We start from the raw sequence: 113,241 nt of genomic DNA on the forward strand, positions 1-113,241 counted from the left end.
TCTAGCTTCCTGTCCTTGTCCCCTCTGCTGCACCAGAGGGCTATCACATGGGGCCAAGGGGCATGGAGTCATCGCTATTTCAACCCTGCCATTCCCTCTCTGCATCAGTGTTGGATATTAAATTACGGGGGAAGTGCCCCGAAGCGAGGCGCTGGTGCTCCGTGAATCACCTCCCGACAGGTGCAGAGATAAAGCTCCCAGAAGCCTCGGTGCCGCCTTGACAGCAAATGAGGCTTATTTGTCTCTCTGGGTTCATAAATCTATCCTAATAAGTGACACATGCTGTCTTTGCCTCTTTTCCTTTTCACCCTCCCTACCCCACCCCATCCTGATCCACCCCCTTCTCCCCTGCAGCCTAAAGTATGTCATCAAAAGCCTAAACTACTTTGAAATTGTGGTGCAGTAGCATGCCATTGCACATGACACATGAAAACCATCACATACAACAACACATACACAAACAAAGATGAAGAAGATGAAGTATGCTAAATTATGTATGCTGTCTTTCCCCGAGCTACACGTTTTATCTGACATGGGTGAATTGTAAAATAATAAGTTGAATTGGTTTTGTAATTGAAATTATTGAAATTATGCCTTTATAAAAAAAATAAGCAATTACTATGATCAGTAACTGATTATGACACCTACAATGACCGCAAAATGAAATATTAGGATGGCTATGTAAATAACCAGATCAACATATCCCTTTGGCTATATGCAGTGTGTAAAATATATGCTGCGCATAAAAGAACATATTGTTCTCCTCTTTCCGCTGAGCGGCAGAAATGGGACAGATTCGTTCATCTAACCCTAACCCGAACCCTAACGACACTTACAAATACCGCAAAATGGATACGAATATTTGAAAAACCCAAGTTGGTTCTCATTAAGATAATCTGATATTGAAACCATTTCCACTCTTCATCTCTGTAATTCATGAGCTGCTATAATACACTTTGCTGATCTATCTGATAAGGCACCAACCATTCACTCTCTCATTTTTATTTTCGTGATTATTTGGAACACCAATAATGTCAGCAGTCTCAGTAAGTGGTGGCAGCACTTCACACGTCTTCACAACTGTCTGCTGCAGCATGGGAGTATGCACCTTTTGAACACTGGCCTAGTGTATTAGGTTTTCTACTTCATACTTCATACTGTTTCTACTTCATCATCTATGTGGTAAGGGTATTCTATAGCTTTGTAATATATGTATATATTACTATAGTATAATATAGCATATGTATATTCCCTTTCCTCCCTCTTCTCTGCCTAAACTCCTTTGTGATGAGCTGAGGAAATATTTGATTTCCCTGTCAAAACCAATCAATGAATGCATCCATCCACAATTCACTCTATACCAGCTACCCTCACACACAAGTGCACTGTTACTTCTTTATTTTACATAATCCTCAGAGCACTTCTCTTTGTCTCGGGATCTCTAGCAGTGCTGTTTTGAATGACTCACAATGTTCAGGACAGCAAATCCTTAAGGGGCAATGTGAGATTGGTACATCCATTTTTATTTATTTTTTTTACTTTTAAATGATTAATATACTGTGTAGCCATTGATTGAAGAAAATAAATGATAAATGCCCCATGACCTTAGTTCAACAGTCTTACCGATCAGAACATACAATATAAGCTTGTTTATGCAATTTTTTGTAAACAATGTAATTGTAAACAATCACTGTCTACAGTAGCTTTAACATGATAGTTTTAACCATGTTTAAAACTATAAAATTGATCCCATGAATGGTCAGTCATTGCATCCATAGCTTATACTATGAATTGTTACATTTCTCCAGCCCCACCCCTCAGCTGTTTATCAAGACAAAAGTAGCGGGGAGACCACTTAGTTGTTGTTTGAATCCCAGACTGCCCCTTTAAAGGGCCCTCTGGGGATGCGTCCACACCTGGTATAAAAAATTCTAAATGTTGCCTCTTAAAGGTCATACAGCCCACGCTGTATTTAAGCCCAGGCTGTATACGTTTTCAGCGGTCTCGGGGAAAAGATAATGTTAGTGTTATTATAGTGATAATGTTATTCTGACTGCGTGAATGCATTATAAACGTGGAAGTATAAACGTCAGCATGTTGACATTGACAAGATGACTTGACCTCGGAGATCCATCATGCTCTCATCAAGAATGCACACCAGTATATGAAACATCTAGTGTGCATACCTGGCTGTCACTAACTTAACCACAATCTCAAACCAACACCAAGTCTCATACTGAAATCTTTCATCATTCTGGAGTTGGTGCTTGTGAGAGATTTGCCTTGCCATACCTGGAAACACGAGTGCAGACTTTGAGGAAAGCACTGCATTCAACCACCTTTCTTTCCCCTCTTTACCCCCACTCACCTGTGGGGACGCCAGCAGCAGACTCAGACTCCAGGCCAGGGCCAGCATCTTCTTGTTCCTGTGGTGGGAGCTGAGTGAGTCTAGCGGGTGCAGGATGGCGTGGTGCCTGTCCAGACTGATCACCACCAGGATGAACGCGGAGGAGTGCATGGCAAACAGCTTGAGGAAACACAGCAGCTTACACATGGCGTCCCCTCCGTACCATTGCACCGTGATGTTCCACACCGCATCCAGTGGCATCACCACAAACGTCATCATCAGGTCAGCTGTGGCCAGGCTCACGATGAGTGGCCGCAGGTGTGAGGCCAACCTTTGGCTACGCCCTCGGCACACACTGACCAACAGGGCGAGGTTACTGCATGCGGCAAATAGGAAGAGGATGAAGGTGGCTCCGACGCGAAACTGGGCAGCCCGGGTGAAGGTGGGTGCCTCCCAGTCTGCCAGTGATGGGAGAAGAGAGGTGTTGTAGAGGCGGAGCGCTGGCAACTCAGTAGCGCCCACTGGGGGAGGCCTCAGGATGGACAGGTTGCCAGACATCCTGAGGGAAAAGACATGGGGTGAGTCCCGAAGCCTTCTTAGCAATAAGAATCATCCGCAAATCCATTGGAGATCCATTTTTCATGGAGGTGAGACACCCCATGAAAAATGGGCTGCAACATGACAAGATTCTAGTGTCTGATTAGCTAATTGGCGTCATTGCTAATCCTGATGTTGCTAACGCCAACTGTTTTAAGTTAGAACTTGGTTAAGGTTAGGGTTAGGGTAAGGGCTTTAAAATGTGAGAAGTGATTAAAATTGGCTAACAAGTTATGGCTGTGACTCAAGGCCATTGTTATGTCTCTCTTCAGGCTCTTGCTTAGCCCTCATGTCTGAAATATAAGAAGATAATAATATAATAAGGTCACTTTTATTTCCATCAAGTCAACCTACAATACAATACAAACCATTAGCGAAAACCAGAATGACTTTTGGATGATTAAAAGACTGGAGTGTAGAGCCTAAAGAAGAACAAATGCTTCACTGTCCCATTAGTTCGCAGGGCACTGTATATGTTCACCTCAAAGTGCCAAGAATATTCTGGAGCCCATAATTGCTTGACTTTATGTACACGGAAAGCCACAGGAGATGTATGAGTGTTAACAGAACATCTCAACAGATGGCATCAGAGGCAGTCTCCTTTGTTAATAACCAAACTCTGCAGTATAACTCACACAGTAATCACATCAGCGCTGCAACTACCTCGCTCATAAATCTGGACTTAGTCGTTTTTATTGCACTTGTTGGCCTCCCAAATATCCCTGACTCATCCTGTGAGCTAAGAAGTGATGTTTAACTCAGTGGCAGGGGCTGTATATATATAGATGTTCAATTTGTGAGTGAAAGAGGGGAGGTTCGTAAGTGCTTACACATAATACTGACACTCATTCCATGGTGGTCGGCTTGGGTGTTAGAATTGAACGACGCAGTGACTCAGACCCTCCACTGTCGGAGACAACACACCCTCCCATTCACATGTGTTGTATGTCTCTGTACATGGAATTGTATTTGGTGTCTAAAAAATAAAAAATAAAGTCCTAATAAAAAAAGAGTTTGTACACATAGGATGTACTGTATGCTCTGTGTGTTACATTTAGAGTAACTCCACAGCATTTCACTGAATTTCATCTGATAGTTTAGAGTCGCTCAAAGAAAGTGAAATCACCTTGTAGATTTCCCACATAACATAAAAACAGACATCACTATTACAATCCAATGTCCAATAACCATTTTACTCACTTTTTTACTCATTTTCCAATCCTCCTAACCCTAACCCTAACCCTAACCCTATTGGGTTAAGAAAAAAAGGCCTACTGGTATAGGCAGTCAGGTTGACCATGAACATGATCGATCTGTTTTCATATCACTTTATGGCCAATGTAATCAGTCCCCACACACACACACAGAGTACAATAAGCCAGCCTGTGTGTGACCTAGGGGGTTGACATCACTGCCCTGAAGCATCATTGTGTGTGCTGTTTGTAGGCCGTGATTCATAGGGACTCTGTATATATGGGGTGATTGATCCCTCCTCACACCTCTGGTTGCAAAGACAAACAGTCTTTAAAAAGCCTTACAGTTAGAGGCTGATGGATTGCCTCATGTAATATATTGCAAACATGTAAAGCTTTTAACAATATTTATTCAAAAAGAGGTATGGTATTGGTGTAGGTTAGAATTAAAGATTGAAATGTGAGGATAAACTTTTGATGTGAGTAATGTATAATGATGACCATTATTCATTTGATCGTAGAATACAGTATATGATCATATATTGTCAGTTTTTCAGAGAGCTGCATTATATGGGTAGGCATTAATTCCAGCCCAATAACACATCTGTGTCAAACAATCAACTAATCATACAAATGATGGTCTTCAGTTTGGGCCACCGTTAGTTGAATCATGGAGGTGGTTCAGCAAACTGTGATGAGTAATCTTGCATTAAGACTTTCAAGACTTTTAAGACTTTCATAAGCTCCCCAAGCCAACACCTAGGCTTTACCTCAGTGGGCTAACACAGTCTAGTGGCCTTCAGGAGAACGGGGATTCGATATCAGTCGGTCACATACGGTAGGTTTATATTCCAACCAGAAATCGCCAAAGCAGTGTCAAAGTCTTCAAAGACAATTGCTGTTGGCTCTGAGTAAAATCAAGTGCCATTGAACCTCAAGACAAGAAAACCATTTGTTTTGAAAGCTGTGAAGGTGGAGTTCACCATTGTTTATCCACCTCCTGACAATACTGTCTCAAGAGTCAATGTGGAGGACTAAAGAGCCTGCCCTTATGCCTCTCCAGGGCGGTCAATGCTCTCTCCACACATCGCCTTATGAATACTAACAAAAATGCTGATGTGTATCTTCTGCAGAAAGCAGCGGCAGTGTTCTTGTCCCTGCAGGAGCAAAATGTCATGCTGAAACATGGTGGAAATGCTGTTACCTTGGTTAAATAAAATAATAGCACCGGTGCAAGAGTGTGCAGCTTTCTTTCTTTCTCGGAAATGCCAGAAGGAAATATTCCTCAGCCGGCCCCAAGGACTAATGGTGTTTATAAGTCTTTGGTGGATTAATGCTTATAAACCAGCATTGTCATTAGTGAGGAATCCTATGCAGATGTGTGGGTTCACTCTTGGTTTGAACACAGGGAAGGGGACCTGTATTAGAAGGTTGACTACAGGATATTTCTGATAGTTAGAGTGATTTCTGATAGAGTGATTTTTGAGACCAAACAATGTTGCAATGTTTGCAATTTGTTTCCAATTATTATTACAATTTTAGAAATTTCGATTTTTTTCTAATGCAAGACTGAGAGAAATACATTTTCTGTCTCCACCTTGTCAGACAGTTTCTGTTAAGACTTCTGAGGATCAATGAGCAGATCAACATGTCCCGCTGGGACCATATATACTGAAAAATGTATGCACTCACTGCAATGTAAGTCACTTTTGATAAAAACATCAGCTAAATGGCATATATTATTATATATTATGTCACTATAAACACACAGGTTTATTGTTACACCTATGTCATTACAGTGTAACAATGTGTAATTACAGTACTTATAACAGTGTACTAATACGAACAGTGTAAAGTGTTGCCGCAACCATTCTCTCTGCAACCACTTAAACATCAATGAATGACTTTCAAACTTTTTTCCGTTCCAATAGTCGTTCCGTTCCAAACGACATTCATGTTAATTAATGATTTAAACTCAAGTTATCACTCTGACCTCAAGCTGAGAGGGTCAAGAGGAGGACAAGATGAGCCCAAGTGCCCTATAACATTTGACCTTCTCAATTCAGATCGATCCCTTTCTCTTCATGAATGTATCACTGATTTCCAAACAGGATGGCTATTGATAAGATGGGTCCTGGTTTTAAGGATTAAGAACTAAAATTATACTTTTCATCACTTGAATTCAAGACAACAATGATTTGAATGACAGTCGATAAAGAACATTCCCCTATGGCCACCAGTCTATTCAATGAACCTGATGCCTGACTTCCACTCTACAGATAACATTGACACTGTATTCGGTGGAGCACAAAGCCAGTGATCTTTCTCTTTGTCTCCGTGGTGCTGAATACCCAGCCTCATCCACCTCTTAGTTCAGATGACCATGGACAAGTGTGTGTGTGTGTGTGTGTGTGTGTGTGTGTGTGTGTGTGTGTGTGTGTGTGTGTGTGTGTGTGTGTGTGTGTCTGTCTGTCTGTCTGTCTGTCTGTCTGTCTGTCTGTCTGTCTATTTGTGTATGATGCATTCTTGATTACAGCTGATCATTATGAATCAAAGGTTAAAAACAAACTGCAGTGCAAGAGTGGCAATTTACAGTGACGGATTTTTACAGTTGAGAGGATGCCCTGAAACTCAAATTGCTATGTTGCATTACCTTGGGTAAGGTAAGGATACCATGAATAAAGAGTAAACCACTGAATTGTTTTTCCCAAATCCTGTAGGTTGTTTCTTGGATGTTTAACAGCAAGCTACCTGGAATTTGTTTGCTTATACAATGAAATTAAAGCCACTGTCAGCAATAATATTTTACTCTCCTAAACTCTTTGGGCCAATTGCAGTCAACATATATAACGGATGATCATGGGATGATCACTTGTTAAATCAGGGTTGCATTCCAATGCTCTACCCTTCTTACATTTTTACATTACATTTATGGCATTTAGCAGACGCCTTTATCCAAAGCGACTTACAACAAATACATTTGTTTACGTAAGTGAATCATCTATCCATCAGGCACCATAAGATAAAGTAATCAATGCTCAGACCAGGGGCCATAGGCAGTCACAATGCTAGAAGAAGGAAAAATTACTTTTTCGAAGGTTGTACTGGGGGGTAGTGGGGGTGAAGAGGTCTTTAGGAGGGACCGTTAAGATGTAGCCTGAAGAGATTGGTCTTCAATCTACGGCGGAACATTGGTAGTGACTCTGCAGTCATGACAGCAGTGGGAAGCTCGTTCCACCAGTGGGGCGCCAGGACTGTGAAAAGCCGTGACCGAGTAGTGCGGCTGCTGCATCCACGTAGAGGCAGCGGTGCCAGGCAGCCAGCCGAGGTGGAAGAGCGGAGTGATCGGGCAGGGGTTTGGGGGCTGACAATTGCTTGCAAGTAGGGAGGGGATGTTCCCTTTGCCGCCCGGTAGTCGAGCACCAGGGTCTTGAATCTAATGCGAGCTGCTACCGGGAGCCAGTGAAGGGTGCAGAGGAGAGGAGTGACATGGGAAAATTTGGGGAGATTGAACACCAGACGGGCGGCAGCGTTCTGGATGAGCTGCAGAGGCCTGATGGTGGAGGCAGGGAGACCGGCCAAGAGTGCGTTGCAGTAGTCAAGGCGAGAGATCACAAGTGTTTGGACCAAAAGTTGTGCTGCTTCTCTGGTGAGGAATGGACGTATCCTTCTGATGTTGAAGGAATGAGGAAGAATCTACAGGAGCGTGCTGTCGCTGTGATGTTCGCCACGCAGGATAAGTGGTTGTCAAGGATCACCCCAAGGTTCTTGGTTGTATGGGAGGAATGGACGTATCCTTCTGATGTTGAAGGAATGAGAAAGAATCTACAGGAGCGTGCTGTTGCTGTGATGTTCGCCACACAGGATAAGTGGTTGTCAAGGATCACCCCAAGGTTCTTGGTTGTATGGGAGGAGGTCACAGTAGAGTTCTCTACTTTGATGGAGAAGTCTTGGAGAGGGCAGGCTTTCCCTGGGAGGAGGAGCAGCTCAGTCTTGTTAAGGTTGAGCTTGAGGTGGTGGGCTGACATCCAAGCAGAAATGTCTGCAAGACACGCAGAGACACGTGTTGCCACATGTGAAGTGTGCCCTTGTACACTCCCCCTCATGGATTTAAAAGGAATGGACTGCTGTATAGTAAGAAACATGGGGGAAACTCTCTCCAGCCATGCCTGCACCAATCCAATTATTTTAAATGCATGAGGGGAAGTGCATGAGTGCACACTTCTGGATGAAGCGTTGATAATTGGAACGTTGCCTTGTTTAACAAGTAATCATCCCCCTGTCAAAGTGGGCAGCAATTAGCCCATCAACTCTGATTCACAGTTACACTGCCTATCTGTGATGCTACTGTCTAGGGCTTCTGGTACATGTCATCATGGTCACAGATTTAGCCCCTGCTTTTTACAAGGCAATTGGGACTATGGGTTCAGGCCTCTCACTGGCAAAGACAGGATCAGCAAAACATATTTCTAGGATAATTCTGGAATAGTTACCCCTTACCTAATTAATATATCCACATTCTGATTTCTCAGTAGACTGCTTTGTGCTTTGTCACATTCCCTGACACGCTTGCACTGTTGCATGGTGTTGTGCTGGAAATTGGCATGATTGAGATGCCTAGACATAGATTTCTCTGGTTTCACGTTTCAGCATTTCTACTGCAATACTTATGCTGTACATCCCCCAACCCCCAACAACCAGACCTCTCTTGCTCTCCCGAGTCAGCTCATCAACACTATGCCTCACTCTGTATCTTCTCTCCATAGCTATTAATGAATATGAAAAGCTTTCCCATTAATGAAATGTCTTATTCATTGCACTTGTCATGGTGTTAATTGCCCACCACAGTTAGCCAAGTTATTTTTAGTGGACGTGATTGTTGTCTCATTCACTCAGGCATCTCTGGCTCGGTTAGGTGTCTGAAGGACACTGAAGGAATCATGTTTCACGGTTTAAATCCGTCATCCGAGAGCCATCACTAGTGAGGACTTCTGTGTTTATTGTGTATATTTTCAGAAAATAGTTTCGGCGTAAGTGTTAACGGCGAATGAGTTGTTACATTGTGTTGTTTTTGCTTTTTGGCGTGTGCGAGGGAAAATGTCTATCGGTCGATACAGAAACTGCCTCCCTCAGCAATCTGATAAATGGGTCAATATGAGCAGAAACTTTAAGTAGGGAAAAAATATTTTATCCAACCTCGGAAAATGTAAACCATAAATCAATGTAAAGCAAGCATAATCCATGTTTTTCCTTTTGAATTTGATATGGGCGCTTTTCGATTTTTCATTGTGGGACTGTGGAGGCTGTGGCTCATATGATGTTTTTTTTGTCCTGATCTTATACTGCTGTAGTGTAAATGTACAGTGATTCAGATGCCATGCTACAGTTGGCTATCATGTGGTTATCAGATAAGAGTGTATCTCATCACATCCTCAATTCATCATAAGAGTCACATGCAGGTAAATATGCTCACCCTTACCTCATGCAGTGCTCAACTCAATTCGAATGCGTTAGGAATGCCAAAGTTGAGGTTGCCTATGCCAAGGAATCAGCTAAGGCTAAGCTATCATGCAATTACATATGTCATCATCCTCACTATCGTTCGTCCCACGGCATCCAAAATAACTGAAAAACAAGATTATGGAATAGAAGTCCTCAAAGTAACACTCGTGTTTCCGTTCTTTAAAGTCGTTTTCTTTTTGAGAAAATCTCCAAACCTCTTGATAAAGGTCTATCCCTCAAAGCTCCAATTTCCAATCCTTTTCAGAGACATCCAACCATCGTCTTCTCCGCTGCTGGAGAAATACGCAGCGCTGTTTAAAACGCCACTTGCTCTGGTCACAGCGCGTTAGAGGGAGCTGACCACACGCACCTTGTGCTGAAGTGGCGAACAGAAACCTGGCGCGTCAATCTCTATTTCGCATTAGTTTGTGAAGAAGTCAATGCTTGTTATAGCCTGGCTTTAAATGTCGTTTAGTCCATTATTTTCAGAAGTGATAAAAGGTGTAGCGGTTAGGAGTTCGACATAGCCAAGAAGATTGTTCTATGTTCGCCAGACAGCAGGAACACTTTACCAACATAAAGGTAGGGGTTTAACTGATCAGCTGGCTAAAGTAACGTCCATGAATGACGCAATTGGTTCCCCGCGTTACAGGCGTCACTTACCACATTTCTATCAAAAGTGGACAACGCTGACGTGTAGTGTCCACAAAAAGGTCTTCATTCTACCATTTTATGACCGTGACAATAAACAGTGCCTTTGGCATTAGATATAAACCATCCTGATCCAAGTGACGTCAAGATGACTAGAACATTCTCTGAGAAATAGTAGCAATCAAGTCATTATCTGTCAAACAAAAATGTAATAAGATATTTACATTAGAAGTTACAAGGTAGCATATATGAATATGAACAACATGGTAAAATGGTAGTAACACACTCCAAGTTATTTTAGGATTCATTGATTGTTAAAACACAACACACACTATGCGCCACTTGCACTGGTACAAGGAAGGAAAATTTCAGTAAATTTTATTAAAATTGAAATACAGAAATACCTCATGTACATAAGTATTCAGACCTTTTGCTATGACAATCATAAAATTAGCTAAAATGCAAAAATGTCATCAACAAATCACTCAATAAGTTGAATTGAGTCCATCTTAATGCAAGGATAATAGTTCATGTAATTTTGGATTTAATATCTTTGTTTTTATAGGGTCTCTGATTTGCATAGGAATCAATTACACACTGTGTAGATTAGGATATAGTAAGGATCTTGACTGCCAAGGCATTTCAAATGTTAGTGATAAATATATAAGAAAGCAAAAACAGGTCAAGATAATAAAAGCTCGGACAGGCTGTCAATCATAAACGGGATCTTATCCCCAACAGAAAGCCTTACATGATGTGTATTAGAAAGCCCATTTGGGTAACGGAGGAGCAGAATGTCAGATTTTAGTTTTTAAAAAAGTCCTAATGCCGATTATAAATCGGCAGCAAGATAAGAAGGAAATGGAACTTGTCGTTTTGTTTCCTTTTTAAAATGTTTGTTTTTGTCCCTAAATCGCATTTCAAAATATGGAGTTGAGGTCCAGCACTGGCCATTTTACGTTTTTTTTTTTTTAGCGATATAAAACGGATGTATTTTAGATGTTCACAGTGGCCACAGAGGGCAGCAAAGTGCAAAACTACATTCTGCAGTTTTAGGCATCCTCGAACTGTATGAAGCCTTATATAGTATCATATATCCTTACTATCATTCATAGAGCTTAATAGATAAAGTCATTAGCATTATTAAACTTTATAAAGAAGCAATAAGGCACGAGTGACTGGGAAATATTTGGAATTTATCACAAAAGGGGCCTTATTCCTTTATCGTATCATACTGCTCTGTGACTGCATCTATAAAGGTGCTATGAATATCTTTATAAGGCTTTATCATACTTCATAAGAGGGTGCTTATAGTGAAATGTTACCCAAATCTGCAGAGCAAATTGGACCCACGTACATTGGACCCACATTAAGTGCTTAAGGTCACATGACCAAACATATTTGAGACTTCCATTTCCTGAATAGTGGCGTGGCCTCTTCATTATGAGACGCACCAGTGGGTGGCCCCTCTGAGCCCTGGGCCAATGGGGTCTCACTAAAACACACATAAGAACATTGTCAGGAAAGGTAACACAGTATGCCATCACTCACTCAGTCAGTATCCAGAATTCCTCAATCCTGACAAATCCGTGGAAAAAACTTTATAAACCACACATAACTTCACCGACCTGTTGTCCTCGCTTTTAGTCTCTGTTGTCCTCGCTTTAATGCTTTCATACAAGTGTTCACCTACAGAGAAAAACAAACCGCCTACTGTAAATCAACAACAACATGCATTTGATAATTTATGTTATCAAATTATGAAAAAACCTCATAAAAACAACTTCCCTTCAATATTGTTGTTTCATGGACTGACCATCCCTTTGTCAGGTTACTCTTATAGTGTATTTCTAAACTATAGTCCATAGTTCCCAAACCCCTGTTATTTCACTAACGATGACTCGTTATACGGCCATGGCAGTATACCGCTGAACTGTAACAGGGCTGCTACATTAGGGGTCTGGAATTCAGGGTCATGAGATGTAAGTGGGTGCGCACCTACTGTAGTCAATGATATTTTCTATATCGCCACGTGAGCAGCAACGTCAGGCATCTCCGCAGCCTAATTTTACGCTTAGTCCATTTCAACATATCCATGTCGACAATAATAGCAGACTACAAAGGCTAACACAAAGCCTAGAATCAATACTACTTTGAGAGCTCTCTTATGCCTGCACCAATGAACACATCTGACACCAAGACAATTTTCCCATTACTTTTGGGTACCCTGAAATAGGGGGACTATGCATAAAAAGTGTTGTAATCTCTAAATGGTGAAACTAATATGTATACAAATACCATTAAATAAAAGCTGATAATCTATACTTTAACCTCACAGTAATTGTTTGATGGGGATGGGGGTGGTGGCTGGGCTAACAAAAAGAAAAGAAAAGTGTAGCAGGTAAAAACAACCCACGCTGACATCACACGAAGGTTGAGCTCCTGATGTAGCAGCGCCGTGAGTCTACTTACTCTGCTGGGTGACTCCAAGGTTGTGTGACAGGGTCTGGTTCTGGTAATGGGCTTCTGGCTGCTCGTATGTATTATTCAGATTCCTGCAGGGCAGAGGGGAAGAGGCATGCTCAACCATAGCAGTTCTTTTATCTCCTCAATAGAACTTTTGAGGAATAATTAAAATGACACCAGCAACAGTGACTTTGTGGTTAGAAATACCACAAAGTCATATCCTGAGTGAAAACCATCTAAGAGTTATGGGTCTTCTGGGAATTAGCACAGCTATACCGCTATGCAGCTATGCAGAAAGGTGTGTGTGTATGTGTATGTGTGTGTGAATGTGTGTGTATAGGGGTTTATAGAGACGTTGGATAATCAATGTGGATGAAGGTTATCCTCCTGCACATTAATTGTGTGTGTGTGTGTGCGCGCGTGTGCTCGCATGGTAGTGGGGTTTCTCTGCTTGTGTTCTGATGATGGATCTGGATCTACATTTTTCCATTACTCCACTATTTTCTGCAGATACAGAAGTTCCTACAGTGTAAAGGAAAACCGTTACTGTGCCTCTTGTTTGCAAAGCGTGTAGTATATGTGTGCATGTTTTTACTTAACGTTTATGTGTGTGTTTATGTTTGTGCATGTTTTTGCATTGCGGTTGTGTGTATGTGTGCATGTTGTGTGTATGTGTGCATGTTGTCCTTGCCTGTTGGCTGCTGGCAGCAGCGTCAGAGGCGCATTGACCAGTGACTCAGAGTCCCCTGCCTCTCCTGTAGCCTCTCCATGTGCCTGTTCTCCATCCGGCACTGGGGCTCCCTCCTCCCTCCTCTGCTCCTGGGTCGACACCACTGCAGAGCCAGCTCCACTCCCTGGCCAACAACACAGCTGTCAGTAAACTGAAGATGAAATGCATACACATTTGCTATGGGTACACTTTCCAGGTTTAGTAGAAATAAAAAAGTGTTATTTAGTAAAGGTCTATTGAAGAATCTATTGATTCTCGAAGAAGATGAGATTTGCGTGAATATTTGAGTTACACAAACAGATACACTAAACTCTTAATGTTTGCAATGTTTGACGGTCAATATACATTTTATTTTTCAGATGCTATGATAATAAAGGCCATAGATATTAAGGCAAATCAGCTATTTCAGGACCGATAGTAGTCTATTTTGCAGCTTGGAATAATGCTCCAACAACACACTCTGTTTGGATTTCACAGACAATGATATGAGACTGAGGGCTTGGCCTTACTCTGGGGCCTGTATTTCACCCTATGCCCATTTGGAACACCTCTCCTGGGGTGTTGGTTGAAATCCAAGCCCTGGTTTTGGAGACCTGGACCTGGCTTCACACCGTTCATGTCAGTTTGCCTATGTGTTTTGGACATTTGAATGTCAGTAGCAGTTCATTCCAACAATAAACCACATACAGTGCTATAGAATATATAAATTAATTGTAGATGTCAAAAGTTACATATAAACAATGTTATAACATTTCCTGAAGCCACCAAAGAACATTGATTCGTATAGAGCCTTACCTTACAGGTTGTCCAGGGCCAATCCCATTTTGAGTGGTTCGCCGAAGACGCTATACAGTAGTGACCCCCGAAATGACCCGAAGAATGACATGAATGAACTATACATCCACCAGCAGTATGTACTGTACTGCATATCTGGTAATGCTTTTGAAGATGTATGATGATTGTGAAGGGGTGTACAGTAACTAGCCTGTGATCTTGGGAGAGAGACAGCGGGGGTGGAGAGAGACAGCCTGTGTTGCAGCGCCTCACTCAGCTTGGTGACCAGGCGCTCCTGGACTGAGCTAGAGGAGTCCTGGTGATGGGGATGGTGGTTCACAGAAACAGCACAACAGATTTTACACAACAGCTTTTACTGGTTCTTAATTCCAATATAGCTGATTGATTTGAAAGTGGGTGACATGCAGGGCTGATGTTTTGTTGTTGAATTATGGATGTTTTTTCAATTTAAAAAAATGATATATGATAAAATATCCTGCCTATCGAGATTGAATTGAATTGAATGAACCTACTTTTAATGTTAACCTATCCAAGGAAAATAAATTCTCAGTCACCTGTCGTTTATTCATTTTGAATTGATTTGCTAGGTTAAAGACCTCCAGAGGGGTGAAAATGTGTCACGTAGTATACTTGGCAAGAAGGTTTTAGGTAAATCGACACAAATGAATATGCACAGATTCCACAGATGTGACAGATTCGGTCCATCATTGCTAAAATGTATTGCCTCTCCCACAACACTGAATCATTTTCCATTAGTGAAAGACTAATATGGCAATGTTATATTGCTGTTTCCTAATCAATAGATTTCCTGTTACCCTATTGAAAATGCATTTTGACAATGTAAAGTTTATAGAATTCCTTTCATCAATGCCTTTCACAATATCAATCGGTTGTTAAAAGGAATTTATGTGATGTAACGAAATCACCTCAGCGGACTGTTAAAATATGAAACAAATTAAGCAGACTGTAATATAACACCATTTTTTTATAACACCTTGTGGACACAGAGTTGGCTCTACTCTGATCTTACTGGCTAGCAACACACCAGAAACGACTATTTGAGTGGGTTACATGAATACTATTTGAGTGGGTTACATTTTCAACTTAAAATGTTAAATTTTGACTGGAGTTTTATTTTTTAATGTACTGGTATGGAGCTCCTCACCTTGCACTTTGAGAGTAACCCCAGGGCTTGCTTGTAGTAGAGTGTGGCTTTCTCCAGGTCTCTCATCTGAAAGCGAGCCTCCCCCAAACCCTCACACACCTGACACTGGCCCTTGTAGTCATCTAGAGAGAGAGGAGAGGAGAGACACACACACCGACACACCGACACCGACACACGCACACACACGCACACACACACACACACACACACACACACACACACACACACACACACACAGGACAGATACAAACAAAGAGACAGAAGATGAGGAGAGGGAGCAATGAGAGGGTTAGATAGAGAGATTAGAGACAAAGAGAGAGGGAATGTTACAGTGTGAGGAACAAGAAAGAACAGAGAAAAAGAGGTGAGTGAGCTCATTAGGGTACACAGCATGGCTCAGCAGTGTTCAGTGGCAGAGACAAATGATCAGAGGAGGACCGATACTGTAACACAGTACTACTACTCAAGGAGGAGAGGCTATGGAGACGGAAATGAAAATGTAGTCACCCAAAGTCATCTACTTACACTGTGTATACTGTACCACTCTACAGAAAACCAGCGATTGATGAATAAAAGTGGTAAAGGAAATGAGCGAGAAAAAACATTGAAAACATGATGACTGAAGTCAATGAACTGTTTAGGGAGTATAATGGGAGGCCCAAAAAATGACTGATATAGGGGGAAAGTGATACAGAAAAAATGTGGATAAAATATCGATAGAGAAAGGGAAATGAACAAACTCTTGCAAGATGATATGAGGATCTGAGAGACTCATCAACAGGCTAGCCATTGAAGATGTGCGCAACACATTTGTCCCAACGGATAATGGCACAACAGATTATTTTATTCATGTGAACGCATGTGAACGTATTTGTTAGGTTGTACAATAGTTGTGGCTCATCTGTTGACATTCTCATCCATAGGCGTTGCCATGTGTCCACATTGACTCCAGATATATCTGTACCAGTAAATTGAATGTTATGATGGGTGAAACCATGGAAACGGCTGTGTGTCCAGCGCCTTGCGCAAAATCGTGTAATGACTTTATTTATCCATATACAATACATTATAATAAAATACTTAATTTTTTTGTGGAATGGTAGGCTACAAACAAGAGTCGGCACTTTCAAACTGCTAAAAAAAAATACAAAGAGGAGCTCTCCCACCGCATCTTTTATATGCAATGGGATCAACAGATTGTGCGACTGGACACCCTATCCATCTACTGTAAGTGTCTGGCTTTAGTGGAGGTGTGTCCGTCTTTCACTCCAACCAATCTACCTTATGCTAAATAAAATAGGACACCAGTCTAGCCCTATAGCAGCTGTAGGCTACAGCTGTCTGACGCTCTGCTCATAACAACATCATTTCGAGGTATTGGAGTAGTTGGAGAATTCACACTCCATTCACTCCACTATTGGAATCCACTACCTCATTCAGGTGGTTTTGCCACAACATTTCTGTAAATGTTTTGGAGAGTTCACATTAATAAACATCCGTTAAGACCAATGTGTTGTGCAACTGTTTTAGAAGCTCCAGTGTGAACATACTTTTATGTAAATAATGACCCCAGTAATGACTGCTTCCAGTGCAAAGCCAATCATAGTGCCTTTTCTAAAGCCTTCAGAAGCGGGTGGCCTGGTCTAAGAGGGGACCAATCAGAGTAGGTAGCTGGCTTCCGGCCAATACTCTATGAGTGGTCTGGACTTGGCAGCAGTACCAATCTCTGGCACAGTACAGTACCTGTGTCTCTAAAGGCCTGTAAGGCATGGAGGTAGTTCTCCGCTGCCTCCTCGTGTTGCTCCAGCTGACTGAGGGCATCGGCCAGGTTACAGAAGCAGCGGCCCTGGGCACGACGATTACCCAATGAACCTAGACACACACACACACACACACACACACACACACACACACACACACACACACACACACACACACACACGCACGCACGCACACACACACGCACGCACACACACACACACACACGCACGCACAGACACACACACAAAGAAAAAAAATCATAAAGCTGTAATTCAAAGTTTATCCTCAAGATGCCGCTGCATGCATTTCCACAGTCCCGACAGTTCCATGATTTACCTACCAGGCTTCCACAACAAGTAGACTGGACACGTCAACGATTTCAAAACGAGTTTGGAATTGTACAGATCAGGTACATTAACATACAGTTCATACCGTAAAACTTCCACAAAGAGTCTCCAACAAACGCCTGTCTCCAAGAACAGCCTGGCCGTGATATTGAAGCATCAGTCCCTGTTAAACGCTGGGTCAAAATACATTGACTGGTATGTGTTGTGGCGCCCGGCCCGTGCCTAAGCCCATGCGCGAGTGTGGGACGGTGGTAAATGGAGTATATATCTCGCCTCGCTTTGTCTCTGCTGTTTCTGCTGTCCCTCTCTTGCCCCGTGTTGTCTTTGGCAGGACCATGTATGGAGTTCCTGCGCCCCAAGGGGCCACAGCTGCAACCCGTGGAGATAATCACCGTATGCCCATACATGGAGTTCCTGCCCATCAAGGCACAGGTGAAGGGCATCAGCAGGAGCAGCAGAGACGGTACAAAAGTAGCCCACGGAGCACCCAGTGGAGAGGAGTTGCTACGGCGAACCAAGGAGCAGTTGATGAGAGAGAGAATAAGCCAAGTCACCATTGTCCAGTGTATGACCCCTGACCATAGGAGAGCCCGCTACGTTGCCAACCTTCGCCTGTCTGACTACCCCGCTGCCGCCCCGACCTGGAACGTAAGAGGACCACCCACCGTGTACCGAACCCCCCTGCTATCTTCACGACACGACGCCTTCTCACCCCCACCCTCTCTCTATCATTTCCCTCTCCCCGCTAACCGAATAAATATCTTTGATTATAATTCTGGTGTGGACCTCTCTGCTTACACTGTGTTTGGGTCCGTGACGCGCCCGCACACCCCGGCGGCCGTCACAGTGTCTTCTCTGTTGATTTTCCAGATAATTAAAGCAAACCGTTTGATTCTAAGTGACCGTTGTGAAATTACGGGTTTTCTAGTCTGACAGCTGCAGTTTTGTATGGTAAGGATAATAAGTTACCATATCTATCAAAGATGAATCTGGTTTTGACTGATTTATTGCAGGCTAATAATGTGGATATAACATTGGTGGATACTGTTCAGGACGGTATATTCAGCTCTGTCATGATATCCCGGGCTTAAGCAGCAGTTGAGCAACAGAGGCAAACAGAATAATAGCCTGTCATCAACAATAGCCTGTTTCCATGGTCCTGCCTCCAATACGCGCTGGGTGCTTTCCATGGTTAAAGCGAATAAACGCCCAGGCTGCTAAAATAAGTTTTACGGTCATCACTTTCTTCTTATGGACATCGTCAAATTCACATTCACAAAAAAACGTGTTTTAAAACGACCTCTGAGTCAAGATATCTCGCTTTGAAGGCCCTGATCAGTTCAATGTTCCAAATTGCCCATTTGATTCAATTCAACTCCCAAGTTCCTCCTGTTGAACAGCACTACAGCTAGCGCCTGCTGCTCTCTGGGAATCACTGGCAGAGTAGAGCAGGGTCAGAGTGCAAAACCTTGCGCCTGACGTATTTTAACACAGAGAGTTTTCTAGGGAGTAAACACAGACCTCGTGTTTTGATAGCTACGATGTAGCTGCGCACGAAATGTTGATAGTGCAAGATGGTATGCACTATGGATTGACCAGAAATATACATGAAAATGGATTTCGGGTAAACTTCCCCTTGAAGAAATGTGTATGGTCTTAGTTATAACATCAAAACAAACACAGACACTTACACTCCACACATCCCCCTAGCATTGAGGCTGTGCGACACCTTCTGTAACACACCAGGATGAGTCATTCACTGATGCTGAGTAAGCACTCTGGTAAGGCCCCTGGGTCTCAGCCCAGGGGGCCACAGACACACACTTCCCTCGCTAAAGAGAGCTGCCTACAAAGACAGATTAAAGCCTACACACACGTGTGCATGCACGCACACACACGCTCTGGTAAAAGATGAATGAGGACGTGTAATGAAATTACATGTCGTCGTCGTCGTCCCCCACACACACACATTGATGAACGCAAATTGCACCACCAATTTCTTTCAATATGTAAGCTACAGTGGTAGTTTAGATACATGTTTTTGAAATACAGCACAAAATCTGTCCCTCCATCCCTGTTTTTGTTTCTCTTTCATTGCCATCACTCTCTTCACCATGCAGGCTGGCAGCCTCTCTTCCCACCTCCTCATTGTGCAGGCTACATCCCTTTCTTATAGGCTAGCTGTCATCATGCAGTGGTAGTGTCCCCCCCCTCCCTCCCTCCCTCCCTCCCTCCCTCCTTCTGAACCCCCCCTCCCCAGGCTAGCTAGCCTTCTGTCTCTCTTTCTCTCCCTCTTTCCTCCCCCCCCCCTCCCCTCACCGTGCAGGCTGGCAGCCTGGCGGTGATACTCCAGGGCCCTGCTGTGCTGGCCCAGGGTGTTGTGTGCGGCGCCCAGGTTCTGAAGTACCACGGCCAGCCGGCGGGGCTGGTCTCTAGCCAGGGGCAGGGCCTGCTCGTAGCACTCCGCAGCCTCCTGGAACAGCCTCAGCTGAGAGAAACTCAAACCCAGGTCGTTGTACAGCTCACCTGGGATAAGGAGGGAGAGAGAGAAGGAGAGAGGGAGGAAAGGGGGAAGGAGCAGAGAGGGAGGTGAGTAAGGAGGGGGGCGGAGCAGAGGGAAAGGGATACATTGGATGACGGGAGAGGATGAAACATTTAGGAGGGAGGAGATAGAAAGAGAGGGAGACAAGAGAGGGAGACAGAAGGGAAGTGTGTAAGAGAGAGACAGAGAGAGAGAGAGAGAGAAAGGTTTCAAGGTACATCAACTGAACTATCTATATATATAGTACTTGAAATTGCATTTTTCTAAAACGACACAGTCATGTCATATGAAACCCTACATATTTCTGTTTCCGATCATTTCCCCTAAATGCAGCGATTCACCACAACTTACCAAGTGCCTCGGGGTCTTTGAGGTTGTCGCTCAGTTCAATACACTCCGTGAGTACGGGGACGATGTCGTCAATGGTGAAGTCGTCCGACTGGAGCATATGACTTCCTGCTTCTTTGAGGGCCGTGGCTGCATAGTCGAGCCTGCCTGCCACCTTGTAGCTCTCCCCGGCCCGCTGGAAGCTCTGTGCTGCTTGCGTCCAGTCCTGCCGAATTCAATTAAATTCATAGGATACAGGGTATTCAATGTAACGAAATGGTTGGGGAAGCTAACTCTTCAACTCTTGAAAATCAATCAACAACAATCAACAATGTCAATGCAATATAATAATAATTAAAACAATAACAATAACATAAGGTGCCAATCGTGTAGCAGCAGAACACAACAACAGTATTGGGTCTGTAACACATCTCAAATCAGAGCCATCTCTACTGAGAAGCTACATCTAGATCTAAGATTAGTCAGATATTGCCATTCAGTCACCTGCTTGTGGCCATACAGTATGTGTAACATAGATCTCGAATACGATCGAATCTCACCAACTATCATATCATGATAATACATAGGCTTTTATTCAAAGTACAGAAAGTGCACACATAGACAAATAATGGTCCCAGAGGGAATAAGCTAAACATGCTTGCACCATACTCTAGCAACTAAGCCAACTGCTCAGTGCCTACAATAGGGTTGAACTCAAGATACTGATAAGAGTCCATCGAGACCGGAAGCTCAATAGAGAAACGGAGGGAGGCGAAAACTTTAAAGGTAATGCCATTCTTCTTTGTAATAATATTCTTGACAACCCAACCACATGGCATGATTACCAAGCAATAATAATTACAAAAGCGTGAAGATGGCTAATTCGAATCAATCGACTGACCTCAACGATTGTGTTTTGGACACTGGAGCATGTTCTCAGTGCAGAACTTGAGCATTTTCTAAACAGAGACATTTTCTCCATATTAAGCCATTTTATGCTTCTTACATAAAACCTATTTTCAGATGTATTCCAGGCATGAGCTTAAAGAATGTCATTGAGTTGCAGGAGATACAGGGTGGGATTTAAAAATGCTACCTCAGCACATTCTTAAAAAAAAAAGAAAAAAGAAAAAAAAAAAAAGCTCAGCTTTGGCCTTATAAGAAATCCCCTACTTAAGGACAGTATGCCACCCGAGTAATGGGGGATAGGTTTAAATAGAGGAGGATAAATGATTAGGGATGGACAGATCGTATTTGATGGAAGTGGAAATCTACATGGGCCTACCTACTGTCCAGATTTCTGACTGTTTTTAACTATCCAATAAAGACAAAAAAAAAAAAGGAATGCTGAACTGAGAACTGTGTAAAATAAGCTCTGACAGTAATTGAGTGATATAATAGTAAAGCATATTATTGATAATCTATCAAACCACTCAATCAGTTAACACAGTCAATGCTTGAGCTATAGCTGTTTAGATCAACAGTAGAGACAAAACTAACTTTTCAAATGTTATAAAATGTTGGATAGTTTGAAACACAAGCTTAATGGTTTAACCAATTAGTTTCCCTGGAGAAAACAACTGCCCGTGTTCGCTAGCAAAAACGTTACCTGGAAACCGTGACTGGTGTTATCATGGCAAAAAAGGCTTTGTTCCGTCTTTATTATCCATAAGGAAAAGTGAATTAATAAACAACAACCAAAGAGGAAGAGACGTGGCTTTTCTCCCTGAGTGTGTTAGCTCAGCCCCTCTACCTGTGTGTCTACCTCTAGTGTTCACTCACAACTGAGAGGAAAAAACGACAACTCACTGTATAGAAACGGCTCACTGTATCGGACAAATGAAAGCAATATCGGCCGATCACCGATCTCATATATCACAAAGATCGGCTGATTCTGACTGGTCCATCCCTATAAATGACTTATCTTGCCTTTTTATGTGCCTACATACTGTGTGTGCCTTCTGATTTAGACAATCTTTTGTTGTATTTTGTGTGTGATATGTGATGTTGTGTCTGTTCCATGGAAGCTGAATACAAATGCAATTTTTTTTACAACAAATAAAGCTTTTGAACTTGACTTCCCCTGCCCCAAAATGTACGACAATGGATAAGTTCCTCAGGGCACCTTTTACCCGGGACTGACTGACCTGTAGCAGTATGTGACAGTCGGCCATCTTCATACACGTGTCCCCCTCGCTGGCCCCGTCCCCCTGGGAACGGTAGAGCTGGGCAGCCTGGAGGTAGTGCCCTGCCGCACGCCCGGCCTCCCCGAGGCCCTCGTGTGCCACAGCCAGGTTAAACTGGAGGTCTGCCACCCGCTCGCCCCTCTCACTCGGCTGGGCGCCCCTCAGAAAGTCCAGCCCTTTCTGGGCTTTGCCCGCCTCCACGTAGGCCGCGCCCAGGTTGAAGGCACATGCCCGCTGCACCCTGGTCTCCTTTAGCTGTGTGGGATGTTAGAGCAGAGGTCACCAACCTGGTGCTCGAGAGCTACAGGGTGTGCAGGTTTTGTTAATGTACCACGTTGCATAGAGTAAGGCACAGTGTAGCACATTTTACTGTGGGTGTTGATTTCAGCTGTGATGGGCATGTTGGTGCTGAACCTTATATACAGCACTGCAGTAATCAGCGGCTTGATGTGTCGGTAGTGTTGACAACTTAACAGGCCATAGAAGGCCAGTCTACGATAAACCGAGACAAAACGTGAGTCCAGCTCTTTCTCTGTTACAAAGGGTGGGAACATTTAGGTAACACACACTACCTTATGTCCCAAAAACAGACAAATAGGGAATAGTAGCCAATCTAGGCTAAACAGTATAACTTCACCTGTACAGAGGCTTTGAAGGCCTTTTTGAAGCAGCTGAGGGCTTCTTCACAGTGCCCCCGTTGTAGGGCACTGTTCCCTGAGGCTGTGAGCTCTTCAATGTCCACCTGGAACTCCGGGGCCTCAGCACCATTGTCTTTACTCTTCACAACCCTGTCACTCTTCTTTTTTCTCTTCCTGCCCTCATATAATGGGGAGCTATCAGATGCCATGTTGGGCTCACCAGGGGGTTGCTGCACAGGAGAGCATTATGAACTTGAGGAGACTGGGGCAAAGAACAGACAGGGAAAGAAGGGAGGGAGGGGGGGGGGGGGGTGACGGGTTTAAAAAAACACCACCAGAGATTATAGTTATTCATATCAATATTGTTTACCATGGGAGAGCTCAAAACGATATAGAAGACATACTGCCCTCCTTTGGTAAAGTGTCATGGTGACTCACATATAGCCTGTCCTCTTCAATAAAAGTGAAATCATCACCAGTATGGTGGTCGCTACAACACCTGCTCACCCTTTGTTGAGATGCAGAGGCACACTCACACACTTTCTTTCTTGTTTATCTTTTTAAAGTATATCTTGCAGCAACATAGCTTTCTATAACTATTTAGTTCGTGGCTACACATTCACACACACACACACACACACACCCCTTCTCTCTTGTTAGCTAGCTAGACATCTCCATATGTTGTGAAAACAATGGCTTGCTAGCTAGAAACTAACGTTTTCCAGGTGAGGACCTGTCCGAGGCGCGCTAGATCCTCAGAAGAGAACAGCCATCCACGAAATTTGACAGCCCGTTACCATTTGTTGCGAATCCGATTTGCCTTTATCTGTACCTTTTGACAGCTAGCCTGGAGACTAGACTCAAACTGTAAAGTTGGCACATGTTTAGCATGGTTGTATCTTGTTTATGTAGCAAAGGAAACGATATCGATCTAGCTAGTGTAACTCAGTTTCCATGGCAATATTCAACAGGAAGTGAAAAGTTAGTTTAAAAAAGACTGAAGCAGTAACATAATATCCTACTGTCAGATATTACTATTTAAAACACATTGCTAACATGTGAAAAGCTATGAATTAAAAATGAACGTTTTAATAGTGAACACGTGTGTTGATGCGTTTCTAAAAAGTAAACTTCATATACCACAATGCAAAGCGTCCGTCCGATTAGCCAACGACAAACCGGCGGGATATTTCAAACTTGACGGGACGTGGACGTAAACAGTCGAGAAAAACAGGTCGTGTGTGCAGTTTAGTTAGAGATGTATGTCTCAGGAAATGTATAAACTTTTAATGCATATACAGGAGCAACTATTTCATTGAAACACTTTTTGCATGGGAACAAGAACATTGTTTGAAAGTATTTTTGTTCGAGAGAAGCCAGCAAACTTGACGCCAGGGAGCTGACAGCAAGACATCCAAGACAGTCAAACAACAGTCGCTGCCAGAAAAAGACAAGAAAATGGGAGAACCGGGCGGACAAACGCGTTCAGGCTGTACGTTTGCAACATATGCTATCTTATTGTTATTAGCAAGCTAGCGTAGATATCTAGCTATTTTATCTACACGTTGGGCAGAAATGAGCAATCTTGATAAACTGGCATTTGAATGATTGACACTTTACAGATGAGCGCTTGACTGCTGAGGAGATGGACGAACAACGCGTCCAGAATGTGGTTTACCAATACCTCTGCCGCCTGGAAGAGGCCAAGAGGTCAGTTATCACAACTTTTCTGAACCTAGGCTTGTTTCGACTCTCTCTCTCACACACACACACACACACACACACACACACACACACACACACACACACACACACTCTGATGTAGTACTGACTGCTTCTGCCTGAGTGGTCAATGTACAGTACAGGAACATCTAACCCGTTTGACCGGACATTAGCTATTTCATGTGTTGGCACTTTTTGGTTAATTCGTGTGCAATTTAACTACACATCAGTCAAAAGGGGTTCACTGTCATTTTGAATTAGGGCAATTTCATGGTAACAGAATGACCCTGGGACTGCAGTTTTCACTTTCAAACGTATGCCAAACAAAAAACTCATCATAGCAAAGTTTAACAAACTATACAACTCTATGCACAAGGACTACTTCTAACAATTCCAACTGAAACTTAAAAAGAAACACATTTACTTGAAGAACTGTGCAGCTTTAAAAACTCTCCCTGGGTTTTTTTTTGTAACCATGTTTCCCCAAAACTATAAAATATTTGCTCATGAGGTATTTCCACTCTCCCTTGGCAGGTGGATGGAAGCCTGTCTCCACGAGGAGCTGCCTGCCCCGGTTGAGCTGGAAGAGGGACTGAGGAACGGGGTGCTGCTGGCCAAGTTGGGTCACTGCTTTGCTCCCAAGACGGTCCCTCTCAAAAAGATCTATGACCTGGACCAGGGGCGCTACAAGGTCTGCTTTACTGTCTGCAGCCCAGTGGTTGTACTGAAACATCTCTCTCTACTTTTCCTTTCTGTCTGACAGTTCTCTTTCTTTCCAGCTGCCTGTCCATATATATGCTTGCCTGTCCATTTGTCATAATGCTGTTCTCTATTACCTGAAATTGTACATATTTAAAACTGCAAATATATATGCTAGAATCTGCTTTCATGTCTTTTTTCATTAGCTTCTGTATTCAGATGTAATGCATTTGCAGTCAAACCCCTACTACTAGTGCTTTAGATTTTCTGCAGCAAGCATAGTACTTTATTTCAGGGTAGTGGCAACATTTGAAAAGCTTCTCAATTTGGATCTGAGTATCAAGGAGGTGTCATAATGCAGATTTCTCAAATAGCTCATATACAGTGCATTCGGAAAGTATTCAGACCCCTTCACTTTTTCCACATTTTCTTATGTTATTACTCTAAAATGAATTAAATTATTTTTTCCCCTCATCAATCTACACACAATACCCCATAATGACAAAGCCAAAACAGGTTGTTTTTTTTGCATGTCGGTGCACAGCTATTTTAAGGTCTCTCCAGAGATGTTCAATCGGGTTCAAGTCCGGGCTCTGGCTGGGCCACTAAAGGACATTCAGAGACTTGTCCCGAAGCCACTCCTGCGTTGTCTCGGCTGTGTGCTTAGGGTCGTTGTCTTGTTGGAAGGTGAACCATTGCCCCAGTCTGAGGTCCTGAGCACTCTGGAGCAGCTTTTCATCAAGGATCTCTCTGTACTTTACTCCGTTCATCTTTCCCTCGATCCTGACTAATCTCCCAGTCCCTGCCGCTGAAAAACATCCCCACAGCATGATGCTGCCACCACCATGCTTCACCATAGGGATGGTATTGGCCATGTAATGAGCAGTGCCTGGTTTCCTCCAGATGAGACGCTTGGCATTCAAGCCATAGAGTTTCATCAGACCAGAGAATCTTGTTTCTCATCAGAGAATCTTGTTCCTAAAGGAGAGTCCTTTAGGTGCCTTTTGGCGAACTTTTTTATTTATTTATTTTCTTTACTGATGAGTGGCTTCCACTCATCAGTATTGAGGTACAGGTGATTGTAGTCTCCAATCAAGTCGTAGAAACATCTCAAGGACGATCAATGGAAACAGGATGCACCTGAGCTCAATTTCAAGTGTCATAGCAAAGGGTCTGAATACTTATGTAAATGTGATATTTCGGTTTTTGATTTTCAATAAATTAGCAAACATTTCTAAACCTATTTTCACTTTGTCATTATGGGGTATTGTGTGTAGATTGATGAAGAAAAAAAAATTGAATCCATTTTAGAATAAGGCTGTAACATGGAAAAAGTGAAAGGGTCTGAATACATTCCCAATGCACTGTACTTTCTTCCCTCAGGCTATGGGGCTGCAGTTTCGCCACACAGACAACATCAACCATTGGCGCAGTGCAATGGTGGAGGTCGGACTGCCAACGGTAAATGATTTTATTGGGCACTCCGTGTCAATCTGAAAAGGTTGAACTGGGTATTATCATTGTGGTAGTAGTTCCACCTAACCCTGTCTTGTCTCCTTTGCTGTATATGTCAGTAGAGCTCCCCACCATGCTGTACTGAATAGGAATTCCACAAACCTCTGTTGTGTGGCAATAAAAGGATCTTTATCTTTGTCGCTGTATTATCAAAAGACCCTTCAATCAAAGTTATGAAATGTGACACCGGTAGTCACATTGGGCATAACTATGTACAAAACACCCAAAATTACATTTTATCAAAATGTTATCCAATTCTTTAAGTTTTGCACATGGCCCCTGGGCCCCCTCAATTTTTGATTAGACCAAGACTAATCATTCCCTTTTTTTGTCAGCTCTTCCACCCAGAGACCACAGACATCTATGACAAGAAGAACATGCCCCGTGCTGTATACTGCATCCATGCTCTCAGGTCAGTCTTCTCTAGAAGGCAGCAGAGTGCTATGCAATGGACAAACCTGTGCACTGTGACTCTTTCAAAAGCAAACCTCCAAATACAATCACAACCAAGCATTACACTCTGCACTATGAAACAAATGACATGTTTGCTCTACTGTCTCCTACAGCATGTACCTCTTCCGTCTGGGTTTGGCCCCTCAGATCCATGACCTCTGTGGCAAGGTCAAGTTTACTGGTACGTTTCTGCTTAGTTAGTTGAGTTACTGAAAACATATCATATTCTGTTCTTACAGAATGTTTACATTTCCACGGAGTTGAGTTTGAAGCTTTTTATTTGGTTTAACATTTTGTTTTAAACGTTTAACACAAACAGAAGAATTGTAAGAGTGTCTCTTATTTGGGCCAGGGTTCCATAACCACAATCCATATCAAATTGAAGTGATATGCTGTAGCTTTAGCATCATGGAAATGGGGAAATGATGGGAGTTTTTCTGGCTTTTTTTCGTCACAGAGGAGGAGATCAACAACATGAAACGGGAGCTGGACAAATATGGCATCCAGATGCCTGCCTTCAGTAAGATCGGGGGAATCTTGGCCAATGAACTCTCTGTAGATGAGGCTGCAGGTAGGTGGCACTACAGTTGTCTTCCTTTCTTGTCCTGTCTCATGTTGTGCCTTTACCATTCATGGAAAATTCACTTTGTCTTCAGATGAGGAAGACCTGGCTTCATCTCTCGTCTCCTCTCCTTCCATCTGCACCGATCTAAGCTTTTAACTGTTTAGTACAGATGAAGGGGAGGAGACAAGGAGAGAACGCTTGACTATTGAAATGCAGTGGCAGATTATTTTAGAGACTATGGGAGGTATCCCTGACCATTGAAACACTCTCTGTATCTTTATTAAAGGACTAGAGTCTTCATCAAAACACCCACAAATTCATCTGATACTGTTGCAATTCTAAACAGAGCACATTATTTCATAATGTCTGTGTTCACCATCAGCATCTTGTCCTCCCTGTCCTTGGTTAAAACACTGTTACCTCCCGTCTTCCCCCAGTCCACGCGGCGGTAATAGCCATCAACGAGGCGGTGGAGAGGGGGCACACGGAGGGCACCGGCCAGGCCCTGCGTAACCCCAACGCCATGCTGGCTGACTTGCAGCAGCACCTGACAGCTGTCTACCAGGAGATGCTGCGGCAGGCGCGGGCCCAGAAGGCCGCCGTGGCCTATACCCAGCGTCACGCTACAGAGGAGAAGGACATCTACGAGGAGTACCTGACCCAGAGAGAGATTCAACAAAACATCAACAAAGTGAACGGTGAGTAGCGAGTTCTCTCTCTCGCTCACTCGCTATTTCTCTCTCGCTCTGTGTCTCTCTCTCTCGTACTCTGTCTTTCTATAGTCCTCTCGTTCTCTGTATCATCCTCTCTGTCTCTCTCTCTATAGTCCACTAGATGGCAGTATGTAGGTGCAAAAACCTTTTAACCATTGCTTTCTTTACCTGTCTTTTTCATCACTGTCAATCAGTGTACAACGATCCAAACATACCCAAATCTGTAACAGAAGTGGTAAAAAAATAAAAAAGGTTCAGGACTGTTCAATTATCTTTAATATTGAAGCATTTGAGTGAAGTATGAGCATTAAAGGTGATTGAAGGGAATCAAGTGAACCTTTTTCACCACTTCTGTTATATTTTCCTATGAGCACCCCTTCAGTGGTCCTGCCCAGTTCATATCTGAACGTCTGGTCAGAGCGGCAGCATGTCTCCAAGCCCAAATCCATGTTGTCACTGTGCTGCGTTGCCTCTCCAGTGCGTGCGGCCGTGGAGCAGGTGGACGAGGCTCTGGAGTGTGCAGACCCCCTGGTCCTCCTTTCCTGCCTCCAGCTCCCCTGTCTGGCCCTCAGAGGCCTCCACAGAGACCACGGGCCCTGGTACCTGGAACAGCTGGCTAGCGACCGCGAGCAGAAGGCCCTGGTGAGAGACAAATACACACATGTTCTCTCCCATCAACACCCTAAAGAACACACACACAAATAGACACACAACTATATACTGTAAGCGCATGATTCACATGCACATCTCCTGGGGTTTCTGTTTAGACATTTAAAACACACCACCTCATGGAATCGATTACTTCCAATGCCCTGCGTAAGTATTGGGACAGTGACTTTAAAAAAAAATTATGACTCTATACGCCAAAACATTTTATTTTAAATCAAACAATTACTATGATGTTAAAGTAAAGACTCTGCTTTTATTTGATAGTGTTTGTGTACATATTGGTTTCACCATTTCCATGTCATTACTTATGAAGGGCACTGTATATGCTTACTGCAACCACCTGTCACCCCTGATATTTACCCTCTGACCTGTGGCAGGACCTGGGGTGTGTGGACCCTCTGGATAAGGACGAGCTGCAAGAGGGGGTGTGTGTGGCCAACGAGGAGGCCCAGCGCTCACAGACAAGTTAGTTACACACACACATTTTTTTATATAGATATAGATATTTTCAAATGTGTTGTCTGGTCTGTATGGGACATGTATTATAGTATCATTGAGACTGGAAGCAACAGAAGTAATTGATGCATTTTAATTTGCCCGGTCTTACCTTGGCCTCTCTGAGATTCAAAGATGGAGGTGGGGCTCCAAATGGTAACAGGGTTGAAGGACAAAAAAGCTTAAGTTTAATTTTTATTCATCACATTTCTTTGCCATCATTACCAACTGCTACCAAGGTATAGCAGCAAATTGCATGCTGAAGAAGCTTGATACTACACTTGAATAGACTGTTAAATGTTGAATTATTCGTAACGTGTTACATTTTGGATGGATTTCAACTTTGTGTGTACAGTACAGGAAGCAGTGAGCTCCATCAACGCGGCCCTGCATCGTGGGGATCCCAGACAGACGGTCCGTGCGCTCATGAACCCTGAAGCCCACCTTCCTGATGTCTACCCTTTCGCCTCTGCACTGTACCAGAGCGAACTGGCCCCACTGCAGCAGCAAAGCCCTGAGGTGTGTGTGTGTGTGTGTTTTCATGGGAAATTATTTCATTTTCAAGAGAAGTCAAGTCTTTATTTTTATAATTTTATTTAACAGGTTGTAGAACTACATTTTATCCTCAACTTTATACTTCTGGGTTTATGTAGTTATAACAATTTTCCACTGTCATTAATCTTCCAAACAATATTATAAAACAAATTAAATCGGTTACTGTCGTAAGATCCGTTTTCCAACAATTGTTCCTCCGGTCCTACAGGGGGGGCTGCAGCAGGAGGAGCTGTATGTGGCGGTGGAGATGCTCTCTGCCGTGGCTCTCATCAACCAGGCTGTGGAGGCCAAAGATGGGGGGGCTTTCTGTGCCACCTTGGTCAGCCCAGCCGCTGGGTTATCTGACATTGACGACAGCTTGGTCCAAAGGTGTGTGTGTTTGTTCCACTCTAGATGTTCCAGAAGTGTGGGGGGGGGGAGCAATATGAGAGGCTGTGAGTGTGTTTGTGTGAGAGAGAGGGACAGGCACAGGCACAGTATGCGTGATGCTGTGAAAATGTGTGTTAGTGTTTTTTGAAGTGAGAAAGGGGCTCAGTATATGATGCTGTGAGAATGAGTGTATAAGCTGTCATGTATCAACAAAGGGTGTACTGTGCCACACTTAGGTACTTTGAGGAGCTGTATGACCTGAAGAGGAAGGCAGGGAGAGTTCTGCTGACGTGGAACCAGCTTCAGGGAGGACTCAACTCTGTGAACGCCGCAGCTCAGGAGGAGCACGACCGTACGTGTCGTGGAATCAACCTGTTGTTGTAGTCTGAGTTAGTGTAGCTATTTTGAACAGTTAACTTACCTCTCTCTCTGCTGGACCTCAGAGATCCTCACCATCGGGCTGATCAACCAGGCCCTGTGCTGCGGAGACCCCCAGAAGACTCTGGCTGCACTGCTGCTGCCCTCCAGTGGCCTGGGGGAGGTAGAGCCAATCAATGCCCGCCACTACCACGACGTGCTGACCAAAGCCAAGAAGTGCAAAGCTGAGGTACAGAGCACTATGTTTGAGAAGCTAAAGAGACACTTAAACACCCCTGGTTTTTACACTTGTGAGCCACATCTCTGCTGGGTTTGTTTTTTCCCCTAGTTTTTACTGGCAATTACCTAGTAATTATTTAGGTCTTAAAGGCCCACTAAAGTGAAAATTGTCATTTCCAGTGTTTTGGCTTCAGCAGATCAGATTTGCATCACCCAAATATGAAAAAAATCATTTTCCTGTACTCTTTATATAAACGTCTAGCCTTGCTAATCTCCCTCCCTGTTTTCGATGGGTGTCATTTAAGAGGTTTTGGGTTCGTCACAACAACCTGTTCATGTTATACTCCAATAGGATGTGTGTTCTGGGTAGTACAACTCAATAAAATAAACTAATTATAGCATTTGCTTATATTTTACCCTCCTCCTATTTTAGCCAGCACTAGCAGTGCACAGTGATAGCCCCAGGCAGGTACAGATAACAGCTCAGACTAGATGAAACTGGCCACTTATAAGTAAAATGCAGCATGACTGTTCAGAATACAAAGTTAAGAAATTTAGGGAGCTAAAGTTAGATCTTCTTGTTTGAGCTAGCACAGTGTTGTATTTTGCAAGCTCAAAAAACAACCTGTTCGCTAACTTAGCGGAGTTGCTAACAATTTTACAAAGCTAGCTTCAAAGTAACTAACCAAAAATGTAATAGCTTCCAACTACAAACAGAAAGGCTGCATAAATCCATATAAGAGGCACTGTAGGCTTCTAACGAATTGCCATGTCCTGTTCTATCATAGGTGAGCCGTGACCCAGGAGCTGAGTTGTGGTTGGCTGACATTCAGGAGGGAGTCAGAAGAGCCAATCAGGACACTCAAAGAGCCCTGAAGAGTGAGTCGGCATATTACCTCCACAACATGAATCTGGAGCCATCAGATATATTGTACCAGTTATTTCTACAAAAGGAGACCACATTGTGACAGGCTGTGTGTCTGATGTATGTTTCCCCTGCCAGTGTCCCTGGGCTTGGCAGCGGTCAACCAGGCGGTGAAGGAGGGCAAGGCGTCCCAGACACTGCGCGTGCTGCGCCTACCAGAGGTGGCACTGCGGAGCCTGGTGGCAGAGTGCGCCGGTGGCTATCAGGCCGAACTCACCGCCCTGCTCAGAGCCAAGGCCATGGGAGGTCTGTGTTCATGTCTATTACATTCAAGTTCATTGGTACAGTATTAGTGCATTAGCATTAACGCCTCTCAATACGGTTACTCTATAGGTCACAATTCAAATAGGGCCATAGTTTGACATGAGCAACATATCCCTTAGATACCTGGACCTAGTTTTCCTTGTATGGAAATTAAGCAGTGATTGACTGCCCAAGGAAAGCCCAAATAACACATTTCTGAAATGGCTTTTTAATGCAAAAAAAGACTTGGAAATATAAATATACAGTATATAGTGCCCTGCGTAAGTAATGGGACAGGAAAGCATTTTTTTTTCCTCTTTTGGCTCTACACTCTACAAGATTGGATTTGAAATCAAACGATTACTATGAGGTTAAAGTAGACATTATTAGGATCTCTTGTTTAAGACTGTAGTTTCCTTTTGTGAATTGATCTTGTACAGACATTTTACCAGGTGTTTAAAGACATTGTTGCCTTTATGCAACATCGGGCGTTAAAACGACATACGGCTGATATTGGGTTTTTGAGGTGTTATATCCTTTTTAAGACATTGAGTAATTGAATCCGGTGTTTTTTGGGGCTTTGCTGGGACTAAACACACTGCGGCCCACACTAAGAACAAAAGTGAATTACACTCTGCCAGCTGCTTCTAGAACCTCAAGTAGTAACACCAACCCCCTCTGTTGATGTGTTGGGGCTTCAGGAGACAACAGGAGCCCGTGGCTGAGAACCAAGAATGATGACGGGACCTCCTACTACTTCCACCTGCAGAGGCTGGAGGGCACCTGGGACCGGCCTCAGGGCTTCGTCCAGAGCAGTGCGTTCCTGGCCCGCGACGAGATACAGGTCAGACTTGACTTACTGACCTGACCTAAAACCCTTATACTCGGTAAGGAGCATAGGTTAGGCACAGTCTTGTCCTCCGCACTCTGTTTTGGGCTAGTTTAAATTCCTTCTATGTATATTTAAAGGGGAAGTTTACCCAAAATGCATTTTCATGTGTATTTCTAGTGAATCCACGATGCATACCATCTTGAACTATCATCATTTTGTGCGCAGCTGCATCATAACTGTCGAAACGCGAGGTCTGTGTTTACCTCCCAAAAAAGTCTCATACCGTGTTAAAATACGTCAGATGAGAGTTTTTGCACTCTGACCTCTAGCTCAGAAGGACCTCTTGTGGGGGGGTTGGGGGAATCTTGGGAGTTTGAATCAATTGAATCAAATGTGCTATTTGGAACATCAGGACTGATGAGGGTTTTCAAAGTGAGATATCTTGACTCGCTTTAAAACATGACTTTTTTGTAAATGTGTTTACTATTGAATAATGAAAACAACTAATCCACTTGATTACAGGGTAAAACTGCTTTAAATTCCTTCTGAGTATTTAAATATACAGGTCAGACTCTGTCCCAAATCCACCCCTAGTCCCTACCCACTCTGCACTGGTTGCTCTGAATTGAATATGTTACACATATTACATATTAGCCATAAACATATTGGACAGAAGCAAGTACAATGTTGATGGCTCGCTTCAGAGCTGCCCTTTTTCTAAACTCTCCATTGCCCCCTGCAGGCGGTGCTGAACAGCGTCATGGCGGACCACAGCAGGGAGGGCCAGTGGAAGGCCAGCGAGGGCCTGGTAGTGCGTCTGCAGGCCAGGGTCCGGGGCTTCCTGCTCAGGCAGAGGCTGGGGGCTCGCCTGCACTTCCTCAACACCCAGCTCCCGGCTGTCATCACCATCCAGGTCCGTAGCCTCTTAACCAATGGTTACAGCCACAACCTGTCATTGGTAAAGCCTTTTTTTTTTGATGGGCTAATGTTTTATTGTTTTAGTGTTCAAAACCTTACAAGCAATACTGTCTAGTGCAGAACAGATTACACATTCTAGTATTCATGGTGCTCGTGTGTGTCCATGTGTGTGTTTCCAGTCCCACTGGAGGAGGTTTGTCCAGGAGAGGGCCTACAGAAGAAGGCTAGAGTACCTCTACCAGAACTGGAGAGCTGTGGTTAAGGTTTGTTTAATATCTGTTCACTACTGTACAGGTCTCCTTCTTACACATTTGATTGAAAGTCGAGTGGTGTCCCAAATGTAGGTGACCACTCATTATGCATGTTGCAATATAGTTACATAGTCTGATCCACATCCCAAGTTCTTGCTGTTGTTTGTTTGATTTCTGTTTGTGTGCGCGTCTCATAGATCCAGGCCAATGTGAAGATGTGGCTGGCTCGTAAGAAATACAACTCTCGCCAACGCTTCTTCAGACGACATGTGAGTGTGCATCCGTCCATCCCATCAAACTCATCAACAAATATTCGCAATATTTCGTCGTCTCATTTATCTTAATGAGAAAATGATGTCTCTGTTTTTTTTTTACCAAAGATCTAATCTAGCGTTTCTCAGGAAATTAAAGTGAGGGGAAATAAATGTAACCTTCTCTCTTTACCCTACAGGTTGGTGCCATAATAAAGATCCAGGCTTTCTTCCGAGCCAACCGGGCCCGCGGGGACTACAGAATGCTTGGTAAGGGACCAGCCACTTCCTCTTCCCTTCCAAAAGGGATAGTTCATGGTTTTGTAGGTTATACCTTATTTTTAGTGTATAGGTTTGTAGGTTATACCTTATTTTTAGTGTATTCTAGTGTATAGCTATGCTTGTGGAACTGGGAGGGAAACCTAACTTGGGCTGACACAAGCACAGCAATGGCTCTATGGAAGCCATTCCTGTTCTCTTCTAGTAGACATGGTCAGAAGGGAGCCCAAAGAAACACTTTCACAACGGTTGCGGTTCAGTTCAACAGTAACCGCCTCAGCATTAAGGGGAAGGACACTTGCATAAATTGCATTTGGGAAATGTTGTTATATCCTAATCTTAAAGGCTCGATGATGAGATGACTTATGGAACCTGCTGTGTTAGTGAAGGGTGAGAACAAAAACATGCAATCCTGTATTGCATATTTAGGCCTAGAGTTATGAAACCCTGCTTTACCCCCCGCCTCCTCTCTCCTCTCCTTTCTCTCCTTCTCCAGTCCACTCCATTACCCCTCCCCTGTCGGTGGTGCGCAAGTTTGCCCACCTGCTGGACATGGGCGACAACGACATCCGCCAGGAGGGGGAGCTGCTGCGGCTGCGGGAGGAGGTGGTGAGGACCATCCGCTCCAACCGCCAGCTGGAGGCTGACCTGGACCTCATGGACCTCAAGATAGGCCTGCTGGTCCGCAACCGCGTCACACTGCAGGTAGGAATGAACATGTTACGGACACACCTCCATACACACCTACAGACTGTACATGCATGGTCCCCACATCTGTTCATGCTAGGAGCCAACTCTTATCACTGCTTTTGTTTTTTCATGACAACGACAACAAAGTAAACAAGTTGCCTAATAGGACAAACAGATCTAGAGCGACCCAAGTGTACATTCACTATGCTCTTACGTATACACACACACACACACACACACACACACACACACACGCTCACTCGAGAGTGCTGCATAGAAGCATGAAGACAGAAGCATGTTGGCCTCAAACGTCATGTCTCGTTTTACCCGAAGTATGTTTTCTCAGTCCTGTGTCCGTCTCTGTCAACCTCTGTGAGTACAGGAGGTGGTGTCCCACTGCAAGAAACTGACCAAGAAGAACAAGGAGCAACTGTCAGACATGATGTGTTTGGACAAGAGCAAGGGGCTCAAGGCCTTGAACAAAGAGCGGAGGGAGAAACTGGAGGCCTACCAGCACCTCTTCTACCTGCTCCAGGTGAGCGGAGGGCCACACTCACCCACACCACATAAGAAAGGGGATATGAAATGACATTGATTTGATGATTATACAGGGTTAGTATGGAGTGCTTGAAAACCATAAAATGCGTGATCTTCAGAGTCAAGATGAGGAAAACACTTGATTTTTGTTATGACATTATAATGCAGGCTGTATGATGATGTGGTATCCTCTGATTATTGTTTATTATTTGTTACAGCTTTTGTATGTGGCTTTTGAAGCTCATATAGCACAAATGTGTTTCCCCTAAATAACTCACTTGTATCATTTATAAGTTTGGGAATATACTTCAGAGGGATTTTTTGCATTTAGCTTTTTAATTTATTTAGGCCTAGTGCTTAGCAGCTGTACAGATAATGAGCTGACTGTGCCATGACTTATGAAAGTTCTGTCTGCATGGGGCACTCTCTGTAGGGACTCTGAAGTGTTCTGAGTGTGCAGAAACATCTTCTCTGCTCATACAAGCAAATGCCTCCAAATTCATTGCATAGCGCTTCATTATACAGTAAGACAATGACCCAAAACATACTGCCATAACAACTAGGGAGATTTTTAGGGCCAAGAAGTCAAAAGTTCTTGACTGGCCAAGTCAGTCTTCGTCAATCAATCTTCTAATTTCCTGCTTTTATATACTTTTTAGCAACTGTAACTTGACCATCTTTTTTGACGATAACTAGCAGTTGGCACCTTGCAGTGAAGCCTCTATAGTTTGGCTGGTGACATATTCTGCGGATGGTCGTCTCAGATACAGTCATGAGAAAAAATTAGGACACCCTATGAAAACCTTTGTCTTCTTCAACATATTCAAACATATGGACATTTGATATTCATTTGAACAATATTGAAAAATTGAGGTAATATAACTAAACAAATACAACTGAAACAAATTATTAAAAAAATGATTGGTAAAATGTAATTAATAGAAATGCAATCTTCTTGTGAGGAAAAAGTTAGGACACCCCCACATTTAGTTCCACTTAAAATGCCTAAAATTATAATAAAGAGCACCACATCAGGTGCAAATGATTAGAACAGCGTTACAGAGGATTTTGGAGGAGCCTGTCCTATTTAAACCTCAGATATTTAGTTTGGTTTGCTCTTGATTGTTGAAGTGAGTTGCATCACCATGGCGAGATCAAAAGAGCTCTCTGAGGCCTTCAGAAGAAAAATTGTAGATGCATATGAGTCTGGGAAGGGATATAAAAAGATCTCCAAACTATTCGAAATTGGCCATTCCACTGTCCGGAAAATAATTTACAAGTGGAGAACATTTAAAACCACCACCAACATGGCCAGGTCAGGCCGCCCAAGCAAGTTCAGCCTAAGAGCTGACCGAAAGATGCTTAAAGAAGTCTCCAACAATCCCAGAATGTCATCACGAGACCTACAGGTATCTCTTGCCACAATTGATGTCAAAGTACATGCATCCACCATAAGAAAGAGACTGAACAAGTTTGCATTACATGGGAGGTGTGCAAGGAGGAAACCCCTGCTGTCAAAAAAAAACATCAGGGCAAGACTAAAGTTTGCCAGAGAACACCTAGAGAAAGACCAGAACTTCTGGAACAATGTGCTTTGGACAGATGAATCCAAAGTTGAACTATTTGGGCACAGTAAGAGTAGACATGTTTGGCGCAAAACCAAGACAGCATTTGAGAACAAGAACCTCATACCAACTGTGAAGCATGGGGGTGGAAATGTCATGGTTTGGGGCTGCTTTTCTGCAGCAGGGCCTGGTCAGCTCACCATCATAGAATCCACTATGAATTTTGTATTGTATCAGAGGGTGCTTGAGGAAAATGTGAGACCATCTGTTCGAAAGTTGAAGCTGAAGCAGATGTGGACCATGCAACATGACAATGACCCAAAACATTCCAGTAAATCTACCAAGGAATGGCTCAAGAAAAATAAATTGAGAGTTCTGGAATGGTCAAGTCAAAGCCCGGATCTTAATCTTATTGAGATGCTGTGGATTGATTTGAAACTGGCTGTGCATGCAAGACACCCCTCGAACATCACACAGCTGAAAGAATTCTGCAAGGAGGAGTGGGAAAAACTTTCTCCCAATTGATGTCAGAGACCTGTAGACAGTTATAAGAAACGTCTAATTGAGGTTATTTCAGCCAAGGGGGGCAATACTAGCTATTAGGGCATAGGGTGTCCTAACTTTTTCCTCAGTAGGAATTGGCATTATTGTTAATTTTTCGTTAAATAAATGATTACAAAGTTACATTTTCATAGTTTTTTGTTCAATTACATCCCCTTTATCTATAGACATTGTTAGAAAGAAGATAACATATTGATATGTCCATATTTTTAAGAGAATAACTTAATATTTTGGGGGGTGTCCTAACTTTTTCTCATGACTGTACATTCACGCCTACCTCCTAGAGAGTGTTCCTGATCAGTGGGATAGTTGTTTTTGGGGGTTTTCTTAATCATGCCTTCCCAGGCAGTTTGCGATTGCTGAGCTCAGTGCTTTCTTTCTTATTTAATGATGTTTTTGGGAAGTCTAAGGTTTTGGCTATGTTTCTGATTGATCTTTTCTAATATTTCAGCCTCATAATGGCTTCCTTGACTTTCATTGATGTCTCTTTGGTCCTCATGTTGACACCAATAGCAGACTCTAAAGGCATCAAAAAGAATCAATACTAGACACAGTTTGTGCAGGCATAAGAGAGCTGTCAGTGACAGTTCTGACTAACCAGAAACTGTCAAGCCAATTGTCCCATTACGTGGTGCCCTGAAATAGGGGGACATGTATAAAAAGTGTTTATGTTTCTATTTCTAAATGGTAAAACCAGTATGTACACAAATACCATCAAATAAAAGCTGGGAATCTATTCTTTAACTTCTTAATAATTGTTTGTTTGTTCAAATCCAAACTTTTGGAGTATAGAGCCAAAAAAATAAACAATGCTTTACTATCCCATTACTTACACAGGGCACTGTATTTGTAACTTGTGTGTTTCTTTTTCTTTCAGACCCAACCCCTGTACTTGGCCCAGCTGATCTTCCTGATGCCCCAGAACAAGACCACTCGATTCATGGAAACGGTCATCTTCACACTGTTCAACTACGGCTCTGACTGCAGGGAGGCGTACCTGCTGCTGCAGCTCTTCACCACTGCCCTGCGTCATGAGATCAAGTCAGTACACACACACACACACACACACACACACACACACACACACACACACACATACACATACATGCAGTATATATCTACCAATACTCCACTGTACTAGTGGAGTATTGTCCACAAGTACACATTGCTGACCTGTGCCATGAGTTCAAGTTTTAACATACTTACATACACACTTACATACACAGTTAAATAAATACTGTTACACATTCCTTGCCCTGCACCAAGAGATCCGTCAGACTGCTGTACCATTCTCTGCATCTAATCGTCACTCACGATGTTCCTATTTCTCACATCCCACTTTAAATTATTTCTCTCTCTCTCTCTCTCTCTCTCTTCTCTTTCCCCCCCCCCCCCCCCCCCTAGACTGAAAGTAGACCAGCCCCGGGATGTGGTGATGGGGAACCCTACAGTGATTAAGATGCTGGTGAGTTTCTACCGCCATGCTCGTGGTCAGAACGCCCTGAAGGAGATCCTGGGCCCGGCCATCCGAGAGGTTTTGCAGGACTGCACGCTCAGCATCCGCACCGACCCCGTCGAAATCTACAAGAGCTGGATCAACCACACCGAGACCCAGACCGGCCACAAGAGGTCAGCGTAGAGCAAGACAAACTCATAGATGTAGATTTACATACACACACACTCTGTGTTGGGCCTGAGAGGCTCCCTCTGTCCAGAGTACTATTGGGTGAACAGAGAAGAGACGCCACGCGTTCCTCTTCTTTTAGTAACACAGTTTCTGATGGAGTTAACTGTGTCCCATATGGGTACCTTGTAGGAGGTGGTGTTGGAGCACCACCTGAGCCGTGGCCTAACTTTTGGGGGCTCATCTGATTTTTTTTTGAGGAGGAGAGGGTATGTCAGCAGGGCATGAACCAGATTTGAACCCATGCCTACGTGGCCATATGTAAGCACTATAGGCTGTGGCGCTAAACCACTGGACCATCCCAGGCCACTCATCTGATTTTTGGACAGCGCTGCTGTTGTGGTTGTAGTGCTGTTGTTGTGCTTTGTGTGTGCGCTATCACTGAGCTTTTTGTGAGGCAGAGACGGATAGATACTTTTCCACTTTTGAGCGTGTTGCCTCAAGCACAGGAGGTGTATTCTCCTCTGACACTGGAACAGAGCCTTGACTATGAGATGACAATGCCTCAGGCTGGCCAGTGGATGTCACCACAGAACAATAAACGGAACCCAATGAGGTTATCGACATGCAACAGACAAAAGTGGCTTACACACACACACACACACACACACACACACAGATTTAGACTGGCAGGTAAGCCTGATGCAGACACACACACACAGTGTGATATTGAATGGCTGTTTTAACTGGTGCTGTGATCTTCCCAGCTCCCTGCCCTATGAGGTAAGTGCGGAGCAGGCCCTGGCCCACCCTGAAGTGCAGCGCCGTCTGGACATTGCCGTCGTCAACCTCAAGAACCTCACAGACCGCGTGCTCAACGCCATCACCAGCAACCTGCACAAACTTCCGTAAGTGTCGTTACCAAAAAAAAGTCAATGTTCAGCCATAACCGTCCATTATGGATGTAGTCTCACATCATAACGTTTATGTACTGTATTTCAACCACCCACAATCTACTCCATTTAAATTCAATGCCCTTCAATCATCTCCATAACCTGCACAAAATGCACAAAGCTTTTAAATGCTAATTTGTAAGAATCCCACAGTTGATTCAACAAGACTGATTCCTGATGTTCTAGGTATGGGATGCGCTACACAGCCAAGGTCCTCAGAGATGTCCTCCATGAGAAGTTCCCGCAGGCAAGCGAAGAGGAGCTGTATAAGGTACATTGGCTGTACACCATTTACAAATCAAAGATTTCGATTTTTTTTGTCTGCTTGAAAGGATGCCACTAGGCTGGCTAGCATTTGACATGGCCCATGATTTAAAACATTATTAGTTAAAACATTGTAACAACGCTACCCTAATACCATAAATATTTAACATGTTATATAAGTGGTCCTTAGAAAATCAAACATACAATTTGATAAGCCCTTTGTGGTGGTGTGCTGTTTGTTTGATTGGCAGATTGTGGGGAACCTGGTGTATTACCGCTACATGAACCCTGCCGTGGTGGCACCGGACGGCTTCGATGTGGTGGACTTCTCGGCCGGTTCCTCCCTTCTGCCAGAACAGCGTCGTATTTTGGGTTCAATAGCGCGCATCCTGCAGCATGCCGCAGCCCACAAACACTTCAACGGAGACAGCGCCCATCTGCGCTCCCTCAACGAATACATTACCCTAACCCATGACAAATTCAGGTGAGGGGTTCCACAGGGGTGTGTTTACGGGCCAGCGAGAACAGTGTTTTTTCAATCCAGAACCTGGGCCACTTTCTTTTGTTGTTATTTGCTGTACTTTTTTCCATTTTCAAAGTTGACAATCCTGTTTTACCCAAAAGCCATTTCTGTGGTTAATGTTGGTGAGAACTGTCTGATTTGTTAATATATTTGATTAATAATTAGAACTGCCCCTCCTTTCAAATGTGAGCCACACCGCTCTGCTTAATATTAGCATAAACAGTGATTTCTTGATTTTAACATCCTTTTGAATGCTAGCAACGCCCTCTTTAATGCACTAGCATGAAGCGACTGTCAGACACCACTCATGTACTGTATATGTTCCAGTAAGTTCCTTCGTGCCGCCTGTGACGTGCCAGAGCCAGGGGAGCGATTCAGCATTGATGAGTACTCTGAAATGGTCATCCTCAACAAGCCTATCATCTACATCTCTATCAGTGAGCTGCTCAACACCCACAAGGTCTGGATGGAACCGTGGTAGAATTCACTATAACAGAATACTAAACTTCTGATTTAAGAGAATAAGGGTCACCGTTGTATACAGACATCTAGGGGAAAATTCCCTTTTTTTGTTCTCTTAAAGACATTGTACATAAAGACATCCTGTACAGTCTTCTAGTGGACCTGTGGACTGTAAGACGTGTGTTGCTCATTTTGTGTCTGTGTCCGTAGCTTCTGCTAGAGCACCAGGACTCCCTGTGCTCAGGCCCCTCTGACCCACTGCTGGCTCTGCTGACAGACCTGGGGAAGGTGCCTACTATCCAGGCTCTGGTTGGTAAGTCTTAAAGTTCAAAGTTTTATTGTCATATGTACTGGGGTACAGGAGGGTGTATGACAGTATAATGGAATTTTTACTGGCAAGCCTACCTCTTCATTCCTTTATTCCCTGCCTGCCTGCTCTTTTCTTCCCTTCTTCCTAGGTCCTTCTATGCTCCTGCCATAACAATAGGTTATCATTTCTTTATAGGAATACATATCTTTTATATTTATATCTCTGTTCCTTATTGTATTGTATCTTCACTTGTTTCTTGAACCACTGTATGATTTTGTATGTCTCAGATTGCAATAGATGCATTGCCATACATTACAACAATTAGTTAATTGTTATATATTGAGCTTTACTGGTCCGTGAAACATGTGTGATTGTGCCATGGCAGGGGAGGGTGCACTGAACCCAGGCGACCCCCAGACGGAGCAGACGCTGGCCCAGTACAGCAAGATGGAGGTGTCCCTCACCCTCACCAGCAAGTTTGATGTCTTTAGGGGCTCAGACGACCGGCCCGACGCTAAGGGGATCCTGCTCAGGTAGGGAATACTAACGTGCGCGCACACACCAGGGCTGTCAAAATGTCCCAAAAACTAGATTTGAGTATTTGTCCCTGAAAAATGAGTTATTTTGAATAATATTCAAATATCTACATTTTAAAGTGTATGTGTGAAAAATCTATGTCAAACTGTCTCCAAGTGCCATGGCCATTGTGTCTAGAAGAGTGTAACATATATCTCATGCACTGTCAATAGTCCAGGGGGGGTTTGGTGGCAGCAGCACATTGTAATTGTTTTCAGCTGTTCCTGGAAAGCTGATTCCTAGTTAGTATCCAGCTATCTCTGTTACATTAGGAGAACAAAACACATCATTCACCAGTCATATGATATTCACACAGACGTTTTCCCTGTTGCAAAGTTAGATAGGGAAACATTAAAACTGCAGGCTAATCGCTTGTTCAAGTGGGATAGTGCGAGAGGGGGAGAGTGAACTGGCGTGCGACTCCAGTCTCCCGCTACCGCAAATAGTTTGTCAAAACGTCACACACGCAATGCTTCAAGAGAAGAGCCGTCTGGTTCGGGTTAAGAACCAAGCTCTACGCTGGCCTCCACATTAAGCTCTGAGCTCTCAGCCATGTTGATGGATAGAGTTGATGTCAGCAGCAGTAGAAGAAAATAAATGATAGCCCAATCTGATTGGTTGAGAATGAGCGAAGTAACCAGGCAAGGGACAGACTCACTCAGAGCGCATATGAGATTTCACATACAAAGAATATTCAAATATTGCATTTAGCGTTTTGTTTTTACAAAATTGTCAGCCCTAATGCACACACACAGGTTGTATGACGTTAGCAAAGGATGTCTTATAAGATCATTTGGAAAAATAGGTAGTGTTGAGCAAGTTCTCATTGGCCTGGGTCGCTGGAATCGAAAAGTGTATTGTGATGCTCTTTATAGAATTGTTAGGGATGTTTGTGACCATTTATTTATTTACTTACTTACTTACTTACTTACTTAATGTAAAATGTGTGTTTTAGCACTAAGCAGCTGATCATTGATGTGATCCGAACCCAGCCCGGAGACACGCTGAGTGAGGTGCTCAGAGCCTCCACCTCACAGGATCAGGTACGTTTCACTGGCTCTTTCACTTACTTCCCCTCCTTTTCTCTCATCCCTCCATCTCTCTTTAGAGATTCTAGGACAGTTTCAGCCCTCTCTCTGGTTGTGTTGAACATGTCCCTTTCTTCATCTGGGTCTGCCTTTTATAACCACAGAGCTGAGAACTGGATAGATTACATCAATTACTTGTCCTGCCTTCTAAATGACTTGCAACCAGGGAGGTAGTAGAGGGTAAAATGCCAGTTACGGACCCTTTTTAATGGTGAATTGCGTTTACCCCTTTTACACAGAATAATTTTTTGGGGAAAGTTTTTCACATGGAAAAGGCATCAGTTTGTGCAATTTGTTGAATTGAAACCTTTGTCTCAACTTTTTTCTTTGTTGCTAGTCTCTTACACTCACTCTCTGTTTCCACACATACTCATAAAGATAATAATAATTGATTGTATTTTATGTAGCGCCTTTCCAGACACCCAAAGCGCTTACATTTTAAGGGGGAGAACTCACCTCATCACTACCAATGTGTAGCACCCACTTGGGTGATGCCACGGCAGCCTTTATGCACCAGAATGTTTACCACACATCAGCTGTCAATGGTGAGGTGAGGAGAATCATTCCAATTAGTAATCAGATGTGATTAGGGGGTCATATTCTCCACAGACAGACTTGGAGCGCTCCGCACACTCCACAATCCACAGTTTGTCAAACATACCTTGTTCAATGGTTACTGAGTAGTCAGAAGTGGGTGGGCTGTCGGTGTTCAAAATGAAATGACTGACAGGTCGTAGCACCAATCAGATGTCACAAGAGAGCACATGCCATTTTGAAATAAAATAAGTAAAACAAGCTTTTTGTTTTTAGACTGTTGTACATCTCCATTGCTAACTTCAAACTAACTAGCTAGCTTCCGTAAAACGCTAGGATGAAAAGGAAAAACAACAGCGTGGAGGAGGAGATTCCTCGGGCTCAATAGATGTGTTTACCATGTTTAGAGTTGGATCCAATCACTTTGTGTTATTTTGGGGGGGGTCTCAACCTCCAAATGCCCATATAAGCATAACAGGCATTGTGTCTGAGAAACATTGGCTGTGAAAAGACAGTAGGTGGCCATAAAGGATTGAGGCAGGATTGGGAATTTAGCCAGGACAACGGCCGGATTCAGAATTTAGCTAGGACACAGGTGTTATCTTGCGATAAGTGCCATAGTCAGGACCTCTGTTTAATGTCTCATCTGAAAGACTGATCAAATGAAACTAGAAAAAGAAGTTCTAGAAGAAACTTTGTGAGCTTGCAAAGTCTTATTTTGGTAGTGGAAAAGGTTTAAAGATGATTAGAGAGAGAGATTCATTCATTCATTCATTCATTCATTCATTCATTCATTCATTCTCTGGGGAGTTTAAAGAAAGTGAGAGGTTGGTTAGGTTAGTTGACTGAATGGATAGATGAAAGAGAGGATGGATAGATGAGAGAGGAGGTATAGAAAGATCAAACCAATTAAGAGGTTAATCCGCATGGGTTATACTGAGTGAAGTAGTAGTGTCTGGTGTAACTAGTTGTTCAGCCTACGCATAAGCAAGAATTCCTCAGACATGATGTGGTGTCATCACTAAATCATAGAAACTAACCTTTAAAAAGATAATTCCTGTTGTATTGGAATGACACCCTGAAGGTCATAGCTAAGTGGCGAGTTGGGACCACATGTATGGAACATTCCAACTATTGTACATTGCACTTGGTGACTTTCCCCTGGCTCTGGGCTCAGTATCAGTACTACAGTGCCCTCCATAAGTATTGGAAAGAGGAAGCTTTTTGTCTTCTTTTAGCTCTATACTCCAACAGTTCAAATTTGTGATCAAACAATTACTATGAGGTTAAAGTAGAGATTCTCAGCTTTAAATTGATAACAAAAATAAGACTCCTAAAAGATAACTTATCCTTTTATCCAAAACAATTAAGAGGTTAATCCTTATGGGTTATAGTGAGTGAAGCAGTAGTGACTGAAAGGAAGAAAGCATGATGCTAGGTAGTTGAAAGGTTAGATAGATAGAAGGTTAGATGAGTAGGATAAGCCTGGGATAGTTCAATGGAGTGGTAGAGTTGGTTGGTTTTTGAGAGTGGTTTTAGTGGGGTAGAACTGGTAATCATTCTAAAATGTGTTATGCAGGTCTCCTGTTGTTTTTATTCAAGAGTTCTGAAAGCAAATGTATAGCAGTTGCACTAACAATGAGGCTCTCAGAATGTTGGCCTAAATCAACATTCCACCATGTTAATAGAAAGGAGTTTTTGAGTTAGTGTAAAAATACAAATGTAACCAACTCAAGTTAAACCTAAGTTTTAAAGTTTGATTGGTGTGAATAGCTTAAAAGCTGTAGTAGGAGTAGCATATCGAAATATTTGAAGAATTTGAATAATAATAAGTATGAGCAATAACAATAGTTGGACTTGCTAAAGCAAGCCCACTAATTCAACTTGTATTAAAACCATGGGAGGTCAAAACAAAGACCAAGAGAGGCCTGTAGGGCTAATGCATTGTGTTCTATCGCACCCTCACTAACAGGAAGTGCAGCACGGGTGGATGATGCACCGTCGCGCCCAGCGAGATGCTCGCACTCCAGAGAAGATGAAGAGGAACAAATCACTCATTGCTGACGGCAACCTGTCTCTGGAGGAGAAGAAGAGGAAGATCCAGAGGAGCCTGAGGAGGCTGGAGAGTCTGGGAGTCCTGACCCCACCAGACTCAGAGACCCAGATACTACAGCTCATAGCCAAGGTACACACACACACACTCACAAACCTCGGAGGAGACTGGAGAGTCTCGGAGTCCTGACCCCATCAGACTCAGAGACCCTGATGCTGAAGAATTTGAAATAAAAACAACAAAGACTAGAGGACGCGTTAAGAATAAGACATACATATTTATTCCCAAGTACAACTTCAAAAGGTTATGGACATGTGAAGCAAACACAACATGAGTGGTCACATGACCAATAAACACATTCCATTATATCTGACTCCAAAATATATTTCATGGTTAATAATGATTGACAATGCTTTGCTCATCCCTGTGTGGCAGACAATCGAACATATCAGATCCTAGATTCCATTAAGAATACCCAAAATGGTATTTTACCATGCCCTCAAGTTAAGATAAATCGGATTGCGAACATTAGACATTAAGATGGGAGAACCTGGTCACGATTATGTTGCGCTGTATTAACAGAACCTTTATCTAGCACACAACATCACATTAATGTACATAGGAAGAATGAGAATAGAGTATCAACAAAATAACCAATTTAACAGTTTCAAAGCAAAAGTCTAACCATACGTGTCCATACGTGTCAAAGACAACTCAGGAGAGAAGCTCCTTTTGTTGGGAATGATATTTAGGAGAAGGACATGGGTGTGAGAGACATTACAATCGCAAAGGAATTGACAAGAGGCGAGGTACGATTTCCTCAGGATGTCCACCAGGCATGGTCATTCAACTGTTAATAGGTAACCATTCACACTTGGATCAAACGATCACTGTCTTAGTCTACAATCCAAATCTGTCTACAATGCTACAGCTCATAGCCAAGGTGTACACACACACACACGTTTGGAGAAAAAGGATCTGCCCAAGATTTACAGCATACCACCTCATCTCAGAAACATGGTTTGGGCATGTATAGCTGCCACTAGAATTGACTAACTGGTCTTAATTGATGTTACTGCTGACAGCAGCAGCAGAATGTATTATGAAGTGTACAGAAACATCTTGTCTGCTCGAGTACAAGCAAATGCCTCCAAATTCATTGGATGGCGCTTTATCATACAGTAAGACAATGATCGCAAATATACTTTCAACGGAAAAAAGCGGAAAGTCTTTGACTGACCAAGTCAATCTTCAGATTTAAATCCAATTGACCATGCGTTTAATTTCATGATAATATGATTTTAGGCAAAAATACCTCAAAACAAACAACAACTGAAGATGGCTGCAGTACAGGCCTGGCAGAGCATAACCAGAGAATATATCCAGAGTCTGGTGGGGTCAATGGGTCACAGACTTCAGACAGTTATTGCATGCAAAGGATTGTCGACCAAAAACTAAACATGAGTACTTAATTTGGACATTTATATACATTTTTCCAATACTTTTGGAGCCCTGAAATAGGGCCATTGAATTAAAGCTGAGAATCTCGACTTTGACACGATAGTAATTGTTTGTTTTTAAAATAAATAAAAGTTGGAGTATAGAGTTAAAAGAAGACAAAATGCTTCCTCCTTCCAATACTTATGGAGGGCACTGTATACCTCCATCCTGTCTGAGCATAAAGAAGTTTCCTGTTTTCTGAACCCTGGCCCTCCCACTCCTCCTCAGGACATCCGTCATCAGCGTCTTTACCGGCAGCGTCGCCAGGCAGAGCTGGTGAAACTCAGACCCACCCTGAACAGCCTGCACTGCAAGAGCTCTTTCCACAGCGAACAGGTGGACTACTACAGCCAGTACATCACCACCTGCCTGGACAACCTCACCGCCAAGCACAGGTATACACACACACACACACTACACTCCTCTGACAGAAGCACCCAGCACATCACTTGTTTGGACAACCTGACCACCGAATACAAGTAAACACACACACTTCTTAAGGTTCAGGTGGAGAGCGACCGCCCATGCTTGCAGCAATTCTACTTTGTTGCTTCTGCTGACACACTCTCTCTCTCTCAGTAAGGTGAATGGAAAGAAGGCTGCAGAGAGCAAAGGGAAGAAGAGCAAGCAGGCCACTCTCACCTATACCGCCGCCCGCTTACACGAGAAAGGGGTCCTGCTTGAGATTGAGGACCTTCCAGTCACACAGTGAGAATGCATGCGTGCACACACACAGATGAGTGTATACTTACAGACATGGCCATGAAGATGGTTAGAGCTACCATGCCAATGCCATCTTTCCTTTTGTTTATGTTGTATGAAAGTGATAAATACTATGTGGACAATACATCATCATTGGAGACACTTGATAATTCCATTGTCTGTAAAAAATCTCTTTTCTCTTTTGCATGTCTCCAGTCGGTCTTGTTGCCATGTACTTTGCTATATAGTGTTTTGAGTATCACAGTGTTTTTAATGTAATAGAACTGATTTAGTATTCTCCATTTAGTTTCACACATTTATTGACTGTTATCTTGTTGTGCAGTCCTCCTACCTACTACCTCCCTGTTGTCCCCCAGAAAGGAGCATAAACATAGATGTGTCCCCTCAGGTTTAAGAACGTGATCTTTGACATTGTGCCCAGCGAAGAGGGAGGCACGTTCCAGGTGAAGGCTCGCTTCATGGGAGTGGACATGGAGAAGTTCCCTCTCAAATATCAGGTGAGTGGTTTTTAACTCCAAAAATTTACTTTTTGGTCCACCAGACAAAATTATAATTTTTATATATAAAAAAGTTACGGGCCTTGTGAGTCAGTCAGTTGCTTCATTTTATAAATCATGATTTAGTTCAGTCAGGTGGAGCTCCAAATTTATGAAAGGATTCTAGGAATTAAGTCTAGGGCCAAAATAAGTGATAAATATGTGTGTGCTCGTGCAGGACCTACTGCAGCTGCAGTATGAGGGCGTAGCCGTGATGAAGATGTTCGACAAGGCCAAAGTCAATGTCAACCTTCTCATCTTCCTCCTCAACAAGAAGTTCTTCAAAAAGTGAGGCAACACTTGGAGAAGGCACCACCAGAATCTAAAGGAAACCAGCACGGTTAAACACTATCAAACCTTTCATACTTTACATTTGTTATATGTGTGGGTTTGTATCCAATCACATTTATCTAATCAATTCACCTGCCTGGGAGATTTTAAAGTGTCAATGAGTGAATTCACAAAGTGTGCTGATGTTTAGGTAAGGTTGCCTCTCTGCCTTAAACCATGTCAGTCCTCATTTTGCTTGTCATAATGGGAGGAATATATGTACCAAAAGGCATTGAGAATTGTATTTATCTTTATATATATTTTTATCTTTCCTTTTTATATTTTTTGTATTAATATCACTCCTGTTAAACAATTGTGTTCGTATCAATACATACAAGGGCAGGTTTACATTAATAAGGGATTTTAATCAAGAAGGGTGAGCAAAGGCGTATACATTGTAATATTTTATCTCTGAGTTGCTCCATCTGTTATCTTTTTTGTTAATCCCCTCTGTTACACACCAACAATATCCTAATGTTATTTTCAGTTGGCTAGTTTCACCACCCTGCTCCCTTTCTAAAAATAATAAGTATTATCATAGATTATGTATGGATTGTGCTTCAATAGACACAATCCAGCATTCACACAGCAGACTGCTGTTTCCACACAGTCTCTGAGTATTCCTGCACTACTTTGAACCTGCACAGGACCTCTGCTATGCTGCGTGTTTGCCTCCCACTCCACATGCATACTGTATGCTCTAAATGTAATACATTGTGCAGCTTATTTCATTTCTCTCCTTTTCTAGTCAGCCAACAGTAAAATGCTACTGTAAAATACTAGGTGACTGTGCCACTTTCAAAGGAATTCATGTTATTGGTGAAAAAAGGGTACAAACAAAATGTGAGACTCCATTGTCCAGCCTTGTATCAATCAATGGGAGTTGTGGATGACTGGTGGCTCAATCTTGGACCTGGCTGACACTTGCCCTCAGAGACTTCAGGGCTGCAAAACTGTCTCAGATCAATGTAAATATTTTCTGTCCATTTCTTGTATTTCTTTTACTGCTATTTTTCCATTCCTATTCTTCCACTTGTTTTGTTTGTCATGTTATCAATGTATCATTATTTTTCAACACTAGCTCTTTTGCTAAGCTGAATATATCATTCTTTAACTCATTATTTTTAAATTCACATATCTGGATAAATGAAAACAACCATGAATATTCTTTACTTATCACTACTTGGTTATAGCTATAAGGGAAAGGTGTAAGTGCAACTAAACTAAAACGACTTGCTGTGCAAGGATTTTCTCTGATCTTACTATGCAATGGCAACTCTTAACACTCCTGTTTTACTTTTACATCAACGGGCATTTCTTTCTTTTTTTAATCAAAGCTCTGATATCATTTGTGTTAATAATTTCTGTGTGATAATCAGCCTATATTGGGTTTTTTTTTCTTTTTGTTTGAAACTCAAAAAGTTTGGATTTGAAATTAAACATTTACTATAAGGTTAACGTATAGCTTTTCGCTTTTATTTGAGGCTATTTGTGTACATATTAGTTTCACCATTTAGAAATGACATTCCCCCCTATTTTAGGGCACCCAAAGTAATGGGTCAATTGGTGTTTCTGGTAAGTCAGGTGTGTTCCATCACATCATTTGTGCAGGCATAAGAGAGCTGTCAATGTCTAGTATTGATTCTAGGCTTTGTGTTTGCCTTTTATAGTATGCTATTGGTGCCTGTCAACATGAGGACCAAAGAGGTGTCAATGAAAGTCAAGGAAGCCATTATTAGGCTCAAATCAGAAAGAAAAGAATATCAGAATCATAGCCAAAACCTTAGGCTTGCAAAAATCTATAGTTTGGAACATCATTCAAAAGGCAATTACAAACAGGCTGGCAGGCCAAGAAAGACTTCTACAGTGGATGTCTGAAGAATGCTCACCATAATTAAGAAAACCCCCAAAACAACTGTCCCACAGATCAAGAGGTAGGCATGAATGTGTCAGAGATGACTGCAGATGTGAATGTGACTAGCTGAACTACAGAGGCTTCACTGCAAGCTGCAAACTACTAGGCATCCTCAAAAAGGATAGTCAGGTTAGACTAAAGTTGGGCTGGAAAATTGTCTTGTGGACATATAAGATGAGTATTTTCATGTACTGTATCAGAGTGATTGGAAGTGAAAAGTTTGTAGAAAAAAGGATCTGCCAGATTTATAGCATACCATCTCATCTGTGAAACATGGTGGAGGGGGTGTTATGGTTAGGGCATGTATAGCTGCCAATAGAACTGGCTAATGTGTCTTAATTGATGTAACTGCTGATGGCAGCAGCAGAATGTATTCTGAAGTGTACAGAAACATTTGGATGACGCTTCACCATACAGTTTTTTCAGGGCCAAAAAGTGGAAAATCAATCTTCAGATTTAAATCCAATTGAACCTGCATAATATTTTAGGCAAAAATGTCAAAACAAACAACAGACATTAAATGCAGTACAGGCCTGGCAGAGCATCATCAGAGAATATACCCAGCCTCTGGTGGTCAATGGGTCGCAGACTTCAGGCAGTCATTGCATGCAAAGGCTTGTCAACCAAATACTAAACATGAGTGCAGGCCCGGTGCCAGTGGAAAGTAACTAACGGGCCACAACTATTTGAGCAAAACAAACAAAAAACACGATTTGAGCTTGGTCATAACACAGGTTGGATAATTGATCATACAACGACATACAATGTGTTTAAAGCCATAGACAGCTGTCTTGCCAGCGAAGAGCGGACTATTCTGTGCTACTTTACAAAGAGAGCGCATTTCAACGACTTTTCAAACTATCATATTCAAAACATATACAAAAATATACACAGGTCGTAGTTAGCTTGCTAGTTATTTAGGGAGGTAGGGTACGTTTATTTACTCAAACTATGTTGCTGACGACCTGACAATACCTTCTGCCCAGGCACCTGGCTTTCATTCAGCGGCTGGCTCACACTCATATCAGTCTGACCGACAAGCGGCAACTTCAGATGACATGAGCGTCTTTTCCAGAGTCCACCCTAAGCCAATCAAATTATTGATTTTAGAGGCGGGAGGAGAAACGAGGGAATCTTGAGACCAGTAACCCTTTGTGGAGCGGATAAAATGACCTGACAAAAGACATTTCCCATTTATCAAAATAATCAGGGCACAAAATTCAAACTGAAGAAAAATGCTGCACTGTCCCGTTACTTACACAGGGCACTGTAAAAGCATGGATGACTTTCTCCTCCATGTCAGGAAAGGACAAAAATGAATTTATTTTGGAAATATTTCTTAAGTGATAAAAGCATGACTTTTGACCTGCTCATCAAAATTGAGATCAGAATAAAAAAAATAACCCTAGGTTTCTAGTAACAGGTTTGACATTAGTAGTCAGACAACCAAGATTACTAAGAATCAGATTCTCAGATTTGTTTTCGTTTAGTTGGAGAACATTTTGAGTCATCCAACATTTAATGTCTGCAAGACAATCTTTAAGAATGGCTAAGCTGTTTGAATCACTGGATTTTATAGGCAAATAGAGCTGGGTGTCATCACCATGGCAATGAAAATACATATTGTGTTTAATATGACCTAGTGGGAGCATATCAGGGGAGGATGTTTTAAATGGATGAGGAGGTCAACATTGTCTTCATCCCATGTGGACACCTGAACACCTGAACAAAATTCTATTAGCATTTCATACTTTACTATTATATCACTACCCTGGTTTTCCCCCACACAACAAACAGTATGAGAACAATTACATCTGACTGATTAATTAATCAATTGATGTGAGAAATATGATGTAAGAGTCATGTTTTCTAACATAGGCCTATTCCAGAATGTGAGTTAGACAACATTATGAGGTTATGGATTAGTAGGCCTGTATATGGTTCTATTACTTTCACGGGTCACAATGTTACATAACATTATATTTCTATTATACAACAACAAGCATATTGTACAACAAACATCTTCTGGGGTACATCTTTTATTTGCTTTATGTGCATGCACCTAATCCTCATATGCTTGCATTTAAACAAATAAAACCTGAAAAACAGAGCTCCTTTTGTGGATGTGTGTCTGGTTGTCTGGCTGTCGTGAAGTTTTTGATCAGTCGATGGACGATGAAAAACTACTTATTGTTAGACTTACTTCACAGATACATATCAGTAACTAACAGACAGTTATAGTCGTGATGCGTCTACCGTAATTCGTTCATGCAATACTATTAAATGGCCGCTAGAGGTTGATGTTGAGGTCAGCCGATGCCATTTAGCATCCAGTACAATGGCTTTACAGTATTCGTGAAATAAAATGCATGGACGATAACTCGATCATGATTGCTTTCTACTGCCTTTAAATTTTAAATATTACATGCAGTTTGTAAGTCAATATGTTAGCTGTGATTTTGAGGCCAATGAACACCATTTATTAAAACAGCGTTGATTAATGTAGTGCAATTTTTCTTTATTGTTGATGGCGGTTATTATGCAGGCATTATGTATGCTGATCTAGGACTATAGCCTACAAATGTAGTCTTAAAATGAGTAGGGTTTAATGCGATCGGTTACAGGCTAACACACATTGCCACTTTTTAAACAAGTTGTGTGAATCAAGAGTATACGGCTTGGACCGTATTGATAGCCAACATCGCGAAGACAAAAAAACATCATTAGCTTACGCTATAAGGCACATCGTTTAGGTGCCATGTTGCAATCTTGAGATGTTGGCCATCTCGATCTACTGTATTGGTTCTCATGATTCCGCCGCTTTTCTCCCCTCCCCTCCAGACAACAACACACACCTTCGGAGGCGCGTCAGCGACACAACCGCGGACCAATAATGTGTGTGTCTGGCTCCGGTCTGAGAGCATGAGGGCTTGTCAGGACCCAATCAGCGCTTTTGTGTTGCCAGCCGGTGCCGGAGACTGACTGGTTGTGAGGAGTTACTGCAGCCTCAGGATCCCGAAGCCAAACCCGAAGCCAGTGGAACCTGCGGGGTGAAGGCGAGTCAGGTGAGACCGGGGATTGAGTCGCGGCCTGTCTGAACTGAAGTTGAACTAAAAAACCTCAATGCCCACTTCATGGTTCTAGATTTGATAACGAGACTTGATCCCACGCGAAGTAGTTAAACGATGTAAAACGAGTACCGAAATAACGGTACACGGCGTGAGTGTAGTAGTTCTATTGGTGGTAGGTTACGCTTTGCCACCGTTATTTTTTAGTTCCAAAATTAAGGTAATAAAGATGTCTGATGAACCGCAGACGATACAAAGATACATTTGATGTTTTAGCGTTCCGAAGTTGAAACATTGTAGCAATAAATGATCCTTGCGAGCTGATCATAGTGATACAGAGAACGGAATCCGCTTTATTGTTTAATCTAGAGTCCCTGGGGTTAACAGATTGGTCGGGAAAAAAACCTGCGTCTTCGTGGTGTCGGTGCGAAGAACAAAATGCAAATCCGCGACCCACGGCCGTCAATTAAATTGTTGAAATAACGTATTTAATATGGTTTTTATTAACGTTACTGTTGAGTTTCTGAAACTGGGTGGTAGTGTTGGCTGTGGAGACAGTCGTTATGAAGTGTTGTGTGCAAATGTCATACAATGGAATGAATTCAAATGCATCAGCCATTTACGTAAGTGAAGACGTGTTCGCCCTCTCAACTTGTTTCGTATGCATGCAAATGGCCACCGTGGTTTTCGATGACAACTGGTGTTGCATGAATCAGTGAATGCATGACTACTGAGACCCATGATGAAGATCCATTATTAGTCCTGATGAACAAGGATGGAGTTTTATCTCACAACGAATTATGTCTTTTGTTGTGTCAAGTTTGTCTTTCATTGAGGTTTTTTGTCAGCTCAACTCATATTCATATGCACCTTTTATCTTAATGCACATTATGCCTCAAATGTTGCTTGTGAGAACCAATAGAAGCACATTCCTTATGTTTGTGTACATTTTCATTCACTTTCATTTTCATTGTGCCTTTCCCCAGAGGACAGGCCATGAACTACTGCATGAACTTGACCTCTTTTGTGACATTTTCATAGAGGCTGAATGTATTGTAGCAGTATGCTACTTTCTCCTGGAATTCCAAAGTAAATCTTTGCCATCCAGAAGACCCACTAACAATACTAGGGGATTGAGTCATGGAGGCCACACTAGGCTAACAGGGTTCAGTTCATTTTAACTCAATGATGCTACTGCTTGTTAAATTGTGATCATTGTATACAAACCCACTTTTTGGTAGCTGACTATCGCTGTCCACTTTACAGACGGGAGACTTTCTCTAGATGAGGTACATTTGTAATTCGGGTGACCTGTTCCCTGACCCTTGACATTAAGCTGCTCTTATGCCATGGGTAATCTAAAACGCCTAATACTGAGATATTCTAGTTCCCTGTAACTTACTGGTATATGTGCAATTGAATGCAAACTCTTGAGTTTATGATACAGCGCTTAACTCACTTATGTTAATGTCCAGCTTGAAAGTCTTCTCTTTCAAGTATGTATGCACTCTTCAGACAGGTTGAGCCTGATTTGCTTTCGATTACTTATTATTGTGTAGTTTGCATTTACTCTATTAGTGTAAACATTAATTTATATATATTCATGTCATTAGCATTACTATTATCATAGTGTATTTTATTTTAACACCCTTTAAAGGGACAGTTCACTGAAATCTATTCATTTAATGATTTTCTTACCAGCAAATCATTAATTTAATTAACTTTTCCATTAAGAACTTCAGCGTGCTTGACTACTGTAGGTGAAATTAGTCCTCTAATGCTTCATTCTTATGTGAATGTAACAAATGCAGTGAAGGAATGTCGAGGTGATTGTAGTTGAGCTTAGCTTGTCTTGTCTCTTCTCTTCTGGTGTTCTATCGTGTATTTTTACAAATATTTTTTTTAAGTGATAGCTTAACCTTATTCAGAAATCCCCATATATCCGGAGATATGTTGCTGCCAATGGAACTCATTGGTCTGATCAATGAAGAGGCATGTCACCAAATACAGACTGAGAAATGAGTGTCACATCACCTTGTACTGTGTGTGTGTGTGTGTGTGTGTGTGTGTGTGTGTGTGTGTTTAGAATGTGAATGTGTGTGTGTTTAGATATTGATGAAGAATTATTCCTTGAATTAATTTCATCAGATAATACTCTACATGCCACATGACGCACTCATTCCATATGAAATCTCCTACCCTGTTCTTGACTACTCTGAGGTAACCAAGCTTCATTGTTTCCCTTCCCTCCCCCCGTATGTCCCATGGTCTGGTATGCCATGTTAAGGTGCCAGGTTTAGTTGTTTTGACCACCCTCTTTAATCCCAAACAGTGGTTTTCTTCCTCCTATCCATATTCTTTCTCTTAATCCCTTTTTGACCCACCTTCTGACCCCCCCCCCCCCCCCCCCCACCCACCACCACCACCACCACCACACACACACCCCGATCCCTCTCACTTTTCACTCTCTCCCTCTCTCTCTCTCTCTTTCTTTCTCTCTCTCTCTCTCTCTCTCTCTCTCTCTCTCTCTCTCTCTCTCTCTCTCTCTCCCCTCTCTCTCTCTCTCTCTCTCTGTCTCTGTGTGTGAGACGTCATGAAGGGCTACACATTAAGAGATAATTCCATATCCTGAGGTTACAAACCGGCTCAGACTGGCTGGCGCGTTAGGACTGCGCTTGGCACCGAGGGGAGGGGGGATAGAGAGAGAGAACGGGGGACTCCTGCTCTTAAAGGGACAGGGGGGCAACTCTTTGACATGATGCCCCCGTGTTCTTTAAGAAAGACTTCCCTGGCCTTGCTGAGACGACAGACACTTTCTCAGCAAGGCCAACGGTTACATTTTAAAGCAGCGAGGCAAATGTTGCGGCAGGTTTGGGGAACGCAAGATAGTACCTCAACTAGAAATGCATTCTTGTTGATCACGTTGTTTTTTTCAGACCAGATGTTGGCCTATTTTTAATTTTTAATTGATAACATTTGGCACTTTCAAGGTGATGTTACCAAGCAGTCCATGCAAGTCCAAAGTCATAGTGGGTGCGTTGTGGTGGAGGCCTACTGCATAAAAGTAATGGGTCAGCCAGAACTAAGCATTGTCTGTTGCGTTACTCTGCGTTCGTATGAAGACTGGGTGCCATCGCTGATTGTCAGCCATAGCTTAAAACTACCCCCATCAATCACGCTTCTATACCATCTGAAGACAGGACATCTGTTTTTGGAGACAAAGCGTCTCTACTGTACTCTCAACATGACCCTCTCTTCTCTGACATCATGGCTCTCTGCTTCTCCTCATCTTGCTCCCTTTGTCCCTTGCTCCCTTCTTTTCCTTAGGCAACCGCAGAAATTAAATTGATTAGTAGTGCAGTCTATAAATAGACAGGCTGAGGTTGCCCTGGCAACGGTGTGATAAGTGTTGTGTGATGAAGACCTGAGCCTGTAAGTGTTGTTGCATAGCGGAGGATGGGTGTGTTTGCGTGCGTGTGTCCATTCACATCCATCGTCTTGATTGTTCATATATCTTGATTTTGTGTGTGTGTGTGTGTGTGTGTGTGTGTGTGTGTGTGTTGCATTGGCTTGGATATGACAGCCTCAGTCTGATAAGAACTTCATAGATTCTGGTCTTTCAAAATTTCATTTTGTTAGGCCTATGTTTTAGGCGAACACCTACCCCTTGGTTTCCATGGACACTGTTTCCTGATCAGTCTCATTAATGTCAGGAACTCTCTGTACCCACTCAGCTGTGTGTGTGTGTGAGTGAGCGTGTGCGTACATGTTTGTGTGTGTGGGCTTATCGTGTTGAAAGGCTATTGGTTCGAGACTGCAGCCCATGGTGCCATCTCTACGTCCTTGTGTGTTTTTCACCTCATTCCAATCAATACAGTCTTCCTCAGGCTCCAGTTAATGAGGTAGAAAGAGTTAAGGTCCTCTTAATGATACAATTGTGTCCTCACTTCCCCTCCTCAGAAACGCACTGATCTTGGATTATAATAGGAAAATTATCCTTGATTAGATTAGATTGCATTTCGTTCCTCCCCGAATGAACACAGTGATCCAGCCTGAACCACCCATACCCCATATGAACAGGTTATGTGCAATTATTGTATGTGATATGTTCCAATGAAACATCTGTATTTATTGAACTTCTTTTGGAAATGAACTTTAATTTCTGATAACACATTTGTTCCAGGTTGTAGGGAGCATCCTACTACCAAACAACGTGTGCCAATGTTAATTTTAATATTGTGTGATGTCATCACGGATTCTGTCTATTGTTACAACAGAAGTTCCTAACAGCTGCATCATTTACCTTATGAAATTAATTCATATTCCTTGTCAAAGCTCTATAGTAAAGATTATTAAGAAGATGCGTCAGATTTGAAAAAGCCTTATAGTCACCCCTACACCAGCCTGTGTAGCGAGCGCAAAGGTTCTAGTCAATGCTGCCATCCACAGCGAAGCGAACCTGATTGCTTTTAATGTGGACATACAAAAATGATAATACCTTGTCGCTGCTTGTGTGCGAGTAATGTTGGACTGGTGTTAGGGTCTGCTTTTGACAACCCCAAAACTATTGTGTGTTGTCATTGTCAAAAGGGTCAGTCAATACTTGGTTTGACATTTATTTATTATTTTGTGTTTTATTTATTCAGTGTGACTATTGAGCCCTGCGGCACCCCAGGGCTCAATGCTCAGCCCCTTCCTGTTCTCTCTTTAGACAAAGTAGCTGGCCTCATTTTTATCAACATGATGAAATTAACTGTCCCGGATCACATGCTGCATGCATATTAGCTGATGACAATGAGTGTGGAGCTGAGCTGTAGGCTAAGCATGCTGTAGGCTGTGCTGCATGTGAAGTTGTGCAAACATGTTCCACATGCAATGTTGAAGTAAAGGGTAAACCTTGCACAATGTTTCCCAAATTGTTGTTCGGGATCTAGTGAGAGACTGGGATATCTTGAGGAACGTATGTTTTGCTTATTCAGTAGGTCAAAGGAAAACGTGCTCAGGAATCACTTGGGAAAGTCCATTGTCTTCAATTGTACTGTATGATATGACGCCATTATGAAGCATGTTGTTAAGATCTTCCTGCAGGTGGCAACTTTCTCTGGGGGATTAATGATCAAATGGTGGGGGATCATCTGTGTCTCTTGGAATGTAAAGGCTTTAACAAGCTGCTCAAGAGCTGCTCACAACAAGCAAGTTAGTAAGGTTTAGTTGTGGAAACAAGATGGCCAAATTCACATCTCCTTATTTATCCCCTCCCTCACACACACCGACATACTTTGTCCTTTTCTAAATCAAAGCCCTCGGGGATGGTGTTGCTAACAATACAACAGAAGCCCTTATTCGTCACAATCTCCTCCGGGTCCTGCAAAGCCAACTACGCAGCATACTCTTACCACCAATTATTTATTTATTTAAAAAAAAAAAAAAAAAATGTACTCCCCCACCCAGTGCCTTTGGAGGGGTGGATGGAGGGAAGTGGAGTCAGTAGAAGGAGGGGGAGGGAGAAAGGAGAAGGGGAGGGAGTGTTTATACGGGGGCTTTGTTGGCATCGCACAACTGTAGTAAAATGGAGGAGGGGTGGGGGTTGAGGAAAAGGGAACAAAGGAGCCTTATGTTGGCATGGTCTCTGAAATCTGTGCGTGTGTGTGCACGCACGAGCGTGTGTGTGATGCGCGCGTGTGTGCGTGCGCGTGTGTGTGGGGATTTTGTGTGTCTGTGCGGGGCTTGGTAGAGCTAAAGAATACTGTACAGTACATGTCGTTATCTCTCCCACACGATGTAGTCTCTTCCCATGTATGTCTGACATGTAACCTATGCCAAGATGTACTGTCACTGGAATGTATTGAATATTTTTCTTTTATGTCTCTGAGATCTTAGGCCTATTGTTTGAATGGCAATACGATTTATGTAAAAAAAGAATGATATAGGTAGGATGCTATTGTGTTCAGCGGTGAGTCCTTTATCTGAGGAGCTGATCATGGCAAGAACTGCAAAACAGTAGAATGCTTAAACAATACCATACAATTCTTAATCACATTGGCAATAGCTAACCTTTGTGTAACAAGTATGTGTGTATTTTGGGAGACTGTCTGTGTTTTTCAGTGTCCCTGTGCCTATGCTAATCAACCATCTCGTTTACCATCCTTCCATCTTAGCACCCCCTTTTTCTTCCTCTTCCTCTCGCGGTATGGAGGTGTCTGGCTATGGGCCCAGAGGGGTGGGTGGGTGGGGGTGTGTGTGTGTGTGTGTGTGTGTGTGAGAGCTGGGTTTGGGTAGGGTGGGGTTTGAGAGGGAGAGAGAGAGAGAGTCTGGTTTGTGTTGCAGCTGAGGGAAACAGTCATCATATTATGTAATGGGGAATGGGGACAGAGAGAGGGGGGGGGGCAAGAGGTGCTGGGTAAAGACGGTCGTACGTACACACACACACACACACACACACAGACACACGCAGAGATACACACCACTGAACAATTCTGATTGGCTTGTTGGAGCCTCATTTGGTTTTGCAAATGCTCTCTCTCTCCCTCGCTGTGGGTTGTTCGACTCAAAGGTTTTCAGAGCTTATATGTCGGCTTTTTCTCTTCTACTTTACCCAACTTGGACAAGGAAATGGTAACTTTCATGACTTGTGACCTCTGAATGCCCAGATACTGTAAATAATGAGAACCTATGTGTGTGTGTGTGCGTGTAAATGTGCATATTTCTCTGTGTACGAGAGTGCTAACATTTCTAACCTAACGAGGCATTATGCTCTAATTCCAGTCTCCTGCCGCCCCCTCTCCTAGCCTCTCCTAGCCAATCCTCACCTCTCTCCCACGTCTTCAACTCTATCACTGGACCAAGTTGCGGGGCAAACTAGCCCTCTGTGGTGCAACCTATGTTGCTTCCCTGTGCATCTTCCACCAACCCTGTGATTCAACCCAGCAATCGGATTTGCACACACACACACACAGTTAACCGTTTCAGGCTCTGATACAGAATATGACACATGAGAACCCATTCACCCACATCAGCATGTGTGTGCATGTTTAAGTCATCATGTGCCCGTGCATGTAGCACACACCAATATATACACACACACGTCAAGCATGTTCTGTCCTGAGGACATATCGCATTACATACCCCCCTCATTCAACTCCGGCAGGCAAAGGAGGTCAAGGAGGTGCGTGTGCATGTGTGCGTGTGTGTTTTCTGTGCCTTGCAGACGTGCTGGTATAGTACAGCTAGTATTTGGGTTTCATGCAACTGTAATTCTGAACAGTCAATCGTTGACAACAGCACTTCAGAGGAATGAACTGCAGCACTGTCCACAAGCCCTACAGTAACTGAAATGCATTATTTGTACTTGCTCCTGATATCTGCATGCTCCAATTGAGGTTTCACCATTACCATCAGGCCCAGCCATTGCATGTATCGACGATAAATACAGTTGCCATGAATGGCTCTTAGGGCCCAAATTCTTTAATTGCAAATCACACGTTATAACACAAAAGCAGGATTCTTCTGGCGCAGCACTAATGAATGGGTGGATTCATGGCCTCATTCCTCGACTAAACAGTGATTACAGTGTGGAACTAAAACACTGATAACTGCATTCCAAAATGAACCCAACAAGAGTGATCCTCTTTGAGTTGTCCTGGAAACCCGGCGTTAACTGCAATTGGTGGAATTTGGGCCTTGGTTCAGTAGGTTAACGGTTAGCACTGTATAGTGTGTTAGCCTCCTGTGAGGGTAAGGATGTTGGACAGGGTTGATGACAGCTAACTGTTAGCGCTGTCTTAGGTGGCAAAGCAAACAATATGGTGGGAGAACAGTAGACCTGTGAGCTACGTTGGAGATGATAAAGGCATACGCTATATGTCCACTGTAGAAAGATGAGAGAGTGAATGCTTGAGTAGGTGCTTTATTTTTGTGTGCTGCCAAAAAGTTGCACAGCATTTTTAACATGGAGACAATTATCAAAGTCATCTGTTTTTAGGTATGTATTTGTATTGTATTTGGCTTACCTTAGGAACTAGTAGCAATATTTTGCTTTCTTCTTATACCCATAGGGCCCCATATGTCCAAAATGACTCCTCCAATCCAACTCAATTTATTACACTATAGACCACGGATAATATGGATAATAGTCTATTATATAGTGAAAATGTCTTCAGAGGGGGCTGGGAATCGGTCAAAAAATAATTTGAGTGTCGGTACCTTTTTGACACATTTCAGAATGACTCCTATACAGTATTTCAGAAGGGCCCTATACATCTAAGGGCCAATCTATACCAACGCCGCTATGGCACTGTAACGTCAAGCGCAGTTTAACAACAATGGTGATCTATGACAGACATGCTAGGCAACATGCAAAACAGCACGTCTACGAAGCGAGGCTGGCTTGAAGCAGCGTAGTTTTACGTTTCAAGTCTATTTTCCTCGGCAGCGAGAGCGCTGTAGAGGCGTAGATGCATGGAAATGAGCACATAATCTCAAATAGAAATTCACAAATAATCGAAATCATACAAAAACTAAAAAATAGCAAAAATCACCCTGCACACATTGAAATGTTCAGTGTCGCATTTTAGGCTCGAAGTCAACAAAGATAAACAGTGTTGATGCAATTGTTGATGTCATGTATAGGCTACTTAAAATAATTGAAATTGCAGATTAGTTGTTAGGTTTCAAGAATATAGCCTCCCGTTATGAAGTGTAGCTGAAATCATTTTCAGATAGCTTCCCTTTATGAAATATAGCCTATTTTGTCATCAGATCAACGTTTGTGGCAGTGCATCTCGTCTCACTCTTGGTGCCGCACCCTGAAAACCACGTTGACGTTACGGAGACGTTGCGGTGCCATAACAGCGTTGGTATAGTTTGGCCGTAAGTAAGCAACATTTGTGCCTGAATCATCTACAGGCTGATAACTAAGTGTAAAATCACCAAAACATTTGTAACATCCCTTTTAAAATCATGTTTGAAGTTAACTCTGTATTTTCATGGGCAGAGTCTTAACCTCTCTACCATCTCTTTCTACCCTCACCCCCTCTCTTTCTCTCCCCTCTCCCCCCCCCCTCTCCCCCCCCCTTCTTCCAGTCCGGTCATGGAGAGGCTGAACGAGGAGGCGGTGCGGCTAAGCCTGCTGAAGCGCAGCCTGGACTCATCCTCCTCTTCCACCTCCGCCACACCAGGCGGCGCCACCTCCGCCAGCGGCGGGGGCAGCGAGCGAGACGAGCTGCTCTCAAAGCGCATCAAGATGGAGGGTCACCAGGCCATGGAGCGCCTCAAGATGCTGGCCTACCTCAAGCGCAAGGACCTGGCCGGCAGCCTGGAGGCCGGAGGATTGGTCGGCCTCTCCGGGGGCGAGGTCAAAGGGCACGGCTCGTCAGGGGGGATGGGGGGAGGAGCCTACGAGGAGAAGACCAACGGGAGCATGCGCGGTCCGGTGGTCGGAGTCTCCCACGGGGCGTCCCACCACGGGCTGGTGGCTGGGCGGAGCGGCAAGGAGAACATGGGGGAGGAGCCGGTGGATATGAGCTCCAAGAGGAGGTGAGTGGAGGAGAGGGGGAGGCGAAGGTGAGAAGGGGGGAAAGGGTGAAGATGGAGAGGAGAGGTAACTCAGTGTGGCTCAGTTGGTAAAGCCTGGCGCTAGCAATGCTTAGTTTTGGGATTCGATTCTCGCTAAGACCATAAGTACAAAAAAAAAGTATGCAGTCACTGTACTCGCTTTGGATTAAACCGTCTGTTAAATGGCATGCATATACAGTGTGTGTGTGTGTATATGGAAGGAGAGAGGTTAGTGGGAGAAAAGCTGCCCTTAGGCGCAAGTCTAATGTATGTAGATGTAGATCTAATGCTTGTGTTCCTCCTCAGTGATGTGGACAGGGAGCGTCACACACCTTCCCCTGACGTGATCGTCCTGTCAGACAACGAAGCGTCTAGCCCGAGAGGCCCCAGCCGAGGAGAAGAGAGAGAGAGGCTGAGGGCAGCCAATCTGGAGATGTTTAAGGTGTGTGTGTGTGTGTGTGTGTGTGTGTGTGTGTGTGTGTGTGTGAGTGAGAAAGAACGTATTTAAAATGTCTGTTTCCAGGGTCAAATAAAATGTCAGCGGTGTTTGTATTTGTCCCCTCCATAAGTGTTTGGACAATTAGCATAACATTGAGTAGAGAAGATAAAACGTTTGAATTCATTCTGATGACGTGATTATGAAAAAATGTGAATGAATCATGAATAATAGAGAATAACATGAATGAATAATATGAATAATGAGAGAGTCCTACAGACTTGACCAGAAGATGCTAACCTCTACAATATTTGTGATGCTCATGAGCATAAGTGTCTTTTGGTCCAGCATTTCATTGTGTGTGTGTGTGTGTTGCAGGGAAAGACTGGCGAGGAGAGACAGAAGATGATCCGAGCTTTAAGAGAGGAGCTGAGACTAGAGGAGGCCAGACTGGTGCTGCTGAAGAAGCTCAGACAGAGCCAGATGCAGAAGGAGAACCTAGCGCAGAAGGTCAACAACATTTATCTCCACACACTCATCCGCTTCAGCCACTCGTCCTTCAGGCGTCCACTACAATCATCCCTCTTTCCCTCATCCCTCATCCACTTCACACACTCATCCACTACTACTCACTCATTAATCCCGCACTCATCCACTATACAAATCCTCTCACTCTCCTCCCACTCAACCATCATGCTTCCGCTACCTATCCGTCATCCACTAGACTCACTCATCCCTTAACCTTACTCACTCATTACTTGCTTATTCAACCACTCATGCACTCAGACTCCACTACTCATTCATTCCTTCACTGGCCATTCCATTTGTCCTCCATTCCTCCTCATTCACTCACTCATCCATCGGTTGCTCATCCCGTGGTCCTCCACTATGATAAAGGCTATTCCCTTTTTAACCATATGTTTGGTATCTAACCATTGGTCATATGTGTTATTGTATTCTCATATGTACATTGCATGTATGTATTCTTCCTGTATTGCGACGTCCATTTCATTCACACCACATTTCCTTTCCTTACCATCTTTGACCCTTCTCTAACCTTTAAAGCGGAATTTTACCCTGTAATCCAGTGGATTTGTTCTTTTCATTAGACGATAGTAGACACATTCACAAAAAAGTGTGTTTTAAAACAATCTCTGAGTCAAGATATCTTGCTTTGGATGCCCTGATCAGTCCAAATAGTTCATTTGAGTAAATTCCTACAACTCCCAAGATTCTCTTCTCCCTCCCACGTGAAGGTCCTTCTGTTGAACAGCACTAGAGCTAGCACACGCTGCTCTCTGGGAATCACTGGTGTAGTGGAGCAGGGTTGGAGTGCAAAAACTCTCGTCTGACATATTTTAACGTAGTATGACAGTTTTTTAGGAAGTAAACACAGACCTCACGTTTCGATAGCTATGATGCTGCTGCATGTGAAATGATGATAGTTTGAGACAGTATGCATCGTGGATTGACCAGAAATACACATGAAAATTGATTCAGGGTAAACTTCCCCTTTTATCCTCACCCCTCCCAGGTCCCTGTGGTCCAGAACACAGCATCCACCATCCAGACAGGCGCTGTCCACGGCCCTCAGGGCATGAGCAAGATGGCCGCCCGCCCTGGCCTGCACACCCCTGAGCCCCAGAATCTGCGTACTGTCCAGGCAAGGCTACAGCAAAGCTTCCCTGAGGGTCGTTCTATCCAGGCCATCACAGCTAAAGGGTCACACGTGGCTTACTGGCTGGGTTGAGATCGATAGCATTTCAACTCTACCAATTAAGGAGATGACATACCTGAATTGACCCCAATTCTGTTATCTGTCAGAGTATTTTATTTTATTTTATTTAGTATCCTGCCAACTCAGATTGTCATTGAATGATGATGTTTGTTTTTCACAGGTCACTTTATTCACTTGAGGCCTGTTTTGTTATCGCTCTGTATAGAGTGCCACACATTGGGCTCAGAGGTCCTCGATGTGGTGATTTCATCCATAGCATAGTGAGGCCATCTGGTGGCAGGGAGAAGCATTATGCCTGATGGAGATAAGATCACACAGAAGGTGTCCTTTGATGGTTAATTTATTTCTATTTGATCTGATGAAGATACAAACAGTACATAGGTTTTGTTTAATTTGATGAATTACCTTAATTGTTGTGCACTGAAGTTGTTCACAAGAGTTGCCCACTACAGTATAATTCCTACTGAAAAACAAGGATAAAAGAAATACCTCAGCTTAAGTCTTATTTGTATCTTTTCTCAGTGTGCCTCTTTCTTGTCCTCCTCTTCATCCTTCTCTTCATTCTCTCCTCAGGGTCACTCAGTGATCAGGTCTGCAGCCAACAGCGCCATGCCTCAGATGATGATGTCACCAAGGGTCATAGCACCCAACCCCTCCCAGCTGCAGGGCCAGAGGCTGGCGCAGAAGCAGGGCGGCATGCGCACCCCGACTGGTAGCGGCAACAACAGTGTGAGCTACCAGCAGGTACAGCCCCGACCAAACCCCTCTCACAATGTCACCTTCATTTTGAATCATGTTAGATTGATAAGTATAAGTATAGAAAAGTTATGTTTTATTTAGAGCTTGGCAGATGTATCCAGAGCACCAGTATTATCGGCCAATATTGGCCTTTTACAGAAATATCTGTATCGGCACATATTCCTCCAACAATGCACCAAAACAGCCTCACATTCCAAATGTATAGAAATCAGTGTAGTTGGCTTTTTCCAGAGCAACATAGACATCTATACTTGTTTGTTGGATTTTGCTGTTACTGGACTGCCTACTGAAGTGGCTGAATTTAGCAAAGTAATGTTAGCTTTTTGGACTGCAGTCAATTAGCACAGTTGTTAAACAGTTGACTGAACAAAAGAGTTATTCAGCATAAGGAGTCACACAGTAAGAGATTATTTACCAATTAACATGGTTAGCTTGTATCCATGAATTTCAGAGTCAGACGTGCTAGCTAACTTTTGTCACAAGCAGCTTGGTGTGTAGTTCCAATCAACCGTATCAGCATGGACTGCACAACACAGGTTTGTTTATCAAAGTGGTCAATTCCGTTCTCTTCCCTTCTAGAATAAACCATCACTGGAAATTACAGTGGTTGGCAACCAGCTAGTGCAGGGGGTATTCTAACAGTATGTTTTAAGATTTCTTTTCACAGTGCATTTTGTATATTTTTGTAAATTAAATATACTGTAACTGAGTATAACAAAATAAATTCAGTGGATGATCAAACTGTCTCACAATAAATTAGATTGAACATCAAATCACTGATATAAATATGCAGTGCACTGAACAATGTGAAATTCTCATTTGGTACAGTACAAGTAACTCTGCACATAAAATAAATAAATGTTGCTCTATTTATCAATGGAGATCATTTCAGGTCATTATTGAGATATGGATTTTTGCTTTATTAGCATTAAGAGCATCTTTTTGCCATTCATTTCTTATGAAAACTGTGCTGAAAAGGAATTGTATCTGCCGATATGTGTGTATATATATATACATAGCAGATACAGTGCCCTGCGCAAGTAATGGGACTTTTGGCTCTACACTAAAAGATTGGATTTTAAATCAAGCAATTATAACACTTTTTATGTATAGTCCACCTCAGGTGTGTTCTGTCACATCATTTGTGCAGGCATAAGAGAGCTGTCAATGTCTAGTATTGATTCTAGGTTTTGCATTTGCCTTTGGAGTTTGCTATTGGTGTCTGTCAACATGAGGACCAAAGAGGTGTCACATAAAGCCATTATTAGGCTGAAAAATCAGAAACATAGTCAGAACCTTAGGCATGCCAAAATCAACAGTCCCACAGATCAGGAACCCTCTCCAGGAAGTAGGTGTGAATGTGTCAGAGACTACCATCCACAGAATTCATCACCAGCCAAACTACAGACAAACATGAGTGCTTAATTGAGTGCAGATTTGATAAATCTGTCCCATTACTTTTACGTACCCTAATCAAGAGAGGTGGAATGGGCTGGGATTCTCAAAAAATCAGTTAAAATGAAAAATATCTCAGCATATACTCCATAAATATTGCCAAATGTACCATAAATGACTGAAATTACCATGTGAATAATAATGTGTAAATATGTGTTAATATATTAAATAAATAAAAGTACCTTTTAGATCAAATGTGTATGTAAAAACAAACAGTGCTTCGGTTCCTTCAATGAGTGGAGGTGATATTGTAAGTATGTGTTGCATGTAAAAGGATTATTTCTACAGAAACTTTCTGATTAGCCTGATTTATACGATGCCACAGGCGACCAAAGAAAGGCTTATGAGAAACGGGCTGCTCATAAATGAATCCTATGATGAGTAGTTTGCATAAGGTATTTTAATTTCAGCCATTAAACCGCTGAAGCATTGCACTGGTATGCTGATTAATCGTGTCAATTCCAGTCCCCCCACCAGCAGGTGTCAGCCTCTCAACGCTCCACTGGCTCCTCCTCCTCATCCTCCTCCTCCGCTATGTACATGAACCTGGCCCACATGCAGGCTGCGGGGGCCAGCGGCGGGGTCCCAGGGGTGGGGGCGGTCAGCCCCTCGGCCATGCACAGCCCTGGGGGCGCGGCAGCGGCCTCCATGGCGGACACGGCCAGCAGCCAGGCGGCGGCCAAGCTCGCCCTCCGCAAGCAGCTGGAGAAGACCCTGCTGGAGATCCCGCCCCCCAAGCCACCGGCGCCCCTCCTTCACTTCCTGCCCTCCGCAGCCAACAGCGAGTTCATCTACATGGTGGGCCTGGAGGAAGTGGTGCAGAGCGTCATTGACAGCCAGGGTGAGTGTTGGGATCGGGGCAGCAGTTCTATGTGTTGCATTTCTATCCGTACCATTCCCACTGAATGTGGTGGAAACGCCTAGCCTACGAGGCTTGAGGTGGTGCTGTTAACATGATGAGGGCGTTCCAAATGCACGCCCACAGTTCATATACATAGCAACCCTACTAACTGTAGATCTTAGAGTGTGAATGGACAAGCGTGTAGTCGGGGGCTAGATGTTAGTTTGAGGTCCTCCAGGATCATATAGAATCTCTGTTTTAAGGATGCTTTTTTTAGCCCATGATTTAAGATAACTCTAGGTCCAGAAAACCAGTTTGAAGGGCGCATGGTAGGCTGGATGTCATGTGAGCTGATGGCAACGGCGCTCTTCTATTCGGTGACCGACCCTTCCTCTCTCTCTCTCTAGGTAAGCTGCGTTCGCCCTTCTCCTCCATGGAGCCCTTCATGTGCGCCCAGTGCAAGACAGACTTCACTCCCCACTGGAAGCAGGAGAAGGGAGGCCGCATCCTCTGTGAGACCTGCATGACGTCCAATCAGAAGAAGGCCCTGAAGGCAGAGCACACCAATCGGCTGAAGAACGCCTTTGTCAAGGCTCTGCAGCAGGAGCAGGTCAGCCTCTCTCATTGGCTCTCGGCTGGTATACGATTGATCATCCACGGTGAAAATGGATGTGGGTGTTGGCCAAAATCAGGGTCCATGATCAGTGTACCTCCCAAATGTTGTAACAACGCGAGTGCATCCGCATTTCAATACTCAGATGATTGATTCACAGCAGATGGGGAATGTACTTTCTTTACCATCATTACCTCCCTTCACACTGCGGTAGCTGCTGCTTATAAAAGATTGTGGTGGCTCTCTAGGTCGCCGACAAGTCATGTTAACTCACCAACTGCCAAAGAATTCCGGAACACTCACCACCTAGGGTGCCATGTGGTATTTACCTAGCAACAACACCTTGATTGGCTACAACACGAAGCATCATAATTTATGAGTTTTTGGTGAATAAAGTCACCCATGGCTCTCTAGAATGTTGACCATTTAGGCGACTTTATTTACCCTCGGCATTACATAAGTTAAACATGCAAGGAACCACCTCAACTTGACGTAGCAATCTGCTGATCTGGCCAGACCAACTGCGTTGTTGGCAACCCTGGAACTCCACTTCCGTGTTTTCTACAGAATTGGTGGAACCTTATAGAGATTTGGTGAAACCTTTGGTACTGTAAAGTAATTATCACTGAAATTAACTTTTATTTAAGCTTAAAGGCACTCTCTATCATGATCATTGGACTTTCTGTCTGGATGTTAAAATTGAAGAATTGGTCTGTAAAACTGGGCTATATGTGACATGATGCTTCAGTTAGGGATGTAACCGTCTTTCACTGTGTACCGCCATAGGAGATTGAGCAGAGAATCCAGTTGCAAGCTGCTCTCTCCACCAGTTCTGCTCAGACTGTCCCTAGTGTCAGTAAGCCTGACTCCATGGGCCGACACCACACACACAGACAGGTACGTCCACACTATCACCACGTGCTGTCATGACTGCAACATCCACTATGTCACAACACCGCCTGTAGTATCCACTGTTGTCACTGGACACATTTAACACCATGTCCTCAAAGTCACTGTGCACACTTACACATGTCCCTACTGTCAACATGTGGCAAGGGTATATTCTAACTGTCGTCTGACAAACACACAGAGGAGCTGGATTCTGGTGTCTCTCACACACACACACACACACACACACACACACACTGTTAGTTCTGTAATAACAGATTGACAGACTCTTTATGTCCTCTTTGTCACTGTAGAGTAATATATACTTCCCAACAACTCTGTAGTAGTATGTCTGACATGTTTCCCTGTTAAGTGTGTCTGTGTGTGTGTCCCAGGTACCCTAACCCCAGGTGACTCAGTCCCTGGTGTGTGTGTGTGTGTGTGTGTGTGTGTGTGTGTGTGTGTCCATGTCCCAGGTATCTCAGCCGTGTGTGTGTGTGTCCCAGGTACCCTAAGCCCAGGTGACTCAGTCCCTGGTGTGTGTGTGTGTGTGTCCCAGGTACCTCAGCCCCTGGTGTCTCAGTCCCTGTTGATAATGTTTGTGTGTCCCAGGTACCCCAACCCCAGGTGACTCAGTCCCAGGCCTCCCTCCAGCGGGGTCTGTCTGGCTCAGCCAGGGGTGTTCTGTCCAACTTTGCCCAGGCCTCCCAGCTCTCCGTGGCAAGTGGCCTGCTGGGCATGACGGGCAAGCGCTGCGGGCAGGCGGGCACCAGTGGGCACAGCAGGCCACAGCAGCAGCAGCACGACAACCGCCGCCAGATCTACAGCATCCCCGGTGAGTGTGTGTGTGTGTGTGTGTGTGTGTGGGGGGGGGGGGGGTTAGGCCATTGCAGTTTCATCACATACTAAGCATCATGATGATGCATAGTTCTATGGCAGCCATAGTAGCACCTCTTTAGAAATATTGGCCAATTGCTCAGCTAGTAGTAGATTTAGAATCCAAATACTCATTATGAATGGAATGCTCAGAGGTGGCAACAAGGCGTCCAGCTCTAAAGATTGCCAAGCTCTCTCTAAACATGGCTCTGGGCGAGATGGCTACTGAGGCATTCTTTACCCACAGGTGGCGTCAATCCTACACAACGCTCGTCTTGTAAGACATGGAACCTATCTTTAAAAAATAAAGATTGGAAAGCATAACTGTACTGTCCATGTTAATGATGAGATTATAAAGTACTTTACATTATAAAGGGGAAAATCACACACAATGGTGTTCAGTCTGTCCTGTGCTACAACGTGTTGAGGTGTGCCAGTCTCTCACTCCCTCCCCCTCTCCATCGCCCCCTAGGTGTCAACATTGCCTATCTGAACCCGGGGAACGTGGGCGGCCACAAGGGGTCCAGCCTGGCCGACCGGCAGAGGGAGTACCTCCTGGACATGATCCCTCCTCGCTCCATATCCCAGTCCATTTCCGGACAGAAATGAGCCCTCTATCCTGATGCAATACCAATACACGCACCCTTTCCCCCTGAAAACCCTTAACCGACCCATCATCGCATGCAGTGCCTGTTAGTGTGCCTACCAACCTGTATGAAGAACACAATCAACGACTCGAGAGGCCAAACCCTCACCTAAAATTACTTTTCATTTGACCATGCAACGCAAAGCCCTTTGAAGAGTCCTCCTATTATTAATATTGTCATTAGTGCTATGGGTGTTGGTATCACTTCACCGCTACCATTTAAGATCTGTCTTTGTCGATTCCCCCCCGTCTTTAAATGCTGGTGGAGCTGGGGTGTTTTTTGTTTTGTGTTGGTGTGCTTGTTTTGAAAGCAATATTTTGTCTGGCTTGAGCGTTCCTGACTGGACTCAATTCTGTGTTATGTCTGGGACTACAATGCAGTCTGTCTTTTTTTTCTGGCTTAACTACACCCCCCGCTCTCCAATCGTTGCTCTTTCCCTTTTGGTTTTCTACAATTTGTTGTGGAATGCTTGAGGAGGAATTCTACCCAACTTGGTGGATTCTGCCCAAGACAGACACACAGACAGATAACCTTTGTTTTAAAAGGGTGATTGTGGTAGTTTGACTTTGCCCTCATTCTCTGAAGCCTTAGCTTGGGTTTTGGATGAACAGGGAAGGAAATGTAACTTTGTTGGGAAAAAACAGGGCGTTCAAATCCTTGTGGCTTTGTCCACAGCAATACTCCAATTTGATCTTGCTGAGAAAGAGGTGGCTCAGTAGACCTGGCTGAACCGAGCTGGGATACTGGTGCACGGATGAGTGCTGGAGGAAATCACTGAAAGTGGACTGTCCCAATTGGAGTTTGATGCATAGAAATGCAACCTTTAGTAGAGCTGCCCCATATCCCAGTCCAGTAGAGAGGGCTGTAATTTGGAGGTGTTTGAATTGAAAGGTGAATAACCAAAATTATATGATTGTGTGATTTCTAGTCCAAACAATACCCCCATCAAAGGGACTTAAGTGAATATCCGATCATGTGGAGGAATTTGATTGGATGGGAGATCAGGTTGAGGTATGTGATTAGATGGGACACCAGGTGGAGGAATTGCATTGGATATCAGGGATTAGGTTGGATTAGAGATCAAGTGGCAGATTTTTTTTATTGGATTTGGAGAGCATGGTAAGGGATTGGGTTGTAGTGATATGTCCATTGACGCAAGATTGAAAGGGGTTCCATATAGGACCATGGTTTGTACTTATTTTGTAGTGGAAATGGGGGGTACAGGTGTTGCCCCCTCTTTCCGCTTTTCTTTTCGCTTAGGGTTTCATAGTGAGTGTTCACCCTACCCTGGCATCTACATTTATTTTAAGTTTAGATGCCGTTTTTAGACTATTTGAACTGTAGTGTCAATATACCTTCTTCCCACAATGTCTTGGATGCATTTCAAAACAGCAGGGAAAGTGGCTAGCTCTTAGCTACAAGCTTAGCCTGCTTTAAACTATTCAGATGAGCGGCGTCTTCTAATGAACGGGTAGTGTATCTCAAAGATACCTTGCCCAGGAGACGATAAATGATCAATTAATTCAGCTATTGAATATTTACATAAACCGAACAGTTACTGTATATAGAAAGAAACATTTACAGAATATACATCAGGGGTTATGGCAATGCACAGGATTGTACACTCAAGGAGCACTTAGGTACAGATAGTTTGACATTTCATGAACAGGATTTGTTTTTGTCCACACGAAATTGAGAGTTAATTGATTGTGGACATTTCACTTTCAGTAGGAAGTATAGGTTTCATTTTTTAATCGTGTTGACTTCACAAACGTATTTGGTTTGGAGGTGATTGGAACTGCTTCTGCTCATGTGCAGTACCTAGGGAGGTGGCTATAGTGTACTGTAGATGTCAGACAGAATGGACTAACCCTAAGAGCTAGCAGGAAAAACAGTGTTACAGAATTTGAATTTCTGTGAACATGACCAGATTTCTCTTGTCATGTACTGTAGCTGCCCACTTAGTTACCCTCTGGAAGTTGTCCGCTTCTTCCTGCTATGAGTTGCCTCTTTTACTTAGTTATTATTGTTACACTGCAGTTTTGTTCTATTTCAGTGTTCAAATAATATTACTAGAGAGCAGTGGCTTACTCAAAACCCTTATTGATAAGCTTGGACAGCAGCAATAAATGAAGACAGAGAAGAAAGCTCATGAGTTTTAATGCTGAATTTGACTATGGTTAGGTAGCCATAGTCCCATATACAGTGGTCGCAGTTGATTTTTTTTTTTTTCTCTTTTTTTTCAAAGGATGTGGCACTTAACAGATATTGTCCTGTGTATAAACAGTACAGGAGAAAACATTTTGATATGAAGGAGGTAATACCTGAACTTGTGAGAGCTCATTTCCACTGAAGAGTAAACAATTGACTAAGGTTTTCTCCTGTTTGTGCCCCATGAATATGACCCAGGTTTTATATGGCAGTCTAAAAATGGAGAACGCAATATAGTTCTGGGGATGGATGACAGTGTTGGTTGGGTGACTTTCACCCATTTAATTGTTTTTATTGTCCTCTTCGCTCTCTCTCTTTCTCCAACAATGCCAGTTGCATCCATTAACAAGGTTATTGTAGAAAAAGAAAAGAAAAGCACTGGAAAAGATCATTTTTCAGATGTCATTTTTGTAAGGTTTTAAACATAAACTACCTTTTGCTGATCTGTCAATCCAATTTAATTTCTGACCATTTTTATAGAAAAAAAATAAATTAAAAAAGTAATTAACTTAAGAAACTGATTGTCAGAGCTATGAAATGATACAGTACTTGCTTGAACAGATGTAATAATAATGACTTATTGTACATAAGCTTTTTCTCCTTTGTGAATTACGACACATGAATTCCAGATGGGTATTCATTGTGTAGAAAAGCAAACAAAAAGCCATGGATATTGTAAAGCTTGTCATTTTGTTTTGTGATCTGTGTATTCCTGTGCCACAAATGTGCAAAACTATGTGGGGGTTGTGATTCTACCTTTTCAATTTACTATCAATTACATTTTCACCTTTCTGTATATTGTTTTGTAGTACTTAAAGACTGTAGGATCATCTTTTATCATGGAGAGTTGTTTGATCTATCCCAGGACCACTTTGTCTGTAAATTGTATAAATGCTTTTATTACTTAATTTTCATTCAGCAACATTGGTGTTCAGTTAGCCTCAGTTATTATTGTTGTTACGCTTTTTCCTTTTTTTTTTTTTTTTTGTATCCGAGTTAAACACTTGCAGGGCATGGAGTAGATCAAACAACTGAATTGGGATATTATTTTTTTCCCAGCATAACTGTTTCCAGGGAAAGACAGCGCATGGTCCACATATACTGTAAGTAAAGAAAAGACTCTCACAGGAAACTGTCCACTGTGTGTTTTTAAATACACAGTAGTATAATTGCTAAGCTGTATGCAAATTTAGCCATTCTCATAAGGAGAGCGAAGGTATCCTTGATGGAGTACAAGGTGTTGGGTCAAGCAGACCTTGGAGAACATTTGACGACACAATTCTGTCATGATATGACTCTAAACAAAGTATGTATCAGCTTGTATCAGATTCTGTCAATAAATTTTAAGCAATGTTTAAGTATTTCATGTGGTCAAATGATATGGTCTTCGTTTGCATACTGTACAACATAAAACATCAAAGATGCACTCATAGCTTTTTGAATAAATAAATGAATGCAAACATAACATGCCTGTTTGTGCTGTCAGCGGTGTTTACACCTTAAATTAACATGCTTCCTGTGACCATATTACGTATGAGGCGTGTTCATAACAATTAGCAGATCAAGTGTAATTTTCAATATGGTGCCAAGCAAGCAAGTTATTTATTGCATCATGAAGACAGACAATTTGTCTGAATTGCCGAACAGTAGCCTATAGTTGAGTATGTCTTTAAGCCGGGGCCACATTGCTCCCTCTGAAAATGGACAAAAACTGTATACATGTGATATCACTATCCATTTTGATCAGTGTGGAATGCAAAAAATCCATATCATGAAATCAATCCGCTTAAAAGAGATTAGGCTAATAGAAAAAGAGAAACTGGATGCAGATGAAATTCTGTTCTTCTATAGTACAGTTAACTTATTTAAGAACGATCAAGTATAGTGTATTACAAAAATAAAGTGAATTGGTTGGAAAATGGTGAAAAATGCACAAACTTCAACCTTCAATACAGAAATGCAACCAAAAAGAATATACAAAAACTAATTACAAATGAAGGAACAAACCATGCATCACTGAATGATATTTTGAAAGAGGAAGCGCAACATTTTAAGCATGTTTTCTTTTCAGTCTCATCCATATCCCCTCAATGATGATCATTGCAATGACTTATTTTCTAAAAATAATGTTAAATTATCATCAGTAGAAAAAAATGTGTGAAGGTCAAATTACAGAAGATTAACTTCTTAAGGCAATTGAATCTTTTCAGACAGGATTGCATACCAGCAGAATGATATCCACCTTTTTTTGAGATACTGAAAGATCCATTGCTGGCAAGTTTGAACTATTCCTACAACAACAACAAACTATCCGATACGCAACAAGAGGATCTGATCTCGCTATTACGAAAACAGGAACTGGGTGGTCAGTATAAAGACCCAGTCTATTTAAAAAATTGGACACCCTTTGCCCTACACTGTTGTGATGCAAAAGTGTTGGCAAAATGTATAGCACACAAAATCAAGAAAGTCTTACCAGATATTATTCATCATGATCAGACAGGATTTCTGCATGGGCTATACATTGGAGATAACATATGACAATTACTTGAAATAATAGAACATTATGAAACAGAGAAACTAGGCATGGTCTTCATAGCGGATTTTCATAAAGGCTTTTGTAAAGTGCGATTAGAATTTATTTACAAATGCCTTGACTTCTTTAATTTTGGAGAATCTCTTATAAAATGAGTATTAATAACGGATACTTCTCAGAGAGTATTCAACTGTCAAGAGTATTTGTTTGTTATGGCAATCAAAATGCTAGCAACTAAAATGAGATACAATAATATGATCAAGGGGTTAGATATTCAGGCATTGAACACAGAAGTGTATGTGGATGATTCAAGCTTTTTCTTGAGTCCACAATCCAGACCACTGCTAGGCCTTATTAAGGACTTGGACAACTTCTCGAGTCTCTCTGGATTACAACCAAATTATGAAAAAAGTACTATACTACGTACTGGATCGCTGAAAGATTTTCATTAACATGCAGTTTCCCGATAAAATGAGCAGTAGACATACTTGGTATTCATATTCCGAAAGACATAAATGAACTTACTACCATGAATTTCAATAAAAAGTTAACTGAAATAGACAACATCTTGCAACGTTGAAGAGGTTATGGAAAAATCACACTGATTAACTCCTTAGTCATATCTCAGCTCACATTCTTAAAATTATATGAAAACAAATATTTCAATTTATTTAGAGTGGTAAACCAGACAATGTGCCTATCTATATAATGAGCATGAATGTGGGGTGTTGAAATGATTAACAATCAAAGCATTGAACCTCTCACTACAATCTTCAATCATTCAAAAACTACACTTACACCCAAACTGGTTTTCTAGCAGATTACTAAGAGAAGCTCATCCTCTATTTAAAAATTGCCTTTGTGCCTTTATACAGATTACATCTCATTTTTGCTACAGTACGGTGAAAATGAAATACTGTACAAAGTATCACCCTTCTTAAAACAAGCCATACAATTTCAATGTTGTCCTCCAGCACAGTCAGTTCAAATATTACAGCAAATAATCTGGTTGAACTCAAATATACTGAATGGGGGGAAAAAAACGGAAGAATTTTCATCAATGATATTATGAAGGCTAGAAATATTATGTCACATAAACTAATTTTTAAAAGAATATGGACAATATGCATAATCCAAAATTACAATCAACTGATTGCAGCCTTACCACAAAATTAGAAGAGGAAAATTGGAAAAGGAGAATGTAAGGATGGAAAATTGGAAAAGGAGAATGTAGAACACCTTTGGGATGTGGTAGAACGGGAGATTCACAGCTTGAAAGTACACCTGCAGGAATTGCGTGATGCAGTCATGACATCATGGACCAGAATCTCAACGGAATGTTTCCAACATCTTGTGGAATCAATGCCACGAAGAATTGAGGCTGTTTTGAGAGCAAATGGAGGCCCTACCCAGTATTAGTATAGTGTTCCTAATAAAGTCCTCAGTGAGTGTACACCTTTCAAGCTGTGAATCTCCCGTTCTACCATATCCCAAAGGTGTTCTATTGGATTCATTTTAAATTGTGGCCATGAAGGGATGCACATGGTCAGCAACAATACTCAAATAGGCTGTGGCATTCAAGCGATGATTGATTGCTATTAACGGGCCCAAAGTGTGCCAAGAAAACATTCCACACACCATTACACATCCGTGTGGATCTTGTGCGGAAATGACGCAGCAACTGCATTACAGATTTGCGCCAAGTCTGCCATGAACCGTAAAAGTGTTTGGCCTTGAACCGAAAAAGTCTATGCCCTTGAACCGTAAACTTCTGTGGCCGCGTGTACTCATTAAGGATGAATACGATTTTGGCAAGTTACACCTGTTGTCATGACAACTGACGGTTCAATCACAATGTTGCGCCATCAGTCACTTTTTTTTTGTAGCCATGAATCGAAAGCTGCGGAGGGGACAGAAGGTCAATTTAATGCCATTTCATTGCTCATGAATATTTTTATATATTTTTATTTTTATATATAATATTGTTTTCGTACAGTCCATTATATGTGCCCTATATATATATATATATATATATATAGGGCATATATATATATATATATATATATATATATATATATATATATATATATATATATATATATATATATATATATGGAACATTTATCAAAACATAACAAATATAACTGCATATATTTGCCTATACCACTTGGCTACATACACAAAGTACATACACCATATATGCATACAACAAATACAACCTGACACACAACACATCAGACACAATGAATCAAATCAAAACAGAAAATCAGAAAGACTGTTTGTTACATACGTTATGTTTCGTAATATTTCGTGAATTCATGAAAATATAATTAAATGTTGTGATCCCATCGCTTTACAGTGATCTATATATGCCTTGCGCTTTTATTTTGAAGTCTTGAAAACGAAACCGGAAGTCTTATTGTCGGAATCTACTGGTTATTATCGTTCAGAGAACACAGCTCAGAGATTCATCCTCAGTCCCATGACCTTAATATATTAATGTATGGTTGATGATAATGATTCATTTTAAATCTGTAATAAATATGCAATGGTGTGAGTGCAATGGTGTTTGTTTCTGCGTTTTAAAGACTATTTGTATTCCTTGTAAATGGGTGAATGTCACCTGGTTCTTTGTGACACTGAGTTATTCAAGCATTTGTCCTGAGTCACATCAACTTGATATACATGACCGACCACTGCAAACTATGTTTACGGCCATACCACCCTGAACACGCCTGCCATAAGTTGTTCCTATTATTACTATTCCATCTTTTTAACAACTGGAACTATATCATATTTGTTACTGGGCTGTAACTATATACACTCACCGGCCACTTTATTAGGTACACCTTGCTAGTACCGGGTTGGACCCCCTTTTGCCTTCAGAACTGCCTTAATTACATCAAGTCTACATGCCTGAATGCATTGAGTTGCTGCCATGTGATTGGCTGATTAGATATTTGTGTTAACATTGCAGTTGAACAGGTGCACAGTTCTCTGGGCGAAAATGCCTTGTTGATGCCAGAGGTCAGAGGAGAATGGCCAGACTGGTTCAAGATGATAGAAAGGCAACAGTCGGAAAACCGGTCCGGAAAGAGATAACTGTGTGGCCGGAGGGGTCCAGGTCTGCTCTCAAGGACTGTCTTGCAACAACAGACTGGGACATGTTCAAGCAAGCAGCCACACAGAACAACCATACGGACAATGAGGAACTTACAGACACTGTCCTCTCTTACATCCGTAAGTGCTCTGATGATGTGACCCACAAAAAGACCATCATCACTCGGGCTAACCAGAAGCCATGGCTGACAGGGGCAGTCCATCGGCTGCTGAGGGCCAGAGACAAAGCCTTCAAAGCCGGGGATGAAAATGGCCTGAGAACAGCGAGAGCCAGCCTCTCCCGTGGCATCAGGAAAGCAAAACTGGACTACACAAACAAGATTACCTGCCACTTCAAGGACAGCAGAGACACGTGGAGCCTGTGGCAGGGCATTCAGACCATAACGGACTACAAGCCCGCACCACAGACCTGCGACAACAACATCTCTCTGCTCAACAACCTCAACAGCTTCTTTGCACAGTTTGAAGCAACAAACAACACAAGCCCACAGAAAACTCCACCCCCACCCCCACGATCAGGTCCTGTGCCTGTCTGCTGCCAGTGTGAAGAGGACACTCTCTACCATCAACCCCCGCAAAGCAACAAGCCCAGACAACATTCCAGGCCGTGTGCTGAGGGACTGCGCAGAGGAGCTTAAGGATGTCTTCACGGACATCTTTAACACTTCTTTGAGTCAAGCTGCTGTCCCATCACATTTCAAGACCTCCATCATCATACCTGTGCCAAAGAAATCCGTTCCATCCTGCTTCAATGACTATCGCCCTGTAGCACTGACCCCCATCATCATGAAGTGCTTTGAACGGCTAGTCATGTCTCACATTAAGTCCATCCTCCCCCCCACCCTGGACCCCTTTCAGTTTGCATACCGAGCAAAACGTTCCACAGAGGACGCAATCTGCTCTGCTCTCCACCCAGCCCTCACCCACCTGGAAAAAGCAGACTCATATGTGAGAATGCTTTTCATAGACTTTAGGTCAGCATTTAACACCATAATCCCGCAACAACTGATCTGTAAACTGGACCAGCTGGGGCTCAACACCTCCCTCTGCAACTGGCTGCTGGACTTCCTCAGTGAGAGACCACAAGCAGTACGAGTCGGCAACAACACCTCGAGCAGCATCACACTCAGCACAGGGGCCCCCCAAGGCTGTGTGCTCAGTCCCCTGCGCTTCACCCTGCTGACTCACGACTGCACACCAACCTACAGCACCAATCACATGGTGAAGTTTGCGGATGACACAACTCTGGTGGGTCTCATCTCCAAGAACGACGAGACCCACTACAGGAAGGAGGTCAACCTTCTGACCACGTGGTGCAGAGACAACAACCTCCTGCTGAATGTCAGCAAAACGAAGGAGATTGTGGTCGACTTCCGGAGAGGCCACACCGAACACCCACCACTGACCATCGATGGTGCTGCTGTGGAGAGAGTGAGCAGCACCAAATTCCTGGGGGTGCACATCAGCGAGGACCTCTCCTGGACCACCAACACTGCATCACTGGCGAAGACAGCCCAGCGGCGCCTCTACTTCCTCCGCAAGCTGAAGCGAGCGAAAGCTCCCACACCAATCCTGACAACTTTTTACCGAGGCACCATTGAAAGCATCCTGTCCAGCTGCATCACTGTGTGGGGCGGTAGCTGCACCGAACACAGCAGGAAAGCACTGCAACGCATAGTGAACACAGCTGCTAAGATCATTGGTGCCCCACTCCCTTCCCTGCAAGAGACTTACTCCACCCGCCTCACCCGCAAAGCTACCTCGATTGTGAGCGACGCAAGCCACCCCGCACACAGTCTGTTCAGCCTCCTGCCTTCTGGAAGAAGGTATAGGAGCCTCCGTGCCCACACCACCAGACTCACGAAAAGCTTCATACCCCAAGCTGTCAGGAAGCTAAATTCTCTCCCCTCACTTCCCCCAGCCACATCCTCCAAGCTGCCAGGAAGCTGATCAAGCTGGTCTGATGAGTCTCCATTTCTGTTGCGACATTCAGATGGTAGGGTCAGAATTTGGCGTAAACAACATGAAAGCATGGATCCATCCTTCCTTGTATCAACAGTTCAGGCTGCTGGTGGTGGTGTAATGGTGTGGGGGATATTTTCTTGGCACACTTTGGGCCCATTTGTACCAATTGAGCATTCTTTAAATGCCACAGCCTACCTGAGTATTGTTGCTGACCATGTCCATCCCTTTATGACCACAGTGTACCCATCTTCTGATGGCTACTTCCAGCAGGATAACCCGCCATGTCACAAAGCTCAAATCATCTCATACTGGTTTCTTGAACATGACAATGAGTTCACTGTACTCCAATAGCCTCCACAGTCACCAGATCTCAATCCAATACAGCACCTTTGGGATGTGGTGGAATGGGAGATTCGCATTATGGATGTGCAGCCGACAAATCTGCAGCAACTGCGTGATGCTATCATGTCAATATGGACCAAAATCTCTGAGGAATGTTTCCAGCATATTGTTGAACCAAGGCACAAAGAATTAAGGCAGTTCTGAAGACAAAAGGGGGTCCAACCCGGTACTAGCAAGGTGTACCTAATAAAGTGGCCGGTGAGTGTATATATATATGTTTTTGTTTTTAGTTTTTTTTTGCACGCAGTCAGGCCACTGAACATAGAAGCAGGCTAGGCCAGTGTTTTTAGTTGCGGCGGCGCGATAGTTCGATAACGCGAACTGTCATGCATAACCGGCTTGAAGATGTTTGGTGGAAAAAAGAGAAAGGATGGAGCAGAGAGGGAGAGAGAGAAAAGAAGAGAGGTCGTTGCAGGAGATGCCGCTAAATGCCGCAAAATCGACAACATGTTTTCATGCACGGGATCACCAGCTTAGTCAGTGATCAAAATAAGCATGCTAGCTAGCTAACGTAGCTAACGTTACCGTCCTCTGTCAAAAGCCGAATGTTAAAGATGCCAAGAAACTAGACAATCAACCATTTAAGTAGTTGTTCCTTTTCTAATTTCCTCAAAAACATTGGTGGCATAATTTACATATCTAGTCTAGTTAATGTGATCAATATTATTTGATAATTCATGCGTTTTGTTCAGTTTCAATTTCAGTCAGTGAGCTCATACTTTGAGCTCATAATTTTATTGTTAATTATTGAGACAACGCAACGACTTCTGTCTTGTTGTGAGTGCATGGCATGCGCCACACGTGATACATGTGTCACACTTTTCGGGCTACTGTAATTACAGTATTGTTATAAGGTCTATGTTATTTAATGTTTGTGTTGGTTAAAGGGCTATTTTAACTTTTTTTTTTTTAAATTTATACAGTTGTGGTCAGAAGTTTACATACACTTGTAAAGAACATGTATGTCATGGCAGTCTTGAGTTTCCAATAATTTCTACAACTCTTATTTTTCTGTGATGGACTGATTGGAGCACATACTTCTTTGTCACAAAAAACATTCATGAAGTTTGGTTCTTTTATAAATTTATTATGGGTCTTCTGAAAATGTGACAAAATCTGCTGGGTCAAAAATATCCATACAGCAATGCTAATATTTGGTTAAATGTCCCTTGGCCATTTTCACCTCAATTAGACGCTTTTGGTAGCCATCCACAAGCTTCTGGCAAGCTTCTGGTTGAATCTTTGACCACTCCTCTTGATAGAATCGATGGAGTTCAACTAAATTCGTTGGCTTTCTGACACAGACTTGTTTCTTCAGCACACTCGATGGGGTTTAAGTCAGGACTTTGTGAATTCTAAAACCTTAATTCTAGCCTGATTTAGCCATTCCTTTACCACGTTTGATGTGTGTTTGGGGTCATTGTCCTGTTGGAACACCCAACTACGTCCAAGACCCAACCTTCTGGCTGATAATTTTAGGTTTTCCTGAAGAATTTGGAGGTAATCCTCCTTCTTCATTATTCCATTTACTTTCTGTAAAGCACCAGTTCCACTGGCAGCAAAACAGGCCCACAGCATTTGTGACAAATAAGTATGTGCTCCAATCAATCCATCACAGAAAAATAAGAGTTGTAGAAATTATTGGAAACTCAAGACTGCCATGACATACATGTTCTTTACAAGTGTATGTAAACTTCTGACCACAACTGTACCTTTGGTTTTATTTGAACATAACAGTACATTGTACTAAGCAGTTGTTGGCTCAATTCATCAGCATGCAGGAAATTAAGTTTTTGTAACTACTTTTTTTTTTGTTCACATATTTCTTTGCAGTTTCTAACACACACAAAAAAGAAACAATTATCATCCAATAAAAAGAGTTTAAAGAGACAATAAGAGACTGTAGGAGGAAGTTGGTGAGGTGTTGGCTCATGCTATAGCTCTGCTACACCTGGCACCTACGTTTATCAGCAGCTATAAAAAAAATGTTAAAGTTATTTTGTGCATGTTATGAAATGTGTTCATAACAAGTGTTATGGAATGAGGAATGGTATCAAACACATGTGTTTGATACCATTCCATATTCCGTTCCATGCAATACAATATTCCGTTCCAATACAATAAGCCCATCCTCTGATTTCTACCTCCACTAGCCTCCCCTGTGGTGATAGTGGCATCAAAGCACTAAGTGTCTTTGAAAAATAATTTTGTACAGTCCATTATATGTGTCCTACACAGTGCAGATTGGGTACTCTGAGCTGTATGGCCGCAGTAAATAGCCAGCACCATTTGTAATGACATCGCTCTAGATGTAAACTCACCTGATGTGCATTCTGAAGTGCTCCCAAGTAGACTGGTACCAGAGATGTATTGAAATCTTTGAAAAATAGTTTTGTACAGTCCAGTTTCTACAAATATATAATCGCCATGTGTAAAATGACATGTAATTCCACCAATATGTAAATTTAAAAGCTCAAAATTACTTTTGCAAAATTGAATATACTTGCTGTTGTGTAATTAGTGGTTAATTCAGCAAAATAAGAGAAAATATTGTGATCCCATCTGTAACAAGTCCCTTGCTCACAAATAGGCGGACGCAGTGTGTTGGTAAGGGAATGTCCCGTTTATTATGAAAATACTTATAGTCTCTTCCGTTGGCTTTCCAGCCTCCTCCAAACACTCGGTGACTTTCCAGTCGCCACCCTCTCTCTAGAACGCAGAGACACACACATCTTAAACCCTTTCGTTAGCGAGGCTTGATTCGCAACAGGTGCGCACCCAGCCTCGCTTCCGACCCTGGCCACGGTCCTGTAGCTCCCCCTACAGGCCGAACGCTGCATGTCCCCCCACATACCCCCACCACCTGACACAGGCCGGGGACACGCCGGCCGACAGCCTACTCCCCCCCCCCCTGCACGGGAGAGGAAGTCTGCCACGACCATCTGCGCCCCCGGTCTGTGCACGACCGAAAAGTTGAAGGGCTGCAACGCGAGATACCACTGGATGATCCTCGCGTTCACATCCTTCATGCGGTGGAGCCACTGGAGGGGAGCATGGTCGGAATAGAGGGTAAAAGCACGACCCAGCAGGTAGTAGCGGAGGGCGCCGACCGCCCACTTAATGGCGAGGCACTCCTTCTCCACCGTGCTGTACCGGCCCTCCCTCTCCGATAGTTTGCGGCTCAAGTACAGCACCGGCCGGTCAGCCCCCTCCACGCGCTGGGTCAGCACTGCTCCCAGCCCTCTATCCGACGCGTCCGTCTGTAGGGAGAAAGGGGGGTTAAAATCAGGCGCATACAGGACCGTTTCTCCACAAAGAGCGCCCTTAAGGGCCTCGAACGACCCCTGGCACTGGCCCGACCATTGGACCGGATCCGAGGCACCCTTCCGGGTGAGGTCCTTCAAGGGACTGGCCAGCTCTGAAAATCCCGGCACGAACTGCCGGTAATAGCCAGCCAGCCCCAGGAAGGCCCTCACCTCCTTTTTAGTCTTGGGCCGTGGAGAGGCGGCGATGGCCGCAGTCTTTTCAATCTGCGGCCGCACCTCCCCTCGACCCAAGTGGTACCCCAGATACCGGATCTCCCTCCGCCCGATCACGCACTTCTTCGGGTTGGCCGTCAGCCCCGCCTGCCTCAGGGGCCGCAGAACAGCCGCCACACTCTGCACATGCTGCGCCCAGGTGTCACTGTGAATGACAATGTCATCCAGATAGGCCGCAGCATAGGCAGAGTGCGGCCGCAGAATGCGGTCCATGAGGCGCTGAAAAGTGTCTGGGGCTCCGAACAACCCGAAAGGGAGCACCGTGAACTGGAATAGCCCGAGCGGAGTGGAGAATGCAGTTTTCTCCCGGGATACCAGCGAGAGTGGAATCTGCCAGTATCCCTTCGTACAATCCAATGTCGTAAAATATTTGGCCGTGCCAAGCCGGTCCAAGAGCTCATCAACCCGGGGCATCAGGTAGGCATCGAATTTGGAGACCGCATTAACCCTTCTATAATCCACACAGAACCGTATAGACCCATCCGGCTTGTTAACAAGCACGATGGGGCTACATCAGTCACTGCGGGACTCCTCGACCACACCCAGCTCCAGCATGGCTTCCAATTCCCTGCACACAATGTCTCGTTTGTGTACCGGCAACCTATAGGGACGCGTGCGCACCGTTAAACCCGGCTGCGTTTCTATATGGTGGTCGATAAGCGTAGTCCGACCGGGCAGGGGAGAGAACACGTCAGCGAACCTAGCCTGCAAATCGGCAACATCCGTGGCAGCAGAGAGATGGTTATCAATGCCGACCGGAGTGCTAACTTTTGATTTTGGGACTTCCAGTCCGAACTCCTCTCTCTCTGGAATTATTGTAGCCAGAACAACAGTGACCACGTCGTTCCATTTTTTAAGGAGATTTACGTGATACACCTGCAAAGCTATCCCCCCGGTCCGAGCGTACTACCTCATAATCCACGTCCCCCATGCGGTGTGTGACCACAAACGGCCCTTGGGTAACAGTACGAGCACCTTGTCTCCCGGTGTAAATTCTCGCAGGTTAGTTCCCCTGTCGTATAGGCGCTTTTGACGCTCCTGGGCTTGCTGCAAATGCTCGCGTGAGATAACCCCTAGGGCGTGGAGCTTTGTGCGCAAGTCCAGGACGTATTGAATCTCACTTTTACTGTCGCTAGACCCTTCGTCCCAATTTTCTTTAAGAAGGTCTAGGACACCCCGGGGCTTACGCCCGTAGAGTAATTCAAACGGGGAAAACCCGGTGGAAGCTTGGGGAACTACCCGTACCGCAAACAGCAGGGGATCTAGCCATTTATGCCAATTCCGGCTATCCTCGTGTACAAACTTCCGGATCATTGATTTCAAGGTTCGATTGAACCGCTCACAAAGGCCATCGGTGGCCGGATGGTACACACTGGTTCGAATCGCCTTGATGTTCAACAACCCGTACAGTTCCCTGAGCGTGCGTGACATAAAATTAGTGCCCTGATCGGTGAGAATCTCTTTCGGGATTCCGACGCGGGAGATTACTTGAAACAATGCCTGCACTACACTCCTGGCAGAAATATTGCGCAGCGGTATTGCCTCGGGGTATCGGGTTGCGTAATCTATCAAGACCAACACAAATCGATATCCCTGTGTACACCGATCAAATGGCCCGATAATATCCATGGCAATGCGGTCGAATGGGTTCTCGACCAATGGTAAGGGGGCCCGTGGAATGGCTGGGGGATTTACCAACTGACATTCGCGACAAGAAGCGCACCACCTACGCACCTCTGTCCGAATTCCCGGCCAATAAAATCGAGCCATTATACGGTTTAGTGTCTTATCATACCCTAAACTTCCCGGCGGCTACAGGGAACCAACAACTGGGTTACTTCCTCCTGGCTATGTGAGTCACGACTTACTCGGTACAACCTGTCGCTGATAATCGCGAAATAGGGGTGGGCGCGTACTGTGTCTGGCCGTACCAAAGTACCATCAATCGCTATCACTTGGTCATAGGCCGATCGTAGGGTCTCGTCACGAGACTGCTCGAGGGGGAAGTCACCTAGCAGCGGATAGTTCGGCGGGGAAATCTCGGGTTGAGACCCCCCCGCCGGCTCCGGTTCTTCGGCAGTGTCGCGAGGCGCCGCCTCAGCACAGAGCACATTACACGCCTCACACCTCCCTCTCTGTCGTGCATGCACCCCGGTAGCCCGCTTTACCGCTTGAGGAAACCCATCCCAATCTACACCCAGAATAAGGGGATGCGTGAGGCGCAGGCTAACCGCCGCCTGTACACTATGCTTTTTCCCTTCAAAATGAATCTCGATCGCGACCACAGGATATTCGTGAATGTCCCCATGCACACACTTCACCAACACCCTTGATGCCTTTAACAATGCCCCCGGTCGAACCAGGCGCTCCTGGATCATGGACTGCATGCAGCCCGAATCCAAGAACGCCTGGTGCGTATCATGTTGTATCCTTACCGGAACACGATACGCCGCTCCTGGACCGGGGGGAGGGCCCGGTATGTCGCCGATGCGGACGACCTGCCCCACCTCCCTCACTGGGCACTCCGCCTGTACATGGCCCGGCCGTCCGCATCGCCAACACACACCCCCTGTCGCTCGGGGTGCTTCCTGTGGGGCCAGGGCTGGTTCTCGACATGCCTGCCCCTGCCATCTCGTCCTCGGGGCGGGCGCCGGTCTCTCCTCCTCCGGCACCATGGCTCCTTCCGGGTGGTCGCCGGTGCTCCTGCGGCGGGAGGGAGAGATGGTCCTCCGCCAAGTTAACGGCGGCCGCGAGATCCTGGGGCCGGTGGTACTGGACCCAGGCGGCGGTCCGGGCCGGGAGCCCCGTGAGGAATTGCTCCAACACCACCCGGTCCCCGACCTCCTCCGCCGAGCTGTTCCCTGGGTCCAGCCACCGCCGCACGCTGTCCCGCAGCCGCTGGGCGTAGGCAAAGGGCCGGCTCCCCTCCTCCATCGTCAGGGCCCGGAACCGGCGACGGTGTTCCTCCGGCGTGAGGCCCAGGCGGTCTCGAATTGCCCGGGCCAGGGATGGGTAGTCCCGTTGGGCGGCCACTGGCAGGCTGTGGGCAGCGAGCTGCGCCTCACCTGACAGGAGGGGCAGCAGATGGTATGCCTACTCGCCGTCCGGCCACCCCGAGATCCTCGCCGTCCCCTCGAACACCGCCAGGAACGCCTCCAGGTCGTCTAGGTCCCCCATTTTCTGGAGGTGGACCTTGGGGGGACCTTGTGCCGACCCGAGCGCCGGCCCCGCCTTGATGGCCCCGACGAGCTCCAGGAGGAGGGTACGGTCCTCAGCCCTTGCCGTCGCCATCTCCCTCACTGCGGCCTGGTGCTCCTGCTGGAGGTGGGCCTGCTGCTCCAGTACAAGGGCCATTCTTCCTCTGGCCGCGCTTAACGCCTCCATTTCCTTTTTCCTCCGCCTTCACTGTGCCCCACGTTGGGCGCCACTGTAACAAGTCCCTTGCTCACAGGTAGGCGGACGCAGTGTGGTGGTAAGGGAATGTCCCGTTTATTATGAAAATACTTATAGTCTCTTCCGTTGGCTTTCCAGCCTCCTCCAAACACTCGGCGACTTTCCAGTCGCCGTCCTCTCTCTCGAACGCAGAGGCACACACATCTTAAACCCTTTCGTTAGCCAGGCTTGATTCGCAACAGGTGCGCACCCAGCCTCGCTTCCGACCCTGGCCACGGTCCTGTAGCTCCCTCTACAGGCCGAACGCTGCATGTCCCCCCACACCATCACTTTCCATTCATGTTTTAAGTCACGCTTTTATTTCTAAAGAGAAATAAGAGAAACCGGAAGTCTTAATGGAGCTAGATGGAGCTCGGAGAACACAGATCTGCGTTCGTCTAGGTCACTCAACGACTCCTCCCCTCTGTCTCTTACGGTAACCATACTGTCATGAGAAAAGATAGGTAGATTGCTACAGTAGCTAACTGTGGCTCTACTCATTATTTATGTCTGATGCCTTCAATCTGAGTTAGTGGCTAATGGACTGCAAGTGACAGAGACGTCAAAATCTCACCCCCAAAAAAGCGTGTTCTCAGTTTTGTATTGCATCTGCACACGTGGAATCTAGTGGCCTATTTTATTCACAAATTAAAATGTTATACACAAATCAAAATCGTGCGATGATGGGAACACTTGAGTGTCGTTCTTGTTGACACAGTCAGACCACAGTTCCAGCTTTTTAATCATGGCCTCAATTTTGTCCCGCACATTGAATATCGTCGCTGAGAGGCCCTGCAGTCCGAGATTCAGTTCATTCAGGCGAGTAAAAATATCCCCCAAATAGGCCAACCTTGTGAGCCGCTCATCGTCATGCAACTTGTCCGAAAAATGAAAAGGGTGGTCAATGAAGAACATTTTAAGTTAGTTTTTCAATTAAAAAAAAAGTGCCAAAACTTTCCCCCTTGATAGCCACCGCATTTCAGTATGGAGTAACAGCGTTAAATGATCGCTGCCCATTTCGTTGCATAAGGCAGAAAAAAGGCGTGAGTTCAGGGGCCTTGCTTTAACAAAGTTCACCATTTTCACCATATTATTCAATACTTCAGTCAGGCTGTCAGGCATTCCCTTGGCAGCAAGCGCTTCTCTGTGGATGCTGCAGTGTACCCAAGTGGCATCGGGGGCAACTGCTTGCACTCGAGTGACTACTTCGCTGTGTCTCCCCATCATGGCTTTTGCACCATCTGTACAGATTCCAACACATTTGATCCACGTAAGTCCATGTGATGTTATAAAGCTGTCTAGTAGTCCAAAAATGTCCCTGCCCGGTTGTCCTGGTTTCCAGTGGTTTGCAGAAGAGGACGCCTTCTTGAATAGACCCCCCATGAATATACCTGATGTATACCAATAGCTGAGCCAGGCCCGCTACATCAGTTGATTCGTCCTACTGTACTGCATAGAATTCACTGGCTTGTATGCGAAGTAGTAGCTGTTTCATGCTGACATGTCACTGATGCGTCGTGACACAGTGTTGTCTGATGAAGGCATCTACCGAAAAGTCTGTTTGGCCTTTTCCTCAAACATTTTCTCAGCCATGTCCATAGCAGCGGGGACAATGAGGTCCTCTACAATAGTGTGAGGCTTGCCTGACTTAGCCACTCTATAACTGACCATGTAAGACGCTTCTAGACCTGCCTTATTAATAGTATCTGTCGCTGTTAGACATTTCTTGGTGTTAGAAAGTTGTCTCAATTGGCGCTCAAAAAACTCCCGTGGCTTGTTTTTCAAATGGTCATGTTTCGTTTCTAAATGTCTGCGCAAGAGTGAAGGTTTCAAACCGTTATTAGACAGAACCTGGGCACATATGACACACTGAGGCTGAGGAAAGTCCTTATTCCCAATGTAAGTGAACCCCATAGTAATATAGTCTTTGTTATATTTCATTATAGTCTCTTTGAGACTCCAACCTCCCTGTCAATTTGGTTTTCCTGGGGCAGGGGTCTGTGGCTCTTGGGCTGCTTCGTCATCACTGTCCATATTGGTGGCAGCTTGGCTAGCAGCACCAGTAGAGCTACAGCTAGCATCAGAACTGGTGGTCATACCTGTATGACGTGAGCAGCTGGTCCCAACAGCAGGGGCTTCATTTGTAGTACCAGTACAATTTTCTGTTGCCACTCAGGGTGTGGGCTGAACTTTTTTTTAGCCATTTATCCATTATTATTTATCACAAATTAGCGGTGTAAAAACAAGCTTACATGTCAGTGATGAGCATGTATAACGGCAATTTTGTATTCCTTGGCGCGAGAGCATAAACACTGTCGTGATTGGTCAAGAGGTGCCTGCTCTCGTGCACTCATAGGCACAGGAAGATATTCTCGCTAAATTTAAGAATATAAAAAATAGAGTATTTATTTATATTCTTAAATTTAGCTACAGCAGTTAAAGTCCATACATTATTTGTTACCGAGGGCATCAGCTGATGCAAGGTTACACTGTGTGTGTGTGTGTGTGTGTGTGTGTGTGTGTGTGTGTGTGTGTGTGTGTGTGTGTGCGCGCGCGCGTGCGTGTGTGAGAGAGAGACAGAGAGAGAGCAAAACGACAATGAGAGTGCATGAGACGAAGCGAGAGAATACTTCCATCACAATAATCAATGATTAGATGGGGCAAATATAACCAAAAGAGCAACTTAAATGTAGCCGATTCAAGGTTACAATTGTGGCTTTTGCATGGCAGCACCCCTCACTCAAGATGCCTTCCCATGCGCCTACATGCACTCAATCGCCCAAATAATTGTCATTTAAAAATTAAACCAGTGGTGATCAGATTGTCCAGTTAGTATTTATCACTTTTCGATTTTTCTTATTTTCATTTCTTATTTAACATAATTAATGGATTTTGTAGGCGAGATTATGTTTAGGCAACATTCGAGAAATGCGTTCCAGCTAAATTTAACGACCCTGCGCGATTCACACTGTCGGTTATTTTGTAGCCTAATTGATATTCTATGAGCATTATCCCTTATATATTAGACATTGTGATAATATTATTCTGTTGGATAGGGTGCATGCATTTATTGTTGGTATTGAGACTGCAACAGGACTGTTTGGGAAGGTAAATCACAGATTTATTTCGCGTACTCCCAAGATCGATCCACGTACCCCCGGGTGTACGCGTACCCCACTTTGACACCAGTGGGTCTAGTGTGTTCTACACCATTTGATACAGTTGTGGCCAATTCTGTTGGCTCCCTCAGATTTTTTTGCTTTCTTCAAAAATAACAAACTGTTATGAAACACATGTTAAATTGCACATGAAACACACGCCAAATTGTTGCAAACAATAGCCCTGCAATTCGACTTGCTCTGACCAAGCCTAGAACTTGTGACCTCTGGCTTGCCAACACACGTGACCGTCTCCTCAAATACGTTAACCAGCTATGTTATCGAAAAGCTAGCAATTCGACAGCGCGGATGGGGTATTTGAACTTCAACTGACAATTTTCTCCACGCTTTCCATTCTTCAACTGCAAACTGCTCCAATTCATTCAACCAGGTGCTGTTTTCAGAATTCACCATTTCGATGGGATTTAGATCAGGACTCATTGCTGGCCACTCCAGTGTTTCATTTTGAACAGTTCCTGGTTGCTTTTGGATGTATGTATGTTTGGGGTCGTTGTCCTCCTGGATGGTCCCTGACATTGACGGGGCCCAGAATGGGGGCCCAGACACTTGAACGTTTTGTTCTGAAATGCCCTGAACACATACCCCACTTTGACAACAGTGTAGAGAATGTCAATCTTCTCCCAATGTATCACTCCCAATGTATCACAATGTAAGCACTCATACACACATCCTGACTTTGCAGTATTATTATTTTATTTTATTCTTCTTTTTTTTTTAAGACAGTTGAATGGGTTATTGCCTTTATACAATGGTTTGTCATCAAAAGCAACACAAAAACAACAATGATTTAAGTGTTTCTTCATGATAGGTTTTACTAGTTTGAGCCTGATCTGTCCAGATGTGCAAATTTCCAAAGGTACTTCTGCTCGTGAATAATTAAGATAAAAGTCACAAATGGGTTGGTGTGAGCTAATTCCTGGCTTGAAGCAGTAACATATACAGAAAAGAAAACCATTTGAATCAGGTAAACAGAATTGTTATCTACAAAAGGCTTGTCTCACAAAACCAGATGTACTCTTGGTCACGTGGGAACGTGGAAGCCTGGCATGCAAGGGTTTCAAAGAGCAGCCTCTCAAGGAATGGCAGCTGTGTACTGTGGTGGCTGGTTGTTCTGATGAACAGCGGTACTCCCCTCCTCCGGACCTTTAGGGTATCTGACAGTCTGCAGTAACATAGATAGAGCATCATAGGCCATTATATTTATAATCATCATTATGAGATACATGTTACAGTATCTAGGAGATTCAATCTAAAGAGAAAACTGATATTTCAGATATTGATCAACCTTTTGCCTATTGAACTAGTTTTACCTCGTAGTTGTACTGTAGGGGGTAAGGTGTGACATTTTGAGTCATAGTGCTGCCTTGAGGGGTCTGATTCCCAATAATGAACACTTGCTAAAAGACAGACACAAAAGCATTTATTGTTGGTGAATTCATACAATTGAAGTGCATTTCAACTAACTCCATTCGTTCTCTGTTCTTTTTCTGGGTATCATGATTCATCTTAATACAATCATTATGAACATGTATAACTTTGTTTCTCTGTTTCATGACTTTTTACTCACCTCAGGCATGGAGCTGCAGACAGCTTTGCAGGCAAACGATGAGACGTAGATGGAGACGATCAACTCAAGAAAGGAGAAAACAGCCATGACACCTGAAATGCCCATGGAACTTTGCTGTGGTCAGGAAGGGACAGGAAATAGCCCATTAAGATACCACATCAACATTTTGGAACAGTCAAACATTCACTCATGATTGTGACCTGCTGCAATCAGACTAGAGCACAATTAATGACATTTCTCGCAAGATGAATGTGTTCCATTTGCCGATGTGTAAAGAATGAATTAAATACACTATAAACATACCGAGTTCCATGCACTCAAGCATGTAGACACTGATATGGTCTTGGAGATAACCAGTTTGAGCAAAACAAATTTAAGTGCCCTTGTAAGCATTTACTTGGTAAAAATGCGTTGAAAGTGCATTTATTGTATTTATTTTGTGTTGCATTCAAATACAATTTCACCATGTAAATACTTTAGCAAACACATTTGAAATACATTTGTTGCTTATTGCAAATGTATTGACAATGAATTTAATACATGATCTTATCACACTGATCGATGTGTTACAGTAGATGGCAAATAGAACATGTTATTCATTTGCACATTTCCGGTACGGAAACAACAATGATGCAAGTCAGTGTGGCTTGCACCACTTCACTGATTTGATCAAACATTTACAACATTTATAACTGTAACTGGGCAAATAAAAACCACAAGGTTTTTTTAGATTGCATACCAAATATTGTCCACACCAATCGCCGTATTGATGATCATAACAGTTTTGAAAAAACAGGACACCAGCCGCATCTAAAGAATAAAGGATGGTGCCTGTGGAAGCAGTTATGGCGGCAACAATATTCATTCCCAGTGAGCCTTTCACCTGTGGGAGAGAGAGAGGGATAATAGAATTGGCCATTGGAAGTCAATAAACATAACTGATGACAATCATTGACATACAGTATCTACATGATGTTGATGATTATATATAAAACATTATTAACCAAAAACTTAAAGGTTAGAAAAGTTGATACTGACCAGACATGTATTCAGTTTGTTGTCTGCAGCAACAGTGAGAGAGCCTGCAATGATATACTGGGAAAGAACAAGGAAGAAAAGATATTCAAAGGTCATAGTCATTTCATGACAGTATAATTAAGTATACAACGCTGCAGTAGTTAGGCAGAATTCAAGGCCATCTTACTAGAAAACCAAACCCATAGTTAAAAATAGTTAATGAGGAGGGAAGTGTAACTAAAGATCACACAACACAAAGGTAACACCAAACAAAACCAAATAAACCCTGTCAGAATGCTATATAAAATACTATATACTCTGTCGAAACGGTATCATAAAATAAAGTGCACTAATTGATTTTTAATTTTCGAATTTAATCCAACATGATTCAAATATTAGGATCTTGTACTTTGTATTATTTCAATAATATGGAAAGCTGGACAGGTGAGTTATATAAAAAAATAATAAGAATAAAGATTAAAATAAAGATTAAACTAGGGGCCGACTTACGAAAGCTGTTCCCCAGACAAAGATTCCACTGTATACTCCAAGACTGAACCAACCTACGGTCGCCACGATCCCTATCAACGCCAACATCAACCCAATCATTATTTGTACAGTCTGTGGGAGAAAAAAAAAAAGTCAAATGTTTTCTTGTTTCTGTCTGCCAGTTCCGATTCATAAATACTATGACTACGACTAATACTATAAACAACTACATACTATCATGGCACTATGCAGTGGAACTTTATCTTGCCAAAGCCACCTCAAAATGGTTCTCAAAACAATTTTAAATGATTGAAAACAGGAATTATTACCCCCAATGCTTTTGGATCCCCCTTCCGGAAGTTTTCGAGCATTGATGATACGGCCTGTCCCAGAAAGTGAGGGGGTGAAGCGGCACCAATCCCATTCCCAGCAGGGTGCACATGGGTGATCACTACCACCCCGTTAGTGGATGTTACAGCACTGGACATCTTCAGAGATGAAGCTAATGCGGGTATTAAGAAGAACTGTCCTGCCTGTGCTATGTTGTTGAGCCTGGGTTTTTATACTGTACCAGTCAGGGCAGTCCCACCCCTCTCCTCCCGGAGGAGGGTGTCAGGGCAACGGAGAGCATGTTTGTCATCAGGGAGGAGATCTTAACAGCAAGTCATGATAGGAAAAGCATAACAGTAAGTCATGATAGGCAAAGTCATAAAAGACAAACCAAAGTTCATTCAGGTTATTCCAGTAAACACAGAAGTAACAGAAGCGGTTCGTAGACCATACTGGTCTAATGAGTAACCCTGCCTGAGACCTGAACACAACTGATTTTGTAGTGAGAAGATATAGTTCCTTTCATAAATATTGGAAAGAGGAAGCATTTTGTCATTTTGCTTTGTACTCCAACAGTTTGGATATGAAATCAAACAATTACTATGAGGTTAAAGTAGAGATTCTCTAAACTAGAGATTATTTTTTCAGATTCATTTCACCATTTAGAAATTACAACCCTTTTCATACATAGTTTCCCTATTTCTGGGCATCATAAGTATTGGAAAATTGGCTTGACAGGTGTTTCTGATTATAGTTGTGTTCCGTTACATCATTTGTGCAGACATTAGTCACGCTGAATGAACTTTGGGTTGTCTTTTATAATAAATAAATAATAAATAATTTATAATAATAAATAAATCCAACAGTACAAGATAACACTTATACACTGGCCCCATCAACACATTACCCTAACATGCAACATGTGATCAGAATAAGGCCAGCTACGATGTATTGTCACAAGGCAAGGTGGAGATATATCACAGGCTCTTTGGACAGTAACACAATTTTCATAATTTTGGCTCTGTACGCCACCACAATGGAATGAAACAATCGAGATGCAATTGAAGTGCAGACTTTCAGCTTTAATTCAAGTGGTTAAACAACAAATATTGTTTGAAACGTTTAGGAATTGCAACCATTTTTATACACAGTCCCCTATTTTCAGGGGCTCAAATGTAATTGGACAAATTCACATAATCATAAATAAAATGTTAATTTTTAATACTTTGTCGAGAATCCTTTGCATGCAATGACTGTCTGAAGTCTGGAACCCATGGACATCACCAAATGCTGGGTTTTCTCCTTTGTGATGCTTTGCCAGGCCTTTACTGCAGCTGTCTTCAGTTGTTGTTTGTTCGTGGGCCTTTAGTTTTGTCTTCAAATGCATGCTCGATCAGGTTGAGTTCAGGTGATTGACTCAGCCATTGCAGAATATTCCACTTCTTTGCCTTAAAAAACTCCTGGGTTGCTTTTGCAGTATGTTTTGGGTCATTGTCCATCTGTACTGTGAAGCGCCGTCCAATCAACTTTGCTGAATTTGGCTGAATCCGAGCAGACAGTATATTCCTAAACACTTTAGAATTCATCCGGCTGCTTCTGTCTTCTGTCACATCATCAATAAACAGTAGTGAATGAATGCTGTTCCAAAACTGGGCTGGCTTTTTCAGATGTTTTTTGGCTAAGTCTAATCTGGCCTTTCTATTCTTGAGGCTTATGAATGGTTTGCACCTTGTGGTGAACCCTCTGTATTTGCTCTCGTATATGCCTACCTCCTGGAGAGTATTCTTCACTTGGCTGGATGTTGTGAAGGGGTTTGCGATCATCCACCACTGTTGTCTTCCATGGACATTCAGGCCTTTTTGTGTTGCAGAGCTCACCAGTGCGTATCACTCAGAATGTATCAAACTGTTGATTTGGCCACTCCTAATGTTGCTGCTATCTTTCGGATGGATTTTTTCGTATTTGCAGCGTATAGTACGGTGTTTTGTGTAATCCCGCTGGATTTTCTTGTGAAAATAGATTTTTTTTTTGCATATTTTGCTAGTATAGAGTCTAAGGAACGAGATTTTTTTTGTCTTCGAGCCAGTGAGTCCGTGATTTTTCGTGTTTTTTTCCCCCTCCCATCCTGTAGCCTACTCGCCCCCCCAGGGGGGCGCGCCCCACCGGTTGAGAACCACTGGTCTAGGTCACTCAACGACTCCTCCCCCCTGTCTCTTACGGTAACCATACTGTCATGAGAAAAGATAGGTAGATTGCTACAGTAGCTAACTGTGGCTCTACTCATTATTTATGTCTGATGCCTTCAATCTGAGTTAGAGGCTAATGGACTGCAAGTGACAGAGACGTCAAAATCTCACCCCCCAAAAAAGCGTGTTCTCAGTTTTGTATTGCATCTGCACACGTGGAATCTAGTGGCCTATTTTATTCACAAATGTGATCAGGGTAGTATTCTGTCAGTTAATGCTGAATTCCGTTTTGTTTTTACCTACAAAAGACCATATACATTGATGCTAACGTTTTAGAATTCAATTGCAACGGGACATGGCAAGCTCAATGTACGCAATACCGAGTTTCAAATCTCACAAAGGGACCCGTACTGAATGGGACGGGTAAAACCCACAAACTGTTACACCTGGGGTCGTACACCACCAGCCACGACCCGAGCCCCGCCCCTTTGCAATTCCGTGAAGCATTTTTTTTAAAGATGTTCCAAACTGTTGATTTTGGCAAGCCTAAGGTTTTGGCTGTGTTTCTGATTTTCTCAGATGTTTCATCCTAATAATGGCTTCATTGACTTTCATTGACACTTTCATTGGTCCTCATGTTGACAGACACCAATATCAGACTCCAAAGGCAAATGCAAAGCCTAGAATCAATACTAGACATTGACTCTTATGCCTGCACAATGATGTGACAGAACAAACCTGACTTACCTGAAACACCTGTCAAGCCAATTGTCCCATTACTTTTAGTGCCCTGAAATAGGGGGACTGTGTAAAAAGTGTAGTCATAAATGGTGAAACCAATGTACACATATACCCTAAAAAAATCTTCGCATCTCTACTGTAACCTCATAATAAACGCTTGGAGTATAGAACCAAAAGAAGAAAAATGTTGAATGGTCCCATTACTTTGGCAGTTCACTGTATATCACAGTCTCAAGTGCCTTATTGCTTTTATAAAATGGTTCCTCAAACTGTACATAATATAATGAAAATGTTGTCTTTTTTTTGCACTTGCCAAACATTGCTAGGTCATTGCTGAGGGTTGGTCTTAACACTGGATTGTGGACATCGGCACAGCACCTCATACCGTCATAGCCGTTCCGATAGCCATGATTTAGCACACCCTTGAATGTGTTATTGCCTTTATACAATGGTTTTACACCAAATCAACACAAAAACAACAATGATTTAAGTGTTTCTTCATGATAGGTTTTATTAGTTTGAGCCTGATCTGCCCAGATGTGCAAATTTCCAAAGGTACTTCTACTCGTGAATAATTAAGATAAAAGTCACAAATGGGTTGGTGTGAGCTAATTCCTGGCTTGAAGCAGTAACATACAGAAAAGAAAACCATTTGAATCAGGTAAACAGAATTGTTATCTACAAAAGGCTTTTTTTATTGGGACCTATTGGGACAGTTGAGATTGACAAGAAGGATGGGAGAGAGAGGAAGGATGACATGCAAGATGGGTCGAAGGTTGGAATCGAACCAGGAACCTTGCGATAACGTGGTGAGCGGATTAGTGTGCTACGCCACGAAGCGCCCCCCAAACCAGATGTACTCTTGGTCACGTGGGAACGTGGAAGCCTGGCATGCAAGGGTTTCAAAGAGCAGCCTCTCAAGGAATGGCAGCTGTGTATTGTGGTGGCTGGTTGTTCTGATGAACAGTGGTACACCCCTCCTCCGGACCTTTAAGGTATCTGACAATCTGCAGTAACATAGATAGAGCATCACCATTATATTTATAACCATCATTATGAGAGAGATTCATTCTAAAGAGAAAACTGATATTTCAGATATTGATCAACCTTTTGCCTATTGAACTAGTTTTACCTCGTAGTTGTACTGTAGGGGGTAAGGTGTGACATTTTGAGTCATAGTGCTGCCTTGAGGGGTCTGATTCCCAATAATGAACACTTGCTAAAAGACAGACACAAAAGCATTTATTGTTGGTGAATTCATACAATTGAAGTGCATTTCAACTAACTCCATTCGTTCTCTGTTCTTTTTCTGGGTATCATGATTCATCTTAATACAATCATTATGAACATGTATAACTTTGTTTCTCTGTTTCATGACTTTTTACTCACCTCAGGCATGGAGCTGCAGACAGCTTTGCAGGCAAACGATGAGACGTAGATGGAGACGATCAACTCAAGAAAGGAGAAAACAGCCATGACACCTGAAATGCCCATGGAACTTTGCTGTGGTCAGGAAGGGACAGGAAATAGCCCATTAAGATACCACATCAACATTTTGGAACAGTCAAACATTCACTCCAATGATTGTGACCTGCTGCAATCAGACTAGAGCACAATTAATGACATTTCTCGCAAGATGAATGTGTTCCATTTGCCGATGTGTAAAGAATGAATTAAATACACTATAAACATACCGAGTTCCATGCACTCAAGCATGTAGACACTGATATGGTCTTGGAGATAACCAGTTTGAGCAAAACAAATTTAAGTGCCCTTGTAAGCATTTACTTGGTAAAAATGCGTTGAAAGTGCATTTATTGTATTTATTTTGTGTTGCATTCAAATACAATTTCACCATGTAAATACTTTAGCAAACACATTTGAAATACATTTGTTGCTTATTGCAAATGTATTGACAATGAATTTAATACATGATCTTATCACACTGATCGATGTGTTACAGTAGATGGCAAATAGAACATGTTATTCATTTGCACATTTCCGGTACGGAAACAACAATGATGCAAGTCAGTGTGGCTTGCACCACTTCACTGATTTGATCAAACATTTACAACATTTATAACTGTAACTGGGCAAATAAAAACCACAAGGTTTTTTTAGATTGCATACCAAATATTGTCCACACCAACCGCCGTATTGATGATCATTATAGATTCAAGATTCTTTATTTGTCACGTGCATACAAGTACAGTGAAATGCAAAAGTGACAGTGCCACAGAGTAGTGCAACAATACAATAAGTTTTAAAACAGAATAAAATAAAATAGAAGTACTAAAAAATATACAGTATAAACAATATGAACAGTATAAGCAGTATAAGCAATATAAACAGCAGATGGATGATTATGTGTGTGCATATGTGTTATGATGTCAGTGAGTGTGTGAGTGACTTGAGGGGGGCACTGGTGGGGTCATCGTTGATGATCCTGATGGCGTGGGGGAAGAAACTCAGTCTTAGTCTCTCTGTTCTTGCTGCCTGACAGCGAAGACGTTTGCCTGACCGCAGCAGCTGGAACAGTCCGTTTTTCGGGTGGTGAGGGTCCTTCATTATCCTGTAGGCTCTGGTCCTACACCTCCTGGTGTACAAGACATGGAGAGGGGGGGTTGGAGCTCCCATGGTCTTTTCTGCCAGGCGTACCACCCTTTGCAGAGCTCGCCTGTCCTGGGCCGTGCTGTTACCGTACCAGATGGTGATGTTGCCAGCCAGGATGCTCTCCACAGCTCCAGAGTAGAAGGACTGAAGGATCCTCTGGGAGACTTTGAATTTCCTCAGCTGCCTGAGATGGAACAGGCGTTGCCTTGCCTTTCCCACCAGTGAACTGATGTGGGTAGTCCAGGTCAGGTCTTCTGTGATGTGGACTCCCAGGTATTTAAAACTGCTCACCATGTCTACAGCAGTCCCACCGATGTCAAGCGGCGTGTAGGTCCTTGGATGTTGTACTCTCATGAAGTCTACAATCAGCTCCTTAGTCTTGGAGACATTCAGGATGAGGCTATTCTCCTGACACCAGAGTGACAGGTCTGCCACCTCGTCCAGATAGGCTTCCTCATTGTTTTCTGAGATCAGCCCCACCACAACTGTGTCGTCCGCAAACTTGATGATTGAGTTGTCGCTGGACTTAGCCACACAGTCATGGGTGTACAGGGAGTAGAGGAGGGGGCTAAGCACGCAGCCCTGGGGGGACCCTGTGCTCAGGATGAGTGTGCTGGAGGTGTGTCTACCCACCCTGACCACCTGTGGCCTGGCCGTCAGGAAGTCCAGGATCCAGGCACACAGGGGAATGTTCAGTCCTAAACCAATCATCTTTTCAGCCAGTCTGGTGGGGACTATGGTATTGAATGCTGAGCTGTAGTCTATAAACAGCATTCTCACATAGCCCCCCTTCTGATTGTCAAGGTGAGAGAGAGTGGTGTGGAGGACCTGGGAGACTGCATCGTCCGTAGATCTGTTTGGTCTATATGCGAACTGCAGTGGGTCCAAGGTCGGAGGGAGGGAGGAGTAGATCTATTCCTTAATCAGCCTCTCAAAGCACTTCATGACCACTGAGGTTAGAGCCACGGGTCTATAGTCATTTAAGCAGGCTGGGGCACAGGGGCACAGGGACGATGGAGGATCTTTTAAAACAGGTGGGAACTACTGAATTTGCCAATAATAAGTTGAATATGGTAGTGAACACAGGAGCTAGCTGGTTAGCACAGGTCTTAAGTACTCTCCCCGGAATGCCATCCGGGCCAGCATCTTTCCTCGTGTTCACCTTCAGCAGAGCCCTCCTCACGTCGTGTTCCGTCACGGAGAGTGCTTGCTCTGCCCCAGCGTGTGAACTCCCATCAGCCGCGCTAGCCAGCACTCTGACGTTGTTGTTAGCCGGCGCGCTAGCGGTGGTGTTGCCAGCCTCAAACCGTGCATAAAAAGAGTTCAGGTCTTCGGCTAGGGAGGCATCTGCACTTCCGGTCGAGGGGGGTATGTGCCGGTAGTCCGTAATAGATCGTAGTCCTCGCCATAGGCCCCTGGTGTCGTTGTTCTCCATCTGCGCCTGCATTCTGTCTGCATATCTCCTCTTGGCGGCTTTCACCGCCCTCCGCAGATTGTAGGACTCCGCTTTATACTCCTCCATGCTGCCGGATGCCAGGCCGGAGTTGTAAGCAGCGGTGCAGGCCCTCAGAGCGGCGCGGATGGAACTGTCGACCCAGGGTTTCTGGTTGGGGTAGATCTTTACTGTCCTAGTTGGTACAATGTTATCGGCTAATGTAGAGATGAAGTCCAAGACAGTCTCTGTAAACTCGCTGACATCGCTGGAACTTGATTGAAACATATCCCAGTCGACGTCACTCAGCGCGTCTTGTAACACAGCCTCTGATTGGTCGGACCACCGCTTTCCCTCCCTCTTCACGACCGCTACCTGTTGGATCCTCTGTTTGTAAACAGGCATCAACAAGATGGCAGTTTTGATAAAACACGAAACCAGCCGCATCTAAAGAATAAAGGATGGTGCCTGTGGAAGCAGTTATGGCGGCAACAATATTCATTCCCAGTGAGCCATTCACCTGTGGGAGAGAGAGAGGGATAATAGAATTGGCCATTGGAAGTCAATAAACATAACTGATGACAATCATTGACATACAGTATCTACAAGATGTTGATGATTATATATAAAACATTATTAACCAAAAACTTAAAGGTTAGAAAAGTTGATAGTGACCAGACATTTATTCAGTTTGTTGTCTGCAGCAACAGTGAGAGAGCCTGCAATGATATACTGGGAAAGAACAAGGAAGAAAAGATATTCAAAAGGTCATAGTCATTTCATGACAGTATAATTAAGTATACAACGCTGCAGTAGTTAGGCAGAATTCAAGGCCATCTTACTAGAAAACCAGTTAAAACCAGTTAAAAATAGTTAATGAGGAGGGAAGTGTAACTAAAGATCACACATTTTGTACAACACAAAGGTAACACCAAACAAAACCAAATAAACCCTGTCAGAATGCTATATAAAATACTATATACTCTGTCGAAACAGTATCATAAAATAAAGTGCACTAATTGATTTTTAATTTTCAAATTTAATCTAACATGATTCAAATATTAGGATCTTGTACTTTGTATTATTTCAATAATATGGAAAGCTGGACAGGTGAGTTATATAAAAAAAAAAAAAAAAAAGATTAAAATAAAGATTAAACTAGGGGCCGACTTACGAAAGCTGTTCCCCAGACAAAGATTCCACTGTATACTCCAAGACTGAACCAACCTACGGTCCTCACGATCCCAGTCAACGCCATCATCAACCCAATCATTATTTGTACGGTCTGTGGGAGAAAAAAAAAATAGTCAAATGTTTTCTAGTTTCTGTCTGCCAGTTCCGATTCATAAATACTATGACTACGACTAATACTATAAACAACTACATACTATCATGGCACTATGCAGTGGAACTTTATCTTGCCAAAGCCACCTCAAAATGGTTCTCAAAACAATTTTAAATGATTGAAAACAGGAATTATTACCCCCAATGCTTTTGGATCCCCCTTCCGGAAGTTTTCGAGCATTGATGATACGGCCTGTCCCAGAAAGTGAGGGGGAGAAGCGGCACCGATCCCATTGAATCCTCATGAATCGGAACTGGCAGACAGAAACTAGAAAACATTTGACTATTTATTTTTTCTCCCACAGACCGTACAAATAATGATTGGGTTGATGATGGCGTTGACTGGGATCGTGAGGACCGTAAGTTAGGGCAGTCTTGGAGTATACAGTGGAATCTTTGTCTGGGGAACAGCTTTCGCTTTGACAGGGACAACAAGGAGGTGGCCATCAAGGCTGTGCTCCCTGCAGATCACCAGCCCCTCACTCTATCTCCCACCGACGTGTGTGCGGCACTGAGCAGGACTAATGCACGCAAGGCTGCTGGTCCTGATGGGATCCCCGGACGCGTCCTCAGGGCCTGTGCTGTGCAGCTGACTGAGGTTTGGACTGACATATTCAACCTGTCCCTAGCCCAAGCAGCTGTCCCCGCGTGCTTCAAAACCACCTCCATCGTGCCGGTGCCAAAACACTCCACTGCAACAAGCTTAAATGACTTCCGCCCAGTGGCACTCACGCCCATCATCATGAAGTGCTTCGAGAGGCTGGTCTTAGCTCAACTCAAGACCTGTCTACCACCCACACTGGACCCCTTCCAATTCGCCTACCGGCAGAACAGGAGTACAGAGGATGCCATCTCAACGGCACTTCACTCCGCCCTGTCCCACCTCGACAATACCAACTCTTATGTGAGAATGCTGTTCATTGACTTCAGTTCAGCATTCAACACCATCATCCCCTCCAAACTGATCTCCAAACTCAGTCAACTGGGCATCAACTCCTCCCTCTGCAACTGGATTCTGGACTTCCTAACCAACAGGCCGCAGTCTGTTAGGCTACACAACCACATCTCCTCAACCCTCACCCTGAACACCGGCGTTCCACAAGGCTGTGTGCTGAGCCCCCTCCTTTACTCCCTCTTCACCTACGACTGCACACCTGTACATGGCTCAAACACCATTGTTAAGTTTGCAGACGACACAACGGTGATTGGTCTCATCAGCAACAACGATGAGTCGGCCTACAGGGAGGAGGTCCAGCACCTAACAGTGTGGTGCAACGACAACAACCTGGCTCTCAACACCAGGAAGACCAAAGAGCTCATTGTGGACTTCAGGAAGTCAAAAGCTGGCACACACACCCCCATCCTCATCAACGGGACTGAGGTGGAGCGAGTCACCAGCTTCAAGTTCCTGGGTGTCCACATCTCTGAGGATCTCTCCTGGACCCTCAACACCTCTACCCTGATCAAGAAGGCTCACCAGCGTCTCTTCTTCCTGAGGAGACTAAAGAAGGTCCACCTGTCTCCTCAGATCCTGGTGAACTTCTACCGCTGCACCATCGAGAGCATCCTCACCAACTGTGTCACAGTATGGTATGGCAACTGCTCGGCATCTGACCGGAAAGCACTGCAGAGGGTGGTGAAAACTGCCCAACGCATCACCGGTTCCTCACTCCCCTCCATTGAGGCTGTCCAGGGCAAACGATGCTTGCGTAAGGCACGCAGCATCGTCAAGGACATTTCTCACCCTAACCATAGACTGTTCACCCCACTCCCCTCCGGGAGGCGCTACAGGTCTCTCCGCACCCGAACCAGCAGGTTCAGAGGTAGCTTCTTCCCTGCGGCTGTCACCCTACTGAACTCGAACTCTGCAACTAGGTGACAACCTACCAACCCCTGCACCCCCCCGGACAATTGCACTACTCTTACAGTATTCACACTTGTACAAACTGCTCTTACTCCATACCACTGCTCTTCTGTACATATCTGTCTATACTGTTCATAATGTACATATCCCTATATTTTCTTTAATACTACTGTTAATACACCGCACATATCTGTACATACCTGTTTATACGGCATTCCATATTATATTTATTCTGCTATCTACCCTAATGTTACTGTTAATACATATATACTGCTAGACTGCATTGCCTATACAGCTTATATGCTGCTACACTGTTCATACTGCAACCTATTTATTCTGCTTATAATGCCACTGCTAATTCATATACTGCTTACACTGCACTACTTACTGCTCATATACTGCACTACCTGTATATACTGTTCATTGCACTTTCTGCTTTTTTGCACTTCTGGTTAGACGCTAACTGCATTTCGTTGTCTCTGTACTTGTACTCTGCACAATGACAATAAAGTTGAATCTAATCTAATCTAATTCCCAGCAGGGTGCACATGGGTGATCACTGCCACCCTGTTAGTGGATGTTACAGCACTGGACATCTTCAGAGATGAAGCTAATGTGGGTATTAAGAAGAACTGTCCTGCCTGTGCTATGTTGTTGCTATGTTGCCTGGGTTTTTATACTGTACCAGTCAGGGCAACGGAGAGCACGTTTGTCAGGATATCTTAGCATAACAGTAAGTCATGATAGGGAAAGTCATAAAAGACAAACCAAAGATATGAATGGATATGAAATCAAACAATTACTATGAGATTAAAGTAGAGACTTTCTAAACTAGAGATTCTTTTTCAGATTGGTTTCACCATTTAGAAATTACAACCCTATTTCAGGGCATCATAAGTATTGGAAAATTGGCTTGACAGGTGTTTCTGGTTAGATAGATTCAAGATTCAAGATTCAAAGTGTTTATTATCATATGCACAGTAGAAAACATGTTTCCCTGTACAACGAAATTCTTGCTTTGCTGTCCGCAGAATGCCAACCAATGTAAAATATACAATACTAAAGAATATACAATATATACTAAACAAAATGTACAAGACAGCAAAATTTAAGGCATAAAATAAAATAGCAGCAATAATAATAATAAAACAGTGCAATGTAGCAGTGCAATTATGCATGTGCAAACTGGAAAATTCAGTTATTTGAGGTAGTAAAGTTATATTAATCTCCTATGTGTAACACTTACCTCGAGTTGTAGATAAGTATGCTATGTTAGGACCAGTGACTAGGCTCGTAGGGAGTAGTAGTAGTTAAAACAGTAATAATAGCAAAATAATAATCAGACACACCACAGACCATCAAGTAAGTTTTAAATGCCGGCTTGTTTATACACATTTGTAGAAAAGGTTAGAAGTAGAAAATTGGTACCATCAGACAGTTTACATTACACATACATACATTGAATACTGAAAACAATTGCATCTAAATGCAAATGGATCAATAATAAACCTCTTCTTTAAGGAATATCAAGAAAAACAAAGTCTCTCAGTTCAAGAAAATATTTCTAAAGTGAAGTCTCCTTTAAAATTCTATTTGGTTTCTAATTTCAATAGTTAACTATTTTAAGTTCAATGGCTTGAACAATTACTTTTCCATAAGATTATTCTATCTAAGTATCATTAAGATCTTTTAAATCTTCATTAAATCAATATTTTCACTAGGCCTATTTAGAATCAAGTACCAAGTATTAATCTCCTAATTTAGCAATATAAACCAGTGAGCTACTATGTTTAGCGAGTTCAGAAACAAAATCAAAATCAGTTTGGCATTAGCATGAAACCAGTAGGCTAACAATAATACCATCAAACATCAAGTAAAACATTCACCATTCAACATTAACATCAAGGCTATGAACGTATAGTGAATAACTATAAGTATATAACTACACAAGTATCAAGTTAAATGCTAATCAATCTTTTCAGTCAACAATGCAATTCAATCATAGACCGTATACAACAGTCAACGAATTCAACCATGCTGGCGACCAGTGGAACAGTCCAGCGAATGCCACGTGCGAACTTAGTTTTCATTGAGTCCACGCTTACCGCAAATCAAAGTCCAAACGAATCCTCTTGCAACGAAATAACGAAGGCTTTACACAGTCCTACCGCAAATCCGATGAAAGAGTCCTTGTTCTTCTCCAGAATGTAGATGAATCTTGTGGATGCAACGTGATGATGATCCGATGGTTCTTCTCAAGAATGTCGGAGGCTCGCCAGCGGGAGCGTGGCTCCGAACGATCCGGATAATACACGGTTTTACTCTTATATAATGTCTAAATAAACCACAGTCTACCTTTGCAGACAGAATACAACATAAAACACTTTCAAATCAAAGAAAGTTTTTTGCTGTTATTTTGCTCACTGGTTAGTTCCACTAGCTTTTGCTCAACTTGCTTCATCTCTGACTAGCATTCTCAATGAAAAAGGAAGTTGCAACCAGCCATTCTGATTGGCTGACTAGTTTAAGTGACAAAACTTCCTGTAAAAATCAATATTGAAACGAATTATTTTTAATCCTATTTATTAGACTAAATCATGGACTTTTATTTCTAATGTCAGAATATTTATTCCGAAATATTTTTACTGTTATTTATTCAAGTATCTGTTTATGGCTATTTTAACCTAGGTTACATATGGGTTGTTTAGGAGCCTGATGGCAGTGGGAAAGAAGGAGTTCTTCAGTCTGGTGGTCCTGCATTTAACACTTCTGTACCTCCGGCCTGAGGGTAGAAGTGTGAACAGTCCGTGCTGGGGGTGGGTGGGGTCCTTGAGGATGGAGGCGGCTCTCCTGTGGACTCTGCGGTGGTAGATGCTCTGCAGAGAGGGCAGTGGAGTCCTGGTGATTTTCTCAGCGGCCTTCACCACTCTCTGCAGGCGTCTGCGGTCCATAGCAGTAGTGCTGCCGTACCACACAGTGATACAGCTAGTTAGGATGCTCTCAACAATGCAGCTGTAGAAGTTGCTGAGGATCTTGGGCGACATGCCAAACTTCCTCAGCCTCCTCAGAAAGTACAGCCGCTGTTGGGCCTTCTTAACCAGCTAGTTGTGTTCCGTTACATCATTTGTGCAGATATTAGTCACGCTGAATGAACTTTGGGTTGTCTTTTATGACATTTGCTGTCGTGACCTATCGCAATGCTAAGATACAGTCGACAATGAAACACTTGGCCACGTCAACACATTACCCTAACATTCAACATGTGATCAGAATATGGCCAGCTATGATGTATTGTCACAAGGCAAGGTGGAGATATATCACAGGCTCAAGAGCCTTATTGCTATTATAAAATGGTTCCTCAAATTTTACCCTTTGAAAGCCAAGAATTACAATGGGGCATTACTGTGAGCGTCATTTAGTGATTTCCATTTCAGTCCGACTTTGAGTAGTGATGGGTTGTGTAATGTTGGCATATAAAATATAAAAGATAAAATTCAGAAAACCTATTCACATTTAAAAAAAAAAAAATAGTTTTCTTATGTTGTAGGCTATGTAATTATGTGTAGCACACGAAACATAAAGCTAAACTGATAATATATATATATATATATTTATTAAGTGCACCTGAAAAATCTGCAGGAATTGCGTGATGCAATCATGTTATCATGGACCAGAATCTCAAAGGTAAGTAAGCCTATCAAATGTGTCTCTGAAGATTCACAATAACAGCTCAAAGAGGAAGTTCTTATACCCTGCGTGAAGCATTTTTTCTTCTTTTGGCTCTACACTCCAAAAGCTTGGATATGAAATCAAACAATTACTGTGAGGTTACAGTAGAGATTCTCAGCTTTTATTTGATGGCATTGTGTACATATTGGTATCACCATTCAAAAATTACAACATTTCAGGGTACCCAAAAGTAATGGAACAATTGACTTGACAGGTGTTTCTGGCACATCATTTGTGCAGGCATAAGAGAGGTTTCAATGTCTAGTATTGATTCTAGGCTTTGCATTTGCCTTCGGAATCTGCTATTGGGGTCTGTCAACATGAGGACCAAAGCAGTATCAATGAAAGTCAAGGATGCCTTTATTAGACTGAAAAGAAAATCTGAAAGATAGCCAAAACCTTAGGCTTGCCAAAATCAACAGTTTGGAAAAAGAAAAAAAGCACTGGTGACCTCAGCAATCGCAAACGGGCTGGTAGACCAAGGTAGACTTCTACAGTGGATGACCAAAGAAGGCTCACCATAATTAAGAAAACCCCCAAAACAACTGTCCCACTGATCAGGAATACTTTCCAAGAGGTAGGCGTGAATGTGTCAGAGACTACCATCCACAGAAGACGTTACCAGCCGAACTACAGAGGCTGCAGATGCAAACCACTAATTATCCTCAAAAAGGACTTCACTTACAGTTTGCTAAAAAGTACCTAAAAAGCCATGGTGCTTAGTGGCGTAGAGCACTAATGCGCAGACCACATAATCCTGGTTTGATTCCGACCCTCGACATATTGCATGCCATCCCTCCTCTCTCTTTCACCCATCCTTCCTGTCAATCTCTACTGTCTCTATCCCAATAAAGCAGAAATGCCCTAAAAAAAACTGTACATAAAAAGCCTGCATATGTCCGGAAAAAGGTATTGGGACAGATAAGATGAATATGATCATGTGCTAGAGTGATTGGAAGTGGAAAGTTTGGAGAATAAGGATCTGCCCAAGATTTACAGCACACCACCTCATCTGTGAAACATTGTTGAGCACCAGATGCTGAGTATCTTCTCTGGTGATGCTCTGCAGCCATCTCCAGTTGTTGTTTGTTTTGAGGATGTTTTGCCTGAAGTCTCCTCTTCAGCAAATGAAATGCACGTTTAATAGGATTGTTATGGGAATTCTAAGTATCATCATATAAATTCTAACACTGAACAAAGATTCACCTACAGTCAAAGCAATCTTCTTCTTTATTTGTGCACAGAGAAAACGTCTGACCGCCTTATGAGAGACAGCCAGAGGAGTTCCAAACTTAGTTTCATGTATACTTCATGTATACTACAGTTCCTCAGCAGGAGAATCAGTCATGGGACACTTTTCGACACACCAGTCATAAGACACAGCAGTTTTCTCATAGGGCAACCCAAGTTCTTTTAAGCACAACATCATAATTCGTGACCACAAATGGTGAACATGTTCTTCATACAAACGCTAAGGACGGAACAAGCTGAACAAACAAGCAGAACAAACAAGCTCAGTTCTGCAATTTCCATCACAGGATTTAAATCTGGAGATTGACTTTGCCAGTCAACACCTTTCCAAATTTTGGTCCTGAAAAACGCCCTAGTTGCTATGGCAGTATGTTTTCGGTCATTGTCCTGCTGTATGATGAAGCGCAGTCCAATAGGTTTGGAGGCATTTGCTTGTACTTGGGCTGACAAGATATCTCTGTATACTTCAGAATTCATCCTCCTGCTACATCATCAATTAAGACAAGTGAGCCATTTCCAGTGGAAGCCATACATGCCAAAGCCATAATACCCCCTCCACCATATTTCACAGATTATGTAGTATGCTGTGGATATTGTGCAGTTCCTTTTTTTTCACACTTTACTCTTGCCATCACCCTTGTCTCATCTTTCCAGGATCCTTTAGTAACTTTTTGGCAAACCGTAACCTGGCCATCCTGTTTTTGTGGCTAACTAGTGGTTTACATCTTGCAGTGTCTCTGTAGTTCTGCTGATGAATTATTCTACGGATGGTAATCTCTGACACATTCACACCTACCTCATGGAGAGTGTTCCTGATCTGTGGGAGAGTTGTTTTGTGGTTTTTCTTAATCATGGTTGAGCATTCTTTGGTCATCCACTGTACCTAGCAGCCCGTTTGCGATTTCTGAGCTCACCATTGCTTTCTTTCCTGTTAATGATGTTCCAAACTGTTGATTTGGGTAGGTTTAATGTTTTGTCTGATAGATTTCTCTGATATATCAGGCTCATTATGGCTTCCCTGACTTTCATTGATGTCTCCTTGGTCCTCATGTTGACACCAAAGGCAAATGCAAAGCCTAGAATCAATAGACATTGATAGCTCTCTTATGACTGCACAAATGATTTGAACACACCTGTCAAGCCAATTGTACCATCACTTTTGGTATGCTGAAATAGGGAGACTATGCATATAAAAGTGTTATCATTTCTGAATGGTGAAACACAAATACCTTTAATACTTTAACCTCATAGTAATTGTTTGATTTCAAATCCAAAGAGTGTAGAGTCAAAAGAAGAAAACATGCTTCACTGTTCCATGCACTGTATACACAACTCACCACCTGAGTGTGACTGCCATCTAGTGTAGCCCAATATCTATG

General features: G+C 43.3%; 6 protein-coding genes across 6 annotated transcripts in view; 2 read left to right on the forward strand and 4 right to left on the reverse strand.

The window, feature by feature from the left end:
- Nucleotides 1-2,905, reverse strand: part of LOC310811349 (gonadotropin-releasing hormone II receptor-like) — a gene marked incomplete at both ends in the record, with an annotated part of 5,896 nt that extends 2,991 nt beyond the window's left edge. The window contains one exon of the mRNA XM_083679468.1: nt 2,369-2,905. Within this exon, the coding sequence (XP_083535594.1) occupies nt 2,369-2,905 (537 nt within the window). The remainder of the gene's footprint in view (nt 1-2,368) is intronic.
- An 8,768-nt stretch (nt 2,906-11,673) lies between these two features.
- On the reverse strand, nt 11,674-23,456 carry ttc24 (tetratricopeptide repeat domain 24; the record flags this gene model as incomplete). The annotated part of the gene is made up of 11 exons (XM_083679469.1): nt 11,674-11,785; nt 11,919-11,979; nt 12,763-12,845; nt 13,448-13,610; nt 14,462-14,576; nt 15,447-15,568; nt 17,190-17,318; nt 19,874-20,080; nt 20,448-20,649; nt 22,571-22,864; nt 23,247-23,456. The coding sequence occupies 11 exons, from the start codon at nt 23,454-23,456 to the stop codon at nt 11,674-11,676; spliced, it is 1,698 nt and encodes a 565-aa protein (XP_083535595.1).
- Nucleotides 23,457-24,484: 1,028 nt separating this feature from the next.
- Nucleotides 24,485-51,560, forward strand: iqgap3 (IQ motif containing GTPase activating protein 3). Its single transcript, XM_083678262.1, has 37 exons — nt 24,485-24,739; nt 24,870-24,957; nt 25,504-25,660; nt 27,052-27,129; nt 27,519-27,595; nt 27,750-27,817; nt 28,094-28,207; nt 28,639-28,899; nt 29,393-29,556; nt 29,961-30,048; nt 30,434-30,597; nt 30,842-31,002; nt 31,239-31,354; nt 31,446-31,609; nt 32,388-32,478; nt 32,603-32,770; nt 33,469-33,611; nt 34,342-34,512; nt 34,697-34,780; nt 34,966-35,037; nt 35,220-35,289; nt 35,795-36,003; nt 36,371-36,523; nt 39,529-39,692; nt 40,056-40,280; nt 41,043-41,183; nt 41,415-41,499; nt 41,744-41,976; nt 42,343-42,475; nt 42,688-42,790; nt 43,173-43,320; nt 44,319-44,406; nt 46,958-47,170; nt 48,767-48,933; nt 49,118-49,246; nt 49,650-49,758; nt 49,976-51,560. The coding sequence occupies exons 1-37, from the start codon at nt 24,706-24,708 to the stop codon at nt 50,087-50,089; spliced, it is 4,947 nt and encodes a 1,648-aa protein (XP_083534388.1). The 5' UTR covers nt 24,485-24,705; the 3' UTR covers nt 50,090-51,560.
- A 3,467-nt stretch (nt 51,561-55,027) lies between these two features.
- On the forward strand, nt 55,028-76,487 carry LOC310810909 (transcriptional repressor p66-beta-like). The gene is made up of 12 exons (XM_083678828.1): nt 55,028-55,107; nt 63,868-63,978; nt 64,192-64,644; nt 64,969-65,104; nt 65,477-65,608; nt 66,633-66,827; nt 67,410-67,580; nt 69,516-69,891; nt 70,299-70,501; nt 71,291-71,401; nt 72,005-72,227; nt 72,741-76,487. The coding sequence occupies exons 3-12, from the start codon at nt 64,199-64,201 to the stop codon at nt 72,875-72,877; spliced, it is 2,130 nt and encodes a 709-aa protein (XP_083534954.1). The 5' UTR covers nt 55,028-55,107; nt 63,868-63,978; nt 64,192-64,198; the 3' UTR covers nt 72,878-76,487.
- A 17,717-nt stretch (nt 76,488-94,204) lies between these two features.
- On the reverse strand, nt 94,205-96,988 carry LOC310811351 (membrane-spanning 4-domains subfamily A member 4A-like). The gene is made up of 7 exons (XM_083679470.1): nt 96,702-96,988; nt 96,394-96,504; nt 95,905-95,961; nt 95,606-95,749; nt 94,867-94,980; nt 94,610-94,696; nt 94,205-94,461 (listed from the first exon to the last, which is right to left on the reverse strand). Exons 1-7 carry the CDS (start codon nt 96,858-96,860, stop codon nt 94,372-94,374), a joined length of 762 nt encoding a protein of 253 aa, XP_083535596.1. The 5' UTR covers nt 96,861-96,988; the 3' UTR covers nt 94,205-94,371.
- A 3,558-nt stretch (nt 96,989-100,546) lies between these two features.
- On the reverse strand, nt 100,547-105,222 carry LOC310811352 (membrane-spanning 4-domains subfamily A member 4A-like; the record flags this gene model as incomplete). Its single annotated transcript, XM_083679471.1, has 8 exons — nt 105,158-105,222; nt 104,849-104,959; nt 104,350-104,406; nt 104,108-104,194; nt 101,760-101,789; nt 101,019-101,132; nt 100,762-100,848; nt 100,547-100,636 (listed from the first exon to the last, which is right to left on the reverse strand). Exons 1-8 carry the CDS (start codon nt 105,197-105,199, stop codon nt 100,547-100,549), a joined length of 618 nt encoding a protein of 205 aa, XP_083535597.1. The 5' UTR covers nt 105,200-105,222.
- Nucleotides 105,223-113,241: the final 8,019 nt, after the last annotated feature.

The sequence above is a fragment of the Argentina silus genome, assembly GCF_951799395.1.
Source record: "Argentina silus genome assembly, chromosome: 10".
NCBI lineage: Eukaryota > Metazoa > Chordata > Actinopteri > Argentiniformes > Argentinidae > Argentina > Argentina silus.

Bases quoted from the DNA above. Each gene is read 5' to 3' on its own strand.
- iqgap3 (XM_083678262.1), top strand. From the start codon at position 24,706: ATGGGAGAACCGGGCGGACAAACGCGTTCAGGCT. The intron at 36,004-36,370 runs GTAGGAATGAAC...CTGTGAGTACAG, and splicing joins GCAACCGCGTCACACTGCAG to GAGGTGGTGTCCCACTGCAA. The intron at 43,321-44,318 runs GTAGGGAATACT...TGTGTGTTTTAG, and splicing joins GCTAAGGGGATCCTGCTCAG to CACTAAGCAGCTGATCATTG.
- LOC310810909 (XM_083678828.1), top strand. From the start codon at position 64,199: ATGGAGAGGCTGAACGAGGAGGCGGTGCGGCTAAGCCTGCTGAAGCGC. The intron at 64,645-64,968 runs GTGAGTGGAGGA...GTTCCTCCTCAG, and splicing joins GATATGAGCTCCAAGAGGAG to TGATGTGGACAGGGAGCGTC. The intron at 66,828-67,409 runs GTGGCTTACTGG...TTCTCTCCTCAG, and splicing joins TCACAGCTAAAGGGTCACAC to GGTCACTCAGTGATCAGGTC.
- LOC310811351 (XM_083679470.1), bottom strand. From the start codon at position 96,860: ATGTCCAGTGCTGTAACATCCACTAACGGGGTGGTAGTGATCACCCAT. The intron at 95,962-96,393 runs GTAAGTCGGCCC...GTTCTTTCCCAG, and splicing joins TTGTCTGGGGAACAGCTTTC to TATATCATTGCAGGCTCTCT. The intron at 94,981-95,605 runs GTATGCAATCTA...TCCTGACCACAG, and splicing joins ATTGGTGTGGACAATATTTG to CAAAGTTCCATGGGCATTTC.